General features: G+C 46.0%; 1 protein-coding gene and 1 non-coding gene across 7 annotated transcripts; one reads left to right on the top strand and one right to left on the bottom strand.

Annotated features, from left to right (window-relative positions):
• The first annotated feature begins 40,371 nt into the window (after nt 1-40,371).
• Nucleotides 40,372-40,477, top strand: LOC122232057. Its single transcript, XR_006209387.1, has one exon. It is a non-coding gene; the product is annotated as a U6 spliceosomal RNA (small nuclear RNA).
• Nucleotides 40,478-60,252: 19,775 nt separating this feature from the next.
• On the bottom strand, nt 60,253-123,864 carry MAPK9 (mitogen-activated protein kinase 9). 6 transcript variants are annotated; one of them, XM_042981914.1, is made up of 12 exons: nt 122,867-122,959; nt 106,059-106,229; nt 94,495-94,624; nt 91,551-91,609; nt 86,492-86,630; nt 73,608-73,773; nt 72,627-72,698; nt 68,951-69,133; nt 67,675-67,799; nt 66,553-66,616; nt 65,460-65,531; nt 60,253-63,711 (listed from the first exon to the last, which is right to left on the bottom strand). In XM_042981914.1, exons 2-12 carry the CDS (start codon nt 106,178-106,180, stop codon nt 63,569-63,571), a joined length of 1,275 nt encoding a protein of 424 aa, XP_042837848.1. In that variant the 5' UTR covers nt 106,181-106,229; nt 122,867-122,959; the 3' UTR covers nt 60,253-63,568. The 6 variants fall into 6 exon arrangements, with proteins under 6 accessions (XP_042837848.1, XP_042837824.1, XP_042837817.1 ...); XM_042981890.1 differs by lacking the exons at nt 72,627-72,698; nt 122,867-122,959 and adding exons at nt 72,209-72,280; nt 123,849-123,864 and having other exon boundaries at nt 60,255-63,711; XM_042981883.1 differs by lacking the exon at nt 72,627-72,698 and adding an exon at nt 72,209-72,280 and having other exon boundaries at nt 60,255-63,711; nt 122,867-122,958.
• Between the last annotated feature and the right edge of the window lie 6,070 nt (nt 123,865-129,934).

Here is a 129,934-nt window from a genome sequence, read left to right as displayed (position 1 = left end):
TGGTGCCCCACCAATCTTTCTGCCCCTTCCTGCAGGTGTGCTGGGGAGCACAGGGCTGTGGGGGCCCTGGGGGCACAAGCCAGCCTCCTCCTTCCTCCAGCAGGGGCTCCAGAGAAGGAGCCCAGAGAAGGGCTGGGGGCAGGTGGTGCTGTCTGTGCTGAGGACTGAGGGCAGGAGGCAGTCTGTCTGGAGACTTGCCAGGCCAAGGGGATTAGCGTGTGCAAAAGCTTAGGCAAGCTGGGGGTCAACACGCTGTGGTCATGGGAGTGTGTGCTTGGGTGGCAGGAGCCAGGCTGTGGTTCCTGGAGAGATAGGGGTTGAGTGACCTAGTAGGGGATCAGGGAAAGTACTGGGTGCTGGGGGCATCCCATGCCCATGTGCAAAAACAGCCATGTGAAGACAGAGCCCCCCCACCCAACGCCCCAGTTCCATAAGCAACTGCTTGTAGGAGACCTTCTTTATGCAAGGATGAAGAAATTATATATATATATATATATATATATATATATATATATATGGCACCTTTTCTGTCTTTATTAGAATATTGTACGCATTCTCCTGTGCTCTTTTTACTAACAATGTATTTTGAAGATCTTTCCTTGGCAGCATAGAGGGTGTTTGTTCTTTTTTTTTTTTTTTTTAACCACCTCATGGTTTTCCATGCTTTAGATGTCTAGGGATAATTTTTTTTTAAGTTTATTTATTTATCATGAGAGAGAGAGAAAGAATGCATGAGCACAAGGGAGGGGAGAATCCCAAACAGGCAGAGCCAGACATAGAGCTTGAATCCAAAACCATGAGATCCTGACCTGAGCTGAAATCAAGAGTTGGATGTTTAATTGACTGTGCCACCCAGGCTCCCCCAGGGATAATTTTTAAAAGCCAATGTTGGGGCGCCTGGGTGGCTCAGTCGGTTAAGCGTCCAACTTCGGCTCAGGTCGTGATCTCGTGGTCCGTGAGTTCAAGCCCCGCGTCAGGCTCTGTGCTGACAGCTCAGAGCCTGGAGCCTGTTTCGGATTCTGTGTCTCCCTCTCTCTCTGACCCTCCCCCATTCATGCTCTGTCTCTCTCTGTCTCAAAAATAAATAAACGTTAAAAAAAAATTTAAAAAAAGAAAAATAAAATAAAAGGCAATGTTGCAGGGCACCTGGGCGGCACAGTCAGTTAAGCGTCTGACTTTTGCTTAGGTCATGATCTCACTGTTTGTGAGTTCGAGCCCTGCATCGGGCTCTGCACTGACAGTGTGGAGCCTGCTTGGGATTCTCTCTCTCTCCCCTCTCTGCCCCTTCCCTGCTTTCTCTCTCTCAAAAAAAATTTTTTTTTTAAAAAGCCAATGATACAGCAACTCAAGTGTCCACTGATGATGAATGAGTGAACAAAATGTGGGCTATCCTTACAATGGAATATTATTCAGCCTTAAAAAGGAAGGACATTCTGACATGTGCTACAACATGAATGAAGCTTGAGGACATTATGCTAAGTGAAAAAGGCCAGCCACCAAAGGACAAATACTGTGTGATTCCACTTATTCAAGGTACTAGAGTAGTCACATTCATAAAGACAGAAAGGGGAAGAAATGTGGTTGCCAGGGGCTGGAGGGAGGGGGAAATGGGGAGTTAGTGTTTAATGGGGACAGAATTTCAGTTTTGCAAGATGTAAAGAGTTACGAGGATAGATGGCAGGGATGGGGGCGCCTGGGTGGCTCAGTCGGTTAAGCGTCCAACTTCAGCTCAGGTCACGATCTCACGGTCTGTGAGTCCGTGAGTTCGAGCTCCGTGTCGGGCTCTGGGCTGATGGCTCAGAGGCTGGAGCCTGCTTCTGATTCTGTGTCTCCCGCTCTCTCTGCCCCTCCCCCGTTCATGCTCTGTCTCTCTCTGTCTCAAAAATAAATAAACGTTAAAAAAAAATTAAAAAAAAAAAAGATGGCAGGGATGGCCGCACAACAACATGAATGTATTTAATAGCATTGGACTGTGCCCTTAAAAATGGCTAAGATGATAGATTTTATGTTATGTGTATTTTACCACAATTAACAAATTTTTAATATGTATTTTTGAGAGAGAGAGAGAGACAGAGTATGAGTGGGAGAGGGGCAGAGAGAGAGAAAGAATCCTAAGCAGGCTCCAGGCTCTGAGCTGTCATCACAGAGCCCCATGTGGGGCTCAAACCTACAAACCATGAGATCATGACTTGAGCTGAAGTTGAACTGAGCCACCCACACGCCTCTACCAAAATTTTTTTAAAAGCCAGTGATGATGGGAAAATTGTTTATTGTCACAATTTCCCTTGAAAAATCCTTGAAATCACCAGTAAGTCTTCCAATCTGTGTTTCTGTGAACACAGCCTGCATGGTGTATGTGCAGGGATTTGGGGGTCTGGGCATAGACAGGGTCTGAGCCTGAGGGGCTCACCATGGCTGGGGACACTGGGCAGACTGGCAGGCTGCTCTGCCTGTGACCTCTAAAGAGAGGTTTCGATTCTCTCCTTCTGCCCTGCTGGGGGCCTGGGGCTCTGTGTGTGTGAACAGACACGTGCATGATATGGCTCCAGTAGGCTTCTGCTTTATACCCATTAAATGCACAAGACTGCATTAAACAGCCGGTGCTATCAGGTATGTTGGAGCATCCCATTAAATACAGCTGGGGGGGGGGGCGGGTGTACTGTGTCACGGCCCCTTTGAATCGTACAAGATCTGGCTCCATGTGCCAACAGCCTGAAGTTTGATAGCGCCTTTCACCTCAGTCAAATGCTTGGAAACGCATCCCAAGAAAATCATCTGAAGGGGAAAAGCTGGGAAGAGGGGTCTGCTTTGGCATGAACTATAAGCAGGGGATTAAATCCAGAGCACCATAGATGATGAACGAAAGGAGATGGGACAAGAACATTAGCATGCACCTGTTAGCGCGGTGTCTGTTGTCACCGATAATGGGGTAATGAAGACTTGGTGGCAACACAGAAGCGGTCATGGTATAGAAGGAGAGGGGCGCCTGGGTGGCTCAGTTGGTTGAGTGTCTGACTCTTGATTTCCGCTGAGATCATGATCTCAAAGTTCATGAGACTGAGCCCCGTGGAGCCTGCTTGGGATTCTCTCCCTCTTTCTCTGTCCCTCCCTCCACCTCTCAAAACAAGCAAGTTACCATTAAAAAATTATATAAAAAAAGGAGAGACCACTGCACACATAGAGCGATACAAAACATATTGGAGTGGATAAGACTACAATGGGGCACTGCAAAAGGTGTCACTGATATGCATCCGCCCCCCCCACCACTGTTATTGTTTTAGTGTCCTTATTCCAGCCCAGTCATCAAACAAAGCCTCGAGGATGACAGGCCCCAGGAACACCTGAACCAATCCCAGGGCTGCAAGGGGTGCTGGGGTCAGGGGCATGTCTACCCTGTGATGATGTCACTGAGGGGGCACAGATGCCTGGCTCTGGCTTACAACCGAGAGTGGCCAAGCCACACTGTGCACTCTCTGACCTGCCCAGGGGAGGACCCCTGCACTCTGGGATGAACGACTCACCAGGCCTTGGCACACACCAGACCTGCCTGCCTGGTGGCCTCCCAGCACCACGTGGCTCTCCTTGTGCTGCGATTCCTCTAGGAGGGGACTGGGTTGCTCACTGCTGCACTCCTAGGGTCAGCCCCCCCACCTGGCATATTCATAGTGGGTGCTTGGTCAAGATGTGTGCTGTTCAAGTGACTCAGTAATGCAGGTGAGAAGCAGTGAAGCCTGAGACTAAATAGTGCAAAGGGGATGTGGCTAACATACATGTGGAAGGGATTCAGGTGGTAGTCAGTGGGGAGGAAGAAGCAGGGGAGATGTCTGGGGTCCTGGCCCAGGAAGGATGATGGGGCCACTTCTCCCTGCCTGCCCCCTCATCTCATCCCTTAGCCTTCCCATCTTACAGATGAGGAAAGTAAGGCTCAGAGAGTGAATGGTCAGTGCCCAGCTCACAAGCTAAGTACCCAGCAGAGCTGAGACTTGAGCACAGGTGTGTCTGGGTCCTGGGCCCTGTTCTGTCCACCAGCCCACATGGGCACTGATGTTGGCATCCCCAAACCACAGCCTCCAGGGGACTTGGCTGGCAGAGGGATCACCGCGGCCCCTCCTGGGACAGGCCAGCCCTTCCAAACATTGTGTTTGGCCTGTGGGTGCCAGCCTCAGGTGCTGTGTCTCTTTCCCACCCCAGACCCTAGTTCCGGACCCAAGTCCATCCTCCTGGTGCCTCCATCTGTTGAGTCTGCCTTCTCAGCATCCATTTCCTTTCCCTTCTGGCCAGAACACCAGGGTTTTGCTTGGGGAAATAACCACCACACTCTCTAATGAACACTGAACATCCTGGTGAGACTGTCAGGAAGGCTATGCCTTCAGCGGGCCAAAGGGTGGGCACCATCACAGGCTGGGCCAATCAGACGCTGCCATACTAAAAAATGCACCTGAAGGGAACCTGACCCGAAGAGGCCTAACCCCTGAAGGCAGGCTTCTGAGTCACAGCTTCCCCCAACTAGGCATGCACTTCAGGCTCCATGTCCCTGCTCACATCCCCTACTCTGGCTGCCCAGCCCACACCTGTCAGATGCATCCGTCTCTTCACATTCAGGTCTCCAAGCCCAGTATCTGGAGGTCCTGGGGCACTCCTGACAGTTATGAGGCAGCCAGTCTGCATGGCATCTGTAGAGGGGGGGAAGGCCTCCCTGGAGACCCACCCTGCAGGTGGGCATCCTTCCTTCTTGTGTTGCACGCGGTTCAGAACCGGAGCCCACTGGCGGCCAGGATCTAGTGCTGGACATTTTGGGACTGTGTGGCCTGAACCTAACTCCTTTATGGGAGACAGGGGGAAGTGTCTGCAGGGACAAGTGTTGGACCAGGTGGGATTATAAGGAAGGCCCAGACCCAGAGGATAATCTTTCTTTCATTTCCTGTTTTTTTTTTCTTTTTTTTTTTTTAAGAGGGAGTGAGTGTGAGAAGGGGATGATCCCACGAACCTGGGATCATGACCTGAGCAGGACACTCAACCGACAGAGCCACCCAGGTGCCCCTCATTTCCCAGCTTAAAAAAAATTTTTTTTAAACTTTTACGCAGTTTTGAGAGACAGAGAGCACGAGCAGGGTGGGGCAGAAAGAGAGAGGGAGAGAGAGAGAATCTTAAGCACCCAGTGCAGAGCCTGATGTGGGACTTAATCTTACAACCATGAGATCATGACTTGAGCAAGAGTTGGACACTTCACTGACTGAGCCACCAAGCGCCCTAATAATTATTTTAAAAAAGTTTTTAACATTTATTCATTTTTGAGAGACAGAGACAGAGTGTGAGTAGGGGAGGGGCAGAGAGAGAGGGAGACACAGAATCCAAAGCAGGCTCCAGGCTTTGAGATTCCAGCACAGAAGCTGACATGGGGCTTGAACCCACTAATCATGAGATCATGACCTGAGCCAAAGTTGGACACTTAACCAACTGAGCCACTCAGGTGCCCCCCTTTTTTTTAATTAAAAATTTTTGTATGTTAGCCAATTTGACAACAAACTATATTAAAAAAATACAACAGACATTCCTTGTTTCATGCAAATTTTTTTTTAACATTTATTCATTTTTGAGAGACAGAGACAGAGTGTGAGTGGGGGAGGGGCAGAGAGAGAGGGAGACACAGACCAATAATTATTTTTTAAATAAAAGGATGCATTAGTCTACAATATCATATAGAAAACAAAAAGTGGAGTAACAAAGTTATCATAATACAGGATTTTATAATTGCTCATGTACATATCTTTACCAGAGATGTTTATATGGCTTCAAGTTACTAATTAGTGTCCTTTCATTTCAACCTAAAGATTCCCTGTGGTATTTACTGTAGAGCAGGTATAGTGGTAATGCACTCCCTCAGCTTTTATTTATCTGTGAATGTCTTAAGGTCTCCCTCATTTTTGACATACAGTTTTGCTACATATAATTGATAGTTGATAATTGTTTTACTTTCAACACTCTGAATAGATCAACCCACTGCCTTCTGGCCTCCAAGGTTTCTGATGAGAAATCTTCAGATAATCTTATTGAGGATTCCTTGTATGGGACAAGTCACTTTTCTCTTGCTGCTTTCAATATTCTGTCTTTAGACAGTTTGATAATATGTTTCAGTGTGGGTCTCTTTGTATTTACCCTACTTGGAGTTCATTATGTTTCTTGTATGTTTATATTTATGTCTTTTATCAAATTTGGGAAGTTTTGGGCCACTAGTTCTTCAAATAATCTCTCTTCCCCTTTCTCTCTTTTCTCTTTCTGGGACTCTAGCAACATGCATTGCGGTTTACTTAATGGTGTCCCCCAGACCTGTTAGGTTCTGTTCATTTTTCTTTAATCTTTTCCCCCCTATTCCTCAGAATAAATAATTTTAATTGTCCTATCTTCAAGTTCACTGATTTTTCTGTCTGCTCAAATCTGCTTTTTACACACTTGTAGTGAATTTCTAATTTTAGGTATTGCATTGTTCTTTTTCAAGATTTCTTTTTGGTTTCTTTTTATGTTCTCTCTTTATTGACATTTCTATTTTATTCATACATAGTTTTCTTGGCTATCCACCTTTTTTTCAATCGTTTTTTGTTTATTTATTTATTTATTTAGAACAAGCAAGGGAGGGGTAGAGAGGGAGGGAGAGAAAATCCCAAGCAGGCTCCACACTGTTAGTGTGGAGCCTGACATGGGGCTCAAATCCACAAACTGTGAGATTATGACCTGGGCCGAAATCAAGAGTCAGGCACTTAACCTACTGAGCCACCCAGGTGCCCCAGGGATGGCTTCTTTGATTAATTTCCTCCCTTTAATTTTCTATACCTTCCTGTTTATTTGTAGGTCTTGTGATTTGTTGTTGTTGTTGAAATGGGATGTTTGAGTCTTATAATGTGGTAACTCTGGAGGTGAGATTTCTGCAGGGTTTTATCTATTTCTTTTTAAAAAAATTGTTGTAGGGTGCCTCTGGGCTGGGATATACATTTAAGGTCCTTTTGGGTCTTTTCTGAGCCTATGCCTTTCTCTGCATGTACAGTAACTTTCTAAATTCCCTTGTATATGTGGTTGGTTCTAAATAACCAAATCCTTAAAAGTCCAGCTTCTAAAAGGAGAAAAAGGAAGAAATGAAGGGGGAAAACAATAGGCCCTTGAAGTCCCCTGGAAGCCTCTTCAGCCAGTACAGATTGCAGCAATGGTGGCCTGCCTCTGTATCTGCACTTTTGTGATCAGAAACAGCAATAAGCATCAGATCCTCCAGAATTTGCAGACAAGACCCTTATTGTCCACCTTGGCTCCCACAAGCTGTGGGTAAACTATTCCAGGAACCTGTGTATGGCTGCCTGTCATGAGGCTGGGTGGGGTGAGGTGGGTGGAAGATGGGTAGCTGCTACTGTGCTATGATCTTAAATTGACCAAAATTAACTGAACATTTCCAAGCATTCTGATGGAAGCTGCAGGTCTTTGAACAGGCTCCAGAGTTCTAAGATAGTTACACCAGATGGATTCTGCCAGTTCAGCTGTCTGGCTGAAAAGTCTTGGTGCTTCCTGCTCCACTGTCTTCCCTGATACCCTCCTCTTCCCATTATATCTTTAACTGCATATTGGTATTGGATTTTACATGTGGGTTTTATATCTCATTAGTTCTAACAGTCTTGTTTTTCCAGAAGGCAGTTATGTCTACAATTCATGGTAATTTACTCTTTTCCTTTCTGGTGGTTAAACCTCACACACTTTTCTTATCATAACACATTGGACAGAACTTTTCAGGAGAAACAAAGAGAATAGTGCTGGTGAGAATAAGCATCCTATACTGTTCTATCTTACTGTCAGGGCCGGGTGTGCCGTGGGATAGAGCTCAGAGCCCTTTTAGGATGATGTTCCTAGTCCCCCTGCAGCTTTTTGGGAGGAGCTGAGGCACACAGCTCCTGGCACTGTGTGTGTCCCGAGAGCCCCAGCTCTCTTCCTTCCCTTGACATGAGAAAGAGTGCCTACTCCTGTCCAGCTATACCTCTGCAGAGTCCATGTTTCAGCATTGTTCAGTTTTACTTCTATCTGTGCAGGGCCTGCAGAAGCTCCAAGAAGAGGCCTGAATTACAGGTTTCCTCATAGGGTCCACATCAGACTCGCTCCCCAGATAGCATATCTGAAGCTCCAGCCAGACCAGGGCATTATTAAAAGAGTCAAATGGGCATCTTTGCTTGGGACTACTTCTGCAGGAACAGGGACAGTCCCTGTGTCCTTGGTTGGGTGGTGGTGGTGGGGGTACTGAACTTGGACTCTTTTTCAAAGGTCTTGGGCAAAGTGCCTGCTCCACCTGACCTGGACAGTTTCTATGTCCCAGGTTTCAGTTCAAGAGAAAACATGTGTCATGCGCTATGTGGCTTTTGTTCTCATATGTCACCTAATCCTTAAAACAACACATGGGAATGATTACCTACTTTATAGATGAGAAAATCTGGACCCTAAAAGGTAAAGCAGGATGGGCAGGGTTATCAGCTCAGTGACTAGTACCCTAGGCCCCTGGGCTCCTGACTCTAGGCCCAGCTCTTGGCCCTGTCCCTGGGAGGGGAAACTGGTACAACCTGAGCAGAAGATAGATGTGGTCTAGAGATTCAGCAAAGGAGTGGGGCTCAGGGGCAGGGAGCTTGGGGAGGGCAACCTGAATATTGAGAACCCCAAAGTGGCCTGGCTTCCAGGAAGCAGGGAGCCCACTGAGCAGCCCCTAATGGACTCAGCTGAAGAAGAGACCTCAGTCAATAGCCAAGTTCTTCCTGACTCTCATAGGAACCTTAGGGGAGAAAAGAGTCCACCCTGGGTAGGGCCCTGGACCATGTCAACTCATGCCTGCTGCTCTGAGCAGTGGCAGTATCTTGTCCAGTGTCCACAAAATGCTGTGGTCCTCCACTTCTCCCTCCCCAACAAAGCCTGGGGCTGAGGCACTCATCTCATTCCAATTTGGGCCCCATAAAGGGCTCTTCCCTGTTTCCTGGTGTCTGAAAGGATGCCATGGAGGTATGAGGGCCTCCCCCAGGCATGAGCCCAGGGGTTCTGCTTGCCTCAGCTGGGAATGCACCTGGCTTTGCCTTCAGGAGGCCACCCAATAGACCTGGCTGTGAGGGGAGGACTGGCTTCAGTTATTTTTATGCGCCATATGGCTCTCAGCTCCTGCTGACAGAACCTGCTGCTTCCACATCTCAGGAAGCTCCTATGTCTGCAAGCTCAGGGTCCAGCTTGCAGCCAGTCTGCCACATGCAGGTTGATAGCACCAAGACCCACCATAGGCTGGTAACTGAAAATAGAGCTCTTCAAAGAGGGAACAGTCGGCCCCTCTGTTGCTCCATAATCTATAGGGTCCCTCACTCTTGGTCTCCATCCTCAATTATTTCCTGAGGACACACTTCTATAAGGAGAGCCATTGGGCTGAAGAATGGTAGTCCTTTCAAGGGGATCAAAATATACTGCCCGATTGCTCCCCTGAACCACAGAGAAGGGGTTTTGTTTTGGATTCCCAATCGTCATGCTTCCTTACTTCCTGGGACAATTTCTCACCACTGGATGGAATCCTGGTTAGGGTGGGGTGAGGGGTTAACTAAAGCCTGGCCAGTGAGAGTTCAGCATCCCCTTCTCCCATCCCTGAGCAGGGACCTGGGTTATCTAATCAGAATAAATCCTGGGCCTTGTTTGGAGATCAACCCAGAGATGATCCCTCGATATTTTTTCCTCTCTATACTTTTATTATTTTATTAAAAAAATTTAATGTTTATTCATTTTTGAAAGAGAGAGGAAGAGACAGAGCATGAGAAGGGGAGAGGCAGAGAACAATGGTGACACAGAATCTGAAGCAGGCTCCAGGCTCTGTGCTGACAGCTCAGAGCTGCACGTGGGGTTTGAAACCACAAGCCATGAGATTTTGACCTGAGCCGAAGTCAGATACTTAACTGACTGAGCCACCCAGGCACCTTATTATTATTTCTTAAAGTTTATTTATTTATTTTGAGAGAGAGAAAGTGTGTGCGTGTGTGTGTGTGTGTGTGTGTGTGTGAGCTCACGCACATGCGTGTGAGTGGGGGAGGGGCAGAGAGAGAGGGACAGGGAGAATCCCAAGCAGGCTCTGCACTCTCAGCACAGAGCCCCATGTGGGGCTTGAATTCACAAACCATGAAACCACGACCTGAGTCAAAGTCAAGAGCCAGACAACCGACTGAGTCACCCAGGTGCCCCTCCTCTCTTATACTTATACAAAAATTAAACACAAAAGAGTTTATAAATACATCTACAATTTAAATTATAACAATTTTTTAATTGTTAAAACTAAATGAACATCTGTGAACTGATATCCATCCAGGCTGATATAAAAAGCATTATTAGTACCTTAAAACCCCTTATTCACCTTCTGCAAACAAGCTGACCTCCTAACCCTCAACTCTAGCTGATGACCATCCTTTCATGCTAATTGTTTCCTTGCTTTTCTTTATAGTTCCACCTGTGTATCCATTCCAGACAATATACCACCTATTCTTAAAAACAGAGGGTAAGCACACTGGACAGAGGCTCCAGGAGAGGGTGAGGAGAGCACTCTCTGGGTCGTGGGCTGACTTCCCCTTCGCTGGGAGCTGACAAGGCCCCTTCTGGGGAAGTGGCAAGCAAGGTCACAAGTGAGTCTGGGGAAACACAGGGCTCTCCACAGCCAGGCGACTGGCAAGGCTGAGGTGTGCACTGGGCACCCGACAGAAGTATGGCCAGAGGGAATGGGCTGCCTTGTATTTTCCACTTCTGAGCCTGCCATGGCCCTCTGGCTCTCGGGGAAAGCCAAGAACTTCTGGGAGTGATACATGTGTCCTCAGCAGAGCACGAGGGGAGAAATCCTCAGCAGCACATGGTCAAGGCAAGCCAAGTCCTGATGAAAATCTGGGCCAACCTCTCATGGGTGATCTGTCCTTGGGTTAAGAGCATGGCCCGATGGAAGTGGCAGGGGAAGGGGGATCTTAGTGATGACCGTCTGTCTGTCTCTTGTGTCACACAGAGCCAGAACGGCTCAGCTGCCCCCACATCTGGAGCAGAGCTACTGATCTGGGATCACTCCGTCATCCTTTGAGGAATTCCCTCCTCACTTCTTTTACTGGGTCTCCTGCTTCCTGTATCTTGTCTCCTCATTTTTCTTGGCTTATTTTCATTTTGATGGAGCACGTCCTTCAGTAGCTTCTTGCGAATAGATACTTAGGAACAAAATTTTGAGACCTTACATGCCTGGGAATGTTCTTACTTTACCATCATACTTCTAGTATGTTTGAAAGCTCAGCAGGGTATAGAATTCTAAATCAGAAATCATATTTCTTGGGAATTTTGAAGACATTGTCTTGTGGCTTACCTCTCTGAGCTTTGTAGAATTTTTTTTTTTTTTTGGTTCTCAGTAGGATGACCGGTCATTCTGGCTTTCCCAGGACCATCCTGGCTTTAGCGTTGAAAGTCCCATTTCCTAATAAACCACTCAGTCCTAGGCAAATCAAGACAGTTGTTCATCCCAGCCCTAAGTGTCCTGAAATTTTACAATGATGCACCTTGGTATGGGTCATTTCCATCCCTTGTGTGGAGCACTTTCCAGATGGACTCAGGCCCTTCAGTGCTGGGATATTTTATTAAGTAATTTCACAGAAGACTTTCTTTTTTTTTTTTTGTTTGGGACTCTTAGTATTCATGTTGGACCTCTTGGACTTGTCCTCCAATTTTTTACCCTTTCTATTTAAAAAAATTTTTTTTAATGTCTATTTATTTTTGAGAGAGAGAGAGAGAGAGTGCAAGTGGAGGAGGGGAAGAGAGAGAGAGTGAGACACAGAATCTGAAGCAGGATCCAGGCTCCAAGCTGTCAGAACACAGCCCAACATGGGGCTCGGACCCACGAACCACAAGATCATGACCTGACCTGAAGTTGGACGTTCAACTGACTGAGCCACCCAGGTGCCCCTCTTTCCTATTTTCCATTAAAAAAAAAAACCATATCATTCTACTCTCTGAACATTTTTCAGTTTTGTATTCCAAACCTTCTATTGTTTATTTCTATTGACATGTTTTGAATTTCTATGATGTGTTTTTCCTTTGAATGTTCCTTTTCAAATGTATGACACTCTGTTCTTTTCTCACAGATGTAAAATCCTCTCTTACTTCTCTGAGGATATTAGTAATCTTATTTTTTAGTGACTTCATTTTATTAGAAATTTTCTTCTTCCTTCATTGCTTTTGTTTGCCCCAATTTTCCTTCCACCCTCATCTGTCTTGGTCAACATGTTCCCTGTTGGTAGTATTCCTCAGGTGTCCGGGAATATTCGGCTGTCACATAGAGACTAAGAAGCTGACTGGATATTCTGAGGGAGAGGGCAGGGCTTGCGGAGTAGCTCCTGGTGGGGAAATCATGGTGGGCTGCTTGGGGGAGGAACTCTAACAGGAGTCTGGAAAAGAAGCCATGGGCCTGACTCCTCGCCGGAACCAACCCCCTTACTTAGTCCACTGGGCTTTGACTTCTCAGGTCTGCTCTGTCATTGGTTACTCATCCACCTGCTTTCCAGCCTCCTAAAGTTTCTTGCTGTTGTTGCTACCCCATCCTCCCTGTGTGTGTGTGTGTGTGTGTGTGTGTGTGTGTGTGTTTAACAAAAGTGTATTTTAGTGGAGGTTTCAGTGGGGGCAGGGTGTTCAGCCTGTCCTCCTGATGCTCTCTTTCCAGCAGGAATGGAGGTTGAGCAGATGCAGGCCTGAGCTGCTGGTGGCCATTTGGTCACCAAGGGGAGGCTGGGAAGGCCCCTTTCTGCCCCTGAAAGGGGGTAGGGGGAAAAGCCTCGAGCACCGTGTTTGGGATCCAGCTGCACTCAAAGTTAGCCCCGGTGTTAGGCTTTTTTGTATATGACATAGTTGATTCCCTTTTTTGTTTTGTTTTGTGTTGGCCAACTTGACCTGGGCCGGTATCACCGGACGTGGAAAGAGTCTTGATGCCCCAAAATTGCTCCAGTGACACTTTGCCTACAGGGCTTGTGCCTGCCCACCTGTGGCCTCATTTATCCCATGAAAGGTGGAACTCTTTGGTAACTTGGAGGTACTCCCTGCAGATTCCCCCTAGTTCCTGGTGGCTCAGCGCAGCACCCCTCCCAGATCCCTCCTGCAAGAAGCCATTTGGCTCTGGCTGGGCCTGAGGAGCAGAGAGGGGTCAGTGAGGGCTCCGGGGTCCAGTCAAGGCACCATTTCCTTCCATGTGCACTTGGCCTCTGGGTACCCCCAGACTGGCTGCCCCCTGCCTCCCACACACCTGGGTATATTGTTCTGCAAACTCAGACATCTTTCTCCAGGCTGTGTGAGGGGTGGGCTCCACGCTGGGAAGAATGTCCTGTGTCGGTGACACACACTGGCCACTGCTTCACCGCCTGGGGTCACTCCACCTGGCTCCCTGTAGCACAGCCTCCAGGGACAGACCCTCAAGCTGCTCTCACACAGATCCCTACCTTAATGCAATTCCAGCATCATCCCCAGCATCCGTGCCAGCCTTGCGTCTGCGAGGAAAAAAACCTGGCTCCCTACCACAGATAAGCCATATACTATATGTCCGTCACCCATGATACGGTGTTAGAAAAGCCTTTAAAATGCCTTTAAAGGTAACAAATAGAAAGTTAACCTTGGGGCGCCTGGGGTGGCTCAGTCAGTTGAGCGTCTGGCTCTTGGTTTCAGCTTGGGTCATGATCTCAGGGTTTGTGGGTTCGGACCCGGCATCGGGCTCTGCACTGGCAGATTCTCTCTGACTCTCTCTCTGCCCCTCCCCTACTCGTTCTCTCTCTCTCAAAATAAATAAAAAAATTAAAAAAAAGAAAACAAAAGTTAACCTCTAGCTAGGAGCACAAGAGGGGGCAAAAACTGAGAAAAATATCTCCTTCGCTGAGTCTCTTGGCAGCAATAATCCACACACGGCTTGAGAACCTGCCTGTGAAAACCTGGCAGATCCCTAGGGTGGATTCAGAGGTACTTCCCACAAATGCTTTAAGGCGTGTTTGCCTTGGCATGCTGTTATTTACATACACATCCACGGCATCCGTATTTACGGCATAAAGGTGGTGGCATTAGAGAAATGTGTCAACGCGATGGACGACAGAAAACCTGAGCAGGGGTACATGCCTCCATTTGGCCCCTTCCCCTGGAAAGTCGTGGATACTGAAAGGAGGAGGGGCATCACTTAAGACCCTACCCCGCCTGCCCCCAGCCAGGCTTTGCTCAGAGCCCCGGAAAGGATGTGAAACAGGCCTCTCCCAGGCCTCTGCATTTTATATGCCTGGGACAGACACCATGGGTACAGGCAGGTCTCCTCCACAGCCTCCAGGCTAGAGAAGTGTCTCCCAGGCTTGGGGGAGAGAGGGAGGGGTTGCAGAGAGCCATGGGGCTGAAACATGATTCACCTGCATGGCCCAGATGGGGCCACGGGGATTCCCAGGCTGAGGGGCCTCTGACATCAGTGCCTCATCCTAGTTTCCTACACTTTAGTGCCTTGGATGCAGCCTGGAGGGCAGATGTCCAAACAGACCTTGATCTGCACTCCCAGGTGGGTGGGGATTGCCAGGACTCTAAAGAACAGCTGGAGGGCAAGAGAGGTCAATCAGATACCATCTGCCCTCCGCTGGGCTCAGCCCCTGAAACCAATCTGCCGGGAGCACCGTCCCCTCACTTCACCTGGCTGATTCCCCATCATTCAGGGCTTGCTGGGATGTGTCTCCCAGAGGGGACCTCTGTGATCTTGTGATTCATAATAAGAAATACATTCATCCCACGGGGCACCTGGGTGGCTCAGTCGGTGAAGAGTCCAACTTCGGCTCAGGTCATGATCTTGTGGTTTGTGAGTTCAAGCCCCAGGTCAGGCTCTGTGCTGACAGCTCAGAGCCTAGAGCCTGCTTCGGATTCTGGGTCTCCCCTCTCTCTGCTCCTCCCCACTCATGCTCAGTCTCTCTCTTTCTCCCTCTTTCTCTCTATCTCTCAAAAATAAAAAAAAGAAAAGAAAGGGGAAGGAAGGGAAGAAAGAAAGAAAGAAAGAAAGAAAGAGAAAATGGTAAACTCACTGTCAGTTTGGTGGCACTTCAAATTCTGCTCTTTTTCTCCAGACTGCCTGCTATTATTTACTTTTCCAAGTCCCCAAATAGCTGTTCCATGCATTCTGTCAGATTTGAAGGTGCATTCAGTGGGAGAGGTAGAATGGAGCCATCCTAGAACCAGAACCCTGGTATTTTTATTTTTAATTTTATTCTTTTTACAAATTAATAATGCTTGTTTTTGTTGCATTACTTTTTTTTGTTTTGTTTATTTTGTATTAGTTTTGAGAAAGAGAGAGGCAGAGAGGGGTTGGGTGGTAGAGAGAGAGGGGGACAGAGAATCCAAAGCAGGCTCTGTGCTGATAGCAGAGAGAGCCAAGCAGGGCTCGAACTCATGAACCGTGAGGTCATGACCTGAGCTGAAGTCGGGCACTTCACTGACTGAGCCACCCGGGTGCCCTGTTACGTTAGTTTTTATAGTCACTTTCTATTTATGGTGATTTAGGTAGGAACATAAACTTTCATTATAAGATACATTCATTTTAATAAATAAGTCGATTTTACAAAAAAACAGTAAGACTACACTGGACCTATCTGCCTGCTTGCTGTGCCCAAAACATGCTGTCCACACTGCCACCTCCAAGTCAGGCTCTTCATGGTCTCCTCTGTTTTAGAGCACCCTTCTCCTGTTCCCCTGGGAGGTCCAGATGCCATGTCCCCTCCCAGAAGAGACCTTCAGAACTGCAGCGGACAGGGGGCAGGGGCCAATGACTGCATTTGGAGGATGCACAAAGGGTCCTCTGAGCCAGTGGGTTCCCCGAAGAGGACATGTCCGAGGGTTGGTCTGCTGGGAGAGGAAGAGCTGTGTCAGGTGGATGTGTGGAGCAAGGGAGTGTGCAGGCACCTCACTGTGCCTCAGTTTCCCCCCATGCACAAGGAGGCTAACAAGCCTGTGTAAGCTTGGAGAGCTTGGAGTGATGATTGGCACCAGCGTTGGTGACATCCCGTGACATGCCTGGGCCTTTCCCTAAAGTCCTTCTCGTGGCCCATGAGCTCCCACCTCTCTGACCTTGTGTCTAATTCCCCCGCCTGCCCCCCACACCGCCCTCTGGCACACGCTGCACTCATTCCTGCCTCGGAGCCCTGTGCTTGCTGTGCCCTCACTGGGAATGCTCTTCCTCCAGACCCTCACCTACTACCGTCCATCAGAGCCCACTCACTGTGCCCTGGGCCCCGTTTCGTGCGCCTGTGGCATTCATCGAGTGTGAAGTTAACAGGCGTCTTTTTATCTACTTGTTTATCTGCCTTCCTCCCCACAGGGCTGTGAGCTCCTTGGGGATACAGCTTTGTCCGTCCTGCTCAGGCATCTGGAACAGAGCTCAGGCAATCAACACTTGCTGGCCGAATGAATGCATGGATGGATGGATGGATGGACAGATGGACGGCTGAAGGAATGACAGTCACCAGGAGGTGACTGGATGCAGGGGCCGATGGAGGAGAATGGAAAAAGGGCTCCGCAGCGTCTGGCCACCAGCCGAGGTTGACAGCGGTGACCAGGCTGCTCTGCGGCCTGGCCAGCAAGGCAGCAGCTGTCAGGGAGCAACATGGCCTGTTTTGTGCAGGGAAACAAGTGTCTTATTTACCATCATGGAGAATGACTATCAGACTGTGTGAAGAACACATTTGCCACTGAGTCGTGTAAGGGGAGGGCCAGGCATGAAAGCGCTAACTGTTCCTCCGCTGAGATGCTTTTAGCTCCACCAGCCCCCTGCTAGGCCACTCTCCCAGCACTGCCTGCCTCATCCCTGCAGGACCACTGCCCTGGCTGTCTCACCGCCCTCCTGTGACCACCCAGGGTCAGATGCTCGAAGTTTCCTCTCCCACCAAACCTTTCAATGGCTCCTGTGGCCTCAGCCCTCCCTCCTTGCCATCCTGCACTGGGGCCCCCCAGACCTCCACCTGCCTCCTCTGGCCTGCACCCCCTCTCTGTGTGGCACCTGCTCATCCGCTCATGTTCCTCTCCTGCTCCCCTCGTCCTCAGGGCTGAGTCGCCAACATGTTGGCAGCTGTGGGAGCTGTCCCCAGGTCCAACCTGGGTATGTGTGTCTCCCTCCTGAAAATAGAGTCAGGAGGACCCCTCTGTGGCTCCTGCCCGGTGTGGGCCTGGAGGCAAGGGGCTCTCGTAAGCACCGCAGAGCCTCTCCAAATTGAAGCCCTTGAGTCCCAGACAGCAGGGGACAGCCTGGGTCAGAAGGCCACAGCCCTGGCTCCAGGATGTGGGGACCACACTGTGCGACACTGGCCATGGCCCTCCAGTCTGGGTATCCCCACTCCCTTAATTTCTTTGGGGAGGGAGCACATAGTGGGAGCACAGAGGAGATAAACCACCCTGTGCTGAAGATGTGTAGCTCCTGGGCCACAAGAGCTTGGGATTTTTCAGCTTCCACAGCTGTAGCCACAAAGGGAAGGCTCAGACAGATCTGGAAGAAAGCATCAGCCATCTGGGGGCACACAGCCTGGAGTCGGCAGGGCAGGGGGCGGCCACCAGAGTCACGGTCCTCTCTCCCCACAGCCTGGAGCCAACATAGTCCCTGAGAGGGCAGGAGACCCTGGGGTTGACTGGCACCCCAGGGAACTCAGAGCCTGCCTTTTGGGCTGAGGGGCTTGTCTTCAGGCATGCTTACAACCCTGGGTACACTGACTTCACGGCCCTGTCTCCTCCACTGTGGGTCAGCCTGGGCCACCCGCTCACCCGGCAGAGATGCTGCCCATAGCTTGCCAGAGTCTGGGACAAAAATAGCCAGTTCCATCTCTGCATGTCTGCATGAGTCACCCACACCTCCTGACAAACACCTCTCAGGCGCCTTCAGGGATGGGGAACAGTTGGCAAAAATAAATGCTTTGTTTTCTCCCTGCAGCTTCTGGGAGTTGTCTGAAAGAATGGTCTGGAGAGGTAAGCCTGTGGGACCCAGAGACTGGTGCTGTGACCAAGGGGGGAGGCAGCGTGTGGCTCGCTGGGGGTCTTCCTCGCTGTCTGGTTGTGAGACAGCCCCCTCACCTGTCTGAGCCTCAGTTTCCACCTGTAAAGTGGGTTCATAATACCCTCCAATAGGTGGGTCCACTGGGGTTGGGAGCAGGCATCAGTGTACCCTGCCCCGTTGCACATGAAAGGGGGCCAAGGAGGACCAGTGGAGCTACCTTGTCTATGACAGGACACACTGAGGCCCCCGTCATGCCCAGACAGCTGGGTGGTCGTCCCAGCCTACTCTTGCACCTCTACCCATGCAGGAATGTCCCCCCAGCCCAGGCTTCCTGACCCTCCATTGCCACTTGCATTGTCTTGCTCCCTCTGAGTCTAGACCCAGGGCCTGGCCACATGAGCGTGGGGCTGTCCTGGTCAGGGCCCGGGGATCACAGGATGGCTAAGGAAGTGGGGCCCAGAGGTCCAGGGACGCCCAGCAGCCAGGACAGAGTTGAGGCTGCACAGACATCACCCTCTGGAGCCATTCATTTCCTTCTAACTGGAGATGTCTGTCAAGGTTCTGGAAAATCTTCAAGGACAGAGAAATCATTTCATTTCTGCCCTGAATTTGGTAATCTGGGGGAATGAGTTGGAAACTGCAGGTTGTTGTTAATGGTGACCTGTGACTGGGATCCACAGGTATGGGGGCCACTCATATGGGGAAGTCCCAGGGGGTCAGTGGGCAAGTGACCAGGACAGGGGCTCCTAGCCCTTCTCCCCATGGACAGGAGGAGTTGGAGACCTGTTGTGAGCCCAAGTGAGGCCTGAGTGACACCGGGAAGGGCCACTTAGCTGAAAATAACTCCAAGAAGCAAGAAGCTGCCTTTAAATACTTCTCATTCTTGCTATAAGAGGGGGCTCTCGCAGCTGAACTTTAACAAATTCGTCATCATCTTTTCTCGGAAGAACAAGGATGGATGAAGTCATCAGTGTTATAATAAAACAAAGAAACATACTGTTTTTCTCCGGCTTCTCTCAGAAACATCCAGCAAACAGAGAAAAGGCCGTTGTCAGAAAGGCTGGGACGACATGTGCATGTGTGCATCTGAACCACCCCCCCCAGCTTGGCGGCTACACTCGCAATTGTGGGTTCAGTCCCCGTCCTGGGCTGCAGCCAACACCCAGGCTGCATGTGCACAAACACACCATTGTGAATCTGCTGTCCCCAAGATTTGCCGAAAAGCAGTTTCATCCTTCTCTGCATTTCACAGAAGGGGAAACTGAGGCTCAGGAAGAGGACCTGACCCATGCTAGGTCACTCAGCTGGAGCATGATGGGGACAGAATGGCCCCCACCGCTTCCAGGGACTCAAACTGATAGCAGGCTTTTACTGTCTTCTGCAAGCGGGTCCAGAATAGCCTGAAACAGGGACTGACTGTGACTTGGGAGGATCTCTGCATGGAGACCCCAGGCAGCTCGTGTGGGGAAAGGCTCAGGAAGGATGAAGGATGGCAGGCTACACTGACCACAGGCCCTAGAGGCTGTCCCCCTGCACAGGGTCAACCCCAGGAACCCAGGAAAAATGGAGTCTCCCTAGCCACCGTCCTGAAAGATGGTCAAGGAGGCAGCTGGGTTAGAACCTGAATCCTGGCTTGAAGGCCACATGGTCGTGTCCACCACTGCAGAAGCCAGCAAGTCCCTGCCTCAGAGGCCAGGCCGTCTCACCACTGGGGGAAGAGCCACCTGCTCAGCTGCGGGCATTGGACATTTGTCCCTGCTCTCTGCCTCCAGGGGGCTCACAGATGCTTCTGATCTTGGTCAGCCTGCATAATTCTGATGCTCAGGCTGGCAAGAACCTTAAACCAGCGAGGTCCCTGATTTGAGGCCACAGACTTGGGTCCTCACCTGGAGCCTCCTAACGAAGTGGCCACCAGTGCACTGCCTCGTGCTGGTGGAGGGGAGGGTACAGCTGTGAACCAGCCACTTTGCTTCAGACAAAGTCACAGTCCAAACATGGCTGATACACATGTGCTCGAACATGAGCATGTGATATCAGAAAGCACCACAATGCCTTGGAAGAAAGGGGTCTGGAGCAGTCGCGAGGGGGAGGAGCCGTCATCGTGATCACAACAGCAGGAGTCTGGGCTCATTGCCTCCTCTCCAGCAGCCGGCACTGTCACCTGCACTTGCCCATCTGCATGAGGCTGCTCTTGTTCTGTTCCACATGACGAAATTGTGGTGCCTGACTTGCCCCTGCAGGCGAGGGAGCCGGGCTGTGGTGGTGTGTGACTCAGAACCCAGCTCATCCCACCTCCTCCGTGGTGAGCCCTGGGCTACAGGTGGCAGCGTGTGGAGTCCCTGAGGGGTGGTGGAGGAGCGAGGAGCCCCACCAGGAGGGGGGCCTTCCCAGGATCGGGGACACCTGTATGCCAGGTACAGGTGGGTGACACGGACAGGGCTCCCCCTGGGCACACCTGTCCTGGGCAGCGCCTAGGGTCCCTCCAAGAACCCTGAAGCCTCAGGCTTAGGGCCTTTGGGAAATGGTCCCTCCATTTCAGCGTTTGTTGAATGAGGCACTCCAGGGTTAGTTTGCGGGTATTTCCAGGCCTGACTGCTTCCTGCACAGCTATTCAGTCAATCACGTTCCTCATATCAATCCACGTTTTAAAATCATCATCGTCCTGGGGCACCTGGGTGGCTCAGTCAGTTGAGCGTCCAGCTCTTGACTTCAGCTCAGGTCATGATCTCATGGTTCGTGGGTTTGAGCCCCTCACTGGGCTCTTTGCTGACGGCTCTTTGAATCCCTGCTTGGGATTCTCTCTCTCTACCCCTCCCCTGCTCGAGTACACACACTCTCTCTCTCTTTCTCTCTCAAGATGAATGAATAAAGTTAAAAAAAATGTTTATAAAATTAGCATCGTCCTTACCAACAGTATCTATGACCTCATGGGTCTAATGTGCTGGCTGTATGCTTTTCAAAATGTGTTAAAATAACCACATCAACACGTAACAATGACTGAACAGTGAACAAACACATGGCTGTATTTAATCCTCAGTCCAGCCTGAAGAGGCAGCATCACTGGCTGCCAGTGGGGTGGGTTTTGGGACCTCCTACGCTGGGGTCTCTTAGGCAAACCAAGCTGGCTCCTTGACATGCCTGAGCCTTGCAGGAAGCCTGGACCTCAGCCGGTGACACCCTTGGGCAGCAGATGGCCCTTGAGGCAGAGGCCACACCCTCCCCGCAGCCCTCCTGGCTTCTGTGGGCTCCTGCAGATGAATGGCCAGGGAGGGCACTGGATGAGCCAGCCTCAATGACTGCCTGCTTCATTCTTGCAAAGACTCAGCTTGAGTGGCCATCCATCCTGTCATCAGGGCAATGACTGTGGGCTCTGTGTGGACCGTAGGCCAGGCCAGGTGTCACCCATTACACCTCCTGGCCCTGTCGGGCTGCACCAGGGAGGAATTGCTGCTGGTCCAGACAGGCCCCGCCGCTCAGGTGACAGGGGGGCCCTGGTTTGCTCAGGCTAGTATCTTTCTTCAGAAAAGATTTAGCCACACAGATTCAATGAAAACATTGTTGCTCTGGCAATCACTTGGCAGAAGCCAGTGCCTGCGTGCATCCCCTCCTGGCACACCTTGGTAAACCTGGCTTCCTGGAGGAGGGGGCTGCAGACAAGAGAGGCTTCCAGGGATGGATGGAACCGGGGTGAGGGCAGTGAGACCCTCGGGGTGAGAAGGAGGGGCTGGGTGAGAGGCAGCGATGGGGAGGCTGGCCTAAGGGCCATAGAACTACTGGGGGCTACTTCCAGAAACATCCACCCTGGGGGAAAGCATGCCTTTGGGGCCAGCTGTGCATCAGACCCCTGACTCAGCAGCCCCAGTCCTTTCCCTCTTGGGGCCTGCCCCCCTCCCGACACAGGGGCTTGTCTGCCTTAGTCCCTTAGTACTCAAGCTGAGTTCACGGAGTGCTCAGGCTCCGCTCACCTAGCAGCTTCCCTAAGGAAGTAGGCTGTTAACTGGCTCCATTTTTAGCCTCCTCTCAGCTCCAGCAGCCCCAGTGAGGGCACTCAGGTGAGTGTCTGCATGATCCCTCCTGCCAAGCTGCAGCAGTTAATGGATTGAGGAAGGCCAGGGGGCGGCAGGTGCCAGAGGGAGGCTAGGTTTGCCTCCAGGTTTCACGCCAAGACCTGACCCTGCCGCGGCTGCCCAGGGTCCCCGGCCTCTGTGGCTTCTGCTTGCCCATCATCTGTCCCTCCTTCTTCTGTCAACAAAACCCATTTTGTCCTTCCTCTCTTGTCTCAGGTAGAAGGTTCCCACGGCTCTGGTAGCCACTCCAGGCAGGAGCTGCCTTGACCTGCAATGGTTTGAGATGGGCATGTGATCCAGGCCTGGCCACTCAGCATATTTCATCCCTCCAGCTTTTGAAATCGATTCATGGTAGGCACGTTACCTGGTTGGGCCACTGCACTCTGTTCTTGGAACATGTATTTGAACTGTCAGAGCAGACACTCTGTCTTTCTGCTCAGGTCATGGAAAGCATAGGAAATAAGTGTGAAGCTGCTGGGGCTTCCTTGTAAGAGGAACCCATGTGGAGAAAGCAGAGCCAAAGGCAGAGAGACTGAAGCCATGTCCTAGATCTAGCCATGCCTGAAGTCCATCCCCTGGGCTTTTTATTTACAGACACAAACAAATTATCCCTTTGAGCTTAAGTCTGATTGAGCTGAGCTTCTGCACATGCAATATGAAGAATCATACTACCCCAGACTCTTGAGATGGATGGAATATGCCTATCTGGAATATGCCGTCACCAGTAGGCAGGAGCTGTGCTGAATTGGCAATGGCCTATGGGACCAGAGGGTAGAGGTGGGCTTGGTCCTTGTTGGCCAGGACACTCTGAGGAGGTCACTTTCCCTCTCACATTCTTGTCTGTAAAATGGGCCTAGTGACCCCAGCTCCCAGGCTGATGTGTGGAGGTGACATCTGGTCAAACTCAATGGCAGGAAGAACCAGCCTTGGGAAGGACATCTGGGGACTGGGAGGAGGGTGTGTGGAGGGGGCCAGCTAGTGCCAAGGCCCAGAGGAGGGAGTAAGCCAGGAAGGGCAAGGTTACTATGGCTGCAGCAGGGTGATAGGGACCCTTGCATGGGGCACAGGATGGGGAGGAGGTAGGTTTGGTCAAGTGCTGCAGGATGGCCTGGAGGGTCTCTGATGGGTCTCTGACTGTTGGGAGAAGACCAGGTGGAGGGAGAGCCAGGAGTATGGAATGAGCTGGAATTGGGGTGGAGAGTAGGGGCTGCAATCTGGACAGATTGGGAAGGTGAGGCCTACAGGTTATGCTGATGTTCAGATGGCAGGGGCATTGCTGATGGGAAGGTCACTCAGCTACTTGGGTAACACTTGGCCACCGGGGTGACTTGATGAAGATGAGGGAGACTGTAGGGAGAAGAGATTGGAGGGGTGGGTGGGGAGAGATGGGCACCACAGCGGGAGGAGGTTGGGGGAGGGGGTCTTGGAAGCCTGGAGGGGGGTGGTGCAGGACGGAAAGGCTGATCAGTGGGTCCAGGGTACAGCCAGGGGCAGGGGACCACAAGGCACAGTGACCCCACAGGTGATGCCTGAGGCTTTGAGGACCCTCCCCAGACCCCCTGGTGGATGGCATGAAGGCAGAAGCTGGCCTGGATCAACACCTTTGACCTTACACAGCAACTACTCAGGGACCCAATCCAGCGTTGGGGTGTGTGTGTAACCATCAGTAGCACCTCACCGGGCTGAACATGAGGGGAGCCCAGAAACAGAGCACTGACCAACAAAGTGTGAGCCCATTCTTCATACTACCTGGCCATCAGAGCAGTGCCAGAGTCTCTGAGAAGAATGTCTGCCAGCGGCGGAATGAGAAAAGCCAGTTATAATTCAGGCTCTGCTTTCGTAGGAACGGATCTTTGCAAAAGAAAATGACACTTCCATGTGCCCAGAGAAAAAGCCCCAGTACGTTCAACGATGAGAGGTATCATCTCATTTAATGGGCTAGTGAGGGGTTTTAATTTCTCATTTACTCCTTTCTGCATTTCTGACTTCTTTGTGTTCCTTCAAAAAGAAAGGAGAGAGCCAACAGGTGGTGGGGGTGAAGTGTGGGGCCTCAGGTGGGCGGGAGCGCTGGTCACTTTGCAGGCGCCAGGTGGAGGCCACCTACTGGGGCTGCACCTGTCTGCTGCTCTGGGAAAACCAGCCAATTCCACTAAAAGGCAACGGCCACTGGGTGGCTCAGTTGGTTAAGCGTCCAACTTCGGTTCAGGTCAGGATCTCACGGTTCGTGAGTTCAAGCCCTGTATCGGGCTCTGCACTGACATCACAGAGCCTGTTGGGATTCTCTCTCTCCCTAATTCTCTCCCTCTCTCTCTGTCCCTCCCCTGCTGTCTCTCTCTGTCTCTCAGAATAAATAAACTTACAAAATAAAAGGCAACAGTCTCCTCTCTCTCCAGGCTTGTATGAATTCGTGGAGGTAATAACATGCAGGTGCATGTAGGGCACATTCGTGTTTAACAAAAGGCAGGGATAACTGATTCCAAGTCATCTGTCAAAGCAGAGGCTGGCCTACGGGGTGGCCTGGCTGCTGCCTTCAGACACAATAGCTGCAGGGCCCCTCTCCTCTAAACCCAGAACTGCCACCACTGACCAGAAGTAGTCGGAAGGCAACCTGCTATTTGGGGGTTCGGATGGGTGTGTGCAAGCACTTTACAGTTTGCAGAGTCCTTTAACAGTTGTCATCACCCCTGGGTCCTAGGTCCCTGCCTACAGGCTCAGGGAGCTAAATTCTGGCCCCAAGCCGCCCCTCAAGCAGGTTCCACACTGTCAGCGCAGAGCCCGGCATGGGGCTTGAACTCACGAACTTGAGATCATGATCTGAGCTGAAATCAAGAGTCAGACTCTTAAGTGACTGAGCCACCCAGGCTTCCCCTGCCCCCAATTAGTTTAAAAGAATCAGAAAAAGTAAAAGGAATAAAGAGTACATGAAACAACTAAAACACATAGCAAGATGATTTAAATCCAATAATATCAATGAATACACTAAATGTAAATGGTCTCCACAACTGGATTAATAACCAGAAATTTTCAGATTGAATAGGAAAGCAAGAACCACATAGATGCTGTCTACAAGAACCCCTCTTTATTAAAAAAATTTTTTTTAATGTTTATTCATTTTTGAGAGAGAGAGAGAGACAGAGCATGAGCGCGGAGGGGCAGAGAGAGAGGGAGACACAGAATCCAAAGCAGGCTCTAGGCTCTGGGCTGTCAGCAAAGATCCTGATGCAGGGATTGAACTCACGAGCTGTGAGATCATGACCTGAGCTGAAGTCAGACGTTTAACTGACTGAGCCACCCAGCACCCCTGTAAGAACCCCTCTTTAAATATAAAGACACAAATAGGTTAAAAGTAAAAAGATGAGAAAAGGAAAGAAAGTTGGTATGTCCACATTATCATCAGACAAAACAGATTTCAGAGTAGAGGACATTATAATAGATAAAGAGGGCCATTTCATAATGGAAATTGCAGGTGAGATTTGAACACCACTTACTCATTAATGGACAGAACAAGTAAACAGAAAACCAGGAAGAATATTGACCATTCCAACATTACCAAGTAACTTAACCTGATTTATATTGATAGAACCCTTCACACAACAACAGCAGAATCCACATGCATATTTAACAAGACAGACCATATTCTGGGCCATAAAACAAATCTCAGTACATTTAAAAGGATTCAAGTCATAGAAAGTATGTTCTTTGGCTGTAGTGGAATTAAATTAGATACCATTAACAAACCTTTTGAGACTAAAAGATACGCTTCTAAATAACTTATTGGGGTAAAAGAAAAAATAATAACAGAATTTTAAAATATTTTGATCTGAATGAAGAAAGAAACACAACATGTCAAAGTATGTGGGATGCAGCTAATATGATACTTAGTGAAAATTTTACATATAAATGCCTATATTAGAAAAAAAAATAGGGGCACCTGGGTGGCTCAGTCAGTTGGGCATCTGACTTTGGCTCACGTCATGATGTCACAGCTTGTGAGTTCAAGTCCTGAGTAGGGCTCTGTGCTGACAGCTCAGAGCCTGGAGCCTGGTTGGGATTCTGTGCCTCCCTCTCTCTCTGCCCCTCCCCTGCTTGCACTCTGTCTCTCTCTCTCAAAAATAAATAAAGATTAAAAAAATAGATCTTAAATCATATACTCACATTGATGACCTCAGCTTCTACCTTCAGAAACTGGAAGAAGAACAAATGAAACACAAAGCAGAAGAAAGGAGATGATACTATTCAGAGCAGAAATCAATGGCGTATATGACAGAAACAACAATAGAGAAAAACAATGAAACAAAAAGCTGGTTTTCTGATAAGATTAACAAATTTAATAAACTTCTAGTCTGGCTAATAAGGAAAAAAGAGGGGATACACAAATTACCAATATCACAAATGGGAGAAAGATATTAATACAAGTCCTAAAGATATCAAAAGAATAATAAGGAAATGTCATGGACAACTTCATGCCAATCGATTGACAATTTAGGTGACGTGGAAAATTTTCTTGAAAGATACACACTACCCAATTTCACCAAACAAGAAAAAAATGGAAATTGTAGTTAAAAACCTTCTCATCAGGAATAGGACAAGGATGCCTGCTTTTATCACTGCTACTCAATATTTTATTGGAAACTGGGCAAGAAAAAGAAATAAAAGGTATTATATTAAAAGGAAACAGTAAAGCCATCTCTATTCACAGATGGCATGATCCCATATAGACAAAATCCCAAAGAACCCATAAAAAAGCTACCAGGGCTGATAAACAAATTCAGGAAAATTGTGGAGTACAAGATCAAGACACAAAAATCAGTCGTGTTTCTATACACAAGCAATTAACACACTGAAAAGGAAATTAAGAGAACAATACCATTTTGCAATAGCATCCAAAAGAAGAAAATATCTGAGAAAAAATGTAGCCAAGAAAGTGAGAGGCTTGTATACTATAAACTACAAAATATTATTGAAAAGACATGAAAGAAAATCAGAATTTAAAAAAAAGACGTCTCATTTTCATGGATTAGAAAATTTAATGTCATAAAAATGGCAATACTACTCAATGCAATCTATATATACAACGCAATCCTTACCAAAATTCCAATGGCCTTTTTGTTTTTTTTTGTTACAGAAATCCAAACCCATTCTAAAATTCATATGGAATTGCAAGGGGTCATGAAGAGACAAAAGAATCTTGAAATGAATAACAAAGTTGGAGGGCTCACAATCCTGATTTCAAAATTTACTACAAAGCTACCGAATGTACAGCAAGTGGAACTTCCACACATCACTAGTGGGAATGTATAATGATTCAAGCACTTTCAAAAGGAATTTGGCAGTTTCTTATAAAGTTAAACATGAACTTACCACATAGCTTAGCCATTCCACTTCAAGGTATTTATCCAAGAAAAATAAAAGCATATATCCACACAAAGACTTCATATAAATGTTCACAGCAGTATTATTTATAATAGTCCCACAACATGAACAACCCAAATGTCCATCAGCAGGCGAAACAGATACATGTACCAGTTTCTTATGGCTATGTAACAAGTGCCACAAATTTTGTTTACAATTACCATGAACTTAAATAAACACAAACTTATTATCTCCCAGTTTCTCTGGGTCAGGATTCTGGAACATTCTGGTTGGGTCCTCTGCTCAGGGACTCACCAGGCCAAAATCAGGTTTCAGCAGGGGCTGCCATCTTATCTGAGCATTGGGACCCTCTTCCAACCTCAATGAATTTAGTTGCTTGCACTTGTAGGACAGAGACCCTCAACTCTAAGATGCCACCCACTTTCTGATCACCATGATAGTTTGCTTCTTCAAAGCCAAGAGAAGAATCTCTCTCAGGCTTCAAAGCTGACTTTTGGGGGACTCAGTTCATCTTTTAGGGTTCACCTGATTTGGTCAGACCCACCTAGAATAATCTCCCTTTTTCAGTAACTCAAAGTCAACTGACAAATCGCCAGGAATTTCTTCATATTCAAAGGTCCTTCCTACACTCAAGGGGAGGGGATTATCTAATGTGTATCTATTGGGGTGGGGAGAACCCTGGGGGCCATCTTAGAATGTTGCCTACCACAGAAACAAATTGTGGTATATCCATGCAACGGGGATCTTGCTCAGCAATGACAGAGATGAAGCTTTCTTTAAAAATTTTTTTAATGTTAATTTTTGATTATTTTTGAGAGACAGAGAGAGAGACAGAGAGAGAGAGAGAGGGAGGGAGAGACAAAGCATGAGTGGAGGAGGGGAAGAGAGAGAGGGAGACACAGAACGTGAAGCAGGCTCTAGGCTCTGAGCTGTTAGCACAGAGCCTGACTCAGGGCTCGAACTCAGGAACCTTGAGATCATGACCTGAGTCGAAGTTGGACACTCAACCAACTGAGCCACCCAGGCGCCCCAGGAATGAAGCTTTCAATACACACAACAATTTAAAATGACCATGCTGAGTGAAAGTAGCTGGATAGATACATGGAACATTTTGTGGTGATGGTTTCATGAGTATTTACATATGTTTATATATGTTGTGAGTGTTTATTGTACAACTATACAGATGTTTAAAAAATAACTATAAAATCTGATATTTGATACAGTTATTAGAAAACATTTAAGTATGCTTTTCAACTTTTCTACCATTATTTTTATGAAATTTAAATTCAGGTCAATTATTTCTTAAAAAAATTTTTTTTAATGTTTATTTACTTTTGAGAGAGAGAGATGGAGCACAAGCAGGGGAGGGGCAGAGAGAGAGATACAGAATCTGAAGTAGGCTCCAGGCTCTGAGCTGTCAGCACACAGCCAGATGCAGGGCTCAAACTCATGAACTGTGAGATCATGACCTGAGCCGAAGTTGGATGCTCAACCGACTGAGCCACCCAGGCGCCCCCCAGTCAACTATTTTTGATGGAAACTTAACATTAAAATTGAGATGTGTGGTAAGCACTAAATGCACATCTGATTTTGAAGACAGTATGAAAAAGGCTATATCATTGTATTATATTGATCACAGGTTGGAATGGTAACATCTTGGAGATACTGGGTTACATAAAACAGGTTATTAATCTTTTTAAAAACATGCTTATTTATTTTTTTGATAGAGAGTATGAGTGGGGGAGGGACAGAGAGAGAGGGAGACAGAGGATCTGAAGCGGGCTCCACGCTGACAGCAGTGAGCACGACGTGGGGCTCGAACTCATAAAATAGCGAGATCATGACCTGAGCCGAAGTTGACACTCAACCGACTGAGCCATCCAGGCGTCCCAAAATAGATTATTAATCTTAATTTCACCTTTTTTAGTGTGGCCACAAGAAAATTTCACATGACTCACAGGACTCTGTGGTATTTCTACCGGACAGAGCTGGTCTAGATCAGAGTACTTGGTGAGGGCAAGTAGGGGGTTCACAAACAAGATCAACAACACCAGGAGACAGACAAATGCAGAAGAGGGGCCACTCTGCAGGACAAATGTCCCTGTTTCTCAAGGAAATCAGTGGATTAAAGACCAAAAAAAAAAAAAAAAAAACCCAAACAAAGCAAAACAAAGAAACAAACAAAGTAGAGGAGAGGGAGAGAAGGACAATTCCAGAATAAAGGAGGCTTAAGAGTCAAAAGATCGGGGTGCCTGCCAGCTCAGTTGGTTAAGCGTCCAATTCTTAGTTTTGGCTCAGGTCACAATCTTGCAGTTTTGTGAGTTCGAGCCCCATGCAGGGCTCTGTGCTGACAGTGTGGAGCCTGCTTGGGACTCTTTCTCTCCCTCTCTCTCTGCTCCTCCCTCACTTGTGCTGTCTTTCTCTCTCTCAAATAAATAAATAAACTTAAAAAAATTTTTTTAAAGAAGTTAAAAAATCAAATGCAATGTGCAGAGCATGTCTTAGATCCTGGTTTGAACAACCCAAGTGTGAAAAGATATTTTTGAAGTCATTGAAGCATCTGATTATGGACTGGCTTTTAAACGATATTAAGAAATTGTTATCCATTCATTAGGTGTGTCAGTGGCATGGTGCTTATACAAATACAAGCCCTCCACACCGGAGTCACGGCAGGGAAGGGGCAGGCTGGGCGCACACACGGAGGAAAATGAGCTGTGAGTTTAGCAGAGGAGCTGGGACACGGGTACGTGGTGGCGGGTCATGTTTGCCCTATTCTTTGCATGTTTAAGTTTTTGAAATTTTCCATAAGAAAAAGTTAGAAGAGAAAATAGGGGCGCCTGGGTGACTCAGTCAGTTGAGCATCCGACTTTGGCTTGGGTCATGATCTCATGGTTTGTGGGTTCAAGCCCCGCATCAGGCTCTGCACAGCTTGGAGCCTGGAGCCTGCTTTGGATTCTGTGTCTCCCTCCCTCTCTGCCCCTCCCTTACTAGTACTCTGTCTCTGTCTCTGTCTCTGTCTCTCTCTCTCTCTCTCTCAAAAATAAATAAAAAACATTTAAAAAAATTTTCTAAAAAGAAAGAAAAGAGAGGCAAGCCTATGACTTTCTGCCTGAAAGTCCCATGAGACATGGGTGCTGTGTGACCTTGGGCTGCCCTCCCTGACTGAGCCAGGGACGAAGACGGCAGCAGGGACACAGGCGTCCTCATTAAGGTGAGTGGCAACACTGCTGATCAGTTTATTACACGCAATGTGCATCTGTCAACAACTCTGCTCCTGAAATTGGTTACAGCCAATAACCTAATTTGTCCCCCACCCCCTTTACACTTGCTGTTTGCAAAATATAAGGACATTTTCCCCAGCAAACATTTCAGAACTGCAACATGCAGACACTTAAAGCCCTTTTCATCATCCAAAGTGCTAATACAATTTGGCTGCGTTCATGCAGAAACATCTGTTTTCAATCCGCAGGCCACCGAGGGCCTGCAATTCACGCTCGGAGCAGCTGTCACACACTCTGTCACCTCAGTGTCTTTAACCCTTTCCACAATCCCCTTGCACACATTCACACAAACCACCAAGTGTGCAATGTTTGATTCTGAAGGGGCTTGTCAGAACAGCCCTAGTATCAGAACTGCTGAGCCGTGAAAGCCCCTGGCGTGGTCAGGACACAGTGCCCCTGGGTGACTGAAGGGCACCACCATTAAACTCGAAAGGACTAGGGAGTTCATTTCTCTGGGGATATGTCACAATAGTGCAGGCCTTCAATGCACAATTAACCTCTGAGGATCAGAGCCAGCCACCCCCCACCCCCCACCCGCCCCCCCGCCGTCACCTGCCCAGGGTGGGTCTGGGTGTGTGACCCAGTCCAGAGCCCCAGCCCCTTTCTCCTGGCTCCTCTGCCTGCTTTTGTTGTGTTTGTGTATGCTGAGGGTTGACAAGGAAGCCAGGAAATGGCTTAAGAAGGTAAGAAGGCCCAGGAGTGCCTGGGTGGCTCTGTTGGTTGAGCATCTGACTTCAGCTCAGGTCATGATCTCACAGTTCGTGAGTTTGAGCCCCACATTGGGTTCTGTGCAGAGCCTGCTTCAGATCCCCTGTCCAGTCCCCACCCCTGTACTTCCCCAGCTCACGTTCTCTCTCTCTCCAAAATAAATAAACACTAAAACAAAAAGAAGGTAAGAAGGCCCAGAACCCTCCCATACACCCCATGCCACACCCCCAGGCTGTGTGCATGCAGGTAGTGACAGTGGTCTAGTGTCTGTCCTCAAGCTGCACACAGCCATACTGCCCAAGTCTCTGATACTGGGGGCCTGGACCCTTGCTCCTTCCTCCCCTCCTACCTGACCACCAACATTCTGCCTGGGCTCCTGGTTGACCCCCTCCAGAGCAGCCGGGGCATGGGCGCCCCCAGGGAGCCTCCCTTGAGTTGTCCCCACCTGCAGCCCTCCTTCACTGGGGTGTGAGCTCAGGGATGCCCTGGGCCTGCTGCAGAGGGGCGGGGGCGTGTGGGGGCTGGTGACCTCGCGGTTGGATGAACTTAGTGGTCTGCCAAGGGCAAATGGTGTCCCATAGCACAGACCAACATGAGGAGTATGGGAAGAAAATATGAGAACTCCTTTTAATATTTTGCATTCACTGAAAGTGATTTTGTTACATGAGCGCCTAAGTGGCCCAGTTGGTTAGGTGTCCGACTCTTAGTTTTGGCTCAGGTCATCAACTCATGGTTCATGAGTTCAAGCCCCTAGTTGGGCTCCATGCTGATGGTGCAGAGCCTCCTTGGGATTCTGGGTCTCTGTGCCCCTCCCTCACTCATGCTCTCTGTCTCTCTCAAAATAAACTAAAAAAAAAAAAAGTGATTTTATTATGTAATGGTTGCTATGTAAAAAGATTACCTGTAACATATATGTTATGAAGCATGATAACAAGTTAGATGCCTAGAGGCCCTCCACCCAATCAGGCAGGGAAACATGATCAATCCCTCCATTTCGTCCACCTGGGCCATCCTCCCTACCCATCCCACTTCCATCATTCCCACTATCCGCAATTTTTAAAAAATTCATTAAGAATATTTTATCTAACTCATATAACTCAATAGCAAAAAGCACCCAAACAATACAATTAGAATGGATTAATTATGATTAATTAATGGTTAATGATCACTTACACTTTAACTTTAAAATCTGGGTTGAGGATCTGAATAGATACTTTTGCAAAGAAGACAGACAGATGGCTAACAGGCACACGAAAAGATGCTCAACATCACCCATCATCAGGGAAATGCAAATCAAAAGTACAATGAGATTGGGGTACCTGGGTGGCTCAGTTGGTTAAGCATCTGACTTCGGCTCAGGTTATGATCTCATGTTTGTGGATTTGAGCCCCACGTCAGGCTCTGTGCTGACAGCTCAGAGCCTGGAGCCTGCTTCAGATTCTGTGTCTCCCTCTCTCTCTGCCCCTCCCTTCCTCGCACTCTGTCTCTCTCTCTGTCAAAAATAAATAAACATTAAAAAAATTAAAAAAAAAAGTACAGTGAGATAGCAGCTCACACCTGTCAGAATGGCTAGTATCAAAAAGACAAGAAATGACAAGTGTTGGTGAGGATGTGGAGAAAAGGGAGCACTTGTGTGCACTGTTGGTGGAAATGCAAACTGGTGGAGGCACTCTGGAAAACAGGATGGAGGTTCCTCACAAAATTAAAAATAGAACCACCTTATGATCCAGTAATTACACTAGTGGGTATTTACCCAAAAGAAACAAAAGCACTAACTTGAAAAGATATCTGCGCCCCCATGTTTATTGTATCATTATTTACAATAGCCAAGATATGGAAACAAACTAAGTGCCCACTGATGGACGAATGGATAAAGACAATGTGGTATGCCACCGCTAACATATCCTCAGTGGTGAAAACCTGAGAGCTTTCCCCCTGAGGGCAGGAACAAGACAAGGCTGTCCACTCACCACTTTTATTCTACATAGTACTGGAAGTCCCCTCCACAGCAATAAGATAACAAAAAGAAATAAAAAGCATTGAAATTGGTAAGGAAGAAGTAAAACTGTCCCTATTTGCAGATGACATGATACCCTAAATAGAAAAGCCTAAAGACTCCACCAAAAAACTACTAAAACTGATAAATGAACTTAGCAAGTTTGCACCATAAAATCAATGTACAGAAACCCATTGCATTTATATACACTAATAATGAAGCAGCAGTAAGAGAAGTCAATAAAATAATCCCATTTATAATTGCACAAAAAATAATAAGATACCTAGGAATAAACTTAACAGAAGAGAAGAAAGATCTGTACTCTGAAAACTATACAGCACTGATAAAAGAAATTGAAGAAGACAAAAAGAAATGGAAAGACATTCCATGCTCACGATTGGAAGAACAAATATTGTTAAAATGTCTATACTACCTGAAGCAATCTACACATTTAAAGCCATCCCTATCAAAATACCACCAACGTTTTTCACAGAGCTAGAACAAACAATACTAAAATTTGTATGGGACCAGAAAAGACCCTGAATAGCCAATGTAATCTTGAAAAAGAAAAACAAAATGGGAGGTATCACAATCCCAGACTTCAAGTTATATTACAAAGCTGTAGCAATCAAAACAGTATGGTACTGACACAAAAACAGACACATAGGTTAATGGACAGAATAGAAAGCCCAGAGATAACCCCACAATTATATGGTCAATTAATTTTTGACAAAGGAGGAAAGAATATGCAATGGGAAAAAGACAGTCTCTTCAACAAATGGTGTTGAGAAAACTGAGCAGCTACGTGCAAAAGAAAGAAAGTGGACCACTTTCTTACACCATACACAAAAATAAACTCAAAATGGATTAAAGATCTAAATTTGAGACCTAAAACCATAAAAACTGTAGAAGAGAACACAGGCAGTGACTTCTCTGACATCAGTTGTAGAACCTTCTAACTAGATATGTCTCCTGAGGTAAGGGAAACGAAAGCAAAAACAAACTCTTGGGACTACATCAAAATAAAAAGCTTCTGCACAGCAAAGAAAACAATCAACAAAACTAAAAGGCAAACATATTGAATGGGAGCCTGCTTGGGATTCTCTCTCTCCTTCTCCCCCCACTCTCTAAACATTAAATAAATAAACATTAAAAAAATTATAAATTAAATTCCTTTAACAGAAATAGATTTTCTATTTCTCCTTGTGTCAGTTTTGGGAAGTTACGTCTTTTAAGGCATTTGTCCCTTTTATCAAATGTACTGGTATAAAGTTCCTCATAAAAATCTGTTATCCTTCTAATGTCTGTGGGATTTGGGTAACTTGTGTGTTCTTCTAGGCAGTCTTGCTAGGACTTGATCAATTTTATTAATCTTTTCAAAGGGTTTTTTCTCTTTTGCTTTCTATTTTATTTATTTCCTTTCTTGTGAGGTAATGTTTAAAAAACAACGTGGCACACACTGCCTGATAGATAGTAAGCACTCAGACAGGCACTCCTGGCTGCTTAGCACATGTCTGTCCAGTGGTCAGATGGATGGACAGCTGGGTGGCTCAGCAGAGTGGAGGCCCCATGAAGACAGAAGGAGCAGGCAGGTCACACCACCTAAATGTAAACATCTGAATGTGAACAGCCCTGAATGCAAACATCTCAGAAATAAACACACAGAGCAAGCTCTAAGGCTCGCATGGTCTGGATGACCCTGTGAGGTCCCCTTATGTCCCTGAACCTCTGTTTTCTCATCTTTTTTATTTTTTAACTTTATTTATTTTGAGAGAGCGGTGGGGAGGGGCACCGAGAGAAGGGGAGAGAAAGCAAGTTCCGTGCTGCCAGCGCAGAGCCCGACGTGGGGCTCAAACTCAGGAAACTGAAAGATCATGACCTGAGCTGAAATCAAGAGTCACCTAACTGACTGAGCCACCCAGGTGTCCCATTCATTTGTTTGTTTTTAAATCCAAACAGCATCCAAAAGCAACAGAGTTTGGCTAAATAATAATAATGAAAGGGTCACTTCTCTCTGATGCTTGGAGCACCCACACAGGGCCACCGTGTACCTGTGGCCTCAGGCACTTGTCACAGCAACCTCCGTCTGCTTCACGAAATGAGAGAACTGGGGTTCCCCAGGTGGCTCATTTGGTTGAGCATCGGACTCTTGATTTTGGCTCAGGTCATGATCTTGCAGTTGTGGCTTTGAGCCCTGCGTCGGGCTCTGTACTGACAGCTCGGAGCTCGGATTCTCTCTCCCTCTCTCTCTCTGCTCCTTCTCCACTTGCACTGGTTCTCTCAAAATAAATAAACTTAAAAATGAACAATATACTGACCAAATAAGTCAAGGAAATCTTTACTCTGCAGGGGGCAGTGTTTTGCTGGTTTCAAGAGGCTGCGCTCCTTCCCACTCTTGGTGAGATCTGTTTCGTGTAAAGCAGGAATTCACCAATTAGGATGATCCTGGTGCAGGATGGAAAGGCTGTTAACTGGCAGTATTGGAGCCTGTGTTAGCTTTCTCCAAAAATAATAAAACTGAGCACTCCTTCCATCCCCAGTCATGGGCCTTTCACAGATTAGTCCATAAGACTCTCCCTGGCTGAGTTTACGTGGCTTGGGGTTTGGGGCATCCTTGATGGCCAGGTGGCAGTGGACTGGGTAGTAAGGCCTTCCAGAAGTCATGGAGACAGCGGCGTCTGGGTGGCTCAGTCAGTTAAGTGTCTGACTCTTGGTTTCATCTCCACTCATAATCTCTCTGTTTGTGAGTTTGAGCCCTGTGTTGGGCTCTGTGCTGACAGAACCTATGTGGGGTTCTCTCTCTCTCTGCTTCTCTCTGTCTGCTCCTCCCCCGCTTGCACCTCTTTCTCTCTCTCAAAATAAATAAATAAACTTAAAAAAAAAAAGGAAGCAATGGAGATAGACATGACATGCATGAGAAGGCTCCTTTGGGAGCCCACAGAGCTCTGCTGGGCAAGGGAGCGCCAGGCCCCACTCTTGCTATTATTACTGAAAGTGACGCACACATGCTGGGTCTCCAGGAAGGGAAGGAAATGAACACAGAGTGGAGGCCTTCTCTGCACCAGACACTGCCATTATGAGCCCCATTTTGTGTCTGGAACGCAGGGTGATCCTGGGAGTGTAAGAGCAGTCCCCCAGCGAGGAAGCAAGGGGTTCAAAGCCTGGCCTTGGTGATGTGGGCATCTTCTGCTACCTCTGGTTCCTGGAGGAATCTTTGTGGGGTCTGCATGAAATGGTGAGCACCTTTCCCAAAAGAAGGAACCCGCTAAGGCAGAGCCTGGTGCATAGGCCAGGCAGCCTGCTAGGAGGGCACAGTGACAGGAAGGGGACCAGGAAGGAAGACAGGAGGGTGGGAAGGGAAACTGAGACCGGAGCCCAAGAGTACCACAGGACACCCCAGTAAAGCCTGCAGCCCCAAGGCCCTGGACTCTTCTCCCAACAGCCCCTCCCCACGTTGCTGCTGGCCCCTGTCCAGCCCCCAGGAGGGTACAGGATGGGCTGGCAGAATATGGGGTGGACTTCTCTTCCTAGGTATGCATCCTTGTCTGTAACTTTATTTTATTTATTTAAAAAATTTTTTTAAATATTTATTTATTTTTGAGAGAAAGAGAGACAGAGCCTAGCAGGGGAGGGGCAGAGACAGTGAGGGAGACACAGAATCCAAAGCAGGCTCCAGGCTCTGACCTGTCAGCACAGAGTCTGACAGGGGCTCGAACCCACCAACTGTGAGATCATGATCTGAACTGAAGTTTAACGCTTAACCAACAGAGTCACCCAGGCGCCCTTATTTTATTTTATTTTATTTTATTTTATTTTATTTTATTTTATTTTAATTTAACTTAATTTTATTTTATTTTATTTTATTTTATTTTTTATACATGTTTATTTACTTATTTTGAGAGAGAAAGAGAGAGAGCATGAGTGGGGTAAGGGTAAGGGGACAGGGCGACAGAGAATCCCATGCAGGCTTCATTCTGTCAGTGCAGAGCCCAATGTGGGGCTTGATGTCACAACTACGAGATCATGACCTGAACTGAGATCAAGAGTCTGACACTTAACTGGCTGAGCCACCCACGAGCCCCCCTGTCTGTAATTTTAAAACAACTTCAACCCAAAACACTTCGCCTGAATCGAGTTTTGAGGAAAGAGTCCAAGAAATCCAGATTATGGGAGAAAACTGATGTGGAGCCTTCATGACACCAGGAAAGACAGACAAACAATATGGAGGGACTGTGGTAGATTAAAAGACTTTAATAAACATGACAAACAAGTGCAACGCTTGATCATTGATTGGATCCCAGATGTAAAAATAAGGCCCAAAAGGACATTACTGGGGCCACTGGGAAAAGTTGAATATGGGCTGTATAAGAGAAATGTTTTTGTGTTAATGTTTCTTGGGTGTGACACCTGACCTCAGGTTTTGTAGAACGTCCTTGTCCTAAGGAGATACTGAAACACTTACACTTAAATGGTTCAGCTAAAGTTATGAGGGCTGAGATAAAACACACACTGCCAGATGTTAATGAGGAATGGATTGAAGTGGGGTGTACACCATTCCATACGAAGTTTTCTGAATAAAAAGCTTGGGGACATCTCCAAGTCCCTGTAGATAATGGCAGCCACCTAAAGGCAAACTTCTCCATACAGATTGACCAAGACCACAAATAAAACCACCCACAATGGGGCCTAGAGCGTGACCAGGAGACAGGCTGCTTCCCACCTGTAGTTGGTGTGAGCGAGGTGAGAGACCCCACCTGCAGAGCCCGCTCCAGAGAACCGCTGGCATGGCAGGTCGGGCAGAGACAGGTGGGAAAGAGGAGCAGGGAACTGGGGCCAAGAATTTAGACAAAATGACACCAGAAGGAGAAAGTCCCACTAGAGTGGGGCAGTTCTGAGAGCAGATGTGAGACCAGGTGAGAGGCAGCACTGGATTCTGGGGGGATTCAAAAGGGACAGAAAGCGTGCAGGACCAGGGTTGGCTGTCTTGGAAAGGTCCTGCTTCTAGAGGACGTGGCTCAGAGGTGGAGGCCTTTAGAGGGTTGGGGGTAAATGGATAGGGTAAAAAAAAAAGTAGTATGGGGAAATCAAAGGCCTATAGAAGCAAAAGTGAATGGTAAATTTGGCAGACACCAAACCATCCCACACCAGGTAAGATTCCAAGTAAAGGAGTCCTTAAACCAACAGAAGAGGGCACTCCTGAACTAAGAAATCTGATGTTACCCAAATCCCCAACGCTAGCCTATGATTGGTCTATTATTCCCACTACCTGCAAACATAAAGACATTTCTTTTTCTTTTTAAAGTTTATTTATTTATTTTGGGGTGGGGGGAGAGGCAGAGAGGGAGAGTGAGAATCTTAAGCAGGCTCCATGCTGTCAGCCTGGAGCCTGACACAGGGCTCAATTCCTCAAACCATGGGATTGTGACCTAAGCCAAAATCATTCATCAGACACTTAACCAACTAAGCCACCCAGGCTCCCCAAGACACTTCTATGTTAACAGAGGGTAACAAACAGTATCTATACAAAAGCAATATAAGGGGCTGACAATCATTCTCCCCACAAACTAATTTACATGGGAATAATGTAACACAGAATCCTGACTTGAATAGCCTTACGAAAGCATCTGAGATGTGACAAAATACCTTACATATAAACTTGAAAACTCAAAACAGAAATGGACACACACAAAAAAGGTACACACAAAACTAGAATTCCCAAACTCAGGAGAGAAAATGAAAAACACAACATCATCTCAGAAATGAACACTAAACTAGACGCTCTTTTAGGGAGAATAGATTTGACTGAAATTTTAATAAAGTTCATTGAGGACATGAATGAAAACAACCATAAAACCAAAATTAAATAAAAACAGTAGCAAAGAGGATTATATAGAAAGTGATAGATACAGAAGATGGGCAAAAAAGATCTAGTGTATAGACATAGCATTGGAAGAAAAACAACATAATTAGCAGCATAATGATTTTCCAAGAAATCTTTCTGGAAATAAAAGCAGACTTGAATCTGCATAGTCAACTTCCCCCCACCCCTTGCCCAGTGCACTTGAGAAAATCGATACTGAATGGGCAACTCCAAGATATTTCTTAGTAAAATGATCAGACTTTAAAGGTAAAGAAAAAAAACAATCTTCTGGAGCTCCAGGAAAAATGATCAAGTGACTCATAAAAGGAAGAAAAGTGTGTTTACATCAGACTTCTTGACAACTGCATGTAAGCAATACAACCCAGAGCAACGTTATAATGAATTCAAAGAAAGCAAGTGTGAGCTAGGATTTTATAACCAGCCAAACTATCCTTCAGGTATCAAGAGGACAGAAAACAATGTCAACATGAAATGAATCAGGGAACGTCATACTCATGAGTCCTTCTTGAAGAACCTGTCAGAAGCTACACTTTATCAAACCAAGGAATGACTAGGAAAACTAGTAAAAATAACTATCAGCAAACCAAATCTAACACCATTGTGCTGGATGGACTAAAGCACCTGCCATCCCTATCTCCTGGAGTTCACGCCCTGGAGTGTGGATGGAACCATTGACTTTTCTCTAACCAACAGAATATGGCAATAAGCTCTCGTCCTGCAACTAAAAAAAGGTGAGTGTTGCTGGCAACCACATAGGTAGAAGAGCAGATCCATTCCTACCTCAGCCTCTAGATGAGGATTAGTCCTGGCCAACACCAGTAAGAACCCAGCAAAGCCACACCTGGACCTCACATCCAGATGCCTAACACAATCATATTGAAACATAATATATCATGCCCAAGTGGCTTCCATTTCAGGAAGGCAAGGATGGCTTAATATTCATATTTAATAAATTTTGTGTCTTATTGTTTGCCTTATCCTCTCATCCTGGACCTGGTATCAGGAAATCCATTAGTATGATTAATCTTATCGTGCTTGCCTTGGCAGCACATATACTAAAGTTGGAACAATATAGAGAAGATTAGCATGGCCCCTGCACAAGAAGAGAGGTAAGTTTATGAAGCCTTCTGTATTTAAAAAAAGGTGGGGGGCACCTGGGTGGCTCAGTCGGTTAAGCATCCAACTTCGGCTCAGGTCATGATCTTGCGATTCATGGGTTCGTTTGAGCTCTGCATCGGGCTCTGTGCTGACAGCTCAGAGTCTGGAGCCAGCTTCAGATTCTGTGTCTCCTTCTCTCTCTGCCCCTCCCCTGCTTGCATGCATTCTCTTTCTCTCTCAAAAATAAATAAAACATTAAAAAAATAAAAAAATAAAAATAAAAGATTCATCTTATTAACAGTGCTAAGAGAAATATCATATAATTATCTCCATATAGGTCTTCAATGAAAATCAATATTCATTCTTGATTTTAAGAAACCACCCAATAAAATAGGAATTAATGTGTACCCCCACATACACATACATACATCTCCCTATCTCTTTTCTAAAGTCAGTACCTCTCTCTCTCTCTCTTTTTTGACATGCAAGGCAGAATGTTATTCACTTTTGTGTTGAACAGTGTAAAAACCACAAAATCTGGATTGACTTTAGGTAACAATAATTTAAAAGATAGAAAGCCCCTATTACAGAAGTTTTTAAATTGACTATTTGACAATTTATACAATAAATGAAGAAAACTAACACTAGAACAGGCTAGGGATCAACCAACACAATACAACATGTTAACACATGTGGCCAAAGGATGGATGTGTATCATCCATCACCTTCCATGTAACATCCTGGCTGGTGTTGGTTTTATTTTGGGGGGGGGGTGCTAAAGTCAGCATCTCCTGTAACAGGAGAAGTACTAGAGACTTTTTTTACTAACCTCAGGAACAAGGGAAGGAGGCCCATTATACCTAATATTTAATATTAAATGGGAAGGGTGTCAGGTAGCTCAGTCGGTTGAATGTCCAACTTCTGATTTCGACTCAGGTCATTATCTCTCAGTTCTGGAGCTCGAGCCCCACATGGGACTCTGTGCTGACAGTGTGGAGCCTGCTTGGGATTTTCTCTCTCCTTCTGTCTCTGCCCCTCCCCCACTTGTGCTCTCTCCCTCCCTCTCTCTCAATTAATAAATAAAAACTTAACATGTTTTTAAAAAGTTTTTTTAAATGTTTATTTATTTTTGAGAGAGAGACAGAGCGTAAGTGGGGGAGGGGCAGAGAGAGAGGGAGACACGGGATCCGAAGCAGGCTCCAGGCTCCAAGCTGTCAGCACAGAGCCTGACTCGGGGTCGAACTCATGAGCCACGAGATCATGACCTGAGCTGAAGTCATAGGCTTAACCGACTGAGCCACCCAGGTGCCCCAATAAATAAAAACTTAAAAAAAATAAAAAAATATTGAATGGGAGGTATTTAGCCAATTTAATTAGATAAGAGAAAGCAAGTAGATGCATAAAAATCAGTAAAGAAGAAGTCAAACTATTTCAAGTTTCAGATGATAGAATCCCTAAACTCTCTAAAAGGATTAATGCTGAAACTAATAACAAAATAAATTCAGTGAGGTAGGTGCACACAAAACAGCACACATACACACACATACACACACTGACCCATTCTAGACAGGATGGAAGAAAAAAATTATAATAACAACAAACAAAGCCACATCCTCATGAATAAACTTAATAAAAACATGTGAGGAAAACTTCAAAATGCTCCTGAAAGTGGTCTTGAACAAATAAGACTAAATAGTATTTTTTTTTATTAAAAAAATTTTTTTTAATGTTTATTCATTTTTGAGAGATAGAGCACAAGTTAGGGAGGGGTAGAGAGAGAGGGAGACACAGAATCAGAAGCAGGCTCCAGGTTCTGAGCTGTCAGCACAGAGCCTGACGCGGGGCATGAACTCACGAACTGTGAGATCATGACCTGAGCCCAAGTCAGACGCTCAACCGACTGAGCCACCCAGGCGCCCCAAGACTAAGTAGTCTTGAACACACAGAAAGATGTTCCTTGGTTTTGGATAAGATGGCTCAACTTGATAACGGTGTCAATTACTCTGAAGTTTGTCTGTAAATGTGATATCCCAACAAAAGATAGTGGCCACACGCAGGAATAGCTAGGATGCCCAGACACGGAAGCAGACAGAGGAGGTCTAACTCTACCAGATATTCAAACACAGTAATGGGAGTTGAGTTCAATCTCTCCCTCCTATTGCAACAATTGTGGATGAAGCCCTTCCTTGCCGTTTGCACACACACGTGCAACATAATGACGCCTTTACAATGCCCACCATGGGGGACCAGCACATGAAGAGGCAGAGCTAGTGAGACAGACTGGAAAGCCCAGAATTAGGTCCAATGCATTTGGGTGTTTATTATATGACACGGGTGCATTTCAGATCACTGGGGAAAAGACAGCCTCTTCAATACATAGTGCTGGGATAGAGAGACAGACATTTGGAAGAAGATTCAATTGGATCCATGAACCAAACAAGCATTAGAAAACACACGTAGGGATGGGGTGCCTGGGTGGCTCAGTCGGTTAAGCGGCCAACTTCAGCTCAGGTCATGATCTCTCGGTCCGTGAGTTCGAGCCCCGCGTCAGGCTCTGTGCTGACAGCTAGAGCCTGGAGCCTGTTTCAGATTCTGTGTCTCCCTCTCTCTGACCCTCCCCTGTTCATGCTCTGTCTCTCACTGTCTCAAAAATAAATAAAACCTTAAAAAAAAAGAAAAGAAAAGAAAACACACGTAGGGGCGCCTGGATGGCTCAGTCAGTTAAGCATCCAACTCTTGATTTAAGCTCAGGTCATGATCTCAGGGTTCACGAGTTCAAGCCCCGCATGGGCCTTTGTGTTGACAGCTCAGAGCCTACGTGGGATTCTCTCTCTCCCTCTCTCTCTCTGCCCCTCCCCTGCTCACTCTCTCTCAAAATAAAAAAACTTAAAAAAAAAACCAAACATGGGTAGATTCCATACAATCAGATATAAGAACAGTCTTTCTAACTAGGATTCAAAATCTAGATGCAATAAAAGAATAATTAAATCAACTATGTGAAAATAGAAAGCTTTTACTGGCAAAACCTGCCATAAACAAAATTTTTAAAAAACTGGGAGCAACACTTGCAAAAAAGATAATAATAATAGATAAAGCACTAATCTATGTATTTAAACAAACTTCAATCCAAGGGGGAAAAAGGACCAAAAATCCAATAGGAAGCGGGCAAAATAGACAGGCAATTGACAGAAAAAGATAGTTAAGTGACTTGAAATCGTATACAAAGATGTCCAGTTGCATTCATAATAGAAAGGTAAATTAAAACACACTGAAATATTATTTCCTGGCTCTGAGAGAGGTTGCAGGGGAAACAGACACAGCCATTCACTGCTGGGGAAAGGGGAATTTGGGAGTAGCTAACAAAACAAATACATATTTATTCCTAGGAATTAAAGATACACCTTCACAAATGGAAACAACATGTATGTGAGGCTATCCTTAACCTACTGATTGTAATAACAAAGGCCTGGAACAAACCAAATGTCCCTCTGCAGGGCACAAGCCTGATACACACAAGTATGATACAGCCACTCCGTAGAGTAGGTCCTTGTACAAAACCAAGAGGAAAGTCTCTATTAACGGTAAGGAGACATTTTTAATTGCAAAAAGCAAGGTGCAAAAGAGATGGATATGTTAATTTTGTGATAACGCATAAATGGACGAATAAACCAGAAACGGTTTTAAGTGGTTACACCCAGTGTAGGAACAAGGAGGAAGAATCAGGGACCGGATTGAGACTTCTTGGTATAGCTTTTTTTTTTTTTTTGAAATTTTGGCATTGAACCATGTAAATGTTTTACGTACTCAAAAAATAAAATTATATCATAAACACTAAAAAGGAAAAAAACCCCCAAATCTCATGCAAACAGAAATAGCTGAAGCTATTGGTATAAACAAACTGATAACACGCTCACATAGGTCCGACTACACACCCAAAGACATCCTGAACTTGACCTGGTAGGTTTTGGTAAGCAGTGGTTTGGATGTAGTGACTCTAAAACTCTTTGGGATATATTCTAAGACTAAGCAAATGATTACCTATGTTGATGTTTGGGGAGAACCAGGTTCTTACTGTGGGAGGAAGATGAAAATACAAATTTTTAGTTAAAAAACAAAAACCTGATTTCTTGCCTCGGTGCACTGAGAAGGCCTAGAGACAATGACGCCAAGCACTCTGAGCACATTGAAAGTCCAGATACTAGTTTCTGAAGCCCACCCCCCACTCAGAGGTACGGAGGCTTCTTGGAGAAGTGGCTGACTCTAGGTCTGGGTCAAAATACAAGTGAGAGCTGGAACAACGCGCCAAGACCTCTAGGGACATGTCAAAAGGACGCAGAGAGACCAGCCTAAACACCCAGCCCAAGTATCCAGCAACACCCTCTCCTATCTTTGTGAAGTCCCGGCAGGTGCCCTGCTTCCATGGGGAGGTCTGAGAGCAGCGGGGGCCCACTGGGGACATGCCAGGAGTGGGGCAGTTGCTTTAGCCCAAACCAGGCTCCTCTGGCCACTACCGCTGGCAACCCCACCACCTGCAGAAAGCCCCTCCATACTCATGCCCTCCTTGCCCTGTGAGGAGGGAGGAAGCCTCCACGTGGCTGCAGCCCCACTGGGGTGAGGGTGACTCCACATTGGGTTGGTTTGCTCCTCCTCGAAAATCCTTGGTGGACTCCAGCAGCCTCCTCCTTGCTTACTCCCTATCCTGCCCCAAGTCCTCTCTACCCACTTGGGGTGGGGGGGCATCCTTGCAGTACACAAACTGTAATCTCTACCCTCTCCCCTTCCCCCCTCCCACTGGGACTGTGCATCGCACCCAGAGAAAAACCCAAACTTCACAGCTCTGTTCCAGCTCCTTCCACCCACCACCTGTGTCTGCCTCAGGGGCCTCGCATCTGCTGTTCCCTCAGAATTTTTCAGTGGGCTCCCACCTTGTAACTGCATCACAGCTAGTGGTCACTGCTCAGGGACCCTTCCTGATCCTCCCCTTACCAGGCTAAGTCTCAGCCCCCACCCCAGTCTCTCTCTCTGCAATAACTCTGTTTTGTTTTCTTCCTAGCAGGTATCCTCGGCCATGACCTCAGTCTTCAATTACTTGTTCAGCTTCCCTAAGCACTTACTGGGGCTGGGAGCAGACAGCACACAATAGGGACTCAGTGAATGCCCTGGGTGAGGGAGTGGACAACCTCACCCAGGTCACCGGGCATAACGGCTGGAGTATGGCTTCCGTGGTTGGAAAGCCAGCTTTGTCAATTCCTAGTCCTGTGACCTTGAATAAGTCCTGTCACCTCCCCAAACCTTAGTTATTTCCATGGTAAGATGAGGACACAGCTGTTGCCGGCACTCCCCAGGGTGCTTCTTGGGCTACTGAAGCCCAGCAGGTCATTTGCCTCAGGGGCCCAGGAGGCAGGAGGGAAGAGGCTGGGGTGAGCCCCTCCACCACGACCCCAAGCTGCCAAGTCTGCTCTCTCCACACTGCCCCCTATACAGAGCAGAGCATGGGACAGGGTTGGGAGCACACCTCACCACCTCCCCTCCAGGCCTGCCTTTCCCTACCTGAACACAGAGAGGAGTGGACTAGGGGTCCCCTGACCCTGTCCGCTGCCACCGTGTGAGGCACCACTCAGAATCCCAAGCTGACTCCACTGTCCCTGCAGGCTCTCTGATCGTAGCATTGATCCTTTCCTCAATCCGATCCCAGCTTCAGAGACAACACCCTCTTTCTCTCATTCACAAGCAACCGGCAGGTCAGCTGTTCCCATTTCATAGACCAGGAAACTGAGGTCCAGCGCGGGGTGGAGGCCTTGGGTCCAGGCTGGCTTTTTCTGCCACTCTGGTGGCGGCAGGAGGTGGCTGCTCACCCCGAGTGAGTGGCGGGGGGCGTGCAGCAGAGCCAGTCTCTCGCCCCGGCGGGCGGCGGGGGGGGGGGGGGGGGGGTGTGCCCTCCGCCGGTGGCCTCTCCGCCGCCGCCCTGGCGCACGCACCCTGCAGCCCCCTCCCGCCGTCCCCCCCCCCCCCCAGCCGCTCCGGCCGCACACTCCCGCGCGCCGCGTCTCCGGGGCCCGCCAACCGGCCGGCCACGCGCACTGTCACCCGCGCGCGCACCTGTGCTCCAGGTCAGGCCCGCGCGTCCCCGCGCCGCGGCCCGGACGCCCGCGGTCCCTGCCCGTTCGCCGCCCCGCACCTCCCGCCTCGGCACCCGCGCCCCGCCGCCGCCCGCAGCCCCTCCCCAGCGCCCGCAGCCCCGCGCCCTTGCCCGCAGCGCTCGTGTTCCGCCCGGCCGCGCCCCCACTCACCGGCTCCCGGCGCGCTAGGACCCAGGGCCCGGCCCATGGACAGCGCCCGTCGCTCTCTCTGCGAGCCGCGGCGCCTCGGACCCGGGGCGCTGCCCGTCGCCCGCTGTCAGCGCGGCTCCCAAGCGCAGCCCGCCGTGCGCTCACGGCCGCCCCGGAGCAGCGCGGCGCGGCGCCCCCTCGCGGCCACACGGGGAAGTGCGGGCCGCGCGGGCCGCGGGGTGGGGCTGCGGGCGCCCTGGCCAAGCGGCGCCCTTGCAGCTCCTCTCCTGGGGCCTCCGGTTCCGCGGGCCGCCCTGCCCACGCGCCTCTCCTCTGCTCCAAGCCTCAGGGTCAAGGCCGAGCGTCTAGCCCTACGTTCAGGGCCCTCCTTTGCTGCTCACCTCCCACCCCTGTGGCCAAGACCCACTATGAGCATCATTCGGTGCGCCTCCGAGCGTGGCTCCTGCTGGACTCTGCACCCGAACTGCCCCTCACTGACTTCCTCACCTGGCAAAGCTCTGGTACCCTAAGACCTTGGTTTACCCCTTTTCCTCATTGTTGGGCTCTGGCCACTCCTCTGGCCTCTCCTCCTTCTGCCATGGCCACTCAACTGTGGTTTGTGTCCCTGAGTCATGTGGGCACAGAGTGGGCATCAAGGGGGTGGGGAAGACTGCATGTAATCCCCCGACTGCCCTCCGTGGGAGAGGGACGGCAGGCCCAAGAACTGGCCGACAGGGAGGGTAGGTCACCACTCTGAGGACGCTGGGTGCTAGAAAGAAAATGGTGTGCTATTTCACTTTTAGAATGGTGGAGAGAACCTGAAGAGGATCTGGTGAAGTTCCTCAACTGGCTCCACCTGGACATTGAAAGCTTCCTGGTTTATTCCAACATAGATGTCAGGACAGCAGTCCTCTGTATCAGTTGTAACCTGACCAATGAGATGTGGCAGCAAACCCAACCCAAACAGCTCAAGCAAAAATAATTTATTGGCTCATGAAGCATTTTTTTTTTTTTAAAGCCAGGGCATGCTGCTTTCAGGAATAGCTAGATCCAGGTGCTGAAACAATATGAATAGGAATCTACCTCTCCCATCTCCTAGACCCGCTGTAGCAGAATGGACCCCAGCAGCCTTGGGTTGACACCCTCAGAAAGAGCATACCTGCCTGATAGTTCTGGTGAGAGCCCGGGCTGCCACACACAGGCTCAGAGGAGCCTGGCTCAGGCCATTTCCAGAGACCTGGACAGTGAAGATCACAGGCCTGGGTGTTGCCTCCCTGGAGCTGGGGTGAAGTTAGGTCTGTGTCAACCCTGAGAATGGATGGAGTAGGGCTCTGTCTGCTCCAAGCATGTCTTGAGGGCTGTTTCCAGAATGCTGGACAAGTGAAAACAACAGAGTCCAGCCTGTGGCTTGCGTAGTTGGGGAAACTGAGGCCTGGAGTGAGTGAGCAGGTGCCTGCCTGGGGTGCACACATGTATTAGGGTTGTGGCTTGGTTGGACTGGCAGGGAGGCAACAGGGCCTTGGGACAGGACCAGGCCAGAGGCTGACCCCAGTGAGGCTGATGCCCAAGACCAATGTCAAGGGTCAGGCTGGGGTGAAGAGGCAAGGGGAGACAGAGGCAGGCCGGGGATGACGGCAGGTGCTGGGGCCAATCCTTAGGCTGGTGTGTTTGCTCCAATTCCCACCCCACACCCCTGGCCCTCAGGTGTGTTACCCAGAGGCATGCTGGGGGTCTAGGAAGAGAAGGTTGCAGGAGGGAACTTGTAAGAGCTGGCCCACTCACCTGTGACATGCAGGGGCCAGAGCAGCCATGAGGGACCCTCTAACTGACTGTAGTTGCAGAGAAGCAGGGCAGTCTCTCTGTACCCTGTCCCGTCTCTTTGAGCAAAAGCCTGGGGGTCACTGATGCATGATTGTCCCGCTGAGTGAGGGGTGGGGTGCTGGGAGTCAGGGGACAGGGCCTGGGAGAGCAGCTGAAACCCGAAAGCAAACTTTTTTGTGGCCGCAGTTCATGTCCCAAGTGGGTGAGTGGGCGGGGCTCTGCCCTGTGATGAGAGAAGGTGGCCGTGTCCCCTCCCACTGCACAGGAGGTCAGGTCGGCGGTGCCCAGCAGTCCCTTGGGCCGAGTCTTGAGGCCAGCATGGAGTTCTGGCCCAGGGTAGTACTGGCTGCTGGTGTGTATCCGGGCCCCGGGAGAGGTCTGGCCCAGTGTTGGTACCAGGTTTCCCCAGCCCCCTCCTAACTCCTCTGAGAACACACTGTCCAGCAAGGCCCCTTACCCTGCCCCGCCCCACCTACCTTCCTGCTCCCCAGAGTGTGGGTAGCCACACTGCAGGGGTAGCCTCCTGTGAGCTGTCAGCTCAGCTTACCTGCCCCCCACCCCCCCTGAGATATCCAGTGAATACTACCTGAAGCCCTGTGTGTGCCACAGAGAGCCCTGCCCCCTCAGAGCCCACAGTTTAGAGAGGAGACACTGAAAACTAACCACACAAACAGAAGAATAACAAAAGCAATCTTTTCAGAGAGCGCTTAAGTGCCATACATTAATCAGTACAGGGTCAGGTGGTGGAGCGGGGCTGGGACTATTTTGGAGGGGAGGCTCAGGGAAGGACCCCTCTGCCCAGGGCATGTAGGGTTTGGGTTGAGACCTGAATAAGGAGCCAGCCCCACAAAGTCTGTGGGAGGAGCGTCCCGGGTAGAGGGGATAGCAGAAGCAAAGGCCCTGTGGACAGTACATGCTTCTCACCTTTGTGAGGAAGGAAAGAGGCTGGGTGCCTGGATGGGAGAAGAGGGTGGTGGACAGAGCAGGGTCCCAGGTGGAAGGAGGCAAGGCAGGTCGGGGCCTTCTGGGGCATGAGAAGCTGGGATTCTGGCCCAGGGGAGGCGATGTGCTGTCCCCAGGTGTACTGGTCCTGGCACCCATGAGCCCTTTCTGGCACCCCGTGGCCCAGATGGTACCTGTCACACACAAGCAACTCTGAAGCCACCTGAGTTTGCTCCACTAGCCCAGCACTGGGATGGCAGGGCTGGGGTCCTTGTCCCCTGAGGAGGCTGCCCCTGGAGCTGCTGTACTGAGGGTGGGTGAGAGGGAGGGGGTGGTGGGCAGGGGAAGGAGGCTGGGGGAGTCCTGAGAGTTATTGCTGGGGGAGAAGCCACTGGGTGATGGAAAGATGACAAGGATGTGTGAGGGGTGACAGAGGCGCCTGGAGCCTGGCCAGAGTGGACAGGGGGACTTCTGAGACTGTGGGGCCAGGGCGGCATTTGGAGGACGCCTGGAGGCGGCCAGATTTAGGGTTGCAGGGTCTGGTGTGGCCGTCATGGGTGACAGAAGGAGACACCAGGGTTCCAGTCGCTGCAGACACTCAGCCCCTGGACCCTGGGAGACCTGTCTGCCCCAACTCTTGGCTCAGCCAGAGCAGGTGACTCAGGGAGGAGCCTGACACCAAGAGGGACTGCTGAGCAGTGTCACCAATAACCTCAGAGAATGGTGAGGACAGAACTCTGGGCCCTGGCCCGTGTGTTTATTAGTGTAACTAACTCGTAACTCATCTGTTCTTGGGTCTGGGAAAAATTCTTCAAATTTACTATAAGAGCAAATCTCCAGGAAGAAGTCATCATATTGGCAGCCACTAGTGGGGGGCACTGTTAGGGACTGAATGTGTCCTCCCACCCCCTGCAAATTTACATGTTGAAATCCTAAACACCAAAGTCATGGTGTTACAAAGAGGTGGGCCTTAGGGAGGTTACTAAGTCAAGAAGATGAACCCTCATGGGGTGCTTGAGTGGCTCAGTTGGTTAAGCGTCTAACTTCAGCTCAGGTCATGATCTCATAGTTTATGAGTTCAAGCCCCATGTCGGGATCTGTGCTAACAGCTCAGAGCCTGGAGCCTGCTTCAGATTCTGTGTCTCCCTCTCTCTCTACCCGTCTCCCTCCTTTGCTCATACTCTGTCTCTGTAGCTCTAAAAAACAAATACACATTAAAAAAAAAAAAAGAAGGTGAACCCTCATGAATGGGATTCATGCCTTTATAAAAGAGACCCTGGGGCACCTGGGTGGTTCAGTCGGTTGAGCATCCAACTTTGACTCAGGTCATGACTTCAGTTCAGGTCATGATCTCACAGTTTTGAGTTCAAGCCCCACATCAGGCTCACTGCTGTCAGCACAGAGCCTGCTTCAGATCCTCTGTCCCCCTCTCTCTGCCCCTCCCCTGCTTGTGCTCTCTCAAAAATAAATAAATAAATAAATAAATATTAAAAAAGAGAGAGAGAGAGAGAAAGACCCCAAAGATTTCCCTTGCCCCTCTGCCTTGTGAGGGCACAGGAAAAAGATGACCATCTATGAACCAAGAAGCAGGCTCCCACCAGAACTCAGTGATACCCACACCCTGATCTTGGACCTCCAGCCTCCAGGACTGTGAAAGAGAAGTTTCTGTTGTTTATAAGCCGCCCAGCCCGTGGTACTTTGCCACAGAGGCCTGACTGAACTGAAACAGTCACATTCGATTATTGTTTATAGACCAGGGCCCTGACTACCCACCGATTCCCACTGGGTGAGGACCCGAGAGAGAGAGTGAGTGTGCACATATGTGTGTGCACTTGTGCTGTGTGTTCCATGTATGTACATGGTGCACGTGTGTGGTGTGTGTGTGTGGCTCGTGTCTGGCATGCACGTGTTGGGGGGACACATGTGGGTTTGATCCCCTGCTGGGTCTTCCAGCACAAGGCTCCAAACAGGGCTGGTCTGAGGACAAGGGCAGGCATTACAGGTGGGGTCCCCCGGGAAGCAGAGCCTGAGACGTTAGTGCAGGTGGTTTATGTGGGTGGGGAGCCGGGGAGGACAGAGAGGGCTAAAGGGGGACAGCCCACACAGGGTGCATTATTAGGATGGTTCCCATCATGGGTGTCACAGGCCCAAGCTTCAGGGAGCTGCGTAGGAAATGTCTTCACTTCTCCCGCTGGGCAGAGGCTTATCTGTGTCTCCTGACTTCCTGGTGGCTCTTGCATGAAGGCTGAGCAGACTTCACATCTGAAGCAAAATTTCTGAGGCTGAAAAGCAGAGCGTAAGGTGGGCCTCTCCTGGCACATGCACAGAGCTGTCCACCCAGCTCGGAGGTAGGCGAGACTCAACGCAGGGTGCAACGCTTGCCTGCAACATGTCCCCTGTCTGGGAACCCTCAAGTTCCCTCAGGTGCCACGTAAGGGTCACATGCTCACCCCTCCTCTTCTTCCAGAGTCTCCTGCAGGCAGCACTTCCGCCAGCCTGGGTGGCCACTAGGGGCACCCAGTGTCCCACAGGCGTGCACTGTGGTTCAGAGGAGCCCTTACAGGGTCCCGGAGGCAGCCTAAATCTGCAGGCCTGTGAAACACCTCCTGAGGGTCTTCAGCCTCCAAGCTTGGGGCACAGTTGCAATGTAACGGGCCCGCAGGGTTCTTGGGGGGACTAATGGCATAAACGTCCTGTCTCCTCCAAGTGCTCCTGGCACTTGCCACACCGGAGACCTCACTTGTCCAGGCTGTCAAATGTCCCTGTGCAGAGGCATCACCTGGAACTTGAGGAGAGGTGGTACCCCAAGACCCCCATTGAGACTCGGGTTTGGGGGGTTGAGATGTCCCCCAGTCTGTATGTGTCACAAGAGCCCCAGGTGACACAGATACAGGCAGAAGATGGGGCACACTCTGAGAAGTGCTGATGGCCAGGGGTATAGACTGATCACCCCATTTGTGGCGGGGAGAGGAGAAGCCACCCAGAGATGTCCACATCCTAATCCTTGGAATCTGCAAATATTTGATCTTATACAGCAAAGGGGACGTGGCAGGTGTGATTCAGTTAGGACTCTGAGACGGGGACCTTATCCTGGATTATCTGGGGGAGCCCATGGATTCGCATGGGTGCTTGAAAGCAGAAGATAGGCAGAAGACTCAGAGAAAGAGATGTGTAGACGGAAGCAGAGTCAGAGAGATGCCAGGCTGCTGGCTTGAAAATGGAGGAAAGGGGCCATGAGCCAAGGACTGTAGCCAGCCTCTGGAAGCGGGAAAAGGCAAGGAGCAGATCTTCCTCCTAGAGCCTCCCGGTGGAACTCGCCCTGCGAACACCTTGCTTTAAGTCCACAGACACCCACGTGGGACTTCTGGCCTACAGAATGTAAGCTAATGCACTCGTGTTGTTTTGAGCCATTAAGTCTGTGGTAATCGGAGAGAGCAACAATAGGAAACTAAGACCCCATTCCACAAAAGAGGCTCAGAGAGGGCAGGTGGCTTGTGCGGGTGGCACAGCAGAGCCAGGGCCCAAGCCGTCCATGCTTTCCTCTGGCTGCCCTATGTGGGTTCAAGCCCCGTATCCGGCTCACTGCTGTCAGTGCAGAGTCCACTTTGGATCCTCCATCTCCCTCTGTCTCTGCCCCTCTCTCACTCTCTCTCTCTCTCTCAAAAATAAACTTAAAAAAAAATAGAACTGACCAACAGGAAATCACAGAAGGTGGTTTGAGGACATCCATCTGTCCTAAATGTGATGCTGGCAATGAGCAGGATGGCAGTGGGAGCTCAAGTTTGAAAAACACCTCGGGAGGCAACTGGGGGCCCATGGAGACAGGGACACGGTGGTCACAGCCACATCCTAGGAGGCTCATTCCAGGGTCGGGTGAAGGACAGACAGTAGCTGGGCAAGAGTGGCAGCCAGGAGACCCTTTGGCCACTACAGCCATGTCCCCATGCACAAGGGCTGGTTTACAGTCCGGGTGGTGGTAGAGATGGGTGATAAAGTTGGGGGTTAGATCTTCCTTCACCCAGGCAACTTCTCTTTGTCTTTAGCTGTCAACTGACTTGCGTTAAGTATTTGATGGCAGCCACAGAGTGAGGTCTCCAGAGGCAGGGGCAAAGTGTCAGATTTATGGCCCACTTATTTATGAGCTGCCTGGCAAGCATTTGTCTAAATGAATGAAGGAATGGCCTGTGGTGGGGTGAGGTGAAGAGGGGACAGGAGGGGTCCTGGAAGGGGAGCCTGAAGAGCACTACAGCCCAGCTGAGGAGTCTGAACATGGTCCTGGGGGAAGGATGCATTTAGATTTGCACAGAGGTGGCAGGATTTCCCTGGGCATCAGTGCTCTCTGCCTCCAGCTGGGCTGCTGGCTGTTTCTAGACAGGGGCAGGGGTGGGGGTTGGCAGGCTAAAGGGACGCCAGCACCGAGCTTCAGCAGGGCCGCTGATCTGAGCTCAGCAAGGCTAGGCCTGGTCTATGTCCTCTTGCTGGGCACAGCCATGGCCTATTTGTCCTGGTCAGTGGTGCCAGGTGGTCCCATACTGGTGGTGTGCGTGCATTTCTGGTGGCGAGTTTGCATGCGTGTACATGCACACACACACACACACACACACACACACACACACACACACACATTCACTCCAGTCTCCATCAGGATGTATCTTCAGGCTGTGGCTTCGGGATGTTTGACATTTTCTGCTTCCTCCTGCTCTTCCCTGAATAAGCCTGGACACTCCCCAAAGGAAGCTCTTTTTTATTCAGAGTTTTGTGGGCAATTTGCAAAAAAACAAAAAAAAAACCCAAAAATAGGTTATTTATTGCCACAGTTGTGTTGAGTCACCCTTGAATTCTGGAATAAACCGTACAATGTTGGATTCAGTTAGCATCTCTGAAAAGGGCACATAATCTTGATCTTTTTCCAGTTTTCGAATCAAGATTATACCAACCTCCTAAATTGAGTTGGGTGGTTTGAAAATTTTGGATAAGATAGGGTTTTTCTGTTTTTGTGGAAGTTTAGTAAAAATCGACCTGTAAGACTGATTGGTCCTGGAGGGATTTAGGGGTGTAGGGGTGGGCTTTGGTTGCCATTTCCCTTTCTCTGATGATTACTGGTCCATTGGAGATTTCTGGAGGCCATCCAGAGCATACTTGTCCAGCCTCAGACCCTGTCTGGGCACACACTGGTGTGGGAACTCATGCAATCTTCCTGCCTACGTTTCCCCAACTTTACAATGGAGAAAATAATATTGACCTCACAGGAACTGTTGAGATTAAATAAATTCATGTGTATGATGTACTTAGTGTTATCATTGTTTTTTTCTCTCTTAACAATTTTTTTTTAATTTTTACTCTTGAGAAAGAGAGAGAGAGAGAGAGAGAGAGAGAGAGAGAGAGAGCAAGTGGGGGAGGGGCAGAGAGAGAGGGAGACACAGAATCCAGGTTCTGAGCTGTCAGTACAGAGTCCGACGTGGGCTCTAACTCATGAACTGAGAGATCACGACCTGAGTCAAAGTCAGACGCTTAACTGACTGAGCCACCCAGGTGTCCCCATAGTGTTACCATTCTTGAGACAATTTCAATCCCTTCTATTTCTATGGAAAATGGTCTGCTTCTCTTCACCACAAGCATTAGAACGTTGTAAATATTACTTCTACTGGATCCTGGCTGGATATACCAGGAAAAGACTTTGGGGATACTGGGGAAACCCCAAGGCCTAGGTATTAGGCCAGATGAGAACTTATGGATGTGGATGGTTGGAGATCGGTAAAGGAGGAATGCAGGTTATAAAAAGCACATATGGCATGACTTCATTTGGGCAAAAAAACCAAAACCAAAAAAAAAAAAGTCCTCCAAACAAAAAAGAAAACCATCTAGATGTTCACATGTCCATAGAAAACCATGTGAAAAATACACAAATAAGGTTATTAACAGTGGTCATCTCTGAAGGGGGGAATATGGTAGTTTCTCATTCTTTTTTCTTGTTAAGTTTATTTATTTATTTTGAGAGAGAGAGAGAAAGTACATGCTTGGGGGAGGGGCAGAGAGAGAGGATCCCAAGCAGGCTCCACGCTGTCAGTGCAGAGCCTGACTCAGGGCTCAAACGCATGAATCGTGATATCATGACTTGAGCCAAAACCAAGAGGCGGACACTTAACTGACTGAGCCACACAGGTGCTTCCTAAGTTTCTCATTCTTGATTGTATTTTCTAACATATGTATACATGGAATATACATATTTTGAATTAAAAAATTTTTTTAATGTTTATTTTTGAGACAGAGAGAAGCAGAGCACGAATGGGGGAGGGGCAGAGAGAGGTGGAGACACAGAATCAGAAGCAGGCTCCAGGCTTTGAGCTGTCAGCACAGAGCCTGATGCAGGGCTCGAACTCATGAACCACGAGATCGTGACCTGAGCCGAAGTCGGATGCTTAACTGACTGAGCCACCCAGGAGCCCCTTTGCATTTTTTGAAATAGGGAGCAGATGGGAGGAGAGGAGGTGAAGAAAGGGAATATAGACTTCTAGTGCAAAGAGGAGCAATCGAGGGTGATATTAGGTGCTGAGCTCACTCTCTCTAACTTGGCTGAACTGAAGTTGGGATACAGAGGAGAGGGACAGAGAGATATCACACAGCACAGAGACTCCGGTAGGAGTGAGGGTTCTGCAGAGGGCTGGGTGCAGGAGCGGGTGAGGGCAGGGGGGCAGGCCGTGCTGGTCCCTAGCACTTCCCCTAGCCACCACCACTGAGAAGATGTGAGAATAAACACGTACAGGTGAGTGTTGCTGCTCAAATATTTATTTCTTATAGCTTCTTTTTTTAAAATTTATGTTTATGTATTTTTGAGAGAGAGAGAACATGAACAGGGGAGAGGCAGAGAGGGAAGGAGGCAGACGATCAAGACAGAGGATCTGAATGAAGCGGGCTCTATGTGGACGGCAGAGAGCCTGATGCGGGCTTGAACCCACGATCCATGAGATCATGACCTGAGCAGAAGTCAGACACTTCCAGGCACCCCATCTTATAGCTTCTTTGGTCTGTCAACTGACTGCTTGAAAGTACTGAAGAGATCTACTTTGAAACAGAGAGCTGTCCAAATGTACCTCTGAGGGTCTGTATGGAGCTCTAGGCTGGATTAAAATCAGATGAAAACGAAGTAGCATGAATATTTTTAGTTGAAAAGGAAAGCAAAGAGGCGAAGCCTCAGAAGAGGTTACTCAAGGTGCTAAACCTCTGAGGTCACACACACACACACGGCTTGAGCCTGGCTCTGCCCCACGAGAATGCTGTCATCAGCAGGCCCCTGCGGAATCACGGTTACAGACTTCCAAACACACCCTGCCTTCATTCACCCGGAAACAAAATAAGGCCACCACATGCTACCACCCTGCTCCCCTCCCCAATTCACTTAACTGGGGACATGGGGACAACTGGCTGTGTTTTCTAAGTGGCCACAGGACATCAAGAATGTAGATATAGAAGGGGAAGCTGGCACTCACCTCCCAAGAGAAAACAAAAGAATGAATTCGGAGCACCAGCACGTGGTGACAAACTGATTTCTCTTCTTAAAACGTGACTAGGAAGTAGATCAGAGTGTGCTGCCAAAGTGCCTTCGTGATTTTGGTGTGGGTCCAAGACCCTTCTTCCTGACCTCGTGGCAAGATAAGACTCCACATGGGCTGCATGACGTTGCCGTTGAGGCCCTCCTCCCCCAGAAGGTGACAAAACACTGGCCATGTGGGTCCCTCTCTGTGACTGCTGGGGTCTGCCCTTGGGCTCTGTCCTGCTGCTCAAGGCTGTTAATCACCACTTGGATGAATTTTCAGAAGACCCACTCGTGCTCATAAAACTGACAGAGGTCACAAGCTAGCAGAGAGAACCCTTATGAAGAATGACAGACCCTGGATTAAGTGCAATGTCACAAAACCCGGCGGTTCTGATGGACTACAGGTGTTGGGTGTAACTGGCTGTTAAAGCTAAGGCCAGTTGATGTGCTAACTAGCTGGGGAGGCCCTGGATGCAGAGCACGCCCCTCAGGCTGCATCTGGAATATTACACGTTCCCCTCGGGGCCCATATTTGCAGGGTGAGCCAAGGTGGTGAGGCTCTGGGGGCTTTTTCATGTGAGAGAGATGTGGATGACCTTTGGGTTCAAGCTGGAGAAAGGAAGACGTGAAGCTTACTCTTTCGACTAACGACTAACGTAGTCAATCCTGTCTCATGGGATGGATCACACCCCCTCTGTTTCACCCAAGGGGAAGGCCTGGGGTCCAGCGGTGGAAGCTTGGGAGTCAGGGTGCGGTTCTGATTAAAGAAGAACTTTCTAATGGTCAAAACTACAAAAAACTCCATGGGAAGGGGGCCCTTCCCTTCACTAAAGCCATGTGAGCACAGGCTTGGCGGCCATCTCTGGTGGATTCCGGCCGTGAACGAGGTGTTGACTGGAGGGCCTCTCCATCCATCATCATGTTTTATGAAAGCCAAGTGAATGAATGAAATGAAGTTTAAAGCATGCTTATAAAGATTGTAAGAAGGTCACAGGGATGCTTTAGGAGAACGGGAGAAAATATTACTGGAGAATCAACAATTTAAAGTAGGGATTTCAGGGGCGTCTGGGTGGCTCAGTCGGTTGAGTGTCTGACTTTAGCTCAGGTCAGGATCTCACGGTTTGTGAGTTTGAGTCCTGCATCGGGCTCGCTGCTGTCAGCAAGAAGCCTGCTTTGGATTCTCTGTCTCCCTCTCTCTCTGCCCCTCCCCCGCTCACACACTGTCTCTCAAAAATAAACATTAAAAAAATAAAGTAGGGATTGAAGCACAAGTTCAGTTTATCTCAAAGCTCAGCACGAACTTCTTTAAAATGAAGAGTTGGATTTCATTTTATCTGCATCTCCACAAAGTCTGTATAAGCTTGTAGCTCCTTTCAATCTTGCACCTAAATTCCACATGGAAGGAATTGAAATGACCCATTTCACTGGACCTGGACCCTTATATTCTCTTTTTGACACCAAATAAGCCCTACTGAGTAGTGCTGGGGCTCAGAGTGAAGATATCCCTGGTTATGTCCCACGTCACCCCACGTGCAAGTGTCAGGGCCAATAAGAACAAAACAGGCTTCTACAGTCTCTGCTTGCCTCGATGGACACAAAGCATCTAGAAGCTGCTCCGGGGATGGGAGCTTTTAACACGGTTACCTACCAGGGGCAGTACCCCTCGGAAAGTGTGGCAGAATTTTGTGCTCATGGCATTTTTCTTGGGAGAGGGGCCCTGTCTGCTTCAGACCACCAAAGGGGCTTATGAATAAAAGAAGCCTGAGCTCTGCACCTGCAGGAACATAAGGCAGTGCGTAGAGGCTCTGCACTCTCTCTTGACTCCGCCAGGGCTACAGCCTTGGGGTTGTGCGGGGCTGGGACTGTGTTAGAGAACTTCCCTTCCCACTTTAAAGTGCCAGCAGAGGAGGTGCCTGAGCGTTAAGCATCTGACTCTTGATTTCGGCTCAGGTCATGATCTGATGATTTGTGGGCTGAAGCCCCACATCAGGCTCTGCACTGACAGTACCGAGCCTGCTTGGGATTCTCTCTCTCCCTCTCTTTCTGCCCCTCCCCTGCTCATGTACTCTTTTTTTTTTTTTGGTCTCTTTCTCTCAAAATAAATAAATAAACTTAAAAAAAAAAAAAAAAAGCGCCAGCAGAGAAAGGGTAGTGGCAAACACTCTTGCTCACAAGTACCCTAGGCCCCCAAAACCTTGGTCTTTCCAACTGTGAAGGAGCGTGTGGCCAAAGGCCTTGAGGACTCGGTTAATGAATAGTTCCCAATGGCCATGATGGGCACGTCCCTTCTAAATCCTGGTCACATGGTCTCAGCAATACATGACTGGCCACTCTGTCTGTTTGTTACCAGTTCTCCTGATTAAAAACAAAATATTGAGTAACTGCCTTATTGCCAAAGGTAACCTTATGCTTAAATTCATATAAGGCACCATAGCATCTTTAGGACATTAGGTTGTTTTGAACGATTACCCTCCCCCCTACCAAAAAGCCCCACCCCAATACAGTCACCATTCCATTCAATAACTAAAAAGTATTTTAGTACCATCTGTACTGAAGGGGGTATGCTACAGAAATGGAACCCAGACCTATATGAGGGACATGTGTTCCTTCTTTACAGAACTTTAAAAATAAGACTGATGAACTCATCTATCTGGAATGATTCTAGCCCTTTTATTATCTGTATTATTTTTTATTTTAAAAATCTTTTTCTGTTTATTTTTTTGAGAGAAAGAAAGAGAGAGCAAGCAGGGGAGGGGCAGACAGAGAGACAGAAAGAATCCCAACCAGGCTCTGAGCTGTCTGTGCAGAGCCAGATGTGGGGCTTGAATTTACAAATACTGAGATCATGACCTGAGCAGAAACCAAGAGTTGGACGCTTAACCGATGGAGCCACCCAGGCACCCCTGATTCTAGCTAGCCCTCTTAAAAAGCAGAGAAAAGAAAGTGAGCTGTGAAGGACACTTCTAGTCCTGTGGGTTTTTTTTTTTTTTTTTTAACGTTTAGTTATTTTTTTTTGAGACAGAGCATGAACAGGGGAGGGTCAGAGAGAGAGGGAGACACAGAATCTGAAACAGGCTCCAGGCTCTGAGCTGTCAGCACAGAGCCCGACGCGGGTCTCGAACTCACGGACTGTGGGATCATGACCTGAGCCGAAGTCAGACGCTTAACCGACTGAGCCACCCAGGCCCCCCTAGTCCTGTGGTTTTTAAGTCCTGAACATCTTAAAGTGTCTCCGAAACAGAAGCAAAGTCAAGGTGGCTCATCCCGTGCACAAACCCACAAGCACACAGGCACCATTAATGATTTAGGATTTTATGTAATATGAGGAAAGACTGATGAGCCATGCCTTGTGAGAAAAACAATTACACCAATACTGGGAATACTCAATTTTGTACTTGCCTAGTTTTGAAAACCGAGATTCAGAAATTTGCAAAATATTTTCAGGGAGAGAAGTCCAAGACATGTTTTGACTTTCAATTAAAAATATCTGTTAATATTGCTGGAAATGATGACACTCCGACATTGACCGTGTTCACGTTAAATCTGTAATCGGAGATGGTGACGTAGAAATATAGTCAATTGTCACTTAAAAACACACAAAAATTGGACATGCTATACACTTGTCTTTTAAAATGTATCTATATTATTTTCACCAATCAAAACACACAGAATATATTTTATTATAAAACATTAGGCAATGTTACTTTTGAGATATGCAGTCTGAAAGGTCACACCTGTATTTACTACCAGTATGAAACACCAGTGGAGTACATTAGAAATCAACCAGACAAACTCGTACATCATTACCATGACTCACACGGTATCGAATCTGGATTAAACCGGGATCCCATCCAGGGATGTCAGCAAGGGGCCCCGCTAAGAGTTTTTTCCTTTCAGCACTGAGGCTCTGAGTTCTGTGTCCCGAAGAGAAAAATAGAGCCCCACTTCCGTTTCCACGACCACAACTGATCAATATTGAGCAGTCTGTGTTTCCACAATGTTCTCCTACTCTGATAGACTCTACCTGCTCTTGAGGTCAAGACCCGACGTAGGGGGAGGCAGTCATTTCCTTTTTGACCAAAAAATAAGCCAACAAATAAAATAAACCTAGTCCAAATTCCAGGCTAATAATAAATTACCTGGTTTATAAAAATATGTGTCCAAAATAGTTACTTCCAGGGTTGTGTACAATATAAATTACAAAAATAAAATAGAAAAGATGAAAAAGTTGAGCACGTTTTAGTTCTTTATCTAACGTCAGCATTCACCCACGGAGAGCGGTTTGAAACCATCTGCATTGCACCAGGACTCTGGTGCATCTCGGCTCAGGAGGGAGGACCCTGAAGTGGGGTGAGGTATTTCTGCGGAGCTCTGCTGTCTGCAGCCCTGTGGCCTGTCCTCGGTGCCCTCGCTGCTACCTGGTAGAAGGTGGGCTCGGCAGGAAACCCATCTGCACCAATACAGGCTCCCCCCATGAACGCACGGAGGAATGAGTAAGCAGGAAGCCAGTCTGCGGGGGCACCCAGCTCCGCTTACAAATGGTGCCCAGCGAGGAGCTGAATGTGCCCACGGCATCCCCGTGCTGGGTTCACGTAAGCCTAGGGCAGATAAAGCATTTGAAAGATTCTCCTCTTTCTTTGCTTTTCTTTTTAAAGATAGATTTAGTAAAGTCTTTTTGAAGAATGCGTATTAGTGAGAAGGCTATTGTAAATGTTTGTATGTGTATGATGATAACTTTCTTCACTATACCATCAGGCCTCCGAAACCAGAACCACCCTAAGCCATCTAATAGGTGTTTCTGCTTCAGTCCAAGTTAGTATTTCCATCTTGTACTTGAATGTGTCTAAACCTCACAATATAAAACTATTTCTTACTTCAGTATGATTTTTTTTCATCAAGGGTTCCAGTTTCCAGTGATAAGACCAACCAATAAGATACGCAACTGGTACAGACAGAATTGTATATTTTAGGTAATATTTGTGATAGACTTTCTTATCAAAGTTCCTCTTCAGAACACATTCTATAGAATGTTAACCCAGTCGATAGCTTCTGCAACAGTGAAACACAAGATATGAATCTGTAACACAATAAGCTCAAGGGACAAGCATCAAGAGCACAGGTGGCCAAAATGTGACCATTGTAACTCCATTTCTGCAGTGATGCTTCAATACTCAGTATGTTAGTGAACTCTGAATGATTTCCATATCAGAAAGTCTGAAAGCATCAATTTCAGGTGAGCAGTTTTAAATCAGAAAAGACTCAATAGTTAATCACTACTCTTGAGGGTGCTTCCTCCATATCCCCGTGAGGAGTTTTTCCCAGAAAATTCATGGGTTTCCCTCAGGAAAAGGAAATGCTCCATAAGTGGAAAACACCACCACCACACAGACCTTCCAAATCACCTTGCTTCCTAAAACAGACCCAAGGGAGGGGGGGCATTTAATGTGGTTTCTTTCAGCAAAGAAAGAAAATCGAGTATGAACGAACGTTAGATTAGAAACCGGAAACGCTGCCTTGGGAGATGGTGCGTCTCACCTTGAATGAGGGAAGGTAAGAGAGGACCCTGAGCAGTCTCGGGCAAAGCAAGCACTTGGAAAGTGACTGCGGTCGCCTTCAGTGACCATTTCACAAAATTCTACCCTTGCCGCTGATGGATTCAAGAATCTGTCGGCCATCATGTCATTGATGTGGAGTGTTAGGTGCCTGATAAAGAAGGTGAAGTTTTAGGTAGCATTTTAAACTAATACGTCCAGAAGACCAGGAAAACAGAGCAAGGGTAGATAGGATTTTAAAGGTATATATGGCCTAAGCAGCACAAAACTTAAAATTTTATCATGCATTAAAGCTGAATGCACAGTCATCCCAGACTAAGACAATTTAGAGGAAATAAAGTGTCCCTATAAGTGTCTTGGTTTTAGCAGTGATAATTCTCAGCCCAAAACATGACAAATTTAAGAAAAGTTGTATTTTTTATTTATTAAATAGATTTAATTATATTCCTTCTGAAATACAAAAGATAGAATAAATCATACCATAAAAGAAGGTAAGATATGATAATATGATGGTGGCCAATTAATACACATAAATCTATTTTTTCTGGACAGACACCAAATCACTTCAGAGGATTAAGAGATCATTCTAGAAGCAGCACTACCTGGAAGATTATTTGGCATTTAGATACTGATTTCCAAAGTGCTAGATGGCAAGAGCAAGCACATGTGGTCACATGCATAGAAGTCCCAACAGTTACTGAGGATGAGAAATTGTCACCACTATTACCGTACAACTTAAAAAAAAATCACCTATTCTAATTGCTCACCTGAAATGACCTTGAACATAATCTCTAAGAGTGTGGCTTGCACTTGTTTCCTTCAGACATGATCTGCTTCATTTTATAATCTAGGCAGGCAATCCTATTAGAACTGAGTAGGGGCAAGGCATTGTGTTTCTTACATGCAGAACATGGAGTTTTTTCTATTTGGTTCCATCAACCCCCCCAAGCATTTCAGGCCCATGGAAGCGAGAATTCCTTCACTGATGACAAGCTCTGCTGCTCATAACTTATCATCGACAACCTTCCAGGGGTCCCGTCGAGGCATCGAGGCTGCTGTCTGTGTCTGAGGCCAACGTCTGCTCGGTTGACATGGATGAGATGTCGTTGATGGAGGACGACTCGGAAGGAGTGGCGTTGCTACTTACTGGTGCATCTGTGCTAAGAAAACCAAATATAATAAAATCTGAGGCACGACATTGCTGCAGGTTCGGGCAGTGAGACTTTAGGCCATCCCTCAGCTCTGTGCTCGTGAGGTTCCCTGGCCCACCTGCAACATTCTTCTTTTCTTCCTAGTGGCAAAACGTCACATATGTGCATTTATATAATCATCTTAAAAAATACCTGCTGCTTTAGGGGTGCCTGGGTGGCTCATTTGGTTAGGCGTCCGACTTTGGCTCAGGTCATGATCTCACGGTTCGTGAGTTTAAGCCCCATGTTGGGCTCTGTGCTGACAGCTCAGAGCCTGGAGCCTCTGCTTCGGATTCTGTGTCTCCCTTTCTCTCTGCCCCTCCCTGCTCACGCTCTGTCTCTGTCTCTCAAAAATAAACATTAAAAAAAAAGTAAAAAAAAGAAAACCTGCTGCTTTAAAAAAGATTTTTAATAGAAAAACTACTGAACCTGTCCTACAACGATCAGTGTCACAAAAAGGCTGAAGCCCAAATAGAGTTCAGGTGTCCATCAACACTTTGTCCAAGGAGAAAAGCAGTAATCTTTGAAGAATTCTTTTCTAATAAAAACACCTGCTAGCAGAAACAAAGACTGTATACAAACAAAACAACAACAAAACAAAAAAAAAAAAAGGAAAAAATTTAGCGGCCTCTTGTTCATTTTATTTTATACATCCCCAAAACTGACATTTTGAATTTTTAAGGTATGTGAAACTATCCTATTTCCTACCGTCCATATTTTAGTCTGGTTTGAGCAAAAATAAAACATCCAAGCTCTCAGAGGTCAGTGCTTGCAGTCTGAAATTTGTGCTTAGTTAACCACAAGCACCTAAAGTGTGGAAGTTATATAATCTCTAGATGCTTGACACATAGATCATGCTGAATACAAAATTCAAGAAAAGTAAGCAGTGCAATCTGCACTTCTCTGTGTGTGTGCACGTGTGCTTTTGGGGAGGGGGGTGCGAGGTGAGGAAGTAAATATAACTTGAAGGATTTCATTTAGGAAGCAGGTGGGATCCTACGGACCTAAATTAACACCACATATGTCTCTAGCAGTCATACAATGAATCTACCACTAGGTAGATCAAATAGAAATATGGGAGAATTATATGAACAGTTTTTCTCAAAGAAAACCAAATTCCATTTTTCTTAGATTTGCACTGATTTTCTTTTTAAACTGCGTGGGGCCAATATGAAGAGGGTCATGCACATAAGAAATGTTTAAAAAAAATTTTTTTTAATGTTTAGTAATTTTTAAGAGACAGAGAGAGAGAGCGAGCGAGCAGGGGAGTGGCAGAGAGAGAGGGAGACACATAATCTGAAGCAGGCTCCAGGTTCTGAGCCATCAGCACACAGCCTGACCCGGGGCTCGAACTCGTCAACCGTGAGATCATGACCTGAGCAGAAGTTGGACGCTTAACTGACTGAGCCACCCAGGCACTCATTAAATTAAAACATTGGAAGTGTTTTAAATTCAACTCCCTCGTCCGTAAATGGAGCTGATGGCAGCAGTTGCAAGCATGAGACGAGACTGTCTATAATGCAGTTAGCTTAGTGCCTGGCCTGTCAGTAATATGTTAGTTGTCACAGCCAAGACAAACCCAAACAGGAAGACTACCTCACACAAGGAGCTTCCAGATCCAGGGCCGGTCGAGCTGGCATTTAATGCATCACTGCCATTTGGATAAGTTGTACAGGGAAAAGGAAAACATCAACTATTAAAGCAATCACTAACCTGAAGGCTGATCTTTCACAACACCATTCTTGCTTCTTTCTTCCCAGTCCAGTACTTCTTTGTAAATCAGCTCTTCAAACAGAAATGCAAGTTAAAAGGCTCCATCAGTTTCTCTGCATCTCTGAACCCTGCTTCCAAATCAACTGAAACCCCTCCAAGGGCACTGTGGTGTCTTATTTTTAATTGTGATATACAGTTAATTCAATAATATCTTTTGCCTAGATCACAACATCCACACTTTGTTGATCCATTACATCTTTCAGCCCAACTGTTAAGGCAGCCAAAAATGCAGGCAGTTGTAAATTCACATGTGGGTTTTACGAGGGGCAGGGGACTAGTAAAGTGACTCTCACAGAACATTTTAAAGGATTGGATGCTTTTGTACTGTTTGCACATGTTTCTCTCCATCGTTACTTGGGATTCTCCAAATGGAACCAGTATCCATATGTCGGCCAGAAGCCCCTCCAGAGTGGCCAGAAATTAATCCAAATTCCTCAGTCATTTCTTGGCTTCAACTTCAGTTTCTTCCATCCTCCCTGGTGAGAAAAGCTAACAACCTACTAAAGATGCATTAGGGGTTTCTACAATTTTGGTGTTTGTGAACCAGGATGAGCACCTTGCAAGCATTTCCTGAGGCTCACAAGGCTGCTCTTGGCCAGAGTGTGGCCATGTGTGTCACCCTGTTGAGTGTTCATGAAGGTCACGGCATCCCCGATACCCTGGGGAAAGCAGACATAATCTGCTTGGGCAAGACCCGTTGCCACTTCTGACCTGCACTGACCAGGGTTCTTTCTCAATGACCCCTGATTCTTCTTTTTAATGAAAAATTATTAGTTCAACCTCCTGATTACTGGCTGAATTTGCGGTGGGTTTTTGGTCAATCTTACAATCTTTGGAAGCAAATGGTATGCAGTTCCAATGTGCTCCTCTCTAATTCTGTTATCTTCAAGTTCCTTCTCTACCAGGGAGGGGCAAGAGATGGGCCAAGAGAGACTCTGCCCCTTCCCTAGGAAGGCTACTGCAACAAGTGAAAAGCCGCCCCTTTACAGAACTTGAAGAAGTGCCATGAGTAAGGGGCAAAATCAGCCCTTACCTTTCCACTCCTCGATTGCATGCTCTCTTTCTTCCAACTGGGCATCATAAATCTGAGGTGGTGGCTGAAAATTAAATCACAGTTAAAGTCAACGGTTAAAACAGGAATGAGGCATGAATAAGACCATAACATCACTGTGAAGATTCTAATCTATTTGTCATGTGGCTTTCATGCAATATATGGCTTCTTAGAGATTTCCTCCTAAGTGTGATATTACATCAGTTTTGGAATCAAAATAATTAGGGAAAAAATTAACCAAAAAAATATGGTCCTCTTAACAATCACATGACCTCCACTCTAATGACATCTGCCCAAATGGAACTAAAAAAGTGGTAATCAAAGGCTGTTTTCTGGAGACCCGCCCCAGACAAGGGAAGGGCTAGGAAATCCAGAAGGTACAGAATAGAGCTCAGGTTTGCAGTGCTTCATGGTAGAGCCCCCAAACCCAATCCTCAACTCAAATGGGCTGTTCCCAAAACCTGCTTAAAAATCACATGCTTATAACTAGGATTCCTTGCACACAAAACAGTGTTTCATGTGATGGTTAAATCCATAGGCCAAGTCATAAAAATGTGTTCTACGGTGGCATAAAGTGAGCCTGCCACTATGTGGTTACTTTGCTCGTAGTCAGAGGTTATCCACACCAGTGCCACTAAGGAAAAATGCACCTGGGCACCAAACTCGGAAGCGGGACTCCCCTGGCAGGTGCCTCGAGGGAAGGATAAATAAACCTGTGATTTTCAGCGAGTTTCTTAGCCTCTCTGATGGGGTGGCCTGAAGAAGGTGTTCTAAGCAAGGCGCACATGGCACAGTGCCAGGCAAACAATGGAAGCTTAGCAAATGGCAATGTTAGTACAATCACACATGAGCATCTGCGTAAAGGAATAGTATCTCCACCGCAGAAGCATGTTCCCTCCCGAGCTACACTGAGCTGCAGCCCCCGCAGCAAGTGTCCCCAAAGGGAACCAGGTCCCAGACGACTGTAGGCCCCTTTGTATTCAGGGGTCCTTTGAAATCTAGAACTTACTATCCTTATGTGGCCACTCTGGACTAACAGACGGAAGACCCGAGGGAATGTTGAGCCCTGCCTTTACACACAAGCCTTGGAAAACAGGTGCTTACCGCTTCTGCTTCAGCAGGGTCATACCAAACAGTAATGTAAGGGTGACGCAGAGCCTCGTCTACAGAGATGCGCTTGTCAGGGTCTATCACTAACATGTTCGATAACAGATCTCTGGCTTGATTTGCTGGGGTGAAAACAAACATTAGATTAATAAACTAATGCTCAGACACAGGAAATTGTATAAAGACAACATGACAGTACAGAGAGAACAAAGATGTGTGATCTTTGAGAAATTTGTGACAGGTTCCTGATCAATCGAGCCTTTTTCTTTAAGAGTGAGCCGAGCAGCCACTTTCACTACACATCACTACACTACACTTTCACTACACAGATTTTCAAATGTGGTTTCTTGCCTCTGGATCTGGGAGGAGAGGAGGGGTGGCAGGGCCTGGGGAAAGGGTACCAGGTGGACACAGGCCAACCGGAGGCTGAAGGGGGGGTCCGGGGGTAGAACCCACCAGGGAAGGCACAGGATGCAGCTAAGGGCGGCACTGCCCGAAGTGCAGGCATAAAACACGGGCAGGCTTTTTTTCCTGCCTGATGTCCCATCAAAATGAAATTAAAGCAGACCTTTTAAGCCATACAAATAATCTCACGTTTGCACACTAGACAACACTTCGCAGATATCTCTGCTATGCTGACCTGTATAGAATGTTGGCAACAGACACTTGAAAAAAAATCTAGAGATCAGTTGTTAGGAAAAAACCCAACAAGTTCAATAACTCAGTCAAATATAAGGCTCACCTAGGTTTCAGCAATTAAAGTTCACATGGGTGGGCAAAGGACAGATGGGGTTTTTCTGACTGAGGCACAGTTTTGCCCTGATGTGGAGAGAAATCTGTTCTTTGCCTTAAATCACATTTTTAGAGGTGGGCACAGGTGGAAGGGAGGAGAAACTTTTTAAATTGAACTGTAATACAGTTTCTGACTCTTCAATTGGGCGAGAATCGTAATTCAAGTATTCCTTATTCCTTATGCCTGAAAACTGTGTGAATTCCAATTGCTGTAATTAACATCAGAGTCTTTCAGACTGACGTGAACCTTTTTATTTGGACCAAAGGCTCAGTGAGGCCATTTTATCTAGGATAGAACTTTTAGGTCTTTTAGGCTTTCTCTCCACCAAGCCTTCATTCTAGTAAATAACTTTGAGACTTTCAACTATGTTATCTCCTAACGTTCGTAGCTGTCAGAATGCAAACCTGAAAAGGTGAAAGCGGCCCCTGGATTGAGAAAACCGATATGGGGGGTGGGGGGGGAAGGGGAAGGGCATCTTACTTTTTATTTTGTCTCGTTCAGATTCTGATGGGAATATCCAATCTGGGAAGAGTTCTTCAAATTTGATTCCAGGGTACTTTGGTCTGTTTTCTACATAATTTCTCACGGTCGGCTGAAGTTTCTTCATAAAATCCGCAGACGGCGTTCCTAGCTGCTCAATGACTTTATTCCACTGATCAATATCTAAGGAGTCTCTTGAGGAAAATACAACTGAAGGGGCTTACAGTCACGTTACACGGAGTAGCATTATTCAAAGAAACACTTAAATCCTATTTTCACCTACTGACAGGTAATTAACTAGGCTGTCCCACTGGGGCAGCCGAGGTATTCTAAAATAATATTCACATGGTGGTTGGGGTCTCCAAAGTTGACACTACTTTTAAAAACTCTGCTCCTTTATAAACTCTGATCATGGTTTATTAAACCAACACACTGAGGAACGTATGCCTTCCCTTTTAGATCAAAATACAGTTAATCTTGTAACTGAAGAATACTTATGACAGAAGTGATTAAAGATGAAATTAGATATTACTTAGGCAGACTGAAATCAATTTTCACATCAAAGTTACTTAGATTGGAAAGCTCCTTAAAGTGGACAGATCTGAGTCCTCGGTCTAAGGTGGGGTGCGGCACGTGAGCTGGGGCTTTCTGAGCCTTGTCCTCTCTCACAGGACCACATGCCTTCCTGTAACTGGGCTCAGACAGCTTTGGGAGGTCATTGTGTTTTACTTGGCACTGACCATGCCCATCACTGCAGTACCTTGGAGCACATTTTATCTCCTTTCAAAGTACATGACCCGGGTTCCAGACTCCACTGTGCACTAGACATGCATCAGGTGCCGGGCAGTCAGTCTCCCTTGGGTCTCAACTCCCTTGTTTGTAAAACGCAGAAAATACCAGCTTTGGCTGTTTCACAGGGGGCTTGGAATAATGAGGTGGAGAGGGATTCTGAAACTGTTAACAATTATATGAGAGAACGTAGGACAGAAAAAAATCATGTAGGCAGCAATGTTTAAAAAGCAGTTTTTAAAAGTTTTTAGAAAAATCTAATAGAGGTTTGTCTCAGAAAAATCCAATTACATCATTATGGAAGAACCCAGGTGGCAGAAATGCTCTTAGAAGAACAAAGAAGACAACTCCGTTCTTCCAGAATGTTGGCCATCTGCAGTCCTGCTTGGGAGAGGAGTCCTGGCCATTTGAGTCACTAGTGTATTCTCTTCCCTCACTCTTTTGTTCCTATGTGATGCTGAAGCAGAATTGTGTGGCATTCAAGCCCTTCTCACCGAACAACTGAAACAGCCCCTCATCTCCCTGCTTCTGCTCATGCCCTTGACAGTCTGGCTTCGGCTCAGCAGCTGCAACAACTGTTCCCAATGTGAGTCAGACAGGAGCCTAGAAATGGGTGGGCGCTCAATAAATGTCTAGCGTGTTCATGATAAAGGGTCGTTTTTGTAGACTAAAGGGTGGTGGGAAAGGAAAAGACCATCCCAAGAAGCCTGGCTGATCTTCCAGGTGTGTTCGTGCATTACCGTCCCTTAGCTACCATGGGCTTCTCATTATACCCAAGAGGAACCAAGGCTCAGAGAGGCCCTGACTCATCTAGCATGCACAGCCACCATGTGCACCCAAGGTGGTCTGGCTGAGGCTGTCTTTTCCTTGTGGGCTACTGTGGGGACAGACATTCCTGTTCTATCCCAGATCACACATCTGAAAGCAAATCTCAGAGAACTGCAGTCTGCTTTCCAGAATCTTTTTCCATGCTTACAATTTTTAATCTAATGTTTGAAGGTGTGGGCAAAACTGTCTTTGGAGAATGACGTTAATCTCGGTGTGTATTTTGAGAATGACATTAGGTGGCCTTATATATAAAACTATTAATTATTGACACTGCAAGATGGTAATATGTAAAGTAGGAATTTTAAATTACTTAATAATGCTCCAAAAAGTATTCACAGTTTTCTTTTTTGTACTTTCTGAAGAAAACATTCAATTAAAAAAGGAAAGGCATAAAATGAATAAGAATTGAGACAAAACGAGATGTTAAATAGATACTTCTAAATTATTTATCTTTAGAATTTATCAAGTTTTCCTTTTTAAACTGAGTCTGTTTGCAGACTTATTTATAGTTTGGAACAAGCAAATCAAAGGAAAGGCTATGGAAAACTGCTGGAAAATTTATTAGAACAAAATAAAATGTTGTATTTAACTCCACATAAAATCTGTGATGTGAAAAATGTCAAGGAAGGCAAATAAAATGACAGAACAAAATCTTTTCATTCCATGTTTGTGTTGTAAAGAATTTATATTACAAGAAAATCACCCTTATAAAATTATAAAAAATGAAAGCAACTTTAATAAAATACATACAAAACACTGACTACACAGCTTGGTTTCCTTTAAAATTAACCATCAATCTGCCAATGGACAGAGACCACTTTAAGCTTTCATAACGAAAAAACAAAATCAAAGACTAATGAAAATAGTAAGTGGAACACAAATGAAAAAGGGAATATGTGAAGAACCATGTTAGAGTAAAAAATATTAACGATGGAGGAATATGAGGAAAGAAAGCTATTATAAGTATTACATTATCTCTTCTCTTTTATGGTTGATGTCATTAATGTGATTTGCTAACCACAGTATAAATTAATCTTTTGCATTTTATATTTATTAAGACTTCTCCAGGTGTGTCACAAAAGAACCTTCTAGATGGATCTTTTAAAAATTTCTACAAAATGTCAGCAGAGTAATAGGCAAGAAAATTAACATATCCTGTTCCTCACAAACTTTTCCTTTTATTCTCTTTTACTTTGGTCTTATGTAGTGTGCTTCAGTTCTTACTTTGGAGGCAAAATATTTTAATCCATACTGGTAACTAACAAAATGGTATGCTAATTAAATGACACAAGGGTATTGGCTTATTAAATTTAGATAGGAACTTTCCTTGTTAAATTAACTGAATGGTCTAATAAATGGTATTTTCACTTAAATATCAGAATACATCTGTCAAAGAGTAAGTAAATTTCTAAGCTATTTTTGATAAAATTAAACTAATATAATTGGTTTAATAAAACCATTACAGGTAGTCAAGTAAAAAAGAAAACGTAAAGTTGAACCACTTGGTTTGTGACACTACTTTAACAAACATAATATAGACCCCCTTAGAACACAGTCTAGAATTATAACATTTTCCTTTTGAGCTCCTGCTGCCTTTGGCATTTATGGAAAGCATGGCCGGGAAGGTCCCGGGAAGGATACGATCAGTGCCTTGGAATATCACACAACCTTTCACCAGCTCTCCCATGATGCACCCCACTGACCAGATATCAACTGAAAACAAAATGAAATGACAAAATTATGAAGTGCCATGAACAAAACAAAGGTGAGGAAAAGGAATTCTAACAGTGTACTAAACACACAAATATGGAAAAATAAATTGCTGGCTAAGGGTGAACTTTTTACACAATGCGAATGAGTGCTGGCCTCTCCTCTGGCTTTCAGTAAGCGGCAATCTGGGCTTTAGCGCCAAAGATTCCCGGACTTCCCAGCTTGAGAAGCAAACAAAACCCCAGAAAGGAGAGGTGGCTGTCCCCGCAAAGCTGTGTGGCCATGTGCCCACCCCCATCGCTACCCCCACCCCCGTGGCCAGTGCTGGGTCTCTCCCTGTGAAGGATACAGTCTCTTCCTGGGAACAGGACTTTATGGAGGACCATTTCTGCCATGATGCACCCGACAGACCAGATGTCCACTACCAAACACCAGGTGATTAAAACCAGCCGGAGACCCCCACACATCTTTCTCAAACCCCCTCCCAACAGAGACAGACCCAGCTTGTCAATGGGAACTTTTGTAACATATGGACATGACACCCGCCGAACGGTCCTCGCTAAACTGCCGTGTCGGTGGGAACTCACAGAGGCAGATTGCTCGTGTGGGCTCCAGGTGAGGACCCGCCAGAGGTGCCCTGACTTCCGGCCTTTCCCCCTCTTCCATGGGGCCCAGCTGAACCCCAGGCCTCAGCCAGGCAGAGGGCTATTTACTGCAGGTGGGGGTGGGGCGGGAGGAGCCAGCAGGGAGCCACAGGGCTGTGTCCCTCATCTGTCAGAGTCAGAACACTGCTTACAGAGCATCTAAAACTTGAAGCACAGCTCATTCCCCGATGACTTGTGCAAACTTTCAGACTCTTAGCAAGGAAATGTGATTGAGTTCTTTTCGACAAATTTGTCAAGGTCTAAGTTACAAAGAGCTCTGATATTGCTAGAGTAAGTTAAGTTTTGGTGTTAAAAAACCCATTTTACACAAAAGAGAACATGTATTATTCCATTTATACCAAGTTCACCAATAAGTAAAAAGTAAGCTTTGGTGCTGGAAATTAGGATAGTGGCTTCCTTTGGGGGTTGAGACCCAGAGGTGGGCTGGGGAGGTCTTGGGTACCACTGCTGTTATAGATTTGCATACTTCTCTATAATAAATACGTTATACTTTGATAGATGTTCACAGATACTCATTTTGGAAGTGAATTTGTAACAGTGGGTGATTTCTGCCAGTAGAGATGGGCCACAATGACTTGTGTATAACGCAGCCCCCACATTGTGCTTCCTTTGGCTCACGGGACAAGGCTGGTGGTGACCAGCAGCCATGTGTCACCCACACTCACCATTCTCTTTGTAGCCCATGCCCAGGATGACTTCGGGTGCCCGGTAATACCGCGTCACCACGTACGGGGTCATCATGAAGTTGGTGCATGCTGTCCGGGCCAGGCCAAAGTCAAGGATCTTAAGCGTGCAGTCTGATTTTACTACAATGTTGCTAGGTTTCAAATCCTAGGGCAGAAATGGTTTAAATGAACACAATGAACAGGAGTGGACAACACTGTGTGGGTAGGGATTTGTGAAGCTGGGGGTTGCTGATGTACCTGAGTCCTGGGGGAAATGGCGGGGGGGGGGCGGGCAGAGTTAGAACTGAACACTGGGATTTTGGAAAATGTTTCTCTCTTAAGTTGAAACGAATACAGATCAGCCTAAAGGAGTCAGATGGTCACCCTCAGGCCCATGTGGGAAGCTTCGTGACATCCTTTTGCTTAAAACCTCCTCAGTGCTTCCCTAGAGCCCACCCATCCCTCCTCCTGTTCATCCCGCTGCCCACAGAAATATAATGTAAGCCACGTACTGAACTTACATTTGCTAGTAGCCACACCAGGAAGAATGAACACAAATGGGTGGAATGAATTTTAATACTCTACCTTATTTAACCCAATATACCCACAATATTATCATCTTATTTTTGTTTTGTTTTTGTTTTATTTTAGAAAGAAAGAGAGAGAGCATGAGCGGGGTTGAGGGACAGAAGCACAGAAGCACAGAGAATCTCAAGCAGGCTCCACACTCAGCATGGAGCCCAATGTGGAGTGCACAAGTGAGATCATGACCTGAGCCGAAATCAAGAGTCAGATGCTCATCCAATGGAGCCACCCAGGCGCCCCCATAGTGTTATCATTTTAAAATGTAAGCAATATATACAAATTACTAATGACATACTTTACATTCTGTTTTTGGTACTGTCTTTGACATCTGTGTATTTACAATAACAGCCACATTCTGAGCGCTCAACAACCTTATGTGGCTAGTGGCCGCCATGCTGCACAGCACGGAGCTAGAATTCTCTGACTCTGCAACCTTCGGATGGCTCTTTTTTCTTTCAGAAAAAGAATTCCACAATCACTTCCTTATCTCCAAAAAGAAAGCCCACCCCACCCTTGAGGCACCTTCGTCTTCCCCTGCCAGCACCAGTTCTGTGACAGGAGATGCAGGACCCAGGTTGACGTAGCAGAAGCTCAGAAAATGCTTCCTGTGTGAACACACAGGTCACACTCGCCTATACCCCATACCCTGAACACATGAACACAATTTCTGCAGTTTCTTCCCCCACAACCCCAGGCCTTTTTTCATGGTGACCCCACCTTCCACCCCCGATCCCAGAACCTTCCTCAGGCCACAGGAATCCAACTTCTGCCTGAGACAGCAGCCTGAAAACTCACCCTAGACACTGCCTTCCAAACTATCCCCATCTATTCTTTTCCCAAGTCACATCACACAGGAGGACCTGGGAGGGCTTTAGGTGTGAGGTTTCAGGCCCAGTAACTACCTAACGCTTTCCAAGTGATGTGTCACAGATGAGCACACACAGGTGTGTGTGATGGCTACAATGCGTTAGCAGGATAAGCAGGAAACCACTTAAAAATAACATCAGCTGAAATTACGTTCCATTACTGTTAAATGTTCTCCTTCCAAACTTCCTGGATTTGGTTTAAATATCTAATGTGTGAAAATTGCAATGAAAATTCCGACCAATTCCCATGCAGATGCTCTGGCCCCTCATCGGCCCCAGAGCACCATGTGACCACCTTCTCCGTGTGTCTTGATGTGGGAAAGACTGGGGGAGCACCACCACCCCACACCCACAATTCTGCAGGCACTGAATCAGCCCCTCACGCAAACCAGTGACTCTTCCCTGTGAGGAGGCAGTAATACGCTAAGGCAAAATAAACCAACCTGTTCCTAGTTTCTTTTTTTTAAACCCAAAGACTGTGGCAAGAAGAGGCAACTGAGAATACAAGTTGATAACAAACGAAATAATGCTCAACTTTGTGAAAAAAAATTATTATTATTATAATTTTTTTAAATTTCCAAATGACAAGGAGTTATTTTTGGTCTCTCCCATGGCAATGAGGAAAATCATGATAATATCCAGGGCTGGCAGGAGAAGCCAACACAGAACCTTCCTTACACTGTTGGTGGGGATGTCAATAGGTGCTTTCTTTTTAGGAGGCTGATTTTTGAAAAATTTGTAATGTCTATACTTTGCCACCCAGCAGCCCCTGAAATACACTCTGGCCTTGGATCTAAAGCACAGCCACAGGGAGAAGGGTTACTACAGCTGCACCACTGGCCAGTTCAATGAACTGCAGAGTGACTTAGAAAACATGCCCACACTCAGCACCCAAAAACAGTCCAGTGAATAAATGGGCAGAAGATGTGAATAGACACTTCTCCAAAGGAGACATCCAGATGGCCAACAGGCGCATGAAAAGATGCTCAACATCACTCGTTAGGGAAATACAAATCAAAACCACAATGAGATATCACCTCACACCAGTCAGAATGGCTAAAATTAACAACTCAGGACACAATAGATGTTGGTGAGGATGTGGAGAAAGGGGAACACTTTTGCACTGTTGGTGGGAATGCAAACTGGTGCAGCCACTCTGGAAAACAGTGTGGAGGTTCCTCAAAAATTAAAAATAGAACTACCCTACAACCCAGAAATTGCACTACTAGGTATTTATCCATAGGATACAAAAATTCTGATTTGCAGGGGCACATGCACCCCAATGTTTATAGCAGTGCTATCTACAATAGCCAAATTATGGAAAGAGTCCAAATGTCCATTGACTGATGAATGGATAAAGAAGATATGGTGTATATACACAATGGAATACTACTTGGTGATGAAAAAGAATGAAATCTTGCCATTTGCAACTACGTAGCTGGAACTAGAGGGTATTATGCTAAGTGAAATCAGTCAGTTACAGAAAGACAGATACCATATGATTTCACTCATACGTGGAATTTACGAAACTCAATGGATGAATATAGGGGAAAGGAAGGAAAAATAAGATAAAAATAAAGAGGGAGACAGACCATAAGAGACTCTTAAATACAGAGAACAAACTGAGGGTTGCTGGAGGGGAGGTGGGTAGGGGGATGGGTTAAATGGGTGATGGACATTAAGGAGGGCACTTGTTGGGATGAGTACTGGGTGTCATATGTAAGAGATGAAATCACTGGGTCCTACTCCTGAAGCCAAGACTACATTGTATGTTAACTAACCTGAATTTAAATTTGGAAAAAAGAAAGAAAAGAAAACATGCCCCTTTCACCTGTCAGAAAATTCTTGTCGGCTACTGATTTGGTTGGAACATACTTTACTGCCATCTGCTGGAAAACTGAGATAATAAAATGCAAATCAGGCTGTCCGGTGTAGACAGTGGTCTTGGCAGGCTTTGGGGAAAGTGGCCAACCTCTGGATGCCTGCTAATGGGAGGCTCCCCACTTCTGTGCCGCTCTCTCATCAGCCTTCACACAAAACCAGGTGCAGCTTTCCAAAACCAACTGGACTTAGAGCTTCAAGGCAGCAGAGTCAAGATAGTTCTGTCCCTTTAAATCTTGAAAACCACCCCAAACAAGGAAAATAAGAAACACACATTAAAATAGGAAGGACACCTGAACTTGGGGTTTGACCCACAGGGTGTGGGGATAGTGAACAGAGTGAGGCATCCCTGGGACAGCCAACAAGAGTGCACAAAGCATGTGTAACCGAAGAAGGGCGAGGGCAGCAGAAGAGGAGGAGGCCGAGGGCATCACCCCACAAAGCACCACAAGGCCTGGTCACTTCTCAGATCAGAACCCACTGACTGAAGGGGTATCCTAGGAAGGAGGACTCTGCACATGGGGACAAACATCCACTGCCTTGATATCCCCAATTCTTCCCCACAGGTACCATAGCCACTCGCCTGGGTGACCGAACCTTGGCATGGGAGGCTAAGCAGTTATCTGGAGGACTACTGGACAAAAGCTCTGCATGGACCTTGCAACTCAAAGACCCACTTAGAAGGGGGTTGGGAGGCCGGGTAAAACATGGAGACTGGTCCAGACCTCTTCCAGCTATGTTATGATCCTCTTTTCCAATCCGTGTAGATGAATGCATTTGTGCAATCAATGGCTTCACGCCGTACCTGGGGCCTTATTAATCGTTCCAGCAACTCTACCACATCGTGCACAGCAGCTGCAACCAGGACTATGAGCTGGTTATGTCACAGAGGTCTACACTCTCTAGGACCACCTAGTTTCTTCCGGGCTGGACTAGTGAGTCAAACTGAGATATGACAGAACTGCTATCCCCGCATTCCTTAAGTTGCAATGGTGGCGCTAATCTCCTCTATCCCTCCCACCCCCCCGAGATCAATATTTTTGACTTGAGGGGACAGTCTCATGTTTCCACTTGGCCTTCCCCATCGTGATACTTCTTACCTCACAGGCCAAGGAACCAATGCAGAGGTCACTCCAACTGCCAAGTGTATCCTTTCCAATCATACACTTGCAGGGCTGGGGAGGTGACTGCCGGGTGGATCCATGGACCCAGTGGCCCACCGTGAGCCACCAGAGTCAGACACCTCAGATCTGAAGGTTTGGGTCACATGTAGGCAAGCCATAGTGACCTGCCAAGGTGGTGGCTGAAGGTAGGGAGAATGGAGAAGGGAGAGAATGAACATCTGTTGGGGCCCAGAGAGCAGCTGCAATGACAGGAGCTATAGTTTGTCCCAGTGGCCTACCTCCTCTCAGTTCCCCTCAGGAAGAGAGGCCCATGGGGAGCATCGGGGAGCTTCTCTTGACCTGTGTGGCTCTTGGCCAGTGACTGTGCGTGGCAGAAGCCCCTTCTTGTGAGACACCAGACTTCCCTGGCGGGTGGCTCATGGACTCCAGGGCAGGCAAAGCTTTCTGAGAGCTGTTCTGCAGCTCTGCCCTCAACCCCTCCAAAGGGTCAGGCCTGTGCTGCCTCCTTCTGGCCTCTCCACCTGCTCCAGCTGCTCCAGCCCACTCCCCAGTTCTTCCTCACAGGCCTTCTCCCAAAATGTATCCTGCAGATCCAAGCCTATCCTGGCACGCCAACGCTGTCAGTGAAAAACCCCATGCGCTCTATGGGGACAAAGAGCAGCAGAGGGGCAGGAAATGACTTGACTGAGTACAGCACATTCCAACCTCAGTGAGTGGCCCAAGCAAGACAAGGGGGACCACAAATCCAGGAGACACTCAGGAAGTGAACGACAGGTGTTCCAGAAGGCAGCGTGCAGCAGGGATGGGACACTGAGGGAGGTTTTGGAAAGATCTGTATAAAGGTAATGGTAGACCTTCCAGATCCCCCCCCAGCTTCACCCCAGAAGAGAGGCCTGGGCTCCTTCTTCACTCGTACTGGCCCATAATTGAGAAAAACTGAAATCAAATTTCCAGACTAGGGCCTCAGGCATAATACCAACAGATGTGCTGGTATGTGGCCCAGGGAGGGCATGGGTGAGGGGTGCAAGCCTGAAGACAGGGCTCTGTGGTGGAGGCCTGCATCCCACCTGGTGAGAACCTGGCCCCACCCCAATTCTCACCGCTCTATGGCATGGCCTTCCAGACTGAAGGGGCCACGAAGTGCCCACCACAATTAAAAATTTCCACATCAAGGCATATCATCATAACATTTTAGAATGCAAGAAATAAAAGAATATTTTTAGAAGATTCCAGAGATGAAACCCAACAGGGCACTTGCAAAAGATCAGGAAGAAGAATGGTATTAGAAAGCTCAAAAGCCAAATCATACCACACTACAACGGGGTGCTGCATTTACAACCTGGAGGGCGACTGATGTGTAGCGGAGAATTCTATGTCCAACCATACTATGACTCATGTGGCAGGGCAGAGTAAAGAGTTTCAGGCATATGAGGCCTCAGAAAATTTACCTCCCATGCACCACTTCTGGGGAAGCTACTGGAGGATGTGTTCCACCGAAACAAGGGAGTAATCCGAGAATGATGGGACAGGGGTCCAGAAGCAGGGGGTCCAACACCAGGAAAAGGCAAAGAGAACCACCAGGAAAAGGCGAAGAGAACCACCAGGAAAATGCTGGGCCAGGTCCAGGACAATCCCTCCGCATCAGGTATGGGGGCAGCCCATCCATCTGGGAGCAGCACTGAAGCTCCAAGAGCGAGATCTCACAGGTGATGCAACAGCATATCATCTGGGTGAACTGAGAGAAAACCTAGATGCCCCGCAGAAGGCTTAGCGTTAACTTAGCAAGTAGAGCATAGAAAACCACCCCATCCTTGAAAAACAAAACAATGAAAACAGAAATGCAAACAAATCAAAAAACAAGTACTGTTAACTTCAGGGACAAAATGTTGAAAGGAAAAGAAATACAATCATGGTATAAATAGGAGGCTGTGCAGCGGAGAGCATGTAGGGGGTCACGATGATGTAAAACACACTATCGATACTGGCCCAAACTTGAGATTTACAGGTTTACAATTCACAACAGTGTAAATACCTGGGAAAGCAGGGGACAGGAAAGGTGGCAGGGAGTGGGTCTGGGTGGGTAAAATGGAGCTAAATTGGTACCTTACGTCCCCAACTGAAAAAAGGCCAATGGATAGAGATCCACTATTATTTCAATATACAGACAGAAACACCAATGTGACAGCTAAAAGAACAGGGTTTGCTTCTGGGGAGTGAGAAATGAGAAGGAGAGAGTGGGGACCCTCTTTTCAAATAAATATTAGAACTATTTGATCCTTAATTAAAATAAGGAACAAATCAACCGACTTGCTCAGCAAATTGCAGAACAATTACATAAAAGTTGATCCCCTTTCTGAAAAATATAAATTCAAAAGGATATAAGTACATGCGGATATGTTGGTATCAGCACAAATAAGGAGAGAGTGTCACTGTAAAGTTAGTAAGGAAACACACCTAACTGCTATCACTGGCCACCTCCAGGCAGCAACGGAGAGCTGAAGGCCTTTTACCTCTTTTAAATTTTGATAATGTGATGTATCACGTTGATCGATTTGCGAATGTTGAACCAGCCCTGCATCCCAGGAATGAATCCCACTTGATCATGGTGAATAATTCTTTTTATATGCTGTTGAATTCGATTTGCTAGTATCTTATTAAGAATTTTTGCATCCATATTCATCAGGGATATTGGCCTGTAGTTCTCTTTTTTTACTGGGTCTCTGTCTGGTTTAGGAATCAAAGTAATACTGGCTTCATAGAATGAGTCTGGAAGTTTTCCTTCCCTTTCTATTTCTTGGAATAGCTTGAGAAGGATAGGTATTATCTCTGCTTTAAATGTCTGGTAGAACTCCCCTGGGAAGCCATCTGGTCCTGGACTCTTATTTGTTGGGAGATTTTTGATAACCGATTCAATTTCTTCGCTGGTTATGGGTCTGTTCAAGCTTTCTATTTCCTCCTGATTGAGTTTTGGAAGAGTGTGGGTGTTTAGAAATTTGTCCATTTCTTCCAGGTTGTCCAATTTGCTGGCATATAATTTTTCATAGTATTCCCTGATAATTGTTTGTATCTCTGAGGGATTGGTTGTAATCATTCCATTTTCATTCATGATTTTATCTATTTGGGTCATCTCCCTTTTCTTTTTGAGAAGCCTGGCTAGAGGTTTGTCAATTTTGTTTATTTTTTCAAAAAACCAACTCTTGGTTTCGTTGATCTGCTCTACAGTTTTTTTTAGATTCTATATTGTTTATTTCTGCTCTGATCTTTATTATTTCTCTTCTTCTGCTGGGTTTAGGCTGCCTTTGCTGTTCTGCTTCTATTTCCTTTAGGTGTGCTGTTAGATTTTGTATTTGGGATTTTTCTTGTTTCTTGAGATAGGCCTGGATTGCAATGTATTTTCCTCTCAGGACTGCCTTCGCTGCATCCCAAAGCGTTTGGATTGTTGTATTTTCATTTTCGTTTGTTTCCATATATGTTTTAATTTCTTCTCTAATTGCCTGGTTGACCCACTCATTCGTTAGTAGGGTGTTCTTTAACCTCCATGCTTTTGGAGGTTTTCCAGACTTTTTCCTGTGGTTGATTTCAAGCTTCATAGCATTGTGGTCTGAAAGTATGCATGGTATAATTTCAATTCTTGTAAACTTATGAAGGGCTGTTTTGTGACCCAGTATATGATCTATCTTGGAGAATGTTCCATGTGCACTCGAGAAGAAAGTATATTCTGTTGCTTTGGGATGCAGAGTTCTAAATATATCTGTCAAGTCCATCTGATCCAATGTATCATTCAGGGCCCTTGTTTCTTTATTGACTGTGTGTCTAGATGATCTATCCATTTCTGTAAGTGGGGTGTTAAAGTCCCCTGCAATGACCACATTCTTATCAATAAGGTTGCTTATGTTTATGAGTAATTGTTTTATATATCTGGGGGCTCGGGTACTTGGCGCATAGACATTTATAATAGTTAGCTCTTCCTGGTGGATAGACCCTGTGATTATTATATAATGCCCTTCTTCATCTCTTGTTACAGCCTTTAATTTAAAGTCTAGTTTGTCTGATATAAGTATGGCTACTCCAGCTTTCTTTTGGCTTCCAGGAGCATGATAAATAGTTCTCCATCCCCTCACTCTCAATCTAAAGGTGTCCTCAGATCTAAAATGAGTCTCTTGTAGACAGCAAATAGATGGGTCTTGTTTTTTTATCCATTCTGATACCCTATGTCTTTTGGTTGGCGCATTTAATCCATTTACATTCAGTGTTATTATAGAAAGATATGGGTTTAGAGTCATTGTGATGTCTGTATGTTTTATGCTTGTAGTGATGTCTCTGGTACTTTGTCTCACAGGATCCCCCTTAGGATCTCTTGTAGGGCTGGTTTCGTGGTGGCAAATTCCTTCAGTTTTTGTTTGTTTGGGAAGACCTTTATCTCTCCTTCTATTCTAAATGACAGACTTGCTGGATAAAGGATTCTCGGCTGCATATTTTTTCTGTTTAGCACACTGTAGATATCGTGCCAAGCCTTTCTGGCCTGCCAAGTTTCAAAGGAGAGATCAGTCACGAGTCTTATAGGTCTCCCTTTATATGTGAGGGCACGTTTATCCCTTGCTGCTTTCAGAATTTTCTCTTTATCCTTGTATTTTGCCAGTTTCACTATGATATGTCGTGCAGAAGATCGATTCAAGTTACGTCTGAAGGGAGTTCTCTGTGCCTCTTGGATTTCAATGCCTTTTTCCTTCCCCAGTTCAGGGAAGTTCTCAGCTATAATTTGTTCAAGTACCCCTTCAGCACCCTTCCCTCTCTCTTCCTCCTCTGGGATACCAATTATGCGTATATTATTTTTTTTTAGTGTATCACTTAGTTCTCTAATTTTCCCCTCATACTCCTGGATTTTTTTATCTCTCTTTCTTTCAGCTTCCTCTTTCTCCATAACTTTATCTTCTAGTTCACCTATTCTCTCCTCTGCCTCTTCAAGCCGAGCCATCGAGGATTCCATTTTGTTTTGCAATTCGTTTAAAGCGTTTTTCAACTCCTCGTGACTGTTCCTTAGTCCCTCGATCTTTGTGGCAAGAGATTCTCTGCTGTCCTGTATACTGTTTTCAAGCCCAGCGATTAATTTTATGACTATTATTCTAAATTCACTTTCTGTTATATTATTTAAATCCTTTTTGATCAGTTCATTAGCTGTTGTTATTTCCTGGAGATTCTTCTGAGGGGAATTCTTCTGTTTGGTCATTTTGGAGAGTCCCTGGCGTGGTGAGGACCTGCAGTGCACTTCCCCTGTGCTGTGGTGTATAACTGGAGTTAGTCGGCGGGGCCGCAGTCCGACCCGATGTCTGCCCCCAGCCCACTGCTGGGGCCACAGTCAGACTGGTGTGTGCCTTCTCTTCCCCTCTCCTAGGGGCAGGATTCACTGTGGGGTGGCGTGTCCCGTCTGGGCTACTTGCACACTGCCAGGCTTGTGTTGCTGGGGATCTGGCGTATTAGCTGGGGTGGGTAGGCAAGGTGCACGGGGGCTGGAGGGGCAGGCTTAGCTCGCTTCTCCTTAGGTGGTCCACTTCAGGAGGGGCCCCTCTTCCGTGGGCCTCTAGTCTGCGCTTGACTCCGGAGACTCCCTTCTGCTAATCCTCTGGCGGTTTTCTGGGTTCTTTAGGCAGGTGTAGGTGGAATCGAAGTGATCGGCAGGACGCGCTGTGAGCCCCGCGTCCTCCTACGCCGCCATCTTCCGGATACACCCTTAAATTTTGAATCATAGAAGTGATTCTAAAAAGTGGTAGGACCGTGGGTGTTTTATTTTTCAAATAATTAAATTTTACGTGTAGTATGAAAGCACTTTAATAAGCCAAACCGAAAGCGTGTATCTTGTGTATGGATCTGTGTATAGGAGAAAGGACTGGAGAGGCTCACGGACAACCGTTAACCCACTAAAGGACTCTTGCAGTTCACCTCTTGGGTCCTGGAGGGGTCCCAACAGGGCCTCTCACTCTTTGCTTTCTCTCTCATTCCCACAACGAACATACATGACTTTTCATGAGCAAACACAAAGCCTGGCAGGCACACAAATGTGTGAACAGATACAAGAATGGCAAGGCCTGTGGGGTGGTGACAGGATGGAGAAGTGGTCCGTGGAATCATTTGCTCAGGTGTCCTCAGGTTTCAAAACATTGTGCTGGGCAATGCAGACACCTCTTTGGACTTTGGACTCTTTTTGACTTTGTGGTCAGCAGGAGTGGGACCAACCTTCAGGGATGGAACATTCTGTAACATGGGCATGTGTGTGCCTCAGCCCTGAAAAGATCCCCAGGAATGTGAAGGTATTGCTTCCCCATGAATCTCCTGCTCCAAGAAGGGAGAAACAAGTGAGGCAAAGAATTTCCCTTTACAAAACTGATAAGGCTGAACATTACGAGGCCTAGTAATAATAAGGCTGGAAATTTATTCTAAGACGTGAATTTAACACAAAATGTGTTCAAGAGTGTCTTCGTTTATATAAAGGCATATGAAAATTTTAGGAAGAGAAATAGAATGGTATGTTGGGAAGTCTTTATTTTTAATTAAAAAATTAATATTACTTATAATGCTAAGTGAAAGAAGGCAGAGACAAACACCATATTTCACTCATATGTGGAATTTAAGAAACAAAACAAACAAAAAAAAAGCAAAGGGATAAAAAAGAGAGAGAGTGAGAGAGAGAGAGAGAGAGAGAGAGAGAGAGACAGGCAAACCAAGAAACAGACTCTTAACTCTAGAGAACAAACTGATGGTTACCAGAGGGGAAGTGAGTAAGGAATGGGTTAAATAGGTGATGGGGATTAAGGAGGGCACATGTTGTGATGAGCACTGGGTGATGTATAGAACTGTTGAATCACTATACTGTACACCTGAGACTAATATTACACTATATGTCAACTAACTGGAATTTAAATAAAAACTTAAAAAAGAGAAATAATGCTATTTTTAAACCAAATTTGTATTATTCGAACTGAACACTTGGTGGCAGCAAAGGCCACATTTTAAGAAACAGCACCCAGTCAGGAGGACGTCTCAGTGTGTGATGCGCCAGACAGGCCCTGGGAGGACCAGGTACGCTGCCCACGCATGCTTGCTTTGGGGTCACAGACCTGAGGCCCAGGACGAGGATGAGGGGCGAGGGCAGATTAGTCCTCTCAGAATGGGTGGGCTGTGCCGCTGTGGCCAACATTTCCTGGCACCTAAATGATCTACTCTGCACCACTGAAAATCTCTCTATTCTTTTCTATGTGAATAGGCTTCATTGTTCCTGTCTCACTATCTTTCTCCCTGCACAGATTTTCGTTCAGAGAAATTACAACTTCTTGATGTTGGAAGAGAATATCTAACAACAGTCTGTCAACAAAATTAGTATGGTAATAACGTAGGGAATGCTAAGAATGTTTCCAACAAAATTATATTATCTCTGCCTATAGCCTCACACAACATTTTAGTTGTTAAAGAAAAATCTATCATGATGGTCTGCTTACACAGTGCTACAAGTCAAAAAATAAACAAGAACTCCTAAAACCAGCTTACAGAATTACACTGTATCTCACTGGTTTTTAAATATTACTTCCTGATAGTCCAGGCAGCTGTCATTCAAATCCCAGGAGAGCCCAGTCAAGAGGCCCACCCAAGGCCATTCCCAGAGTTCCCAACAGTGGGGCTGGGATGCTGGAGTGGCAAAATTTTACAACATAAGAAATGGATATTTGGTCCATAATTTAGGTAAGATTTCTCAAGCAATGGTATAATTTACTACTTAGTCTCTAACCATTCCCAACCCCAAACCTAAATTCCTGGCTCTTTAAAAATGCCATTTCAAATATGGTGAATATATTAATAGATGAGTCTGGGTAAATAGTTTGGGATAATTTGGTAGTCCTCTGTCCTGTTCTTGTAATTTTTAAGTCACTTCAAAATTAAAGGTTAAAATTTTATTTTTTTCTTTTGCAGCATCAAATGGAGCAGCTCAAGCCTACATCCAGGGTGGCTCAAGCGGGCTGGGGAGAACCAGGCACTTCACAAAAACATCTTCTACTCTCAACAGGATTTGGAAACTCGACACGATCCCACGGTTTCTTTGGATTCTCAATGCTGACAACTTTTAAAAAAAATTGGGGTGCCTGGGTGGTCGGTTAAGTGTCCAACTTTGGCTCAGGTTAAGATCTCATGATTAGTGGGTTTGACTCCCGCATCAGGCTCTGTGCTGACAGCTTAGAGCCTGGAGCTTGCCTCGGATTCTGTGTCTCCCTCTCTCTGCCCCTCCCCTACTTGCCCTCTCTCTGTCTCTGTCTCTCTCTAAATAAACAAATATCAAAGAATTTTTTTTTTTGAAAATATTAAATTCTTTTGTACCTTGAGAATCACGGTAACAAAATGATTGTGATTTTAAAAACAAAACTGACACGGCATCACTACTTACTCTATGAATTATACCAGCTGAATGCAGATGTTTAATACCACAGAGCATCTGGTAGAGAAGGTAGGACATTCTTTCATGGTCCAACTCCATATGAATAACCTGACATAAGTTAGCATCCATTAATTCCATGACCAAATACCTGAGGAAAAAAAAGATCAGCCATGTACACATAAAAATTACCCCAAATTCCTTCATGGTTACTAAACTGTATTTATAGGAAACAGTAATAACTTACTACCTAGTTATTGCACTGGCTAAAGCAAAAAAAGAAAAGAAAAGGAAAAGAAAATAAAAGAAAGATAACTTTCCTCCAAACATTTATAAGGTATCCTGTCAAGAAGTAAACATATAATGGAACTTAGTAGAAGCTTAGGAAAAAACTGCCACTGTGATGTATTTCAAGTTAAAGACAAAACAATTTTATATCATAGTAAATAGAATCTCAAAATTCAAATTCTCCTAAATCTTTATACATATATATATTTTTTTGCTACTGGATCATACTTACCAGGATAGAAACCATGCTGTTACTTGCTTCACCTTAAGAAAATTTCTGACCTTGGGGCACCTGGGTAGCTCAGTCAGTTAAGGGTCCGAGTTCGGCTCAGGTCATGATCTCATGGTTCATGAGTTCGAGCCCCGTGTCAGGCTCTGTGCTGACAGCTTGGAGCCTGGAGTCTGCTTCAGATTCTGTGTCTCCCTCTCTCTCTGCCCCAACCCCATTCACACTGTCTCTCTCTCAAAAAAATAAAGGTTAAAAAAATTTTTTTTTTAAATTAAAAAAAAAAAGAAAATTTCTGACCTTCTTCTCCCACCAGCTGTGCTCCATATTCTTATTCTGTCTGCAAGCAAAACTCCCCAAAGAGGTCTGTATACTTGGCATCTCCAATTCTTCTCCCATTTTCTTTTACTCCCATTTTGAGTAAGTGGGGCATAAGCCCCACCCCTCTGCTGACACTGTCCTCCTCAAGGCTCCTGATGACTTACTGCCGTGTCACAAAATGTCCCTGGCTGATCGTGCCCTGCTCCTTTCCCCAACTTCTTACCATTGGGGCTGCCAACCCTTGGTCCTTGGCCTCCTCCTCTTCTCTATCACAAGTCTTGGTCATCTACTCTGATCTCTGATCTCAATGCTTTAAATACCATTCACAGACCATCAACTCTCAAGTTCCTACCCTCCACCCAGGCCCCTCTCCCAAACGCCCAGTTCCCAGGCCGACTTGGGCATCCAAGAGATGTCTCGAGGCCCATGTCCAACACTGATCCCGGCTTCTACCTTGCCCTCCAGTCTGCTCAGCCTGCAGCCCACCTCATTTCAGCTGGGAGCACCTTTAACCTAGAAGGGGCTCGGGCCAGCGCCAGGCTCTGCTCTCGACTCCCCTACCCTCACACTGCAGTCCTCCACAGAGGAGTCCTCCACACTACAATCCTCACACAACCGTCCTCACACCACAATCCTCCACGGTGGAGTCCTCCACACTGCAGTCCTCCGCACCGCATTCCTCATACTGCAGTCCTCACACTGCGGTCCTCCATGGTGGAGTCCTCACACTGCAGTCCTCCACGCCACAGTCCTCCACACTGCAGTCCTGCACACTGCAGTCCTCCATGCCGCAGTGCTCACACTACAGTCCTCACACTATAGTCCTCCACACTGCAGCCCTCACACTGCAGTCCTCCACACCGCAGTCCTCACACTACAGTCCTCCACACCGCAGTCCTCATACTACAGTGCTCCACACTGCAGTCCTCATGCCGCAATCCTCACACTACAGTCCTCTACAATGTAGTCCTCCACGCTGCAGTCCTCACACTACAGTCCTCCACACTGCAACTCTCACACTGCAGTCCTCCACGCCACAGTCCTCCACACCGCAGTCCTGCACACTGCAGTCCTCCACACTGCAGCCCTCACACTGCAGTCCTCCACACCGCAGTCCTCACACTACAGTCCTCCACACCGCAGTCCTCATACTACAGTGCTCCACACTGCAGTCCTCACGCCGCAATCCTCACACTACAGTCCTCTACAATGCAGTCCTCCACACTGCAACCCTCACACTGCAGTCCTCCACGCCACAGTCCTCACACTACAGTCCTCCACACTGCAGTCCTCACGCCGCAGTCCTCACACCACAGTCCTCCACACTGCAGTCCTCATACTGAAGTCCTCCACACCGCAATCCTCACACTACAGTCCTCACACTACAGTTCTCCACGCCGCAGTCCTCACACTACAGTCCTCACACCACAATCCTCACACTACAATCCTCACACCACAATCCTCCATGGTGGAGTTCTCCACACCGCAGTCCTCCACACCACAGTCCTCATGCTACAGTCCTTCACACTGCAGTCCTCACACTGTAGTCCTCCACAGTGAGGTCCTCCACACCGCAGTCCTCACACTACAGTCCTCCACACCGCAGTCCTCACACTACAGTCCTCCACACTGTAGTCCTCCACACTGTAGTCCTCCACGCTGTAGTCCTCCACACTGCAGTCCTCTATGCCACAGTCCTCCATGCCGCAGTTCTCACACTGCAGTCCTCACAACACAGTCCTCCACACTGCAGTCCTCATACCGCAGTCCTCCACGCCGCAGTCCTCACACTACAGTCCTCACACTACAGTTCTCCACGCCGCAGTCCTCACACTACAGTCCTCACACCACAATCCTCACACTACAATCCTCACACCACAATCCTCCATGGTGGAGTCCTCCACACTGCAGTCCTCACATTGCAGTCGTCACATTGCAGTCCTCACATTGTAGTACTCACACCGCAGTCCTCTATGCCACAGTCCTCCATGCCGCAGTCCTCACACTACAGTCCTCCACGCTGTAGTCCTCCACACTGCTGTCCTCACACCGCAGTCCTCCACACCGCAGTCCTCACACCGCAGTCCTCCACACCGCAGTCCTCACACCGCAGTCCTCTATGCCACAGTCCTCCATGCCGCAGTTCTCACACTGCAGTCCTCACACCACAGTCCTCCACACTGCAGTCCTCATACCGCAGTCCTCCATGCCGCAGTCCTCACACTACAGTCCTCACACCACAATCCTCACACTACAATCCTCACACCACAATCCTCCATGGTGGAGTCCTCCACACTGCAGTCCTCCACACCGCCTTCCTCATGCTGCAGTTGTCATGCTGTGGTCCTCCATGGTGGAGTCCTCCACACTGCAGTCCTCACATTGCAGTCGTCACATTGCAGTCCTCACATTGTAGTACTTACACCACAGTCCTCCATGCCACAGTCCTGCACGCTGCAGTCCTTGCACCACAGTCCCCACACTGCAGTCCTCCACACCCCAGTCCTCCACACCGCAACCCAGAAACCAAAGTTATTCTTTGAAAATATAAATGTAAGTCAGAGAAGCTCATGCCTCTGCTCAAGCCTCACTGCCTTGTCTTAGAGTAGAAGGAAGTCCTTACAATAGCCCAGAGGCCTGGCAGTGTCTGGCCCCATCACTTCTCTGAGCGTCCCCCACTTCTCTCCTCTGCTGCCCAACTCCAGCCACACCGGCCACTTGCAACTCAGAGCCCACCAGGAATGGCCCCACTTCCACACCTTCTGCCGTTCCTTCTATCTTGATACCATCTTCCCTCAAATACCTGTAGGACTAACCCCTCACCTCTTTCAAGGCTTTCTTTAAATGTCACCAATCCAGTGATGTCTTTCTCCTACCACCCTGCTTACGATTGCAGCCTGACTCCTAACTGCCAGCACTACTGACCCCTACACCATGCCCCACTTCTTCCAGAGCACTTGCCACATTCTTATGATGGCATCATTGCCCTGCTTGTGCTGATTGCTTATCTTCTCTGGCCTCCTCAAAAGCTCTCAGAAGGACTATGACCATCCGCAATTTTTTTTTTTTTTTAAGTAGGCTCCAAGCCCAGCACAGAACCTAATATGGGGCTTGAACTCACAACTCTGATCAAGACCTGAGGGGAGATCAATCAAGAGTCAGATGCTTAAGGGGCACCTGGGTGGCTCAGTCGGTTAAGTGTCTGACTTTGGCTCAGGTCATGACCTCGTGGTTTGTGGGTTCAAGCTCTGGGTCGGGCTCTGTGCTGACAGCTCAGAGCCTGGAGAATTCTTTGGATTCTGTGTCTCCCTCTCTCTCTGCCCCTCCCCTGCTTGCGCTGTCTCTATCTCTCAAGAATAAATAAACATTAAAAAAAGAATTAAAAAAGAAAAGAGTCAGATGCTTAAGAAACTGAGCCACCCAGATGCCCCTCACCTGCAATTTTAAATAATAAAAGGGATTTTTGCCTGCTTTGGGTCACTAAAGTATGCCAGGTCCAAGAGAGTGCTTAGCACACAAATGGCAATCAAATATTTTTTCAGTGAATACACCAGTAAATTTAGGATGAATTGGGCATTTCAATATGATAAATTAACATTTTATTCTAAGATAATTCTATTTCAGATTGTGGAAACATACAATATTTAACAACATAATCATTTCAAATAATAATTATAAACACTCAAACCCTACAATCCTGGGTTTTGGGGGAGTGGAGAAAAACATTTTGTATTTCAGCAAAGTGAATTGGCAGCATTAATGGTCACTGTCTCCTCTGAAGAATTATTTTCGGTTAGCCTTTACCTGTTATGGAGATGATAATATCTAGGCACAAATACTGAATATTATTATCGATCTTTCTTAACATTTCTCCAGAGAAAAAAGTGTCTATCATTAAAACTATACTGCTACTTGGGCGCCTGTTTGGCTCAGTCGATTAAACGTCCAACTCTGGATTTCGGCTCAGGTCACGATCTCAGTTTGAGGGATTGAGACCAGCGTTTGGCTCCATGCTGGCAGCGCAGAGCCTGCTTGGGATTCTTTCTCTCCCTCTCTCTGACCCTCCGCTGCTCACATGTGCCCTCTCTCTCTCTCTCTTAAATAAATAAATAAACAAACAAACAAATAAATAAATGTATAGCTACTACCTACATTTCCTAAGTAAAACAAGCAGTTATTTTTCTAAGTTTTCAGTCTTTGATACACAGTGCATCACTGAGTAAAAATGATACTTACACATCTTGAAATTCTTCTAGAGTCTTCTGTGGTGTAAACACATTTAACAAACTAATTATCTGAAAAGAAAATTTATTTTACCTCAGCATGTCGTAACTTTAACTATAAAAATTAAGTTTAACGTTAAAATGTACTAAAACTGAAAAATCACAGCAGAACTCAGTATTTATTATTGTTATTAGCTTTACCAAAATATCCTATTACGTGGCATTTGAGAAAAGTAAAATGATTAGGGTTCTCACCTTGGAAATAAGATGTACTTTTAATCAAATCACATTTTATGTGTTTCTAGTAACTTATTATGACAGAATTTTAACATATAATGTCTTTCAGGCTCTGAACATAAAAGAATAGAAATTGTGGGTAGAAAAAGACTAAACAAAGCAATATGTTAACTGTGAAAACTTAAATACTATCTACAAATTTCTAAAGCTTTGAAATATGAAGGTGAAACTTGTATCTTTAGTATGACGAAGATGAACCCCTCACAGTGTTATGTATTTACTTAAAGAGGGCTCTAGAAAGGCCTCTACCACAGGCCTTGGTCCTGGCACCCCAACAGTTAAGTGATGAGTCCCACTGCTTGAGCATCAAACACACATCCTCAGTCATTTCAAATGACCAAGGGAAAGAGGAATGATTCAGTATATAGGACCGGGGTGGCTGGTTAACCGAGGGAAAAATAAAACCGGATCCATACTTCAATCTTCACATCAACTCCAAATGGAACAAAGATTTAAACGTAAATCATGAAATCATAAAACATTAAAACATGGATAAACATTTATGTAATTCTAATGTAGAAAAGCCTTTTTCTAAGCATGACAGGAAACCTACAAAATTTTATTACATTAAACCCAAACTGAGATTAAAAAAAAAAAAAAAAGGCATGGCAAAAACAACTTAATTGGGGTCAAATGGAAAAGAAGTGAGAGTTGGTAGCTTTAGCATCCAAAGATCCTCTCTAAATGCGTAAGAAAGACACCAACAGCCCAAGAGAAAAATGGACAAAGGCCACAGAAAACAAATTCTTTAAAAATAAATGGCTAATAGAAATATGGAAAAGAACTCAACTTCACAAGTAAGAATAAGATATCATTTGTCATCTCTTAGATTGGTAAAGTACAACAAAAATCTCAGATAGTCTTTTATAAATATACATATACACACACACACACACGTATATGTATACATATGTATATGTGTGTATGTGTGTGTGTTTGTGTGTGTGTGTGTGTGTGTGTGTATAAATGTTTATTCATTTTTGAGAGGTGGGGAAGGGCAGGGAGAGAAGGAGACAGAGGCTCCGAAGCAGACTCTGTGCTGACAGCAGTAAGCCTGATGCGGGGCTCAAACTCAGGAACCATGAGATCATGACCTGAGCTGAAGTTGGACACACAACCGACTGAGCCATCCAGGCACCCCATTCTCAGATACTCTTAATGGAAGTGTAAAATTGATGGTCTTTCTTGAGGTCAATGTGTCAGCATATATTAAAACCAGAAGTGCGCAGAGTACGCTTTGGCCAAGAAGTTGACCTGGACAAGCGTGCGAAGTACATGTTAAGGATGTTTGTGGCAGTATTAATTATAATAGCAAAAACTGGAAACAATCTAAATATCCAGGAACAGGTGACTAGTTAAATAAATACTGTGCATCTGTACCATTTAAAAAATGGTTTCCATGTATGTTCATTAATATATCTGAGGTCCAGAAACATTCCATGAGGGAAAAAGCAGTATTTACAATAACACAGAAGGTCGAGTTCATGTGTGTATGTACATACGTATGTAAGAATGCTCACCAAAATGTTAATGATAATGAACTGTGGGATTCAAGGATTTTTGCCCCTTTGTTTATATTGTTTGAATTAAAAAAATAATAACCATACTTTTGTATAATCTGAAAAAAATTTTTAAATGTAAAAGTAAAATAAAGCATACACTGGAGAAGTTAAAAACAAACTCAAAAGAATAAACTTATCTTAGTTCTGTATGTGATGTCCCTATACCAGAAAGATCCAGCATTTATGCTAAAACAAAGGGAGCAGCATGAAATTGAGTGTAGTCTTAAATACTCATCAACAAAAAAAGGGGTCACAAGGGGTGATCTCCAAAGACCCTTCCAGACATAACATGTGATGATTTTTTTTATAACAAGGCAAGGTTATCAAAATCATGCTTACAATAATGCTTAGAGACTAGTGGTGGACATCCAATGTGCCTGAGTACCTCATTTTCTGGAAACTTACAATTTCTCCTTAAAATTTACAGTGCTTTGATTTCTGTGGAGATGCCAAGTACAGCTATCTTGAATATCACACCATCTACTGACATATTTAAACCTGAAATGTCCACAGTACAAGGTAAAAAGCTACTTCTAGAACAATGTTTTTCTAAAAAGAATATGTAGTGTCTCAGTTTGTTAGGTTCATACTATTGCCATTTTGTAGAAATAGAAATACTGAAACTCAAATGGTTACAGGGTTAATTGATATTGCTAACCCTCTTCAGTGACCCAAACTGGACCATGCTGCTTCTGGCTGACTTCAATTTCCCCAAGGTTAATTAAGAATTTTATCAACAGGGGTGCCTGGGTGGCTCAGTTGGTTAAGCGTCTGACTCTCGGTTTCAGCTCAGGTCATGATCTCATGGTCTCATGGGTTCAAGCCCCACATGGGGCTCTGTGTTGACAATGCAGAGCCTGCTTGGGATTCTCTCTCTTCCTCTCCTTCTGGCCCTCCCCCACTCATGCTGTCTCTCTCAAAACAAATAAACTTAAAAAAGTTATTTAAAAAAAGAATTTTATAAATAAAATATAACCATTTAAATGGTTACTGTTATTAGCAGTTTACCCTAAGTCTAAACCCAATATATATCCAAAGACCCAGAAGATTATCCCATTATGGACAACATTATATGGAGAAAACATAGACATAACTTACATTTTTATGATTGACACATTTTAAGAGGACGAGTTCACGATAAGCTCTCTTTGCATGGGTTTGATTCTGAAAAGGACGGCTTAGTTTCTTGACTGCAACATTTATCCCAAGAACTGTATCAAAAGCAGCACTATAATTAGGAAATATAATAAGGAACCCATTAGGATGATTCTGGAAAATACTGCAATGTAGAATGTACATTCAAGGCATTATCTTTTTAAATAAGTAACAAATAAGGAAATCTCTTTCTGCTTGTTTCTACTCAAGGTACTTCTACACGTCAAGACCAAGGTAAGTTGTCTGAGAATGTGGGACGGACTCACTGCTCTGCAGAGGTACAGACAGGGCAGCTACAGTTAGGATGGGATTCAACGATTCTTTGCACACTGACTTCTCATCATATTAGTTGATATCATTATATTCAGAACCAAGTAGTTCAATACACAGGATGTAAGACTAGTCAAGAAACGAAGTCTTCAGTTTAAATATGCCAATAAGTTGGGGTGGGGGGGTCACTGGTTATCACAGAATAAAATAGAAGTATATTCTGGAGTATAATGGTGGAGGAAATGGTTGAGATCATGAGAAGAATATAATAAATATAAGTTTTGATTGTGTTTTTCCCAGACAAAAAAATCTAAAGAGAAAACAGAAGCCAAGATCTCAGCTCATGGTAAATCCTCAAGATACAAAACCGCTAATGTAAGCAATTACTATATATAAAATTCTACTAGAAATAACTCCTTGTACTGTTATAGTAAGAATAAAATCCTGCAGAGGCTGTGTTTCTGGCATCTCAAGTTCCCAGTTGAAATTTATAGTTCCTTTTCCTCCAGAAAATAGGGAGAATTGAGTAGCCTGATGGTACATTTTGTACAAATTAGTACTAATAGTACTAATAGTACATCAGAGGTTAAAAGCTGCCAAAGACCACCTCAGAACTGAAGCACCATTTAAAACACTGTTTCTATTTATTCTATTCAGTTTGTAACATTGTTTCCACTTATACACTTCTATTAATTTTTTTTTTTTTTTTTTTTTTTTTTTTTTTTTTTTGCCAACAGCCCTAACTTAATTGAATGGGTTTTAAATTGAAGGCTGTCCTGGTAGCATTTGGTTAATGATTAGAAACTTCACGTGGCTTTGTAATTGTTTCTCTTTAATTCAGTTCACGTTATGTGTACACGTATACACATACGTAAATCCACATGCCCATATGGAAATGCATCATTCATATGAATTATAAAATGTTAAAGATAAATCTATTGTGCAACAGATAATTAATGTACATATATACATGTGCATTTGTACCTACATATATTTTTCAGTGTTAAGAACTTGAAAACAGACACACCTTTCTTGATCTCAAAAGTTTTTGTCCCAAATGAGCCAAATGGACTAATTCTGAGCTTCTGAGCAGACACCTACTTCCCCACTAGTAGTTTGAACTGCAGGAGCAACCACCTTCGATTTTTCCTGGTTTTAATTCTTGTGGTCACTTCTCAACTCCAGATGAATATACTTTTATTACCGTTTCCTCATGTATCAACTTCAGAAATTGTCTGTCTACTCCGCCAAACTGAAGATTTAACTACTTACTTGAAACCCCCAACTTTTCCCAGCTTTTTGCTCTCACGTCATTTTGAACTTTTCCCTTGGTTACCTTTGTAACTTGAAACAACGTGCCTAAATTTCTTGTTCCATCAACCTTCAAGGGAGCCTCTGGACTCCCAGTATGTAAGATAAGACCATCACCTTCCATCTCTTTTGCCTTCAGGGCTCTACTCTCTTTCCCCTCCTCCAAACTTCTGTCTCGAATGGTCAAGCTAGAGAACATATCTGTTCGGTCTCTACAACCACGTCTTCCGTGTGTCTTCTTTCGGATGTGTCTACAAGTTGAAAGCCAAGACACACAGAGTATGTATGCATGCACACGCAAATGTCTCTAACAGCAGAGCCAGGATGACAGTTCATTTTCCAAGGATCACATGACCCTTCTTGTCACTCACAAGGGAATGAGATTGTTTCTGGCATCAAAGTCAGATGGATTTTCTTTTCTTACATCCCATCAGTTGCTCAAACATCATGTCTTTTTAAAGCTGTTTGACACTTTAGGCCATGACTTCTTCTAGCTGTTCCACCATAAGATTCCAATAAGCATTTTTTCTTTTTTTAAAATATTTATTTATTTTTGAGAGAGAGAGAGATGGAGCATGAGAGGGGGAGGGGCAGAGAGAGAGGAAGACACAGAATCCGAAGCAGGTTCTAGGCTCTGAGCCATCAGTACAGAGCCCGACGTGGGGTTCGAACCCATGAACTATGAGATCATGACCTAAGCCCAAGTTGGATGCTTACCTGACTAAGCCACCCAGGCACCCCAGCATTTTTTCTTTTTAAGAGAAGAAAAATATCCTTTTCTAAAGTCTATTCCCCGTGCTTCCCACCTTCTCGCTCACATGAGCTATTGTTTAAAGTCTATTCCATTTTTTTGAAGATATGTTTTCTTGGAGTTTCTTTCACGGCCTGCTGTAAAGCCACCACCTTGGGACTTCTTTTCACTGGTCTCCATGCTTCTGGTCATATATGTTCCTGTATTCTCTTTCTTGGTGGAGTACATCCTCAAGGAATTGCTTCAGAAAGAGTCCATGGAAGATAAATGATCTTGTTCTGCCCTCAGCCTTGACTGATAGTTTGTCTTCTGACTTCAAAATCAGCTTTCTCTTGGAACTCCACGGATTTCCAACGTTGCTTGTCTGATTTTCATCCCTTTGCTTCTCTTCCTGTTCCTCAGTTCAATGATGTGTCACAAAGAATCATGTTTCTTCAGCATCCCCAAAGCCTCCCCTTACTAGTCACTATCCCTCCTGTGTCCAAAGATAACTAATTCTGATTTTCATGATCATCACCTCCTTGCTTTTACCAGCTAAACATGCATCTTCAAGCTCCCTCCCCCTCCCACCCCATGGCTTATTTTTGTCTGGTTTTTTAAACCGTCTGTGTCTGACTTCTTTCACTCAACATTACATCTGGGACACTCACCTATTGTTGTGTGTAGCTAGAATTCATTGTGTGTCATTGCTATAATATTCCTTTGCATGACTACATGATATAACGTTGATATATACTTCAGTTATTTTCAGTTTGCTAGCAATTATAAGAAACATGGTCATAAACATTCTCACACATGGCTCTGGGTTCCTTATACACGCGTTTCTGATGAGTAGATAGCTAAGAGTAGGAACGCTGAAGCATTGTCAAAGTGTTTTCCTGTACCAATTTCTAGGCATTTGGTTATTATGTATGCTGACCCTGTGTTCTATAAATGGGGCTAAGCATACTCATTAACAAATGGGAGATGGGGTCTAATCTAATCACAACAGACGCCCCCCCTTTTTTAATGTTTATTTATCTTTGAGAGAGACCGAGATAGAGCATGAGTGGAGGAGGGGCAGAGAGAGAGGGAGACACAGAATCCGAAGCAGGCTCCAAGCTCCAAGCTGTCAGTGCATAGCCTGATGTGGGGCTCGAACTCACAAACCACGAGAGCATGACCTTCACTGAAGTCAGATGCTAACCAAGCCATCCAGGTGTCCCACAACAGCTCTTTAGAAGCAGAGTTTGCTCTGGCTGGTGGGAAGAGGGGAAAGTCTGAGAGATTTTTATCCTGAGAAGGATTAGACGTGCCACTGCTGTCTTTAAGGTGGAGGGGGCCATGTGAGAAGGAATGCAGGAGTCCCTACGAGCACAATGACCTTTGGCTGACAGACAGTGAGGGATGGGGACCTCAGACCTACGGCTGCAAGCAACTGGGTCCTGCGAATGTGCTTGGAAGCACATTCTTTCCTGGAGCCTCCAGATAAGAGCACAGTCCAGCCAACATCTTGATTTCAGCCTCATGAGATGTTGGGCAAGAACCCGGGCAAGCCCATGCAGATTTCTGACCTACGAGAAGTATGAAATCATAAATGGGTGTTGCTTTAAAACACCAAGTTTGCGGTAACTTATTATGCAGCCATAGAAAATGAAAACATCCTCTCTTCTGTATTTTTCTACCCTTTTGTCTCTCCAGGCTTCTGAAAATTTTTTTAATGTTTATTTAGTTTTTTGGAGAGACAGGAGTGTGAGCCGGAGGAGGGGCAGAGAGAGAAGGAGACATAGAATCCAAAACAGGCTCAGCTCAGAGCCTGACGCAGGGCTTGAACTCATGAGCCATGAGATCACGACCTGAGCTGAAGTCGGACGCTCAACCGACTGAGCTACCCAGGTGCCCCACTGAATATTTTTCTTCCTGACCCACCTTTCAGATCACTAAATCTCTCTTTGGTTATATCTAATATGCCATTAAACCCATCCATTAACTTCATAATTTAATTTCTATATCTTACAGTTCTAGAATTTCAATTTAGTTTTTTTTTTAAGTCTTCACTTTTCTACCAAAAATTTTTCATCTTGCCTTTTACCATCCTGAACACAACGCCATAGCTATTTAAAGTTTGGATCCAATAACACTAATATCCCCTGTGGATCTGTTTCTTTTCTGTTTGTGCTGGGTCACATGCATGTTGTCTATTCTCCTGTGTGACAAGTCATTTGTGATGGTGTGTGGGGCCTTGCACTTGCAGAACTGCTTGCTATCTAGAAATAGCTTGATATCTAGAATTTAAATTCACTTCTGCTGGGCACCTGGTGGGGGGCACTAGCAATTTGGGTTCACTTCAAGTTCAGCAAATGAGGTGATTTGAGGCTGAGTGGCAGTGCCTGCAAGGGTCCATTTCTTTCAGGTTCATTCTTTTTTTTTTAAATTTTTTTTTAACATTTATTCATTTTTGAGGGACAGAGAGAGACAGAGCGGGAGTGGGGGAGGGGCACAGAGAGAGGGAGACACAGAATCCGAAGCAGGCTCCAGGCTCTGAGCTGCCGGCACAGAGCCCGACGCAGGGCTCAAACCCACGAACTGTGAGATCATGACCTGAGCCAAAGCTGTGCGCTCAACTGACTGAGCCACCCAGGCACACCCCCCCCCCCCACTTTAAAAAAAATTTTTTTTTAACATTTTCTTTTGGGCTCATTTTTAACTTCTTGGGTGCAGTCTTTTTTTGGTCAAGGCAAAAAGTTCACCTGGCCCCTTATAGGACCCTGGGCTCCAATCTGCTGGTCACCCAAGGCAATCCAAAGTATTACTCAATCTCTCAGCTATGCACTCTAGAATTCTCAAATGTCCTCAGGGGAAAGAGCCCCAAATTTTGGGCTTCCCCTACTAGGATTCTGTCCATCCCCAGATCCTAGCCTAGTAATTCTTCACTCACCTACTTGCTCTCTAGGTGCAAATGCTGAGCACGGGGATGGCAGGCGGATGTGGGTAGCCAACTAGCACAACTGTTTCATAGACACACTTTTAATTAACACCCCTATTTCTGGGCACTTGTTTCACCTTCGTTTTCTGTCTCTGTCATCCCTACACCTACAGCCTCTTTGGGGTTTTACTCTAGATAGGTTCTCTTCCTCACTGCAAATGTCTCAGCTACTTATTCTCACTTCCCCTGCTCTGTTTATCTGCATCAAGTTTCCAATTACTTCTTACATTTCAGAAATGTGTTAAAAGCTCTCATCCCACTGACTACTGTCAGTGCCCTCCTGCTCTCTTTGTTGGGTATCTGATCCATCATTCTAATACAGAAGCTCTAAAACTGCTCACTTTAGAGGTGAGACTGTTAAGACATACAAAGACCCAAGGATTTGTCCAAGGTCACAAAGAACTACCAGTGTGTGGATCAGAGCCGGCCTTGGAGCTCAGTTTTCCTACATCACAGGCTTCCTGTGCTTTACACTATAAATCTTCTTTATCGCAGAAATTTTGTTACAGACATTATATGTTTATTTACTCATACTAGTGGAGAGAAAATAAAACAGTGTAAGAAGAGGCTGACATTCATGGGTGAACAGAACTAGAAAGATAAAGGAGTAAAAGCCAGACTAACCATTTAATGCTCAGGTTGTAACTGTGACTTCTAGGGTCTGCCAGATCTAACATTAAACTTTTTTTTTTTTAAGTTAAAAACTTCATGCAAGTGTTCCATAAAACAGATAATTCTCACTATTTTGGCTGAACAACTTGAGATTTTAGGAGAAAGAAAAACTGAACAGATAAGAAAGAAATGTACACACTTTTCCCCCACTACAGCTTCAACAAAATCTTGCAGTTACTTAATTTTACGAAATAATATAGTTGATATTTATGAATGATTCAAAGTGATAAAGATTTCAAAACTTACTTCCTAATTTATTTCATTAACATTTTTTAAATGTTTATTTATTTTGACAGAGAGAGAGAAAGCAGGGCAGGGGCAGAGAGACAGAGAGGGAAAGAGAGAATATACCAAGCAGGCTCTACGCTTGACAGTGTGGAGTCCAACGTGGGGCTCGATCTCATAAACTGTGAGATCACGACCCTAGCTGAAGTCAAGAGTCGGATGCTTAACCAACTGAGCCACCCAGGCACCCCTATTTCACTAACATTTTTAATGAACAAAAATATGGAAACAAGAGGAATTGCAAAAGCTATTCAAAATTAAGAGGCAGAATATTTTCCTCTGGTCCCAGCTCTTCCACTTAATCCCAGACCAGTACCTGCACTTTGGTTTCGCTGCACCCTAGTCCCTAGGTCTTCATAAAGCTCTAGTTTACACAGATGATTAACAAGTTTTGTAAACCATGCACTATTGCTACTACATTTTATTTTCAAAAATGTAAGAACACACATGCCTCTGTTAGTTTCCTATTGCTGTTGTAACAAATTACCACAAATTTGATTTAAAACACAAATCTATTATCTTCTAGGTCTGAAGTGTGTGTGTGTGTGTGTGTGCGCGCGCGCGCACGCTCACATGGTGTGCACATCAATGAAGCATTTGGTTCAATCAGAGAGGAGACTTTATTCTAAATGTGAGCTGAGATTAGCTGGGGATGTTTCATAGATGAGATTAGTCTTGAAAGACCAGTGACAGTGTCTTAAAGACTGGTGGGCTTCTGAGGACAATCCAATCCCCACATGCAGTGGGGACAAAAGTAATGGTCATGTTTGCAGGGAAAGAACGGCTGCAGAGAACCAGTTATCTAGAAGTTAGGGCTTGATGGTGGGGGACACTCGGGCCCTTCTGTCACTGGAGGAAAAAAAGGGGCCTGACTGGTACCGTTAGTAGTTTCTAACTAACGGTAGTTAGTAGTTTCTAGGAGAGGGTGAAAGACCCTCTCCTTGCACCGCATACTGAACACTTTTCTTTTGAGGCCCTCAAAGCAGAATGCCAATACCCACGATGCTGTGCAAAACAGATCTGGGAAAAAATCCTCAGAAGATGGGGTGGAGCGGGTATCACAGGGGAAGTACTCTCTCATTCTGAGGATCACCATTGCTGTGGCTCAAGGGGACCCCAAAGCCTCAAGCCCACCGGCAAGGCGAGGAGCAGTCAGTCACCCACCCGCCTGGCCAACAACAAGGCCACACAGACTCTGGGAGAAAGGAGCAATGACGTGATAACAGAAGGCAGGTCTCCAACTATATAGGCCCAGCTCCCAGGATAGCACTTCATCTGAAGGCCAACAGATGAAACATCCCAGAAGCCCAAGAAAGATTTTCACAGCTGTACACACATCTCTACCAGAAGACATCAGTCATCTGAATCAAGTTAACTAACCCCTTTTCCATGCATCCTGTGAAGTTAGCCCAACAGGCTTTGGTTTGGTAACAAGTAACTGTCTGGGTTACAAAGCTAAGTGAATAGTGACATCGAAGATTGTGAAATAAACTGTTAGCTGTGCATGGGCTCATCAAGTTTTAATTAATTAATTAAGCTTAATTAGTTCCAAGTAATGACTTCTCACTTGAGCAGAAAACAACAAAAACCCAGCCTTTGATCTTGCCTTAGAATCAAAACTCAGGCTAACGGAAATGGGGATTTGCAAGAGATGAGATTTAGAACAGCGTCAGGGTTTTAGCCCTCATGTACTTCTTTCTGCCTACCTTTCTGCATGTGGGATAAAAGCTGCTCCCACAAGTATTAACAAAATTGTCATGAAATCATGTAAAGGAAAACATTAAGATTTAAGTGACTTTACTATTAAGATTCTGTCAATATAGAAGTCAAGCTACTACAGGGAAATGACAACATATTTTACACACTGTACAGTGTAAAAATACCATTACATACAATACTTTAGTATCAGGAATTAAATATCCAAATGACAAAATGATAAAATAGCCTTGCTGTAAGGCACCTTCTGGTTTGCTTTTTTTTTTTAAAGTAGACTTCACGCCAATGTGGGGCTTGAACTCACAACGCTGAGATCAAGGCTGAGTGACCCAGGCATCCCTCCAGTTTGCTTTCTTTTTTTTAAAGAAAATATTTGAGGTGAGATTCACAGACACACAAAATTAACCAGTTGAAAATGAATGATTCAGTGGCGTTCAGTCTATTCATGATGTTGTGCGGACACCAGCTCTGTATCATTCCAAAAGATTTCTGTCAACACAAAGGGAAAGCCCATACCCTGTAAGCAGCTGTGTCCCATCCCCCCGTCCCCCCTGCCTCTGCTAACCACCAGTCTGCATCTGCCTCCAGGCACCCACCTACTCTAGACATCTCATATAAACGTCTGGCTTCTTTCACTTAGCGTGCTCTTGAGGATCATCCATGTTGTAGCACGTGTCAGGGCTTTGGTCCTTTTATGAATCAAACCCTATGTGTGCACAGAACACAATTTGTGCATCTATTCATCATCTCCTGATGGACATTTGGGCTACCTTCTGGCTATTGCGAATACTGCTGCTACAAGCATCTGTGTACACCTTTGTTACAGTGTACAAAGCATCTGTGTAAGTTTTTGTTGGTACAATGGCTTTTAATTCTTTGGGGTATATACCTAGGAGTAGTTACTGGGTCACGTGGTAATTCTGCGTTGAGGATCCGTCAAACTGTTCTCCACAAGAGGCCGCAGCATCTTACATTCTCACCAGCGATGCATGAGGCTTCTAACTTCTTCACATCCTTGCCAACATTTTTTATTTTCTGTTGTGTTGATCATGGCCATTCTAGTGGGTATGAAGTTGTAACTCACTGTGGTTTTGATTTCATTTCCCAAATGACTAATGATGAGCACCTCTGCATGTGCTTATTATCTATTTATATATCCCCTCTGGGGAAATTCTATTCAAGTCCTTCGGCTGTGTTTTTTTTTTTTTTTTTTTTTTTTTTTTTTTTTTTTAATTGGGTTGTCTTTTTAAAGTTGTAAGAGTTCTTTATACATTCCGGATACTAGACGCTTACCAGATATATGATTTGCAAACATTTCCCCATTTTGTGGGTGGTTTCTTCACTCTGTTGACAGTGTCCTTCGATGCACCAAAGTTTTAAATTTTGATGGAGTCCAATTTGTTCTTTTGTTGCTCATGTTTTTGGTGTCATTTCTAAGAATCCAAAGTCATGAAGCTTCCCTGGTTTTCTTTTAGGAGTTTATGCTTCCAGCACTTACATTTATTTATTTTGATGATTCATGATTCAATGAGTCAATGATTTATTTTGAGTTAACCTTTTACACAATGTGAAGCAAGGGTCCAACACATGACGTGCCTTCTGCATGTGGACATACACTTGCCCTAGCACTATCTGTTGAAGAGACTGCTCTTTCCCCAATGGATGACCATGGCGAACTTTTCCAAAATCAACTGGCCATAAATGTATGGGTTTATTTCTGGGCTCTGAGTTAAAAAAATTTTTTTTTAATTCAGAACTTTCCATACTATAATTCTGCCACTGCTTTTCTCAGATGAGGTTTAGCTTATGATGGCATATTAGGAACTTTTGTTTAAAAACTAAAAAATTTTTAATAAAAAATACACATCTGTGATGAATAATTTCATTATTAAACATGTCTGTAAAAATTAAAGATGAAAAGTAGCGTATACAACCTGGAAGTCAAAACCAATCTCTGCAAAATGGTATTTTATAAAGTAACATGTGATTTTACTGTTATTTACATGCTGCAATGAAGTCATTAATTTTAACTGCCTCCCATTTACAAAACCTTCCATTTTGCAATTACTTATGAACTTTTTTTACTCATGAACTTTATTTAGAATTACTTATGAACCATATTGAGAGGTTGACTCTCAATGTGGTTATTACATTAAATGTTGTTAATATCAGCCTTGACAAATTACCTGTATCAAACTACTGTGCAATTCCAAGTAAGAGATGGATTATAAATCAAAAGAATGTTTTATTGTCTAGAACTTTTTATACATTTCAAAGTGTCCTCACTTGAACCATCCAATGACTTTAAAACTTCTCTTGGCACAATGGATTTAAATAGCAATACAGTGTGTTATCTTTTGGAAATTAAGATCACCCTTATTTTAGACCCAGACTGGGCATTCCTCCCAAACAGCCCCTTCTCCTACATTAGTTTTTCTGTGAAGTTCTGAATGTCATTTCCTCTTAGCTCCCAGGGCTCCAACCACCTAGGCTAAAGGGAACAACGGGAAGGATTTCCCGGATCTCAGGTCTCCATAACCGAGGATCAATTACAAAGCGCTGGGTCTCTAGACTCAAAATCTCTAATGACAACATTAAGCCCCCCTACCAGAACATCTGGAAGAGTTAGTTCTCTTTTATCTTGAATCCCCTCTGCCTACAAGTTGTAAACAGTGGATATTTAGCTCCATCACAGTTTATTTTAGATGCAAAGACAACCTTGTTTTTATTGACCCAAAAAAGAAAAAAGAAAAAAAAAAAAAAAGAAAAGAAAAGAAAAGAAAAGAAAAGCCCTGCCCAGAAAACTATGGGTTGAAAAGTTTGGGAAGCGCTGATAACTGTAGTCTAGAAAACACGTGAAAGACTTTACCTTTAGCTGGCCGGTGATGTCGCGGCAGCTGACTGTCTTACCATGCAAGAGACTAAGGTTCAGGGTCAGACCAACGGTTCTGACAGGCTGGACACATGGTTGAAGTGAGACACCAAGGAAGAGACGGCCAGCCCAACCCCTCACACAGCAGCCCTTCCTGGTTAATCCATGGGGTGATAATGACACTGACTGGCCTCATCCTGCCAATGAAGGGCAAGGCACTGCAGTGACGGCGCCTAGAAATGAATAGGAGTGATTGGGGATAAAAGGGGGAGAGGGGAAAGGTGGCCAGGATGAAGAAATGAATAAAACTCCAAATTTCTGTTACAACTCACTGTCATACCTATTAGTCTAGTATCTAATGACAGGGAAATGGGAAAAAAAAAAAAAAAAAAAAAAAAAAGAAAAGAAAAGAAAAAAAAAACAAAGGGAAAAAAAGAAAAATCGCAAACTATAAATTTATGCAGCATTCTAAGAATTGAGGTCTGTATCCTACAATATGACTACATATAACTAGAGCAAGAGCTTGATCTGATATAGTTCAAAAACCTATTGCAAAGAAAAGAGTATTTTTTTAATCATCAGCGTTTCTAAGTTCTGACTTCATTTTATTGGGTTTTTATTATGACAAAAACTCAGTCCATGCTATTGAAACAGAGCATACTTACCAAACAATCCCTTGGGCTCCAGAGCCAATTGGTTTCAACTGCTGGTAACGTTTCAGGACAGTGAAAGTTGAGTCTGCCACTTGCACACTGTAAAACTGACTATCACATTTACTGTCACTCATGATGTAGTATCATAGAATATTCCAAAGAGCTGGTACAGTGGTCAGGTTCCTTAAAAGAGAAACAGAATGAACATGCACTCTTTCTGAGATGATACAGGCACAGCTCACTTCATAGGGTTGCAAGTTTATTGGCATGTAAGACAACGTGGCTGTAAGTTGATAAAGTTGGTTGGACCAAGTTCTGAACTTAAGCAAAGTGCAAAACAAACAAAAAAATGCAACGACATTTCAGAGGCACAAGACCACCATGAAAGGAAGGAACATTGAGGCCCCACATGACCATGTTTTAAGGGAGCGGACTAGAAACTAACAGCCCTTCTTTTATTTGTCCATTTTTGCTAGCCATGACAGGATTATGTCACTGAGTGATTCTCATCAGTTCGCCTCCTTTGGAACTAGCTTATGCCGGGCTGCCTCAACCAGGGATGAAGGCACTGGGGAGAGGTTTCCAAGGGATTCTGTCTACAGTTCCTGCAGAAAACACAAGTGGACCAGTCTTCTTCTAAGTCCACAAATTCAGGTGAAATGATGGAGCAGAAAGCAAGTCCTACTACATATCTAGATTGTAAAAGGAGGAAGTGATGGAACATTGGGGTGCTGGGCCTGGAGACATGGGTGTGTGGGCCCACTGGGCACGTTGAGGCCCCACATTCCCCAAACCCCACATCACTGGTGGGCTCAATACAGACAGTTGTAGATAGAGAACCATTGTAACCTATAGTCATTAACATGGATGCTCTGACAATTATTCATGATAAACTAGTATAAACTGGTGGTTTAGGCAGCCACCTTTTGGTGGCTTAGGCAGTAGGCTGAGATCCCCGCCATGCAAGAGCCTATGTGATTTATATAGAAAACAACCAAACACAAATCAGCAGTTACACTGATTTGGATCCCTGGCTCTTTTCTGAAGATGTTTATTTAGAAGTCATAAACTATTTCTTTTGCTCTTTTTAAAAAAATTAAAAAGCCAACAATAAAATCATAGGGGTAAACATTATATACTATTTAAAAACGTGGAATTTAAATTTTATTCTACAGCTTCAGCAAATTCCTGTTTGTTCTACCATCTAATATTTAATGCCTACCTGCTAAGTTCTCTGGAGTGATGATTTGTATTTCAATACAGTGATGCCTAGAATTTCCATTAAACATGGAAATAAATTCATGAATAACAAGCTTAAACAAAGAATTTAAATCAAATGAATAGCTTCTCCCACTGACCACTGCTTCACCCCCGCTCCCCCCCTCATCTTTTTAAAGTTTATTTTTATTAATTTTGGGAAAGATACAGAGAGCAAGTAAGGGAGGGGCAGAGAGAGAGAGAATCCCAAGCAGGCTCCATGCTCAGCATGGAGCTCGACTAGGGGCTCAAACCCATGAACCCACAAGATCATGACCTGAGCCAAAATCAAGAGTCGGATGCCCAACTGACTGAGCCATCCAGGCGCCCCTCCCCCTCTTTTAACCATTCTCAGGGCAGTGGCTGAGGCACAGTTCTTAGTACCACCAGCAACTGTGACTGAATGTGCTGTACACAGGCTGGGGAGTGCCTCCGGGAGGCCAGCACTGCATTAGATGAACCAACACACTGCTCATGACAACCTACAGTGGGATGATCAGCCCCTGCTACACTGTGAGCTAAACAGCCTGGCTGAGCCACGCTGCAGTGAGGAAGGGGGCCCTAAGCTCCAGGGCGGTGAGGGCAGGTCTGTGTTGCTTACTGTGGCATCTCACACTGCTGGGGACAGGACCACAATAGAAGCATTCAATAAACTTTTGCCGCTCTGACCCATAATTCAGTACCTAATGATTCCCTGAGGAGGCTGCTTCATTTTACTGACATCTGAAGGAATATCTATTTCTAGAGATGATTTTTTTTTACAGTTTTTATGGGGCTGAGACAATTCAACTCAACGTTTATGGGGTGCTTTTGTATAAGAAGTGGTAAGTAACATAGGTGATAAAGCAAGATCAGGTCGTCTTAAAGCAGCTAGTTGGGGGAATACTGTAACACAAGTTGTAACACAAGTTATAATAACATAAGGGCATAAGCAAAAAGTAAACCAAGGCAAAAGAGGCCCTACCCTTTGGCAGGGGTGCAGAAGACAAGGAGAGCTTCATGGAGGAGGTTGCATCTGATCTGCCAGAGACAGACAGCAGAGGTACAGAGCTCGAGCTGACTGTGCTCAGACATGGTGAATTGCTCAAATTGGCTCTTGGGGTACAAGTGCAAAGGTTCAGAGATGGACTAGGTGAAAAGGCAGGTAGCCACTACAACCTGCTGTTTCTTTGCCTTACTGGAATACACCTGCACTGCCAGTCATTCAAAAAGCACTTCCTGACACCACTGTGGACAAAGTCCTGTGCAGGAACAGCCAGTGTGCCTGCCCTTGGTGAGCTCACAGAGAGTGCATACTGCGGGCACGTTCAGGAAGAGCCCCGATGCAAGGAGACCCCTAAACCGAGAAGGACAGAGAAGGCTCTGAGCTGTGGGGAAGAGAGAGAGCACGTGCAGAGAGGTGGAGGTGCGTTCTGAGTGTGAGAAGTCATTTAAGAGTTAGTTTTGCTGGGCAGTGGGGGAAAGAAGCTGGAGAGAGGAAACCAGGCCAGATCACCATGGGCCCTGGAAGCTGCTGGGAGCCATCTGGACCTGGGCCCGAGGGCTGTGGAGCCATCAAAGCAGAGAGGCATGTGCTCTGGCTTGCTTTGCTGAGGGGTCATTCAGGAAGCTGTGAAAGGGATGGACTGGGGTGGGCAGGACTGAAGGCAGGGAGGCCCAGCAAAACATGGCAGGGTTGTGGCAGATGGGGAAAAGAAGTAAATGCACGGCATGGAGGAAGAATGTGCATGACCTGTGCTGCCCAGGAGAAGATGAGGAGGAACGCGGGTGAAGCAGCTGGAGGTGGGCAGGAGACGCATGCAGTCTGCAAATCTGGCTTCAGACAGGTAAGTCTGCAGTGCCTGAGAGACAGGCAGCATGACAGCCACAGGCTGCTGACATCCTCCAGATCCTCCCTCCTTTGTTTCAGGAACAGAAGCCTCCCTATGCGAGCTGGACAAATGGCTGCCCAACTAGAGAGGACATCTGGCTGCTTTTTGGCAGCCAGGTGTGGCCAGATGACCAACTTTTGGCTGATGAGATGTAAGCAGAGTGATGTGTGCCATTTCAACATCCATCCATCCATCCATCCATCCACCCATCCATCCATCTTGTTATCTTCCTTCCTTCCTTCCTTCCTTCCTTCCTTCCTCTCTCTCTCTTTCAAAAGCTGCTTGCTGTCCAACTTATCTTTCTACCTTGCTGCTGGCTGGGGGAACAGCTGTCACAGACCCAGAGACGGCAGTCACATGTTGAAGCTGGTAGAGCTGCCCACTGGCCAGAGTCCTGAATGACCTTGTGGCCCAGAGCTGCCCCCCATTCTGGTCCACCTGCCCACACTCAGGCTGGTACAAACTAATCTCAACCTTGTTGAGCAACTCTGGAACTCTCTCTGCTACAGCTGTTGTAACCTGTACTTTGACTGGCACACGATTAGGTTAGCTTTTGTGAATTTGGGGAGAATGTCACATCATTAGGTTAGAGAATTAACATATTTTCATCTCAAGATTTAAAGTAATTTTTATTTAATTTATTTATTTATTTATTTTGAGAGAGAGAGAGAGAGAGACAGAGAGAAGAGAAGACAAGAGAGAGGCAGAGGGAGAGACAGGGAATCCCAAGTAGGCTCTGCACTGTCAGTGAGGAGCCTGATGTGGGGCTCAAACTCACCAACCGTGAGATCATGACCTGAGCCAAAGTCAGACTCTTAACCGACTGAGCCACCCAGGCGCCCCTAAAGTAATTTTTAAATTAAAATAAGTTGCCCTTAGTAGGCAGAAAAAGCTACCTAAGTGAGAAGCTGTCAAAGCCATCTTCTCTGTCAAACTTGGGCTTTGTGAACATGAGAAAGCACGCAAGAAAGCCAAGTAATTTAGCTATTAATGAAATCAACTGTTGAGATTATATTTCAACAGAATGGATGTCAGCTGGGTTTTAGAAAACAGTTTACAAATTGGGAAGTCCTATATAAGAATTCTTCGTACAACCACATCATCAACACACTGAGGTGCAGGCACTGCCTTCACTTCCCTCACCAGTGGGTGCTGGTTCCGCACCTCGACTCCGAGCAGTGGGACCCCGTCTCCGCCCACGCTGCTTCTGTGCTATGCAGCCCCTGTCAGGCTGTGCTGTTACTCAGTTTCTGCAGGTCTGCCCATGTCTCCCTCCCCCAAGGCTGGTAGCACCTCAAAGGCAGGGAGGGGCTTTCTTCCCTCTCACATGTTGATAAACTTAAGGAAATGTCCAATGCCCACCAATGATCCACTGAGAAAGCTTCTAGGGGGACACACTCTGCTCCTTGGGTTCTTCAGATCTGAGGGTGGTGGGCAGAGCCCAGGGGGAAGGAGTCAGCACAGCCTTTGATGAAGCCATCTGGCTCAAGTCCATACCCTTCCCACTTTACCATGCTGCTTCAATGAATCCTGGTTGAATGAAAGGCTCTAATCTAAAATCCCTATTTGTCTGGGGGTACCTGGGTAGCTCAGTTGGTTGAATATTCAGCTTTTGGTTCCTGTTTAGGTCATGATCTCATGGTTCCTGAGTTTGAGCCCCGCATTGGGCTTTGTGCTGACAGCATGGAGCCTGCTTGGGATTTTCTCTCTCCCTCTCTCCTTGCATCTCCCTCTCTCTCTCTCAAAATAAATAAAAATTTTAAAAAACTTACTAAAATCCCTATTTGTCTAAGACTGAAGACCCTTATAGAATCCCCTCCAGGATTCTAGAGTAAAATCTACCCACTCTACAGATAAACATTGGGTAGGAGGGATGTTCCTACTTTGTTTGGAGTTTAGAATAAGAAATGCCTTTAAAAAAAATTCTCTAGGGGTGCCTGGCTGGCTCAGTCAGTAGAGCACGTGACTCTTGATCTCAGGGTGGTTTAAGCCCCACATTGGGCATGGAGCCAACTTAAAATAAAAAAATAAATAAAAATTTCAAAACAGCTTTATATTAAAAAAATTCTCTAACTCTAGAATCCTTTAAATATAAGCAGTTCAACTACTGTAAATATACTATTTACGTCCAAGTCTTGTGGGGACATCGGCTACCATTCACTGAGATCTCCCAATATCTCATGAGGGCCTCCTACGCACCAAGCACAAGGTAGGGATTGTTGAGAGAGCACTAACTAGACAGTCCATTCCCTCAAACCGTCAAGAGCATACTGGGAAGTGTGTCGTAGGGGCAGACGTAGAAGTGGGCCCAAGGGCGGTGTGGGGATAGCAGCCAGTGAGTGAGCAGAGGGAGTGTGTGAGTGGGACATGGATATAAAGGAAGGTTTCCAGGATGAGTCAAGACCTGAGTGCAAGTTTGTGCACAGTATCAACCCAGGTGTGAGGGAACAGGCATTCTCATACATGCTGGTGAGCCCTGTAAGTTGCCAAAACATTTCTAGGGAGGAAAATATGTAACATCTAATGAAAATTTTAAATGCACATGACTCCTAACCTGGCCACTACAATTCTATAAATGTACCTGATAAATATATATGTACAAATGTTCAAAGACATTTGTGCAAGAATGTTTGTAGCACTTTTTATAACAGGCCAAAACAAACAAACAAAAAAAACAAAAAAAAAAAAACCAAAAAAACCAAGAAATAACCTAAAACATACACTTGGAATGAGTAAACTATGGCATAAAAGCACAAAAAAGCCATTAAAAATAATGCAGGGACTTTGTGTACTGATGAGGAATGATGTTTAAGATGAAACAAAGGAAATGAAGCAAGTTAAAGAGTGTGTATGGTAGGGGCACCTGGGTGGCTCAGTCGGTTAAGGGTCTGACTTTGGCTCAGGTCATGATCTCATGGTTCATGAGTTTGAGCCCTGCATCAGGCTCTGTGCTGACAGCTCGGAGCCTGGATGGAGCCTACTTCCAATTCTTTGTCTCCCTCTCTCTGCCCCTCCCATGCTTGAGCTCTGCCTCTCTCTTGCTCTCTTAAAAAATAAACATTAAAAAAAATTTTTTTAAATTAAAAAAGTGCCTGTAGTGAATGTGAATATTCACAGCCCACACACATGCACACACACACACGAGTATACTAGCAAGTACAGAGACACAGTGGGAAATGAGACTTTGACTCTTCCCATTACAACTTTCTGTTGTTTTTTATTTTTATTTTTTTTAGTCACACACACATTTCACATTTAAAAAAATAATAATAAATGAAACCTTTGAAATGGAAAGCCAAGACCTAAAAGTCGGGAAGGTTGGGGGCAGACGAGACTGGAGGCAGAAGAGTAGGCCAGACTCTGAGCTCCACAGTTATAAACATCCCCCTAACAGCCCGTCAGGTGAGCAGTGCTGTCCCCCCTCTGCAGACAAGGAAGAGAGCTAGAAGACAGTGAGGAAGTTGCCCAAATTCCCAGCTGGGAAGTGGCGCAGCCTGGATCTGAATTTAGGTGTGTCTGACTATAATCTTCTTGTTCTTCCCAATACTCCATTCTAATTAACATCCCTAACTGCATTTAGAAACTGAAGTGATGTGTCCAAGGGCTGGTCAGGACCAGGCCAGGAGAAAACACAGGACTGGATGCTTCATCCTGCTGGCTTTACTCCACCAAGACAATTTTTCTTCTGATAATGAATCAGTCATCCACAGCCTCAAGACAATCTTTAACTACGCTAATGGTACAGAATATCCAGGACATGCAATAGTTAAATTAATTGACTGCTCTGGTTAAAAGCAGAGTTTCACAATCCTTCAATACTTGTTGAAAATTTTAATCAAATTGTTCTTTTTCCTTGCCTTTTTTTTTTTTTTTTTTGAGATAGAGATAGGGTGAATGAGCTTGTGAGTATGGGAGGGGCAGAGGAGAAGAGGAAGAGAGAGGATCCTATGCAGGCTCCACACTCAGTGCAGAGCCTGACACAGGGCTTGATCTTATGACCCTGAGATCACGACCTGAGCTGAAATCAAGAGTCGGACGCTCAACAAACAGAGCAATCCAGGCGCCTCCCCCCTTCTTTAATTCTTAATAAAAATGGCAGAGCGCCGCAACTCAATCTTTCTTTGATAATGAAGAACCTTACAACATCTCAGAGCCATCCTTCTGAACATCAGTCCTTCAACTACACTGCTTACTATGATAAAGAACAGCCACTAGTGTTTGGTAATCACATCATCCATGGGTGGATCCTAAGGAAGGATCTGTCGAGGATTCCAACCCATGGGCCCCTTGGAGGCACTGGGCCTGTCTGTTCCTCCTCCCCAGCCCCGACTCCCAGTGCTCTGGTTGGGGTGTTCTAAGTGTTCCCTTGATGGGGCAACTGCCCAAGTGTTCTCCCAGCCTCCATTCCTGCTACCTCCAAACCACTATTCACATGGCATTTCCCCAGGAAAACCTTTACATGAATGCTCACAGCAGTGACATTTTCTACAGTTCAAAACTGGAAACAATCCAGGTGTCCTTCAGTGGGTTAGCAGTTAGGCAAAGTGCTGTACATCCATACCATGGAATACGGGGCAGTAGTAGAAATGAACCAACTACTGATACATGCAACAGCTTGGGTGGATCTTCAGGGCATTATCCTTAAGTAAAAAAGCCAATCTCAAAGGGTCCATACAGTATAATTCCATTCACACAACATTCTTTTTTTTTTTTTTTTCAGTTTATTTATTTTGAGAGAGAGCGAGCGTGCGTGAGTGCTTGTGTGCATGCATGCTTGAGAGGGGGAGGGGCAGAGAGATGGAGAGAGAGAATCCCAAGCAGGCTCCGCACTGTCAGCGCAGAGCCTGATGCAGGACTTGAGCCCAAAGACCGTGAGATCATGACCTGAGCCGAAACCAGGAGTCAGACACTTATGCAACTAAGCCACCCAGGCGCCCATACACAACATTTTTGAAATGACAAAATTATAGAGCTGTGGAACAGATTAGTGGTTGCCAGGGTTTATGAATGGTGGGCAGTGGGGGCGGGGTGTGGTTATAAAGGGTAGCACAAGGGAGAACTTTGGGACAATGAAATAGTTCTGTATCTTGACTGTGGTAGTGGTGTTTGTACAAATCTCTCCATGTGATAAAAGGACACAGATTTGTACCCATACGCTGCACCAATGCCACTTCCCTGGCTTTGATACTATACTGTGGGTATGTAAATGACAACCAATGGGGGAAACTGGGTGAAGGGTGCATGGGACCTCTCTGTACTATTTTTACAATTTCTTATGAATGGAGAATTATTTCCAAATAAGGAATTAAAAAAGAGATTTGTTGAACATATGCAGTGATCATACTGCTCTTCTGTTTAAATTCCTTGGATAGTGACCAACTGCTTTGAGAGTAAAACTCTGATCTTTAGCAGGCAGAGGGGTTCACAGGACTTCTGGCCCACTCTTGGGCAATACTGAATCACCTGACACCAGCTGACACACCAGATACTGCCTCTTCTACGCCTCTTCCCGAGCTGTCCCATCTGCCTGAAATGACTTTCCTCCCCATTTTGTTCTCCTGGCCAACCTTCATCTTCCTTCAAAATCTAGTGCATGCACCTGCTTCTCTTGAAAGTTTTCCTCTACAGGAAACTTCAAGCTGTGCTGGGCATGCCCCCGTTTTTGGCACCACAACCTATATTCGTTTTATTGCAAGTTCTACCTCTACTTCTACTCTGTGAGGTCCCTGAGGGCAGAAAATGCGTCTGATTCATTTCCTAATCCTCTACTAATTACATAGTGGGTGCCCAGTAAATATTTGTTATAGGCAAAACTAAGCAGAAGAATAAATGTAGGGCAGTGTGGTACAGTGGTTAGCATGAGGACTCTCAAGTGGGAGGGCAGGCTCCTGGGCAGACTCCATCAAAAATTGTTAGAATAAACAAATTCATAATGGTTCAGGATACAAACTTAATGCACAAAAATATTTTGTGTTTCTATATGCTGATGAACTGTCAGAGAAATTAAATGATGTTCTCACAATTGTATCAAAAAGAATAAACTACTCAGGAATAAATTTAAACATGGAGGTAAAAGACCTTTACATTGAAAACCAAAAGACGTTAATGAAAAAAGTTAAAGACGCAAATAAATGGAAAGATATTCTGTGTTCATGGATTGGAAAAATCAATATTGTTAAAATGTCCACACTACCTAAGGCAATTTAAAGATTCAATGCAATCCCTATCAAAATTCCAGTGGCATTTTTCACCGAAATAGAACAAATAATTCTAAAACTTGTGTGCAACTACAGAAGACTCTGAATGGCCAAAGCAATTTTAAGAAAGAACACAGCTGGAGGCATCATGCTTCCTGATCTCAAAGGTATAGTAATTAAGTATTACAAAGCTATAGTAATTAAGACACTACGGTATTGGCATAAAAACAGACATACAGAGGCACCTGGGTGGCTCAGTCAGCTGGGTGACCAACTTCGGCTCAGGTCACAATCTCACAGTTTGTAAGTTTGAGCCCCGCGTCGGGCTCTGTGCTGACAGCTTGGAGCCTGGAGCCTGCTTCAGATTCTGTGTCTCCCTCTCTCTCTGCCCCTCCCCTGCTTGCATTCTGTCTCTCTCTCTCTCAAAAAAAAATAAACATTAAAAAAAATATTTTTTAAAGAATATTAAAAAAAACAGACATATAGATCAATGGAACAGAACAGAGGGCCCAGAATAAACCCACATATATATGGTTGATTAATTTGTGACAAAGGAGCCAATAATATACAATGGGGAAAGGACAGTCTCTTCCATAAATGGTGTGGGAAAGCTGGACAGCCAAATGCAAAAGAATAAAACTCAACCACTCTTACACTATACACAAAAACTAAGTTAAAACGGATTAAAGACTTGAACATAAGACTTGAAACCACAAAACTCCTAGAATGAAGCATTGGTGGTAAGTTTCTTGACATAGGTCTTGACGAGGATTTTTGTAATCTGGCACCAAAAGTAAAAGCAACAAAAACAAAAATACAAAAAGCAACAAAAACAAAAAAACAAGAGGGGCTACATCAAACTAGAAAGCTTCTGCACAGCAAAGGAAACCATTAACAAAATAAAAGGCAAACTATGGAATTGGAAAAAAATATTTGCAAATCAGGTATCTGATAAGGGACTAATATCCAAAATATGTAAGAAACTCATACAGCTCAATGGCAAAACAAACAAACAATCTGATATTAAAAAATGGGCAGAAGATCTGAATAGACAGTTTTCCAAAGAAGACATACAGATGGCCAGCAGGTACATAAGAAGATGTTCAGTATCATTAATCATTAGGGAAACACAAATCAAAGCCACAAGATTATCACCTCACGCCTGTTACAATGGCTAAAATCAAAAAGGCAAGAGATAGCAAGTGTTGGTGAGGATGTGGAGAAAGGGGCACTTGGGCACTGTCAGTGGGAATGCAAACTTATGCAGCTACTAAGGAAAACAGTATGGAGGTTCCTCAGAAAGTTAAAAACAGAACTACCATATGGTCCAGTAATTCCACTTCTGGATATTTATCCAAAGCAAACAAAAACTAACTTGAAAAGATAGTTGCGCCCGCATGCTCACTGCAGGATTAGTTACAGTAGCTAAGACGTGGAAACAACCTAAGTGTCCATCAGTGGGTGAGTGGATAAAGAAGAGGTGGTCTACATACACAATGGAATATTAATCAGCCTAAAAGAGAAGGAAATCTTACCATCTGTGACAATATGGACAGACCTCAAGGGTGTTATGCTAAGTGAAGTAAGTCGGATAGAGAAAGACAAATATCGTGTGATCTCTCTTATATGTGGGATATAAAAAACAAAACAAAATGAAACTGCCAACCTTATAAATCCAGAGAACAGATTAGTGGTTGCCAAAGGTGGGGTTAGGTGTAGGAAAGAAATGGATGAAGGAAGCGAAAAGGAAAAAGAAAAAAATGTGTATTACTCTCTTCTAAATTACAGTATACAGACTTAAGATTCAGAGTGTATATTTTTACAAGAATTGTCAAAATAGCTGTCTAGATTAGGATTTCTGTATTTTCTTTTTAGATATTTAATTGTGACACATAATAGCATAGTAAAAGATATCTGTTTTAAAAAAACACAGATTAGGACTCTGGGGTCAGAGGGCAAAGAGCCTACCACTTATCTGGATGATCTCAGACCAGCGATTACACACATCTGTAAAACAGGGATAAGCATAGAATCACCCTCAGGGGACAGTGAGCACAGTGCCCAGCACAGGGCAAGGTCTCAATGTCAGGTGACATTAGGACAGGTATTACCACACCCATTCTGTTTCCTGCTCCCCCAAATAAACGTTTGCATTCTGAAAGTGTGAACTAAAATCTGGGAAATGCAAAAGTTGATGACATGGCCAATGGTGGGTGAGCATCTCGGTCAAACTGCACAGAATTTACTTTTCATTTTAGGCTGTGACCGGCAGATGATGTTTCAGGACATTTTTTGAAGACATCTGCTTCATAGGATGTGTGTGCTATGTTTCTGAGAGCATAGTTAAGAGTTGATGAAACAGAATCAGAGCTTGTGGATTTATTACGTGGGCTGCATGTTCAGGCCTAGATATGCTAAAATCAAACTAGTGACAGCATTGGTTAAGATATACAAATACTTAAATAGTCTAACAAATTAAATCACAGTTCTGTACAACTATACATATACACACACACTGACATAATTTTTAAAGGAAATTATTTTAAAAGCCAGTCATTCTTCCTCAATTATTCTTTCTCTTAGCATCACTGTGGGGGAGGGGAGATAAAAATATTTTTTAAACAAATCCCCAAGTTTCTCCTATCCTGGCCTATGGAAAGACAAACTTTTGGCATACCACTAAAATGTGTTCACACTGTCCATTCTCCTAATAGCCAAAAAATTCACTTATAAAAATACTTCAAATTCTAATTTCAGAATAGGCAAGAACCTATTTAACATAAAGGGAATTAATATTAATGCCTCATTTTTAAGAAAGAAATAACAACTATCCTGTTTGTAACTACATATCTTTAGAATCTAGTTTTACTATTTCTGAAAAGTTTCAGAGTATATAGTCCTTGCTGTCTTTTACTTTAATGTAAAGTTAGCTGGGGGCAGGGAGGGAGAGCACACTATTTTATGAGACCAAAAAACAAACAAAAAAACAACAAACAAAAAAGCCCAAATGAATTAAATAAAATCGAATTTGTTGAATTTCACCTTCAAATGTTGAGCAAACTTCCTTAGTTATGGGAAAGTCCTATGTTAAAACACTGACTACTCTTGCTCATTATTTTTATATCTATTAATTTATACACCACCGTTTTCCAAAGAGGATTTGAGGTGTCAATTAAAAATATTTTAACTGGCAATTCAAAGGCCAATATAAGGGGCACCTGGGTCGCTCAGGCTGTTAAGCGTGGACTTCAGCTCAGGTTGATCTCACGGTTCATTATTTTGAGCCCCAAATCCAGCCTAGCACTGATAGGGCGAAGCCTTCTTCAGATCTTCTGTCTCCCTCTCTCTGTCCCTCCCCTACTCGCCTGCTCTCGCTCTCTCTCCAAAATAAATAAACATTAAAAAAATAATAAACCACAAATGCCTTAAAAAAATGAGCTCTTGTTGTGCAAAGGATATATAAACTTGCCTCCCAAATAATAGAACCCCTAATGAATCAATGGGTCTAGACACTGAGCCTCAATAGCTGCTAACATCGCAGCATGAGCCAGCCAGCTTTAACTGCTTCTAGATGGAAGATGGGGGTGTCTGGGTGGCTCAGGTCATGATCACGTGGTTTGTGAATTCGAGCCCTGAGTTGGGCTCTGTGCTGACAGCTAGGAGCCTGGAGCCTGCTTTGGATTCTGTGTCTCTCTCTCTGCCCCTTCTTCTCTCACTCTCTCTTTCTCAAAAATGAATAGTAAACAGTAAAAATAAAATTTTTTTTAATGAGATGGAAGACAGTACCCCACCCAGGGCATTCTGATTCTAGGGCATTAAGCCTCATCTTAATCCCACTGTGAATTTTCAGGAGATACAGAGAAACACATTAAATTACACTGCAGAGATGCAGCCAGTAAAATCCCAACTATGGAAATGGTATAGAACAACCAACTGCTTCAACAAATACACTACAAGGAAGACAAAAGAAGAGAAATAAAGGGGGAATCTATAGATTAAAAGAAACTTAAAAGATGTATCAACCAATCATAATGTATGGAACTTATCTAGATCCTGATTCCTATAAACAAACTGTTAAAGAACTATAAAACTTATAGGACGTCTGGAAATTTGAATATTGACTGTTATTTGATTATACTGAGGAATTATTGCATTTCCAAGTTTAAAAGAGTCCTTGTCTTTTAGATATATATATCGAAATATTCATGGATTGAATGACATGACATTTAGGATTTGCTTGAAAATAACATGGGTGGGGGGTGTGAGGGTGTAAGTAGATGAAGTTGGGGTGAAACAAGATGGGCCAGGAGCTGATAACTGTGGAAGCTGGATACTATTGTTTAATTTTGCATATGTTTGAAAGTTTTCATAATAAACAGTAAAAATAAAGACTGACCTTGAAACTAGCTCAATCACAAAAGGTCAAGTATGAGTTTAATTATTCTTAAAGAAAATTATGTTAAAAAGTCACCTTTTTTTATACATTAAAAAAAATTTATTTTAATGTTTAGTTATTTTTGAGAGAGAGTCAGGGTGCGAGTGGGGGAGGCGCAGAGAGGAGACAGAGAATCCGAAGCAGGTTCCAGGCTCTGAGCTGTCAGCACAGAGCCTGATGCAGGGCTTGAACTCACGAACCATGAGATCATGACCTGAGCTGAAGACGGATGCTTAACTGACTGAGTCACCCAGGCACCCCAAAAATGTCACCTTCTTAACTAGTAGTGAAGTATAGCTACATATGTATATAACAAATATGTGTCCTGCTGCCAAATGTGGTTTCTGTTTTACCTTATGCATCACAAAAACGACTGCTTACTGTTAATTGCTTCATCTGGCCTTTGTCTTTATCCATAAAATTAAGAACCCTTTATTTAAAAAAATTTTTTTTAATGTTTTTATTTTTGAGAAAGAGAGAGAGAGGGACAGAGCATGAGTGGGGAGGAGCAGAGAGAGAGAGAGAGAGAGAGAGAGACAGAGCATGAGTGGGGAGGGGCAGAGAGAGAGAGAGAGAGAGAGAGAGACAGAGCATGAGTGGGGAGGGGCAGAGCGAGAGAGGGAAACACAGAACCTGAAGCAGGCTCCAGGCTCAGAGCTTGAACCCACAGACCGTGAGGTCATGACCTGAGCTGAAGTTGGACGCTCAACTAACTGACTGAGCCACCCAGGCACCCCAAGAACTCTTTATTTTAAATCGACAAATTGAATATGCCCTCTAACACTTATTTGAAACACATTTTCATCTGTCCTGGCATCCCCAAAATTAAATCCTTAGGAAAATCAAAGCTCTCCAGAGAAGACTATGCCACAATAGGATTCTTTTTAACCCCACAGGATCCTTTTGAAAGAAAAAAAAAGGGTTAAGTGAAGGAAAACTTCTAGATTGGATGTTTTGCTTTCAGAACAAATTAAAAGCCAAAAGAGAACCATCAGAGTTGAGGCACCCAGGAAAGGACACTTAGCTGGGGGAAACCTGGGTTCAAATTTCACTTTCCAGCTACCTGCCTTGAAGCTGATTGCTGGAACTCTGTGAGCCTCCATGTACTCCTCTGAAGAAACGGGTGTCACAGCTGCCACTTACAGGACTCCAGCGAAAATTAAGTGGAACTACATGGACAAACAGGGCCTACCTTCGCTGGCCTGGGGCTACCTTTCCAGCTCACTGCGGCTGTTGCCTCCTATGTAACCTGCCCTGGAGATCGACAATCCTGCAACCGAACTAAATGAATTTTACATGGTTCAGAGCATTAGTTATTACAGCTAATAATTAATTGCCAGCATTTAAAAATCAGGAGAGCAGAAATGCAATGTAGAGTTCTGACCTCGTTTTTAAAATTGCTGGGTGAGGTTTGGTTTTCCAAGGTCCCCACCACCCCATGCTCTTTTACACCTGGTCCTGCAGGCTGATTCCTGACCCCACACTGGGCTGATGTCCTTCCTTCACCCTGCCCTTTCCCTTTCGGTGCCTCTCCCTGCCTGGCAAATTTCTCACAACCCTTCATGGCCCAACTCCAGCGCCACCTGTCACCTCCACCTTTCCATGCCATGGCACAGCACCTCCACTACAACAAGCATCATCACACTGTCCTGGCACTAACCTGTCTGCATGTCTGCCTCCTCTACTGGGACTCTCAGGAGGAAGGGACCCTGTTGCTATTGCCTTTGTGTCCCCAAGGCCGAGCAGAAAGCCTGACCTAGATAATGTAGAATTCAGCAAATGCCTCCTGAATGTGTGGAAGGAAATGAGAGCTAAAATATTACAAAAATGTCAAAATTTATATTACAGCTTGTTCTGACAGTTACCAAATAAAGGGGTCAAGGACTTTTAAATGAGAACAAGCTTCCATCTGCTTACAGGTTTCACAAGTTAGTTAGAAGTCATTAAATAAACTGACAAAACAGAAGGAACAGCAGGTAGGGTCATTCATTCATTCATTCATTGAACTGATATCACTGAGTACTTACTGTGTGCTTTCTAAGTACTGGGGACGAAGCAGTGGACAAATCCAACAACTACCTGTTTTCATAAAGCTACTTCCTTGTAGAGGAAACAAAGTAAACATAAATAGAATCGTTTCAAACCAGAGTGAACACTAAGAAGAAAATTAAATTAATGAGATAGAATGACTAAGGGGAGAAAGAGAGTAGTCAAGGAAGGCCTTGTTGAAAAAGACACATCTGACCAGAGGAAAGACCAGAAGGAGCCAGCTGTGCAAAGCCGCTGGAGACAGCTCCAAGCATTGGAAACGAAAGTGCAAAGGTCCTGAGGCAAACGGGGCTGCGCGGTGAGAAGATGGGTGGGACAGGAGAGCAGAGCTCTGGGTGGTGGGAGTGGTAGGGGAGGTGGGCAGGGCCGCTCTGGCACTGCTAGGCACTGAATGTGCAATGACTAGGCACTGGAGAAGCATGGGGATGGGGGTCTCTGCGTTGATGGGGAGGGGGTTCGTGCCCTACTCACATCAGCATGGGCAGTATCCCGCCCAATTTTCCACCTATCAGCCTGGGCTCGTGCCCAGGCACTTTCACACACATTCACATAGCCTGACAACAATCCTGTCCAAAAGGGTAGACATTTCCCCACTTTCCCTGGGGGAAAACAGAGGGTCAGTGCCTTGGCCAAGGTCGCGGAAACCAGACTCCGGGATCCTTAACATCCCGACGCGGGTATGCAACTGCGTGCCCCCCAATCTGGGGGGTGGCGTCCACAGATCCCCCACGACACGTCTGCCAGGGCCAGGCCAGGGAGCGGGGCCCGCAAGCCCCTGGCGGCTGACAGCCGGGCAGGAGGAGGCGACTGCGGCAGCCCGGAGGGCAGGGGCGGCGGCCGGGGCCGTCTGCGCCCCACAGAGTCCGGCCCACTCCGTAGCCCCCAGCCCGGCGACCCCGCGCCCCCTGGCCCTGCAGACCGCGGCCGCGCGGCCCTCCTGCCGCCCCTCCCCGGCGGGGCCCCGCTCGAGCAGCCCCCGCCAGGCCTCGCCCGCCCGCCCGCCCTGCTCACCTCGCCTCCCAGCCGCCGCGCCAGGGGGAGAGGGCGGGCGGGCGGGCGGACTGGCGGCGCTGCGCACTGGCGGCTCGCGGCTCCGTTGCCCCGGGCTCGGCCGGCCGCCCCGCCCCACTCCGCTCCGCCCCGCCGCCGCCGCTGCAGTGGGTGTGAGGGGCGCCGGGGCGCTTCGACCCTTCCGGTCCGGCTCCCTTCTCCTCCTCCGCCGCCGCCACCGCCGCCGCGGCGCCCGGCCTGAACGACCTTCGCGCCGACCAATCAGCGTCCGGAGAACCGGGCAGGCGCGGCCAATCGCGCCGGGGGGCGGGTCGTGACGGGCGGGGCGGGCGGAGCCGGGATAACCGTGCGGGGTTCGATGGGGCTCGGTGTCCCTCAGCAGCCCAGCTCCTCCGGCTTGTGCGGAGCATGCCCGGGGCTGGGGACGCAGGTCCGGCTCAGTACGTGCGATGATCCTCCATCCCCCCACGGGGACCTCGAAGCAGAGGCCCGACGCGGAGCCAGGAAGCTGTGGAGAGGGCCGACCGGCGGGGAGAGCCGGGCCCTCTGGGCTGCAGGTGCAAGGTGGCAGCGGCGAGGCGGCCTGTAGGGGAACGGACCGGCCCGTCTTGGGGAGAGTCCCGGGCGAGGACGAGGGGAGACCGGGGTGTTGGCATCCGGCGTCCAGGAACCCGGCACGGTGTGGCCCCTGGAAGGACGAGGAGACCGACGCGGCAGGGGAGCGGGAAGGAGAGGCAGGGGTCTTGGACTCTGCGGCTTGCTAACGGCTAGAAATCGGGTGGTGGGGAGGGCGGAGTGCGAGGAGACGGCCACGTGCAGACTAGTGTCCCCGGCGGGTCCGTGACAGAAGGGAGGAGGGGAAAGGCTGGCGTATTCGGGCCAGGGGTCAAACCTCTGGCTCAGAGAAAGTCAAGGTCGTAAATGGGGAGAAGGGAATGCAGTGCTGAGGGTCCCCTAGGTCCTGGGGTCCCTTGACACCGACCTTCTTTTGAGCCAACTCCTGCAGCCCTCTGGCCCCTCGGTCGGGTTCCAGCAGGCCTAGGGTCATATGAAACGATGGGAGAGGCCAGGATATTTCGTGTTGCCAGATTTGCGTTTAAATAAGCAAAGCTGGAAGGGAGGGAGGGAGTCTGGACACACTGAAAAAAGGATAGGGATAGGGTGGGGGGAGGTGCACACTTTGAGGACAGGGAGAGGGGGGACTGTGGAGGAGGAGCAGCTTTCGCAGGATGCAGGAGCCCAGCATGCCAGAGCCCAGCGAGTGATCAGGGCAGGGGCCAAATTGGGAGGAAGGAGCAGGATCCTAACGAGGAGGAGGTCAAGGGGCTGGGAGGCATGGAGGGTGGTGGCAGAATTTGGGGAGGATGGAAAGCCAGTGATGCAGGGCCAGCTGAGGGCACCAGGGCCTCAGAGGAGGAGGGTAGAGGAAGGGATCCAGGCATGGTGTCCTTCCTTAGGCCACTCCCTACCTTGGCCACCAGAGGGAGTTTTCTAAAATTGAGTATGGCCCATCCTTGCTTGAAATTGTAGCTCCTGAGTGTGATCTGCGTTGAGGAGGGCCCCCTGGTGGGTTCCTGCCCATACTGGTCCTCACATCAGCCTCATCTGCCACCTGCTCCAGGTGCACAGGAGAAAACGGAGCCAAAAATGGCCATCATCAAGGATTATGGGAGGCTAGTAAAGCCTGGCTGTCAGAGCTGTGGCTTCACTAAGGAGCACTAGTGGGTGCTTCCCCTTGGATTAGGAAGGGGCACCCATTCCTGCACTCTCCAGTCAAGTTTACAACACTCATCCCATGAAAAGTGAGTACCAAAAAATCACTGCGCACACATACACACCTATACATATTTCGTGCTGAGTTTTCTAAAAGGATTCTGCCTTTTCTGGTTTATGAAATAACAGCGAACACTTACAGACACAAAGCTGAGGTGACAAGGTAGGGAAGGGTCTAGTCCATGCTTTGAAGAGTGCACAGAATTTTGGTGGAGACCAAGGGAGATGTGAAGCGGGGGCATGTGGGGGGTGGGGGGGTATACACATGAGCATGACTGACAGCTGACCTAGCCTGCTAGCTGGAGAGGAATAGTTGAGGAAGACCTCTGGATAAGAGGAAGCCTGAGCCGAGGCTATAAGGCTAGCAAGAATGTGTTAGGCCAATGGTTTAGGCAGAAAGGGCACTGGGACCCAAAGATTCAGAAGTCAGGACCTGCATGCTGTGTTCAGGAAACCAAGGGTCACCTGGTCTTGTTGGCGATGGGGAAATATGGCCTTGAGGTGGATGGGTACTGCTGACCAGTCCCATGGACTTGCTTCAAGTCACTGATACGCTTGTTTAGCCCAGTGTGGCTTTTTTTTTTTTTTAATTAGTTGACAACATTTGAAAATTGGGAGCTTTCACTTGAAAAATCTCAACTGGCAGTTTCTCTTGGATAGTTAGAAGCTCTGACAACATGGGGTCTGCATTCCCAGAAGGTAGTGGTCAGCTGGAGCTGAGTGGCAGCTGCCCCTTTAGGGGAGGCCCTTACATCACCACATCCCCTACCACTCCCTATCACCCCACTCTGGCCATGACTTCACCATCCCTTACCTGCTGGCCCTTGAGGCATTGCAGGGTAGGGGCTCCATCTCTGGAGGTCAAGGGCAGCTGCTGAGGGGTGTTAAGAAAGGAAGTGAATGATGCGATTAGGTATTTATTTTGGAAGGATCACTAGAGCACATGAAGTTTCTAGGATGAGGGGCTTATATTCACAAGACCAGTTAGGGAGCTGTTGCAAAGTCCTGTGTAGGAGAAGGTGAGGCCTGGCCTGGGGCCAGGTGTAAGGAAAGAACTGATTTTAAAACTGCTTCAAGACTTGAGGGAAATGAAAATTAAAGTCACAGTGAGCTAGCACTACACACCCATTGTGATAAAAAAGACGGACAATATCAAGTGGTGATGACTGATGTGGAGCAGTCAGAACCCTCATCCACCGCTGGCAGAAAAACAAAATGGCTTGTCCACTTTGGAAGACAGTTTGGCAATTTCTGGTAACATTAAACATACACCTGTCGTATCACCCATCAATCCTATTCCTGGATATGGAACTGAGAAAAATAAAGACATGTCCACACAAAGAGCTGTACGTAAATGTTTATGGCAACTTTATTCAAAACCGTCAAAAACTAGAAGCAGCCTATGTCTGTAGATAATCCAGCAGATGGGTAAATAAACTGAGGTACATCCATACAGTGGGATATTACCTGGCACCAAAAAGGACTGACTGACAAACGCACAACATAGATAAATACAAAAACATCATGCTTGGCCTTTGGGTGGCTCAGTCAGTTAAGTGTCTGACTTCCACTCAGGTCATGACCTCACGGTTCGTGAGTTCAAGCCCTGCATCAGGCTCTCCGCTTTCACCACAGAGCCCACTTCAGATCCTCTGACCCCCTCTCTCTCTGTCCCTCTTCTGCTTTTGCTCTCTCTCAAAAATAAATAGACATTAAAAAAAAATCATGCTAAGTGAAAGAAGCTAAACAAGGCTACATCCTCTATGATTCTGTTTACAGGACATTCTGGAAAAAGCAAAATCAGATCAGTGGTTGCCAAAGTCAAGTGGAGGAAGTGGGGAATGATAACCAGGGGCCAGGAGGGAATATTTTGAGATGATGGGTATACTCTATTTTAATTATGGTGGTGGTCATATCACTATATGTTTATCAAATTTCAGAACTGAGCACCTAAAAGAAGGTGACTTTTCATGTATGTAATTTATACTAAAAAACTTGATGTAAGGAAAAGATGTCCATTTAAGAGACAGAATTGTCCTGGGGCGCCTGGGTGGCTCAGATGGTTAAGCATCCGACTTCGGCTTAGGTCATGATTTCACAGTTCATGAGTTCGAGCCCCGCATTGGGCTTCGTGCTGACAGCTCAGAGCCTGGAGCCTGCTTTGGATTCTGTGTCTCTCTTTCCCTCTGTGCCTCCCCTGCTCATGCTCTCTCTCTCTCTCTCTCTCTCTCTCTCAAAAATAAATAAACATTAAAAAAAAAGAGGCAGAATTGTCCATCCTAGAGGTAGGATGTAGGGATGAGTCAGGAGGAGGAGTCAGGGAGGTTCCTGACTTGACTTTTGGGGTGGGGACCTCTGGCCTTGGCCTGCTCACCCACCTGTGGAGAGGAAGGACTTATTGAATGTGCATCCCAGCTGCCCACCTGCTTTCTATCACCTCCCCCTTTCCTGTCACCTTTAACCTTGCAGCTCTGGCTATGTGCCCTCTGAGATGAAGGCCACTGGCCATTCCTTTTTCCTGAGACCTCACTGCTCCCTGCTCCTCCCTTCCCTGCCTTGCACTTGGTTCCTTGATGGCACAGCTGATACCACCCATCTGGCAGACACTGTCCACTTCCCTGCCCCACAGGGGAGAAGAGAACACAGGAGGGAAGGAAGAGCTCAAGCTCCACTCCCTGGCCTGAGGCTGGCCCAGGGGTCACAGTGCTGACAGATTTCCTTGGCTCCAATCTCATCATCCACTCTTGACTTGCCTTGACTGGGTTCCGACTGGGCTTTCCACTTTGTTGTGCTCTTGTGGGCAGGAGGTTGCTTCTCTGAGGCTCAGTTCCATGGGGAATGGGCATGGGTGGTGACCCCCACCTGATGGGGCTGCTGTGAGGTCTCAGGGAGAGAAGTACCAAGCTCGGGGAATAGACTGCACACAGGGACAATGAGTGTCTTCGTGCTGGCCTCCTCTGCTCCCCCCTCCCCCGACCTTGACTGCTCTCCTCCCACTTCCCCATTCCCTCCCCACCTCCTCCCCACCCCTGACCAGGACCCGATGTGCCAGGGGATGCAAGCCAAGACTGTTCAGGTTGTGTGTTCAAGAAAGCCAAGCCGCACTGAACCCAATGGGGACAACTATTGGGAGGTTCCTGCATTGTTGCACCTGGGAGATCAATGGGTGGAGCTGGCCCTGGGACCACAGCCTAGGAACCTGGCCAGAGCCTTGGAAGCTATGGGCAAACGCTTCATCACATTCCTTTCTCCTCTGTGTCAGCTTCCTCCTCCCCATATCAGCTGCTACTCTTCCACCACCCAAGGAGGGGCAGGCCCTCTGTGCCACATTAAGTTTGAAAATCCCCAGAAGAGGAGTCTGATGGGCTCCTCGGGCAGGGCTTGCATCTGTGGGCTTCACTCATGTGAAGACATGGCAGGAGAAAGGGCAGAAACAGCTGGGAAAGGCAGAAGCCAGGGGATAAGAAAGGGGGCGTAGGTGTCATATAACTGAATGCTGAATAGACTAGATCTCGTCCCCTTTTTCCAGGCATCTCCCAGAGCACCAGCAGTCCCTTGACAGCAAGGGGCTGGAAAACTCTTCTCAGAAGTCTGACCAGCCCTAAAACATAAAACAAACCCTCCAGATTGCCCAGCAGTCGATCTCGGCATCAACAAGCGCCACCATGTACTCAAGAAATTTCCCACCACCTTGAATCTGCCTGGACAGCCCAAGGTCATGTGGCAAAGTCAAAACAGAAACCAATGAAGATAACCAAACAAAACTATCTTGAAAGAAACAGACTATGTGAAAAAGGAAATTCTGAAAGGAATAATATATTGCCGGCTTCAGACAGAATGAAAAAGTATTGCATCCTTGAAGTCATCAAAAACATATTTAGCACACCTATATGTCCTTACTCTCTCAGCTGAGATGGCCTAGAACCAATGACACCGCAGCAGCCAAAGCACACCCAGAACCCAGGAACTGTTTTCTGATGCCATTCTCCAACAGAAGAAACCAGGGGTCATAAATCAACATTAGCTGATTCTCAGGCTGGGGCAGGAGATGTACAAGATGAGTCTGGAGCATCTTGTGGTACAAGAAAGTAAGGAAGGGGCACCTGGGTGACTCAGTCGGTTGAGCATCCGACATCGGCTCAGGTCATGATCTCACAGTTTGTGGGTTCGAGCCCCGCATCAGGCTCTGTGCTGACAGCTTGCTCAGAGCCTGCAGCCGGCTTCAGATTCTGTGTCTCCTTCTCTCTCTCTGCCCCTCCCCACTCATGCTCTGTCTCCTTCTGTCTCTCAAAAATAAATAATGTTAAAAAAAATTAAAAAAAAAAGAAAGTAAGGAAGTGCTTACAAAGTACACACACACACACACACACACACACACACAGAGGGGTATGTCGAAGGGACACAAGAGCCAACAGAAAGAGCTCCCAATGGCCACAGCTGGGACAATCTGAGCAATAAACGAAATAACAGTATTGTATTATAACCCAGCATAAAATACATATCCATGAGCCTATACTAATGGATATAAATGATTTAATAAATGAAAAAATAAATGGGGGAGAACAAACCTGTACTGAACCCCAAATAATTTATGTAAATAATCCCCTCTCAAGGAAGTGATGCATAACTTCTATCTATCATCTATCTATCTATCTTTATCAAGACAGCACAAGTGAGGAAGGGGCAGAGGGAGAGAGAGAATCCCAAGCAAGCTCCACACTGTCAGTGCAGAGCCTGACGCAGGGCTCGAACTTATGGACCGTGAGATCATGACCCCAGCTGAAATCAAGTGTCAGATGGTTAACTGACTGAGCCACCCGGGCACCACATCTCCCCACTGTTTTAAGTGTGGGGTGGGTATAATGACTTCCTTCCAAAGAGTTCAGTATGGAAAGGGAGAAAAATTAGAGTACGTGACAAGCACTACCTGAGGTAGGTGACCAAACTGACATAACAGTAACAAGACATGTTGATAGCACGTGCCCCCTCTGCATTATGAAGTAATGAGAATGGCACTTTACTCCTGGGGCTTCCTCCCTGAAACACATTACCCCAGTCTAACCATGCAAAAAGCATCAGACAAGCCCAATTGAGGAATATTCTCGAAAATACCCAACGACTGGTATTTGACAAAAATGTCAAGATCATACAAAAAAAAGGAAAATCTGAGAAACAGTCACAGCCAAGAGAAGCCTAAGGAGACGTGTCATGTGATGTCAGGAAAAGGGCAGCAGAAAAAGAACATTAGATAAAAACTAAGAAATATGAATAAAGTATGGGCTGTAGTTGATTTTA

This window comes from Panthera tigris, chromosome A1, assembly GCF_018350195.1.
Source record: "Panthera tigris isolate Pti1 chromosome A1, P.tigris_Pti1_mat1.1, whole genome shotgun sequence".
In the NCBI taxonomy this organism is placed as follows: domain Eukaryota; kingdom Metazoa; phylum Chordata; class Mammalia; order Carnivora; family Felidae; genus Panthera; species Panthera tigris.
This window is presented reverse-complemented; position numbering and strand designations above follow the sequence as displayed.

Excerpts from the sequence above, each read along its gene's own strand:
- MAPK9 (XM_042981890.1), bottom strand. The coding sequence starts at position 106,180 with ATGAGTGACAGTAAATGTGATAGTCAGTTTTACAGTGTGCAAGTGGCA. Across the intron at positions 91,610-94,494 it reads AATGTGTCAATCATAAAAAT|ATAATTAGTTTGTTAAATGT; the intron begins GTAAGTTATGTC and ends TTTTCTTTTCAG. Across the intron at positions 63,712-65,459 it reads TGTGAAAGATCAGCCTTCAG|ATGCACCAGTAAGTAGCAAC; the intron begins GTTAGTGATTGC and ends TTCTTAGCACAG.